The 144,179-nt window shown below is 35.0% G+C and overlaps 1 protein-coding gene across 1 annotated transcript; it reads right to left on the bottom strand.

The window, feature by feature from the left end:
- Nucleotides 1-30,850: 30,850 nt before the first annotated feature.
- On the bottom strand, nt 30,851-105,570 carry Si (sucrase-isomaltase). The gene is made up of 47 exons (XM_021158399.2): nt 105,453-105,570; nt 104,286-104,392; nt 99,722-99,839; nt 98,940-99,049; nt 96,830-96,981; nt 94,884-95,055; nt 92,044-92,143; nt 91,367-91,479; nt 90,611-90,736; nt 88,865-88,996; nt 88,658-88,777; nt 86,651-86,764; nt 85,774-85,858; nt 84,298-84,415; nt 82,515-82,686; nt 79,946-80,062; nt 77,805-77,959; nt 76,255-76,339; nt 74,896-74,952; nt 73,128-73,252; nt 71,105-71,193; nt 68,435-68,484; nt 67,604-67,774; nt 61,773-61,931; nt 59,073-59,279; nt 58,649-58,803; nt 56,647-56,815; nt 55,192-55,288; nt 54,975-55,087; nt 54,762-54,887; nt 53,293-53,421; nt 52,351-52,461; nt 50,993-51,055; nt 49,622-49,738; nt 48,277-48,364; nt 46,940-47,078; nt 45,460-45,593; nt 44,485-44,519; nt 44,284-44,400; nt 42,509-42,657; nt 39,964-40,048; nt 39,825-39,881; nt 39,167-39,291; nt 35,932-36,020; nt 33,627-33,676; nt 33,255-33,422; nt 30,851-30,919 (listed from the first exon to the last, which is right to left on the bottom strand). Exons 1-47 carry the CDS (start codon nt 105,568-105,570, stop codon nt 30,851-30,853), a joined length of 5,457 nt encoding a protein of 1,818 aa, XP_021014058.1.
- Nucleotides 105,571-144,179: the final 38,609 nt, after the last annotated feature.

Here is a 144,179-nt window from a genome sequence, read left to right as displayed (position 1 = left end):
CTGAACAACTCTCTACTCAATGATAACTTAGTTAGGAAGAAATGAAGAAAGATATAAAACACTTCTTAGAATTCAATGAAAGTGAAGGCAGAGCATATTTAAACTTATGGGACACAATGAAATCTGTGCTAAGAGGAAAACTCATAGATCTGAATGCCTCTAAAAATAAACTTGAGAGAGTATACACTAGCAGCTTGACAACACATCTGAAAGTTCTAGAATAAAGAGAAGCAAATACACCCAAGAAAAGTAGACAGGAGGAAATAATCAAACTCAGGGCTGAAATCAACCAAGTGGAAACAAAAAGAACTATAAAAAGAATCAACAAAACCAAGAGCTAGTTCTTTGAGAAAATCAACAAGATAGATAAACCCTTAGCCAGACTAACCAGAAGGCACAAAGACAGTTTCCAAATTAACAAACTCAGAAATGAAAAGGCAGCCATAACAACAGAACCTGAGGAAATCCAAAATATAATCTGATCCTACTACCAGAGCCTATTCTCAACAAAACTGCAAAATCTGGATGAAATGGACAATTTTCTAGACAGATACCAAATACCAGAGTTAAATCAGGATCAGATAAACCATGTAAAAATCCAATAACCCTTAAAGGAATAGAAGCAGTCATCAACAATCTCCTGACCAAAAAAATGACTAGGACCAGATGGGTTTAGTGCATAATTATATCAGACCTTGGAAGAAGACCTAATACCAATATTCTACAAACTATTCCACAAAATAAGAACGGAAGGGACACTACCCAATTTGTTCTATGAAGCCACAATTACCATTATACCAAAACATAGTACAGTAGAAAATCTCAGGAGTCTATTAGGGTGATCCTAGTGAGGAAATATGGAGACTAAACAGGCCATCTTCTATAACTAAGCAACATTCAATGGTGTTATTTGGATACCAAGCCAATCACAAAACCTTTGACCTAAAATATATCCTTCTTGGAAGATCAGCTGGATCAATATGGGAATGGCCAACCAATAACTGCTTTTTTGTTTGTTTGTTGTTTGTTTTTCACTGCATATTTTATTCCTTGCCCACACCCCCATCCACACTCCAACTGTTACATATCCCATACCTCCTCTCTACCCCTCTGTCTCCACATGGATGTTCCCACCCCTCAACCCTGACCTCTAAAGTACCAGGGGCTTCCAGGCTTTTGAGGGTTAGGTACATCATCTCTGAATGAACAGAGACCCGGAAATATCTACTGTAGGTAAGTTAGGGGACTCATATCAGCTGGTGTATGCTGTCTGTTTGGTGGTCCAGTGTTTGAGAAATGTCTGGGGTCCAGATTAGTTGAGACTGCTGATCATCCTACAGGATTGCCCTACTCCTCAGCTTCTATCAGCCTTCCCTAATTGAATAACAGGGTTCAGCTGCTTCTGTCCATTGATTGGGTACAAATATCTGTATCTGATTCTTTCAGCTACTTGTTGGGACTTTCGGAGGGCAGCCATGATAGGCCAATTTTTGTGAGCAATCCATAGCCTCAGTCATAGTGTCAGGCCTTGGGACCTGCCCTTGAGCTGGATCCCATTTTAGGCCTGTTGCTGGGCCTTCTTTTCCTCAAGCCCCTCTCCATTTCTATCTCTGTAATTCTTTCAGACAGGAGCAATTATGGGTCAGAGATGGGACTATGGGATGGCAACCCCAACCCTTCCTTGATGTACTGTCTTCCTGCTGAAGGTGGGTTGTATAAGATCCCTCTCCATACTGTCCAGCATTTCATCTAAGGTCCCTCCATTTGAGTCCTGAGAGTCTCTCACCTCCCAGGTCTCTGGTGCAGTCTGGAGGTTCCAGCCCAACCTCATATTTCCTGAGGTTGCTGGTTTCCATTGTTTTTGCTAGCCCTCAGTGCTTTAGTCTTTTTCCCTCACCAGATAAGGTTCCACACACACACACACACTACCCCCCCCACTCTGCCCTTCGTCTACTTTACCTCCTAGGTCCCTCTATCCCTCCCTACTTGTGATTGCTTTCTTCTCTCTCCCAAGTGGTACTGAAGCATCCTCACTTGGGCACTTCAGCTTGTTGACTTTTTTGAATTCGGTGGACTGTATCTTGGGTATTCTGTAATTTTATTGGGGGTGGGGCTAATATCCACTTATTGGTGTGTACATACCATGCACATCCATTTGGGTCTGAGTTACCTCACACAGCATGGTATTTTCTAATCCCATCCATTTGCTTGCAAAACTCAGAATGTCCTCGTTCTTAATAGCTGAGTAGTATTCCATTGTGTAAATGAACCACATTTTCTGTATTCATTCTTTTGTTGTGGGACATCTAGATTGTTTCCAGCTTCTGGTTATCACAAACAAGGCCACTATGAACATAGTGGAACAGCTGCCCCTGTGGCATGGTGAGGCATCTTTTGGGTATATTCTCAAGATTGGTATAGATGGGTCTTCAGGTAGATCTTGCTACGCACACTCCAGTGAAGTCTGCTTGGCAGACTGAAGGCCTAGAAGCACTCATGAGGCAGGGAGTTTCAAGGAAACTCAACCTCCTGGAACCACGAATTCTCATAACCCGTATACTCATACCCTATCCCCTTTTAGTATAATTTTATTATAAGTGCCTTTAGAGATTGAATTCTGACATAGGTAAGCCTCCACCAGTGTTCCAACATCCTAGAAAATGCTTGAAGCCAACTAGCTTGGAATTCAGTAGGAATTCAGTAAGAAGGTTATCTATTCAGAAACATTCAAATTTACTTCAAGTAGAGAAGGTGAAACTAATTAGGCATTACAAAGAACGAAGCCAGAATAGCTCAGGGCTGGTCTGCAGAGTGTTTACTTGGGACAATAGCCAGTCTTACCCAGAAAAGGGAATTCACAATGGCCTAGAAAATAGGTGGGTTTACCATGAAAGAGTTAGGGAATCCCCCTGAGACAGATTTCTTTACTAGGCCCAAAAAAACAGCATAAATCAGGCATTTACTAAGAACCCCTGGTGGTGGGCTTAACAATAGACTAGCATTACACATGGCTCCCTTCTTAGTGGTAAATAGCAGCAACCTGGTCCCCACATCTTTTGATGTATACATTCCTTTTGTATTGTGTCACTGTAACTCAGAGGATGTATCTCTCCTGGTTTCTTGTCACTCTTCTGTATAAAAAGTTTGATGCTTGACTTGAAAAAATTACATTGAGATCTTACACAATCTCTTGTGACACATCTGTTTGTCATTCATTTGGAAACTCCTTGTCACCCTGCAACTAGAGGCCCGTTCTATGCAGACAGGGACCAAAAAGGGTCTGTGGCAAGATCTATTTTCAATTATCGGAGGAACCTCCAGATTGATTTCCACCAGTTTGCAATCCGACCAGCAATGGAAGAGTGTTCCTCTTTCTCCAAATCCTTTCCACTATGTCTTGTCACCTGAGGTTTTGATCTTAGCCATTCTGATTGGTGTAAGGTGGAATCTCAGGGTTATTTTTTGATTTGTATTTCTCTAATTACTAAGGACTTTGAGCATTTCTTTAGGTGTTTCTCAGTCATTTGAGATTCCTCAGTTGTGAATTATTGCTTTAGTTCTATACCCCATTATTTGATTGGGTTGTTTGGTATTTTGTTGATTAATTTCCTGAGTTATTTGTATATTTTGGATATTAGCTCTCAATAGGATGTGGGTTTAGGGAAGATTATTTTCTAATCTGTAGAATGCCAATTTGTCTTATTGACTATGGCCTTTGCCTTTCAGAAACTTTCCAGTTTCATGAGGTTCCATTCATTAATTCTTGATCTTAGAGCATGAGCCATTGGAGTTCTGTTTAGGAAATCTCCCCCTGTGCTAATCAGTTCAAGGCTTTTTCCCACTTTCTCTTCTATTAGATTCAGTGTATCTGGCTTTATGTTGAGCTCTTTGATCAACTTGGACATGAGCTTTGTACAAGGTGACAATTATTGGTCTATTTTCATTCTTTTACATACAGACAGCCAGTTAGACCTGCACCATTCATTGAAGATGCTTTCTTTTTCCATTGCATATTTTTGGTGTCTTTTTCAAAGATCAACTGACCATAATTCTGAGGTTTCATTTCTCAGTCTTCAATTCTATGGCATTGATCAACATGTCTGAATCTGTAACAACGCCATGCAGCTTTAATCACTATTGCTCTGTTGTACAGCTTGAAGTCAGGGATGGTGATTCCCCAAGCTGTTCTTTTACTGCTAAGAATTGTTTCCCTTTTCATTTCTGACTTTATTAATTTGTATACTGCATCTTGGCCCTTTAGCTTGGTTGGCTGGGGGGTTATTTATCTTATTGATTCTCTCAAAGAAACAGCTTTTGGTTTTGCTGATTCTGTGTATTATTTTCTTTGTTTCTATTTGGTTGATTTAGGCCCTGAGTTTGACTATTTCCTTCCTTCTACACCTATTGGATATGTTTGGTTTTTTTTTTGTTGTTGTTCTAGAAGTCTCAGGTGTGGTGTTAAATTGTTGACGTATGATCTCTCCAGTTTCTTTACCAGGGCACTAAGTGCTATGGAATTTCCTCTTAACACTGTTTTCACTGTGTCTCGTTAGTTTGGGTATAATGTGTCAACATTTTCATCAAATTCCAGGAACTCTTTAATTTCTTTCTTTATTTCATACCTGACCAAGTTATCATTGAGTAAAATTGTTCAGTTTCCATGCATATGTGGGATTTCTGTAGATTTTGCTTTTATTGAAGATCAGCCTTAGGCGATTTTGATCTAATAGAATTCATGGTATTATTTAAATCTTCTTTTATCTGTTGAGGGTTGTTTTGTGACCAATTACATGGTTGATTTGGAGAAGGTACCATGAGGTGCTGAGAAGTAGGTGTCTTCTTTTTCTTTTAGGATGAAATGTTCTGTAGATATCTGTTAAATCCATTTGGTTCATAACCTCTCTTAGATTTACTGTGTCTCTGCTTAGTTTCTGCTTCAATGACCTGTCCATTGGTGAGAGTGAGGTGTTGAAATCTCCCACTATTGTGTGGGGTTCGATGTGAGGTTGGGCACATTTTCTTCTATGATTTTGTTGAAAACATTTTCAGGTCCTTTGAGCTGAGAATCTTCATTCTCCTCTATTCCAATTATCCTTAGATTTGGTCTTTTCATTGTGTCCTGAATTTCCTGGATGCTTCGTGTTGTAGTAATTGGATCCCCACGATCCAAGAGGAGATATTCAATTTGGGCTTGGTTCATCTACAGACAAGTAACAACAGACAAATTAAGAATATTGAGATTCAGAGAAGTGATAATAATCTTTCCCAGGAAGGAGCCACCTAAATGGATATATACTACTAAATGAACAAACTCAAAATCACACACACACACACACACACACACACACACACACACACACACATATATATTTGTCACAGAGGCTATCTCCTGTGTCTCTATATGAGCTGCACTTTTGGTAATCTAAATGTTGATTTGGCGAATAAAATGCATATATGAAAATTTGGTATTTGAATCCTAGGTATAGATCCTGAAGTTCATTACCTATTGAAGATAAAAGATAAACAGTATTAGAGATACTAACTCTCAGTAACTCACTTCTCTAATTCTGATCATATATCTGGTATTTAGATCATTGAAATATAAAATATTTTTCTATCTCTGTAGAAAGGGGAGAGAGAGAGAAAGAGAGAGAGAGATCAAAGAATTGAGTATTTACCTATAAATCGTTGCTGCCTTCTTTAAATGACATGATGCAGAACCTGCCCAAATTTTTCAGAATATTTTCTAGCAAGGGAGAAAGGGTATTTGTTTTCTTCAGAATTTGAAAAGACAGCATGATAGCCTTTAAATAATTCAGAGCAACTCCCTGAAATACAAACCAGAAGGGAAAATATAAATATCTAAAATGAAATGCCATAAAAGATTTCATCTGCATTCTTGGTTTAGATAATTCAATAATGACTAGCAGAGTCTCTGTCATGACAGTTTTCCATTTTGCCGTGGCATAAATCCCAATCCCACACATACTTGGATTTTTATAGGAATAAGAAGCACATTTATTCCAGAAGAGAGGCTAACTTGCTGTGTAGCCTTAACTTCAAGTCTTCTCCTGTGTCTCCATGTGAGCTGCTCTTTTAGTGAGCTCAGTGTGGGTTTGAAGAATATGTTTTTATTATAATTTGCATATATAAAATTTCAATCCTTGAAAAAGATTTCCTGAAGTTTATTCACTATTGAATGTAAAAGCTACATAAGTCCTTTTGAGCATAAACTGTGTACTGCAGGGCTGGAAAAATTAGTGTTTGTTTGTTTTTGTTTTTTTTTCCAAAGGAAGATTGAAAGTAGAGGGAAGGATCATGTTGTATTCTTACTGGGGAGGAATAAAAACAATAATGGCCTAATAATATTGTCTAACAGAGCCTAAAGAAATAAGCTAAATAAATTCTTTCAATGAGCATTTTAAATTAAACTGTAACACCTTGACTGTTACAATTACAAGACTGTACAGTTCCTTAAAAACCAGAAATAATGTATTTTGTATTATTTGTAACTATATGAAGGAACTGAACAGACTTAAATAAATGGTATAGATATTTTCTAATCTCACTCTAGGGCTGAAATTAAATAATATACAAATAACATTTTTATGTCCCCTGGATGTATGAATATTGAATTCTATATAATGGTGAACATTTGTGTGTATAGTGTTTTTTGCAGAGATCTTAAATTATTTTCTTATCACAATTTTCTTTCAGTGGCAATATATTGAATTTTTCTTAAGTAATAAACATTATATAATGGCAAATTCTGAATGAGGTTGTGCACTGTAGCACACATCTAGGATTCTAGCCCTTTTGTGAAACAGACAAGGAGTGCATCCACACTTAGAATCTATCCTTGCATATACAGTCTCAAGCCAGCCAGAGATCTATTAAGACCCTTTGTCACAAAAATAAATATACATTAAGTTAATAAAAATTTCTAATATGTTGACAATATTATATAAGATATTTTAAAGATTTCTTTAATGTGTTCTTAGGTCCTCAATGGAAGAGCTAGAGAAAGGACCCAAGGAGCTGAAGGGATTTACAACTCCATAGGAGGAACAACAATATGAACCAACCAGAGCTCCCACAGACTAAACCACCAACCAAAGAGTGTACATGGAGGGACCCATAGCTCCAGATGCATATGTAGCAGAGGATGGCCTTGTTGGACATCAGTCGGAGGAGATGCCCTTGGTCATGTGAAGGTTCAATGTCTCAGTATAGGGGAATGCCAGAACAGAGTGGGTGGATTGGTGAGCAGGAGGAAGTGGGATGGGATAGGGAATTTTTGGAGGGGAAACCAGGAAAGGTGATAACATTTGAAATGTAAATAAAGAAAATATCTAATAAAAATAATATTTTATATGCAGGAGTTCACCCTGATTTAAGGTGAATAGTGCATAATTTGCAACACTGTTCTTGGAATGAGAGTAGTGAGTGAATACTCACACACGTAGTTTATCACATGCTTATCATCTTATCTCTCTATAAAACTAGACATACAATGCTATCAAAGCTTTGGTTTCCTAGTCCACATTTTCTATTTCCATCTCATCTGCTGGCAAGGAAGAGAATAATAGAAGCTATTTTTTTAAAAACATAGATGACTATCTGTATTTTCTACTAAAGTAAAAGACATGGGACCAAGTAAGTAGACAAGTGCACAAAGACTGAAAACAGAGATAAGCCTGAATCTTACATTCATTATTAGCACTATACTTTAAAGGTTGGTTTTTGTTTGTTTATTTCTTTGTTTGTATTTAAAGTAGGACATCAGGTCTACATTAAGCTCACTGTACATGTCTACATTTTGGTGTTTGTTTTCATGGCAAATATCCAGTCAGCACCAAGTATATTTCCTCAGACTCTAGCTTTAGTACTTTCCAATCACTTTTAGTCCATGCAAATGTGGAAGTGGACTGGGTTATTACCCTTATATTGGAGCTAGTAAAATAACTAAATCATCAGAATTTGTAATGCCATTTCTCACTCACTAATGCTTGATAGTATCCTCTGTGTAATGAATACTTCAATGTTCTTATGAGGCAGACATCTATATGGAACTGCCATGTGTCTCATGATAAAGGACTCCTGATAGAGAACTTCTCTTTCAGTTAGAAAGTGAGACCATTTTTTAAATCCAAGGCAGTAACTTTGGACAAGTATCTGAATATCTTTATGTGACCTAACTCTTAGCCTACATCAATTAAGCATTGAAAGACCCACAACGTGAGGACTCCCCCACGTTCTGACTCAGGAGAGGCGACACCCCAAATCACACAAGAAACAGTCTTGCTGCAACTGCAAGAGGATTTTTATTCAAGAGCGCTCTCGGGCCCATGGTCGTACACCATGCAGGCGTAGAGGACCATGGCGCCCCGAGTAGCTGAGTAAGTGGGTATTTAAAGGAAGAAACCACAACTCAAAGAGGTGGGGAGGGCGTTGTTGGAAAATACCAAAAATACCAGTTAAGAGTCACAAGGAAGTATAAAGTCACCAATGTCACAAGGAATACCTGGTAATTGTGAGGGTTATTTCTCAAGACAGTTTCTAAGAGCCCCTAACAATCAAAGAGCCCCTAAAGATAGTACATTTGCATTGCAGGTTCCAGCAATGGTCAGGGTGGGTCAGGGTGACTTTCTTTGAATGAACACTCTTTGAACCCAGGAAGCAGGTGGGTGGAGAAAGGAATGTTGCTATCTGTTTTATGACCAGCACCTGGAGCACTAAGCCACAAAAGCCACACTCCCAAGCCTGGGCCCAAAAGCCTCAAATTTTGTTACTTCTTCAGCATCACCCTACTTAACTACTTAGATATGCATATGTTATCAAATTTTTCTCATGAAAAATAGTATGGCAGCCATTGGCATGTTGCTCATTCATAATGGATGACTGATCCCCTAAGCCTTTACATATGGGCAGTGGTGTCATTTAAGAAAAAGGCATTGCTCCATTCCAGTCCTCCTCAACCTCTGACTTTTACTACTTTCTGTCTCCTGCTCCACACTAGTCCTTGAACCTTGGCAACAGTGTGCAATACAGGCAATCTATTTGCAGCTGACTCCTCCACTGTCTTTTCTTCTTTGTGTTTTGAACAGATGTAAATTTATTTATTAACTTGTCTCTACTGCAGAATGAACTTCTCTGTTGAAGTCTAGGAACTACACTAACCAATAGAGATAGCGATTTAGAGGCAGTTTAATACTATGTCCACATAGAAGACTAATGGTAGGTTCCTTCTTAAGTCCTTTGAACTTCCCAACTATATGTTCTTATCCAGGCTTGAAATATAAGGCATCTGTTTTTCTCCTATAGAGTGAGCTTTAAATATAATAAAAAAGCAGATAATTTCCTCAATAACTTTCATGCTACTATTTTACCTATGAGCATATCATCCCATGATGGTCATTGTTACAGTTCATTATTGAGACTTGTGACAACATTGTGCATCCAGCAGCTTGCACAGCACGTTCCTGTACTATAAAAGCTAATCTGCAGACTACATTTCCTGTTCAATACCAACTTAATTTAACCATGACCTATGTTCATCATATGGAGTGTTTTAAGCAATTCTGTCTCATGATCAAGTTCTGCTGTGAAACTAAAAGCAATAAAAATAGTTTATATTATTTTGATGAATGGTGGTTCTATGGGATACATCTGACCAACAACCCAAGGGAAATTATACTATATCTAGAACTTGGCATTTTTATTTAGTAACCTATGGCATCCGAGGTAAGCATGATTCCCTGTGTTGACAGGTAAAACCTGTCTTCTGGACTTGACACTCATGAATTCAACAGAAGCTGGGGTAGCATACATGAATCATGTCTCCACATTCTAGCATTCAGTAGAAAGGGATTTACCAGACTACCCTTCACTAAGGACTTATGAACAGTGAATTTTCTTTGGGAGGAAGATCCCCTTTTTAAAACAGTGTGGTTCCTGATAGATAGACTGAAAAAGTATCTTTTATTAGCAAGATGTAATTGTCATCTTGGAGGTTCACCCTGTCTAATTTTTCTGAGCTATGACTAGCTAGTTCAATTCAGCTTTTCTGGCCCAAACATCTCTCCAAGCTGACTAACTCAATCTGTGTTGCAGTAAATCTCCAACCCAAATATGCCCCAGCAATGAAAATACTACTCAATTAATATGAATGCATGCTGTGCACCTAGATTGGGCAGATCTACCACTACACTACCATCTTCCACATCTATAAGACCCCTTAGAACTTGTGGTTTCTCCAGGCCTTGTGCTTCTGCTCTGCTTTTCTTCCTCCTCCTCCTCTGCATCCTCTCTCTCTCTCTCTCTCTCTCTCTCTCTCTCTCTCTCTCTCTCTCTCTCTCTCTCTCTCTCTCTCTCTCTCTCTCTCTCTCCCTCTCCCATTTTCTCCTTCTCTCTTCTGAAGGAAGTTCCACCTTCTGAAGAAGTTCCACCTTCCCTTTATCAGTTCTCCTTTATTTTACAAATTAAGGAAATCACCTGAGTGCTGACTCACTGATTGTTTGAAGCCTCTCACAGGATAATAGAATTAACATCAAATATAATTAGCCCCAGGGCTATCCACAACAAACCTGAATTCCCTCAACTTCTCACCTGATTTGCTCTGCTTGGTCTCAAACTAACTCTGGCAATTTGTTTTAATCTTCTGACTCCTTCTCATTCTCTGGCTCCTTCTGTCCTCATCTGTGTTTAGTTGGTTCTCTCTGCAGTCCATCTCTGTAAAACTGTCCCTGTAAATACTGCCTCAGAACTCCATGAACTGAACTGCCACAAACTCCATTCCATTGCAGTACCTCTCAACTCACCAACTCAATTGAATTGACTCAGAGATCTGCAGGCCTCTACTGATCAGATTAAAGGCATGTAGCACTATGCCTGAACCTAAACTTTACCTGAAACTTGCTTTATACAAGGTTGGCCTTGAACTCAGTGATCTCCTTGCCCCTGACTCCTGGTATTAAAGGTGTCTGTATTCTAGCCAGATGATACAGACCTAGAGGATCTTTGATTATGATCCTTTGCCCAAGCAGCCATATTTCTGGATTACAATTTGTCTAGAATGGACCAGACATTAGTAGATAGCCCCATACCCAAGAGTATACTGATAGCAAAAATTAGAATCATTGAGTAATTAAAAAAGAAAAAAGAAACCGGGTGTGATGGTGCACGCCTTTAATCCCAGCACTCCGGAGACAGAGGAAGGCAGATTTCTGAATTCGAGGCCAGCCTCCTCTACAAAGTGAGTTCCAGGACAGCCAGGGCTATACAGAGAAACCCTGTCTCAAAAAAACAAAAAGAAAAAAAAAAGAAAAAGAAAAGACAACATTAATTGATAGACGTCTTAAAAGATGGTACTTAGTCTAAAAAAGAGAGGGGCAGGAGTAGAGGGTAAATATAATTAATTATTAAAAATGAATTTAAATAAAAATTAAAAAGGACTTGAAGCTGAAAATTTGATATGTTAGAGGTATGAGAGAACAGAATACTTGGAGTGAGGAGTAAATATATTAATGTGCACTGGATGCATATGTACAAATTTCAAAGAATAAACTGAAACATATATTTGGCTATGACTGTAAACTGACATAGTCACTATAGAAATAAGTATCATTGTTTCTCCAAATTCTAAAATATAGAATCCCTATATAACCCAGCTATACCACTTCTAGGCAAATACCCCAAGGTGCTCTATATTCTATGACAGAGACACTGGCATATCCTTGCTTACTATTGCTTTATTTGACATTAGCAAAGGAATCAGCTTTGACATCTATAAAAAGATGAATGAATAATGAAAACAGGGTAATATAAATAATACAATTTCAATCAGCCATAAAGAAAAATGTAGAAATAGTATGTGAAAATAGTAGGAAAATATATATGGATCTGGAAAATATCATACTAGGTGAACTAAGCTAAGCTCAAAAGGAGCAATAGCATATGATGCTTCTCATATACAAGTCCTAGTTCCTTCCTCCTTTTTGTTCTTTCTTTTTTTTCTTTTATCTTTTTCTTTTTTCTTTCTTTTTCTTTCTTTTTTTTTTTTGTTTGTTTATTTGTTTTGGTTTTTTGAGACAGGGTTTCTCTGTGTAGCATTGGCTGTCCTGGAACTCACTCTGTAGTCCTTGCTGGCCTCAAACACAGAAATCCACCTGCCTCTGCCTCCTGAGTGCTGGGATTAAAGGCCTAAGCCACCATGCCCAGTGTCAAGCCCTAGTTCCTAATTACATATGCATGTTCACATAGAAGTGAGTGTGGATAGAGATGGAAGGGGATCATTATAGGAGGTAGGGCTTTTTGCAGGAATAGGAGATATAGTAGATGATGCAGACCAAGAATGTGGAAAGAGGAATAAATGAATAGGCAGGAAGGACAAAATGGTTCAAAGAGGGAGCACGGGGAATAAATATGAAGAAAAGCAGAAATGGGAAATATCACTCTAAATTATTTTCTGAAAATAGCACCAGAAAATCTCTGATTCTATGTGCTCATATACTATATGCAATTGCATGTTGAAATTATATAACATATATATGTAAAAGATGAATATAATATATCATCAAAAGTGAAGTAGCTGCCTTGTGTCACTTCATGTTAAATCTTTTCAGCACATAATTTGTTTTCAGTTGTTACTATCAGAGTATATAAAAATAAAGTAGCTTTTAAGTTAAGACAAAGAGGTTTGTTTTTTTAGAATGACAAGTACAAATGATAAATGCCAATATACATTCACGAGGAAAAATTCTCCTAGGATACTGCACAGTAGGGTGGTTCTGTAGAAAGCAACGGGCACAGTTATGTTTCCAAAATACTCAACTATTTCCACAACAAATATATTAGGATTTGTGTGTAGACATTCTGTGATGCAAACTTATCAAAATATGGTACTCCATTAGCATGTTTCATTTTGTATATTTGCAAGTTTTGAAAATAAAAATATCATGCACAAAACACTATGTATATATAATCAAACCAGTAATAGTATGCATAAACAGTACATGCTTTGACTTCAAGTGGCAGAATTCTGAAATGAGTGTGAACAGTAAAACTCAAAGTGTCAGAAGAACAGCATGCTTGAGTACTGCAGCAGAAAACTGATTTTTTGACCTTTCTGTTCCACAAAATGCTTACAGTGTGTATGAGTTCCTGTTTCTATGTGTGGTATGTGTTTTTGTACATATGTGCGTATGTGTGTTTATACATGTATACATTTATATGCAGGTATGTGTGTGTGTTGTTATACGTGTATATGCATGTGTGGGTTATTTACATATGTGTATATGTTAATGTATGTGTTTGTCTGTGTATAAGTGTTATGTGTTCCTTTTTCTGTGTGAGTGTGTGTGTAGGGAGGTGAGGCTCTTTTTGATCTCTAAAGAACTGTTTTTTCTTATTCTGCTTCTAAGTTCCTTAAAATCCCTCTGATTATCTTCAACAAGTTCTCTCATTTATTATCTCTCCATCTCAAGGTCTGTTTGGTAGAAACTCTCCTCAACTTTGATGATATTTTTAAACTTACATGCTCACAGATTGTAGGTTTTGACCATGTATAAGGGACATTTTCTGTTTATCACAATTAAGCATTATAATATAGAAAAGATTAAGGCTTTTTTTTTCTACACAAAAAGTATTACTAGTCTTTGATTGATGTGTCTTGAATTTGCCTAAATTTACAAAGCTGTATTTCAAAGCCAGGGGAAAGAAGTGGGAGTGGGTGGGTTGGGAAGCAGAGCAGGAGGAGGGTATAGGGAATTTTCGGGATAGCATTTGAAATGTAAATAAAGAAAATATCTAATAAAAAAGAAAGAAAAATTTATTAAATGGATAAGAATGATTTACTATAGAAAGAAAGAAAGAAAGAAAGAAAGAAAGAAAGAAAGAAAGAAAGAAAGAAAGAAAGAACAAAAGCCAAGACAAAACAAAACAAAATAACAAAAAACAACTCTACAGTGTTTGGATGTTTCAAGGTATTTCATTCTTAAATATAAATTAGACATGAAGCACTTCACATATTTTGTTCCTCCAGCTCTAGAAAATGTTAAACCCTGTTTTACCTTTAAAGACAACTTCACTAACATGAACATAACCACACAAATACATAAGGAAAAATTAGTTATTTTTTTGTAAAAAATTATTTGCAAATTTTAATTCAATACAATATATAGTACTTAGAATTTAAAATAAACCTTTTAAAAAAGAAAGTCGCATGCAGTATTTTTAAATTTAATCTGCATATCTCTAATCCTATTATGGCATGCCTATTTCAAAAATAAACTTACTTTCAAGATTTAGACATTATGTATATATAAATATCATATATTGACAATATGGTTCTAGTTTGAGTTAAATGATTTACACAAGATTTTAAGGTAAATATAAATTAACTGCTACTCATACATAAGTCTAATTTTTTTACAAATGGTTATCAGATATTGTGAATGTAATTTTCACTCATATGGTATAACACTCAGGTAGCTGAGCAGTGAGTTTCAACTAAGTGCAGTATTGTAATTCTCAAACTACTGATAAGCAAGATATCATTTGACGGACAAAGTCCACAGTGATAACAAATTGATAGAGCTATTTTACTAGTATCTTTTTTCAAAATAACATAATTGTGATTGCTAAATAGTTTTGAGGCTCATGCAAAAACCAGAAAAAAGCTGAGTAGGAGGGCGACCCCACAGGGAGACCAGTAGTCTCAACTAACCCAGACCCCTGTAATCTCTCAGACACTGAGGCACCAATCAGGTGGCATACACTAGCTGGTCCAAAGCCTCCAACACATATACAGCAGAAGACTGCCTGGTCTGGCCTCAGTGAGAGAAAAAGACTTGAGGTCCCATGGAGTGGGGAGACCTGGCTGGGTCTGGGGGTCGAGGGATGGGAACATTCTCTTGGAGTCAGGGGAGAAGAGGAACTGTGGGACTGTGGGCTGAGAGGGGAGTAATGGCTGGACAGTAAAACAAAAAAAAGTAAACAATTAATGTGTTTCAATGTTGTACAAAACATTTAAACAAAAAACGTTAATTTATATTACAGTGGCAGGAAAGATCATGAGGAACAAAGTTATCATCTTAACCAGGTTCATGACAGGATAAAATTATAAGAAATATAAAACAATATTCTGGTGACTGGGGGGAAATTATGTGACAGAAAAGCTGGTATTCTCAAATCCTAGTTGTTATGCTATATCTCAAGAAGATTTCGATAGTAATACCCAAATGTAATGCTTCAGATTAATTGTCAATTTGACAGGCTCTAGATGAATGCAGAAGACAGTCTTCTAGTTATGTGTATACAAGAAGTTTGCAAATTACACTAATTGAATTGTGAAGGCTAGACACTCCATGTCACTTTCTTGTACCCAGAAGATACTAGCTAGATGTGGCTGGAACCAGAAATGCTCCATATTATCTGCCTGTCACTTATGACTTATGATAATGCTTAAATTCATGACTCTCATTAGAGGATTAAGATCCTGTTGGAACATGTAGAGGAGAAAATTATAGGACTTTACTAATTAATCTTGGCCCACAAAATTATTGTTTTGAGTGATAAGTTCAATATTGTCGTTAGGCACCCTAAAAAGACAGATGCTTAGTTTAGACTTCATGCTTTGCTATTGTAAGCCAACATGATGTTGATAGTGGAAATACACAGTGTCAAACCCATTTGAATTCAATGACTGAAAGGGGGAAAGAAATAAATATTGACAGCATGCAATACCTCTGAGAGCAGTTTTGGGGAGTCTCTGAGAAGCTGGGTTGTGCTATGAAATTGGAGGTGGTTAAGGAATCAATGCAGACAAATCTTCATAATTCAGAATAATTCCATTATAGGTTTTTCTAACTAATATTTTTCAAGGAAAAAAAAAGAAAACTATATAATTGGACAAAAGGTCAGAGGTTTGCATCAGAAAGGGGAGCAGTTGATTGGTGTTAGTTTAGCTTATCTTCTGGCTGCACTCATGATTAAGTAGGCAACGGACAGATGAATCAGCAGTTAGTTCTTACTGCCTTTGCACAGGAACTAATGTAGATGGTATCTGCTCCCAATCAACTGCACTTCAGGATATCCAGTCTCCTCTTCTGGCCTTCACAACAGTTGGATACACATACCATAAATTTATATACACGTACATGAAAATAAAAAGCAATGTTGAAAAACCATGACTTAGTAGTCTTGTTTATTTCTTACTCAATTGTGGTTAAGAATGATCTTATCTGATAGTCCATTTCTTTTTCATCCTACATAACTAGTTGATACTTCAGGTATCTTTGGATGCCCATGTGGGAGCATCTCACATTTGGAACTCAGGATAAAGGGAATACAGGCATGTAGCGGCACTTACTGTAAGTGCTCATTCTACAAAAATAATGGTTTTGCAGCTCCACATGCAGTGTCTGTGAATTCTTTGCCCCGAGATTATGATTTACTATCTGTTAATTCCTCTTAATCAGAATAAAGTATTTTGAAAATGAACTGAACATTATTACATTTATTCCTATGTTCTTCTGTGGTACTTGTATTCTGAGTTACTGTAGTGAATATAATTTTAACTAATTAATTATAAGGAAAAAAAGAGAGATCAAGTCATTCAGAATTAGTTTTGCCTTGATCATAACAATCTCTGAGTAAGTGACATCATGAATGAATATGTATTTTGACACAAGCACAGACTATTTGCCTCTGACAGACTCCAGGAAAAATTAGCCAATGGAAAATTGGCATAGCTTAAGAGGGATGGCAAAGCTTTCTTCTAGAGTCAAAGTATGAGTATGTGTGGATAAATGATCATTGCTTGTAAAGACTAACACTAAGGCCTGCTGCTCCTGGATTTTTATACATAGAAACCGCTGTCCTACATAGACCTTGTTCCCCAATGAGTTAATTTACCCCTACCCTCTCAATGTTGTATCTACAAAACTACTGAGATGCCAGGTTGTAGTGTTTTAGGTTAAAGAAATATACCTGATAGCAGCTTCAATGAACAAAAACAAATGTTGATGCAAGTATGGTTGTTTTGTTAGTTTCTGGACTTGGGAAGAATGAAGGAAGGGAGGAAGGTAAAAACATAAGGGAACATGAGAAGAACGTATTTGATGTGATAGTTTTGAAGATAAAATGGAGACATGGAAGCATCACTAATTAAAAATTATACTCCTTAAGTATCAATCTTTATTCCTGTAGACAATTCTGCTCTGAGTCTTGCTCCAAGAAGCTGCTGTGTGCCATGGTTGATGCAGAAATTTAGAGCCGCCTAGTGTGCTGAGAACAGGAGATTATTAAATTCTCTGTCCTAAAAGAGACATCTATACCACTCCTCCAAGGTTCAGGGAACATAAAGAAAGAAAGACAGGTTGAAAAGAAGGTAAAAGATGGAGGATTGGAATGACATGACTGATACACTGCTAAACTCACAGAGACAGTGGCTACGTGCACCAAAACAACACATGACTGGAACCATCAACATCTATCATGGGTGGGAGAGGAGGTCATGAGGCCTAATTCCTCCTGAAGGAGTCATAGACACTAAAGGTTGTGGAGTTGGGGAGGGCACATTACTTGCTACTGATGTGCATGCAGATGACTCTCATTATATGCCAGAGAGAGAGAGAGAGAGAGAGAGAGAGAGAGAGAGAGAGAGAGAGAGAGAGAGAGAGAGAAAGGACAGGGAGAGGAAGGAAGGAAGGAAGGAAGGAAGGAAGGAAGGAAGGAAGGAAGGAAGGAAGGAAGGAAGGAAGGAAGGAAGAAAATAAGGAAGATAAAAGACCATGAGAATTAAGTCTTTGATGCGATAGTTTGGAAGATAAAAAGGAAAAATGGAAGGGACAGTAATTAGAAAATTACACACACATACACTCATACATACATACATACCTATGTATATACATATAAACATATGGAATTGTTTTTAAATGGGGACAAATGGGGTAGAAGGAAAGAGTAAAAGGAGAAACAACTGGAATTTGGGGAAATTGGGAGATGGTGTGGAAACCAGGTGCAGTGGAAAGTTCCTGGAATCTATGAAGGTGTGAACCTAATGAGGACTCCCAGTAATGGGAGATAAGGAGCCTCAACTGGTCATCTCTAGTAGCATGGTAGGCTTTCATTGGAGGAATTAGGGTATATTTAATTGAATGGTTGGTCAAAGAGGTCCTATGCAAATCTCCAAACAACCCAAGCTGTTGCTATAACAAACCAACATCAGGCCCCATTGCTGAGTACAATAATCACACAACTAATTGAACATGGAGATGATGATCTATGCAGAGATTTCACCTCTAAGTTCTACTCTCTTTAATACATAGAAGCACTCTGCAGGCTACTGACAGAGAAATATTGACATAAACTCAGTCACAAAACCTTTAACCTACAATCTATCCTGCCTGCAAGATGTGGTTAAGAGCTCACTCCTAGTCACTGCCCATTCTCAGGGTGTAATAGTGGTGTGATGGGCGAGCAATGAATCAAGAGCTGTCACGCCACATCAGGTGCTGAAACGTCATGGCTGAGTGCTATATAAGGGACTCCATTTTCTGGGGTCGGGATCTTCCTGAGAAGTAAGCAATAAAGCTCTGCCGCAGAAGATTCCGGTTGTCCTGAGTGTGTTCTTGCCAGCGGGGACAAAAGCTCGGGATACGTGGCACGGAAGACCCGGGGACTTTATACCATCACACCGGCGCAAGGAAGATCCCTCGTTTGCGGGGCGGAACCAGAACTGCTGGACATTACAGCTCTGCAAGGTAAGTATAGTCTTGAAATGTCTCCAGAGTTAGATGCCCTTTTGATTGTTTGCACAGCGATTGCACTTTCCCTTTCGGTTTAGTTTTGCTTCCATCGCTGGAACTGCTGACTGGTTCCCAGTCGCAGTCAGGCTCGGACAGCACCTGGACAGTGCCTGGACAGCGATTAGTTTCAGTCACAGTCAGGACTGGATAGAGGCAGTATGGGAATTTCTCACTCTGTAGTAGTAGCGTTAAGGTCGGTCCTGAAGCAGTGTGGCCTAAAAATCGCCACTAAGAGTATAGAGGCATTTGTCAGGGAGGTAGACCATGTGGCACCATGGTATGCTTGCTCAGGTTCGTTAACTGTCACTTCTTGGGACAAACTGAAAGGAGATCTAGTTAGGGAACAGCAGAACAGCAAACTTAAAGCAGGGATCATGCCGTTATGGAAATTGGTGAGATCATGCTTAACAGATGAGGATTGTCAGCAGATGGTAGAAGCAGGGCAGAAGATTTTGGATGAAATTCAAGACAGTCTATCAGAGGCAGAGTGGGGAGAGAGATTGAAAGTTGGGACGAAACAAGGTGCACCGAAGAATTTAGGCCTTTCCACGGGCCTTGAGCCCGAGGAAAAGAGATATAAAGGAAAGAATGCCTTGGGAGAGATTAGAAAAAGGGATGGAAAGGGTGAGAAGAAGGGAGAAAGAACTGGAGAGGCACATAAGGAAAGGAGCCTCTACCCGCCATTAGATGAGTTTAAGGCACTAGCTGTCAGTAGCTCAGAATTGGATAAGGAACTTAGCTCCTCTGAGGAGACAGACTTAGAGGAAGAAAGATACCAGCCAGATGAAAGACTAGCTAATCAGTCACAGAATAACATAAAGAAAGCAAAAGTAGCTAGAGACAAATGTCAAATCACTATGCGATCTTCAGATCCGCAACCTCTGGGTGCTAGTACACCTTCGCCCTATGTGCAGAGGTATCAATCAAACTCATTCATTTCAAAAGAGGAACAGAGAAAAGTGCAGCAAGCGTTCCCAGTCTTTGAAGGCACAGAGGGTGGACGCGTTCACGCCCCAGTGGAGTATATACAGATTAAAGAACTAGCAGAGTCAGTTCGTAACTATGGAGTCAATGCCAACTTTAATGTAGCCCAAGTCGAAAGGCTTGAGACTCTGGCAATGACCCCCGGTGATTGGATGACCATAGTAAAAGCCGCATCTCCTAACATGGGAATGTATTTAGAATGGAAAGCTTTGTGGCAAGACTCCTGCCAAGCACAGGCAAGGGCCAATGCCAATGTTGAACGGGACCAAGGAACATGGACTTTTGAGTTGCTTACAGGTCAGGGACAACACGCTAATAACCAGACAAATTACCATTGGGGAGCTTATGCTCAGATCTCAGCTGCTGCAGTGAAGGCATGGAAGGCACTCTCTAAGAAGGGAGAGGCAAGTGGGCATTTGACCAAGATCACCCAGGGTGCACAGGAGTCATTCTCAGATTTTGTGGCTAGAATGACAGAAGCGGCAGGGAGAATTTTTGGGGACCCAGAGACAGCTATGCCTTTAATTGAACAGTTGATCTATGAACAGGCTACCCAGGAATGCAGGGCGGCTATTACACCTAGAAAGAGCAAGGGACTGCAGGACTGGTTGAAGGTTTGCCGTGAGCTTGGAGGGTCACTCACTAATGCAGGTTTAGCAGCTGCCATTCTACAAGGGCAAAAACGCCCTGACATGGCTGAGTTCAAACTCTGCTATAATTGTGGCAAACCGGGACACTTAAAAAAGGACTGTAGAGCCCTTGTTAAAAGGAGAACACCAGGACTGTGTACTAAGTGTGGAAAAGGATATCATTGGGCTAGAGATTGTCGTTCAGTCAGGGACATTCGAGGCAGGCCCCTGCAGCCAGGATTCCCTCAAGCAGTAGATAATGAGACCATTCCAAAAAACCAGTACAGGGCCCTCAGGTCTCAGGGCCCGAAAACATATGGGACCTCGACAGGCAAAAGGTGGACCCCACAGTCCGCAGGGCAACAGAAGGATCAGCTGGGTTGGACCTCCGTACCACCACCCGATTCATGCTAATGCCCCAAATGGGGGTGCAGCCTATTCCTACTGACTATAAAGGACCTCTGCCATCCGGGAGTGTTGGCCTAATATTGGGCTGGGCCTCCCTTACCTTACAAGGTCTTATTGTTCACCCTGGAGTCGTAGATCAAGACTATGAAGGGGAACTTAAAGTTCTCTGTTCCTGTCCTCAGGGTGTCTTTTCTATTTCACAAGGGGATAGAATAGCTCAGTTAATAATTTTGCCAAGCCTACATGGCTGTTTTCCTTCCTCTGGTGTCCCTCGAGCTACCAGAGGGATTGGTTCTACTGGAAATGATTCTGCTTACTTAGTGATGCCTCTTGACTCCAAGCCATTCTTAGAATTAGTTATAGAAGGAAAACAATTTAAAGGGATTTTAGACACAGGAGCAGATAAAAGTATCCTTTCTTCACAATGGTGGCCAAAAACTTGGCCCGTTACTCAGTCATCACATTCTTTGCAAGGTTTAGGTTATCAGTCCTGTCCCACTATTAGTTCCCGTTCTTTGAGCTGGACAGCTCCTGAAGGTCAAACAGGACGATTCACTCCCTATGTTTTACCACTCCCAGTAAATCTCTGGGGGAGAGATATCTTACAGGCACTAAGACTGACTTTGACTAATGAATACTCGCCACAAGCTGTTCAAATAATGAAGAAAATGGGCTATAAAGAAGGAAGGGGATTAGGGAAAGGAGAGCAGGGTAAACTTGAACCTATCCCTCAAAAAGGTAATAATGGGAGACAAGGTTTGGGTTTTTTCTAGGGGCCGTTGAGGGCTCCATGCCCATACCATGGCTTACAGAGGAAGTTGTATGGGTTCCTCAATGGCCTCTCTCCTCTGAAAAGTTAGAAGCAGCTACAAAACTAATTTCTGAACAGCTACGCTTGGGTCATTTAGAGCCCTCTACCTCACCCTGGAATACACCTATCTTCGTAATTAAGAAAAAATCTGGCAAATGGCGCTTATTACATGATCTTAGAGCTATTAATGCACAAATGCGTCTATTTGGACCAGTTCAGTGAGGGCTACCATTGCTTTCTGCCTTACCCAAAAATTGGGAAATTATAATTATAGATATTAAAGATTGCTTTTTCTCTATACCTTTATGCCCTCAAGATAGGCAAAGATTTGCATTTACCATCCCAGCCATTAATCATTTAGAGCCGGAACAAAGATACCAATGGAAGGTCCTACCTCAGGGGATGGCGAATAGTCCCACCATGTGTCAACTGTATGTGCAATTGGCACTTAGGTCAGTTAGAGAGCATTTTCCATCATTACAGGTGATAATTTATATGGATGACATTTTGATTTGCCATAAAAATTCACAGTTATTGCAAGATGCATACCCTATATTAATAAAAACGTTAGGGCAATGGGGATTGCAGGTGGCCACTGAAAAGGTGCAAGTTGCTCAAATGGGAGCCTTCCTAGGGTCACTCATTTATCCTGACAAAATTGTTCCTCAAAAATTAGAGATTCGCAAAGATCAACTACATACCTTAAATGATTTCCAAAAATTGCTTGGAGATATTAATTGGCTAAGACCATTTTTGAAAATTCCATCAGCAGAATTAAAGCCCTTATTTGACATATTAGAGGGAGATACCCACATCTCCTCCCACAGAGCACTTACCCCAGCTGCATTCAAGCTTTACAAACGATAGAAAAGGCCTTACAAGATGCTCAATTACAACGCATTGAGGAGTCAAAGTCATTTGAATTGTGCATATTAAAAACTGCACAGTTACCAACAGCAGTCTTATGGCAAAATGGACCCTTATTGTGGGTCCATCCTAATGCTTCCCCTGCAAAAATCATTGAGTGGTATCCTAATGCAATTGCTCAACTTGCACTTAGGGGGATAAAAGCAGCTATTACTCATTTTGGGAAAGAACCTCATATGCTAATCGTACCTTATACTTCTGCTCAAGTTCAAACCCTGGCAGCAACAACTAATGATTGGGCAGTCTTGGTTGCCTCTTATTCAGGACAAATTGATAATCATTATCCAAAACATCCAATTTTACAATTTGCCTTAAGCCAAGCCATAGTGTTTCCAGTAATAACAGCCAAACACCCACTTCTGGATGGGGTAGTAGTGTATACAGATGGATCCACATCTGGCATAGGTGCATATGTAGTAAATGGCCAAGTAACATCTAAACAATATAATGAGACATCACCCCAGGTTGTAGAGTGTTTGGTAGTTCTAGAAGTCCTTGAAACTTTTCCGGGACCGCTCAATATTGTATCTGATTCCTCATATGTGGTCAATGCAGTTAATATGCTTGAAGTTGCTGGCTTAATTAGACCCTCTAGCAAGCTTACTCACATTTTTCAGCAAATTCAGTCAGCCTTGTTACATAGAAGACATCTTGTGTATATTACTCATGTTAGGGCTCATTCTGGCCTTCCTGGCCCCATGTCTCATGGAAATGACTTGGCAGACAAAGCTACTAGAATCGTGGCTGCTGCTTTGTCCTCACAGGCAGAGGCTGCAAGGGAGTTCCATAAATGCTTCCACGTGACGGCTGAAACATTATGCCGTTTCACTTTAACTAGGAAAGAAGCTCGTGACATTGTCACCCAATGTCAAAACTGTTGTCAATTTCTGCCTACTCCTTATGTAGTGGTAAACCCCCGAGGCATCAGACAATTACAGGTCTGGCAAATGGATGTCACTCATATTTCCTCCTTTGGAAGAAATCAATATTTACATGTTTCCATTGACACCTGCTCTGGTATTATGTTTGCTACACCTTTAACAGGTGAGAAAGCCTCTCATGTTATACAGCACTGTTTAGAAGCATGGAGTGCTTGGGGCAAGCCCACAATTCTTAAAACTGATAATGGGCCAGCATATACCTCTACTAAATTTCAGCAATTTTGTCATCAAATGGATGTCACTCACTTGACTGGCCTTCCTTATAATCCTCAAGGACAAGGCATTGTGGAACGTGCCCACCGTACACTTAAGTCTTATCTTATAAAACAAAAAGGGGGAGTTGATGAGACTCTGCCCTCAGTGCCAAGAGTAGCTGTATCTATGGCACTCTTTACACTTAATTTTTTGAATCTTGACAAGCAAGGTCGCTCTGCAGCTGATCGACATAGCTCAGACCCTGATAGACCAAAAGAAATGGTCAAATGGAAGGATGTCTTAACTGGTCTGTGGAAAGGCCCGGATCCTATTTTGATAAGATCCAGGGGAGCTGTTTGTGTTTTTCCACAGAGTGAAGACAACCCATTTTGGCTGCCGGAACGACTCACCCGCAAGATATTCATCAAGGATGGTGCAAAAGATGCAGACCTCCCGAGGACTGCTCCTGATCCTGACAATGCTGAACTTGTCTCAGGTTCCTAGTATGAGGGGCGAACAGAGATGGGCCATTCTCTCGACTTTCCCTAAACCAATGCCAGTTCGCCATAATGCAATAGTTTTTCCAAAATTCTTTACTACTAATAAAACATTAGATTTACCATATCTACCCTATGATCCCACCCGAGCACCATTAGGGGAAAATCGCTCTTTATTAGAACAGGGTTCTTTATGTTTTCAAATTAATGGACCAGGAAAATGTATCAACCTCACAGCCCGAGCTTTTGGGAAGTTTAATGAGCACCGAGGAGGTTGGGTAAGCACAACCCAAGATACTTCCAACGCAGATATAACCTTTACAAATCGGACCTTTTGGCAGGAGGCAATTTGGGTTAATGGTACATTTCTACCACCTAACTTTTCAGACAAAGAACGTCCCCACCAACCAAAAAAATAACCCCTCAATGTAGCTTGGAAGATGAAGGGCTGATACTGCCTTGGTCTGATTGTCAATCCTCCATCACTCATTGGGCAGATCAGAGTAAAACCTTTTCCTTTTCTCCCAACATGATAGATGATCCAGAGAAGGAATTTGTTATGAAAGAGGGACTTTTCATACAGGACTTTAGAATGCATCCCTTTCACAAGTGGGTGCTTTGTAGAGTCAATGGCAGTTGTACAGAACTCAATCCTTTTATCTTTATCCAGGGAGGAGCAGTTGGAAAGGCTTCTTTTACTGCCATCTCAAGATTTGCTCAGTATTGGGGAATACATGCTGCCTCCCAGGACTCTTATCGATATACTAATACCAGTGTAGAGATCACTGGGTTCAATAAAACTTTGGTAAACCAGATTAATTATCCATCTACCCCAGTCTGAGTTTACCCCCCTTTCTTGTTTATTCTTTCAAATGATTCATTTGAAGTCTGTTCCAATGATTCTTGTTGGATTTCTCAATGTTGGGATGTAACAAAGAACACCCGTGCCATGGTAACACGGATCCCACGTTGGATCCCTGTTCCGGTGGAAACACCCTCCACCTTATCCCTGTTTCGACAAAAGAGAGATTTTGGCATTACTGCTGCCGTGATCATAGCAATTTCAGCCAGTGCATCTGCTGCTACAGCTGCAGGGTATGCTATGGCTAGTACGGTTCAATCAGGCACAAAATTAAATCAGCTTTCAGCAGATCTGGCTGATGCCATCACTGTCCAAAATTCTGCTAGTACCAAGTTAAAGGGAGGGCTGATGATATTGAATCAGTGCCTTGACCTGGCGGAAGAACAGATAGGAGTTCTATACCAGATGGCCCAGTTGGGTTATGAAAGAAAACTGGAAGCCCTGTGTATTACCAGTGTCCAATATGAAAATTTTACTTATGCAGCTAATCTGTCTAGACAGCTTTCCTTATATCTTGCAGGAAATTGGTCTGAGGGATTTGATGAGACTCTTGAGGCCCTGAGGGTGGCAGTTTTAAAGATCAACTCAACGCGAGTGGACCTGTAATTGACAGAGGGCCTCTCCTCCTGGATTTCATCTGCATTTTCTTATTTTAAGGAATGGGTAGGGGTGGGTTTATTTGGTGTTGCCACCTGCTGTGGACTTGTGTTCATGCTCTGGTTGGTTTGCAAGCTCAGAACCCAACAAACACGTGACAAGGTTGTGATAGCTCAAGCACTTGCTGCCATTGAGCAAGGTGCCTCCCCCGAAATCTGGCTATCTATGCTCAAAAATTAGTTGACATTGGTGGCTGGCCTCTTTTGTAGAGTTCGCCATAGGTCATTTAGTAGTTACTGTCACATAGCACTGCGGTATCCAGGGACGGGCAACTTTCCTCATGCACAGATCATCCTAAGACACGGGGCCCAGTAGCGATAGGGTTACCCTATGACAGGAAAGGCTGTGACATTGGAGGAACGTCCTAAGACAGGAGCCACAGCAGATGGGCATAATTACACAGACCTAGTCCAGCCTCAATTTAATAAAATAAAAAGGGGGAGATGTGGAGAGCCGTGCAGCGAGCAATCGCTGTGGAGAGCCGTGCGCGTGCAGCGAGCAATCACCATTATAAGATGGTGCTGGCCTCCGCTGTGACTAACTAGTAAACAAGCCTTGTGCGCAAGTGCGAGAGTGAACTCACTCCTAGTCACTGCCCATTCTCAGGGTGTAATAGTGGTGTGAAGGGTGAGCAATGAATCAAGAGCTGTCACGCCACATCAGGTGCTGAAACGTCATGGCTGAGTGCTATATAAGGGACTCCATTTTCTGGGGTCGGGATCTTCCTGAGAAGTAAGCAATAAAGCTTTGCCACAGAAGATTCTGGTTGTCCTGAGTGTGTTCTTGCCAGCGGGGACAAAAGCTTGGGATAAGCACTAACTGCTCTTCCATAGTTTCTGAGTCCAATTCCCCACAACTACATGATGGCTCACAAACATCTATAATGGGATCTGATACCCTCTTCTGATGTGTCTCAAGACAACTACAATGTGCTCATATACATTACATAAATGCTTTCTAAGACTGAGCTTCCTGATATAAAAATAATATGCTAGGGCAATGGTGGCATAGAACTTGTGGGAATAACCAACCAGTGTCTGATTTGGCATATATCCATTCCATGAGATATGAATTCATACAAGGCACTGCTTAAGTAACCAAGAACCAGATACTAGATAACCTGGGATGAGGATAAAACCAACTAATCTTTTAAAAATTAATATAAGATGATTCTTAATGATATTCAGCTACACTCACAGATCAAAGTTTTATCCAATTATCATCAGAAAGGCTTCCTCTGGAGGGCATGAGAACAAATGCAGAGACCCCCAGCCAGACATTATGCAAGAGAAAGTCGAAATTACAGGTCTCTATCAAGTCCCTCCCTCAGGGAATCTGGCAGAAGAGGCAGAAAGTTTGTAAGAGCAAGAGGGTGTGAAGGTCACCATGAGAAGAAGTCCCTCTGAACAAACTAAGCAAGGCATTAATTGTTGGGAGCCAAAACTAAATTCTTTATAATAATCCATGTGAAAAAGATGACTACCAAGTCTTAAAACATAAAGTTGGACCTCCTCCCCAAGCTGACTAAGTCCAGACGAAGGTCACCAACAATTACCACAAGATGATCCAGACCTGACACAAACAGCAGATATCATAACCACAAGATGTACTTTTGGATATCATGCTTCCCCTTGGAAAATTACCACTGCTCCCCCATGCCCTTCTGCATAAGGGTTATTTCCCCTTTGTTCTTTTTGTATAAAAAGTGCAAGTTTTGCTGAATACAATGAGACGTTGACAATATCCAGATTGACTCCATGTCTTTCCTCTGCTTGGTTTCTGTTTCTCTCTCTCGCCTCCCCCCCTTGGTTTTCAGGAGCAGTCCCCTCGAGACCCACGAATAACTAGACCTGCTGGACGGGTCAATTCATGAACTTACAGAAATTGAAGCAACAAGCACAAGGCCTACATGGGTCTAGACCAGGTCCTCTGTGAATATATAATAGCTATTAGTTTAGTAATTCTATTTGAATTTTGACTTTGAGAATGAGTGAGTCTCTGATTTTGGGGACTGTTCCTGGGACTCTGTTCTTCCTGTTGGGTTGGAACTCTAGTAATGTAGCTTTGTTTCATATTATTATGTTTTATTTTGTCAGTAAATCAGTTTATATTATATAAGAAAAAAATCTATTTTAATTATTCTTAAATTAAAGTTTTAAAATATTTTCCTAATTCTGTTCCTAAGAAATAATGACTATTTAGGTAACATGTTAGGTAAAACAAGTCATAATTAAAGTTACAGGTTTGTTTTATAAACAACAGAAACTAAAAATATTATCCAACTTGCTTTTCTACTATTTTCAGATTTCTGTGATAATTTTGTATTCTGCTCCACTAACTTGTCTATCCTTTTAATTCCAGTCATGGTGCTGATTACTGTAGCTATCTTAAAATGTTTAAACTCAAAACAACATGAATGAGTGACTGGACAGGCAGGAATATCAATGGAATAGAATTGAGGACCCAGAAATGGACACACATACCCATGGTCACTTGATCTTTGAAAGAAGTGCTAAACCAAGACAACATTTTCAACAAATAGTGCTGGTTCAACTGACAGTCAGCAGATAGAGGAATGCAAATGAATCAATTCTTATCTGCTTGTACAAAGCTCAAGTCCTAGTGATCAAGAACCCCTACATAAAACATATATACACTGAAATGAAGAGAATTAAAGGGGGGAAGAGGCTCAAATACATGGGCTCAGGGGAAGAATTCCTGAAGAGAATGCCAATGACTTATGCTCTAAGATCTAGAATTGACATGTGGGGCCTCATAAAATTGCAAAGTTTCTATAAGGCAAAGAATACTGTCAATAGGACAAAATGGCAAACAACAGATAGATAAAGATCTTTTCCAATCTTTCATATGATAGAGGGCTAATATCCAGTATATATAAAGAACCCAAGAAATTAGACTTCAGATAATCAAATAACCACATTACAAATGGGGGTACAGAGCTAAACAAAGAATTCTCAACTGAGCAATATTGAGTGGTCGAAAGGCATTTAAAGAAATGTTCAACATCTTTAGTCATTAGGGAAATATAAATTAAAACAACCCTGAGATTCCATCTCACACTGGACAGAATGGCTAAGATCAGGTGACAGTAGATGCTGGTAAGGATGTGGAGAAAGAAGAACCTCCTCCAGTGTTGGTGGAATTGCAAGCTGGTACAACCACTCTGGAAATCTGTCTCAGAAAATTGGACATAGTATTACCTGAGAACCCAGCTATACCACTCCTGGGCATATACCCAAAACATGTTGCAACACATAACAAGGACACATGTTCCCCTATGTTCATAGCAGCCTTATTTATAATAGACAGAGCTGGAAAGAACCCGGATGTCCTACAACAGAGGAATGGATAAAGAAAATGTGGCACATTCACACAATCAAGTACTACTCAGCTATTAAAAACAATGAATTTATGAAATTCTTAGGCAAATGGATGGGGCTATAAAATATCATCCTGAGTGAGGTATCCAAATCACAAAAGAACATACATGGTATGCACTCACTGATAAGTGGATATTAGCCCAAAATCTCGGAATACCCAAGATATGATTCACAGACCACGTGAAGCTCAAGAAGAAGGGAGACCAAAGTGTGGTCACTTCTTAGAAGGGGTAACAAAATAAATTCAGAGCAAATTTGGAGACATAGTGTGGTGCAGAAACTGATGGAAAGGCCATCCAAAGACTGTCCCACCTGGGGATCCATCCCATATACAGTCACCAAATGCAGACACTATTGTGGATGCCAACAACTGCTTGCTGACAGGAGCCTGATATAGCTGTCTCCTGAGAGGCTCTGCCAAAAACTGACATATACAGTGCCAGATGCTTGCAGCCAGCTATTGAACTGATCACAGGGTCCTGAATAGAGTAGTTAGAGAAAGAAATGAAGGGGCTGAAGGGTTTGTAACCCCATAGGAAGAATAACAATATCAACCACCCAGAGCTCCCAGGGTCTAAACCACCAACCAAGCAGTACACATGGAGGGTCCCATGGCTGGAGCCATATATATATAACAGATGGCCTTGTAGGGTATCAATGTGAGAAGAGGCCCTTGGCCTCATGAAGGCTCGATGCCCCAGTGTAGGAGAATTCAAGGCCAGGGAGGTGAGAGTAGGTGGGTGTGTGGCGCTACACCCTCATAGAAGTAAGAGGAGAGGGGATGAGATAGGGGACTCCTAAAGGGGGATAACATTTGAAATGTAAATAAATTAAATATTAAAAAAAACCTTAAAAATGACTCTATGACTCTCTACATCTTGAATATTTAAGAATAGAGAACACTATTTTCTTCCCTTGTGAAGATGTGCAACCAAACAAAGAAAATGATTTTTATTAAACATTGGAGTTATGACAAGTGTAGCTCAAGCACCAATATAATGCCATTTGGAAATGGATCATTGGTAGTAATTAAGTCATGAGTGTAGAGTTCTTGTATGAGTATTAATACCTAGTAAAGTAAAAATATGAAGAAGATCATTCTGCTTTCTTCTTTGCCATCTGTCAATAAAAATGTATATTGTACACTGAAGGATCTGCAGGCACTTTGTTCTTAGAATGAAGTTCTGGGAGTTTTTGATGTTCTTGATTAAAACATCATGCTGTAACATCTCATTTTAGCTTCCCAACCTGAATGCATTAACTTCTTTGAAAAATAACGGAAAAAACCCACATACTAATGTATTTATACAACTTTTATTTTCTGTTTCGTAATGACGTATACATAGTACAAAATTATTAAATGTTGTGATTTGTTAAATAAGTTTAGTCTACACAATTGATTGTACTATTATGCATAATTTATACGTACAAAAATTGTGTTAATTTAACAATTACTCTCTTTGGTCTTATCCTTACATGCATACAAGTTTCCAGGTTTAGCTGTTGCTTGGAAAGTATTATAATTTATTCAAATCCTGTTAAGCCTGCTGAGCAGGTGACATCCAGGTTGCATTCATAGAACTAGCTAGCAGTTCTTTTGATGCATACAATGGAGAAATATTAGATAAGGAGTATGAAAATTCTGTTTTAAAGAAAATAGGTAGTCAGGAAAGTAGAACCATGGACCGGATATCAATTCCTCCTCAGGAATTCAAACTGATGGTGATCTTCATGACCAGCTGATTTGTATTGGTTCATCAAGAGTAACATTTACATTTTTCAGGTCAATTGTTAGTATCTAAAAACAGAAGTAAAGTTTAAATTAATCGCTTAAGTGTAACTATGTTTTTCTTGTCATTCTTTTTTAACAAACACTATTTTCATCTCAGTCTATCTCTACATAAGATGTAGCTTCTTCTAATTTTCATGTTGGTATTCATACGTGCTCTTTGTTTTATATGTGCTCAGGTAGGTTTGTTTTAGCCTACAATCCAGTTTATAGTTCAACATATCCAGGAATTCTGCATGGCTGGAACTTAAAGGCAGCTAGTAATACTCCCCTCATCATGTCACCATGTCATGTCACATCACAGATCACATCATATTGGATCATTTCACATTCACAGTAAATGGCATCAATCAAGGATATGTGTATTTTTTTTTCTACTGATAAACTCACATAGTCTTCATAAACTCTAGGACACAGACTCATGGAATGGAATGGTGCTGTCAACAGTGTACTGAGTCTCCCCATATCAGTAAACATAATCAAGATAAAGTCCCAGAGATATGCCCATATGTGTCAAGTTGATTATAAAATAGCATACACGTGTGTATATGTATACATTTTTTGGGATTACAGTTACCTATTTACTTAGTTTTTCCTTCTTCCTTCTTCCTAACTTATATACTCCTTTTGGCAATTTTTCAAATTCATGTCCTCTTTTCCCATTAGTTGTTTTTACTGACAAATATTATCTAAATACAGAAATCAAACCTTTTTATTCTGTATGCTATGATTCGTCTGTTTTCAGTGGTGACTGTTTAGTATTGGATATCAACACATGTGGCTTTGAAGTATGTATTTATGCATGAGATTTACAGACAGAGACTTATGTGGGATTGCCAATAGTTACTATTTTAAATGAAATACTTCACAAATCATTGAAGTAATTTCCTCAGCATTGCAAAGGTTTAGAATTAGTGAAACAAACTTCTTTTGAAAGACTATTTTTTAACATGATATAATTGTCCCAAATAAACTTGTTATAATACTTCGGAATACCTCCTTTGACCCTGACCAACTATCATTAGGCACTTCAATTTTTATACTGAAATCATGAGGCTTATTTACTAAATGTTAACTATATATTAAAGGATATAAATGCATGTCATCTCTTTTTCAATGTGACACAGAAAAGAGAAATATAATCCAATTTATTTTAAAGAGTGATTAATGGTGAATAAAACCTCCATCTTGGAAAACCAATTTGCCTTTTTAAAAAATTGGTTTTTCTTCTACCTCTGACAAAAATACTAAATCAGTATTATTTTTACTAAGAAATTTATAAGCCAGGACAATGTTTCCAAATAACATAGATTTGTAGGATTAAATAATTAACCCAAGGAAGGTCAATAAATATTCTAAACTACTTCCCTTACTCATTGCTGACATAATTAAAAAAATAAAGTAAAAAGAGTTTATCACTGAAAAAGTAGAAGACTATATTCTAAGTTGAAGAGTAAATCTGACAGCCAGATTAGAAATTGACAATACAGCTAGAGTTCAGACTCAAGTTAAAGAGACCATGGCCCTGGTGAAGTTGAAAACTAACAGCTTGGGGTCCATTAGAACCTCAACTTGGCCAAAGCAGTCTTTCTTTCAAACTAAAGATGGACAACCTGTAATTTTGTGAATTAAGTTCTTTAAACTGACTCTTTGATGACTAGCTCTGTCCAGACAAATTTAAATTTGAAAAGCATGTTTTTCTCATAGTTACAGACATGAACACATGGCCTTGCCTGGGGGAAACACAGGAAACAATTTCTTAAATACACATTTTTATTAAGCCCAACTTTATTGGTCATGAATTCACAGAACTTGGATGAAAAGAAACTTAGAAGTTGCATGTGTGTATATATTTACCAAATTTGGAGAAAGGCCCAAAATTATAGGAGAAAATACACAGCCATTGGGGTAGTGGTGCTGTTCTGACACAGAATTCTGATGCCTGGCTCAGAGTCCCTATTCTTTTTCCTGACAATATTCATTCTCCTAAATGAAGTTACATTAATTTCCAAACAATTTCAGGGAATTTTTATCTAAGGTATATGCAATGCTCAAATGTAAATCTTACAATTAAAAATAGTATTTGAGGAATTGTTCCAGGTGATAGCCATTTGGAATCTTGTGTAAGAGAAATTGTAAAATAGCTGCCACTAAATTATATGTATAAAAAGTTACTAAGGATATTAAAACATAAATAATAGGTAAGCATCATGAAATTAAATAACTGGCAAATAGCACAGCTTATTAGTAATTCTGTTTCTGTAGTCCTGGCAATGACCATGAGGAATCGTGTAGATATTTTCCAGAGGCATACGTAAGTAAGGCACATGTTTATGTCACCCACCTCCTTAGCTTCATCTTGAGTAAATGAAAGCTGCTGATTATTTCCACCGTAACTCAGATTAACCTCACTGATACGGGTTGTTCCTTTTCCCCATACAGAGATATTTCCAAGCTTCATCTCATTTTTGTTTCTATACCCATCTTTCAATACAGTACTTGTTAAAGTTTTCTATAAAGCCAAAGAAAAACAAATAAAGTCTCCATTGAATATTCAAGTAAATAGTCAGAAAATTCATAACTGTGATCTAACATGAATCTCATTGGATAGCAAATAAGTTATTCAAGTATATTATGGAATGTGCTTTATATAGTGAATCGGGAGTGAAACTCCACACATTATTTAGTAAAATTTAATATAGAAGATATTACACACCTGATTTAAATTGAATTCTATCAAGGTATACTGATTGTTTTCATATGTGTCTGGAGAGAGAAAAAATGTAAGTCATTTTCTTTTCAAAGAACAGTAATAAATTATAGCATACTTATTTTTCTTCTCAGGTAAAAATGATATTATATTCTATTGATGAATTTCAGAATAAAGTCAAACATACACATAAAACAAATTAAAAAGTTATATCCATGAATTTATCTAAAGACCATCTTGTCAAAATAATAATATAGCTAACACTTACTAATGATTTCTACTGTATTTAATTATAATAACAGAAATAATAAAGGAGAGGAGCATTGTCATTATTATAATAATCACTATTATTAAGGCTATTCTCATTATACAGTAAGGAAATTTGCCACTAGACAAAATATGAAGAAACTTAAAAACACATTATTTTTCTTGTACCCATACAATAACTGAGGATTTATAAGATGGTGAAAAAAGATACAGTCATATATATATGATAGATACATGGACTGCATAGCATAGAAAACCTGATGTTTTCCAATTCCTCATCTAGTCACACATGGAAAAATGAGCAAATTGTGGTCCAATTGTGTCATTACTTTTATGAAAATTAACTTGCGAAAAATTTTGCTGATTCCAAAACCGATATTATGCTATGAAATTTTTTCTATATATTCACATAGACATTTAGATTTTATTTATTTATGTATGCATGTATGGTTTCATATATGTATTTGTGTTTATGTATTTGTGAAAGGTGAGTTATTCCAAATGTTTTGTTTTAGAGACAGCTTCTCCCACCAGTCTAGAGCTTGTTACATAGACCACAGACTACATTGCTTACACCTCATATGGAAGATAAGTTTGTCTCTAATTCCTCAGTCTAGGATTACAAGGGCATACTACCATTATTTGAGAACAAAACAAAACAACACAAAAAACATAAAACAACAACAAAAAAGCCACCTAGGGTTCCAAATTCTTGCCACAGAAATCAGATTTTTCTGTTTTCAAAGCAAGCTCTTTACTAGTTGAGGTTTTCCCCAACTCTCAGAATATGTATTCTTTTTTGTTTGTTTGTTTGTTTTTTTTTTGTTTTTCGAGACAGGGTTTCTCTGTGTAGCCCTGGCTGTCCTGGAACTCACTTTGTAGACCAGGCTGGCCTCGAACTCAGAAATCCGCCTGCCTCTGCCTCCCGAGTGCTGGGATTAAAGGCGTGCGCCACCACGTCCGGCAGAATATGTACTCTTAATAAAATCTTTAGGTGTATCTGATGCCAATGGAGAGCACATCATATGTAGTGAGAGGCTTAGCTCTTTAGTCTAGGTATTTTTGCTGAGAAACCATCATGAATATCATAAAAATAAATTTAGCTGTAAGATAGGTTTTCAAGTTAAGGTAAAAATAAAACAAACAACAAAACATCGAATGTTAAAAGGATAAGCAAAATCAATAGCAACACAGTGAGGAGTCTGAACTAATTTCTGGCTTTAGAATATGTTTCTGCATTCATTATGACACATGGAATATAGCTTACATTGTTCATTGACCGATCAGGTCAATGCAAATGTCTCTGTGCTAGCTTCTTAGGTATCTCTTTACACTAAGAAAGAAAAATTAATTTTTAATTTTTAAACTTTTTATGTGTACTGTTTCCAGCAATTATTATACTCCTTGAACATTAAATTATATGTCTAGCCTTATGGTCAACTTTTAAAGTACAATAGCTGACACAGTGTAATTTAAGAATATATGCATACTGTCTATCTCTGGACTATCTCAACTTAACTTACCAGCTTCCCAATAATCACCCAGAGACTTACTATTATTTATTAAGCATAGGCCTTAAATGGCTATCTCTCAGCTAACTTGTATTTCTTAAATTAATCCAACTATTCTATTCCACATCCTGTCCTGTAGCCTGTTACCACTCTCTTATGGAATCAGTCCCAGCACTGGTACCTTTCACCTTCATTTCCAGCTGAAGAAAAAAAACACACACACAAACATCAACACCTGATTCTTTCCCAGAGGTCCTATCTGTGACAAAAAGTTTTGCCTTTTCTCTCATGTCATGTTACAGGCAGTCAGATCATTATTAAATAAATCAGAAGATTAAGGTGAAGAATATTTACAAAATACACAAGTGGATGATTATCCAAGGAAAAGAACAACACCAAGGCCTAGCCTGTATTCAACTCTCCTGAAGGTAAGAAATCAACATTTAAATAATACAAGAACAACCTTTACAAAGCACACAAGAAAAGATTATCTCAGCAGCTGTCATTTACATATATCTGAATGGAAGAATTACCTATCGACTCTCCATCATCCCAGAATAGAGTTCCTTTTGCTGTTTGGTTGTCATCAGCAGCTACGATGAGTTTCATGTAATTATTTCGACTACAAGAAAAAATATAATTCTATGTTTACAGAGGATATTTTATAATATGCAGTCATGTAAGAATATGAATTGTAATGGAAGTTAAGAAAACAAACATCTAAACAGAAAATGAAGAAGTTTACTTCTGTAAAATGAGAAAATGACATGCAGAAAAGAAATTCATCATAGTTAATGCAAAATATCTCAAAAGTCATTTAGCTTTAAGAGTTCAGCTACCACCATTAATCAGAAGTGAACTCATTCATAGTAATTGAAAACACTAGGTTTACAAATACACTTACTTTCATGCATCACTATTTTAATCAGTCTCTCCCTCCCATCCTCCAATGCTCCCTCTTCCTTCCATTCCTCTCTCATATACTAGGGTCAGACACATGTATGTCCAACATTCCACAACTGAGCTGTAGTCTCAGCCCGAGTAATACAATTTTTTTTAATACATTCAATGTTAAATTTCTTCACATTTCAATATATAAAATATTGAGTTATAATTGCATATGAATAATAATTAAAAGAATAACTAAATAGTTCTAAGTTCATCCTTTTTAACTGGTAATGTCTCTCAGCTCATGCCTACATAGGTCTATTTATAAATTAAACACAGATCACTATATAACAGTGTGTGATAAATAACTTGGTTTAACAGCATCAAATTGTTAGAAAAGGCATTTCTTTAACAAACTATTCTTTTCTGCTTTAATATAATCACAGATACTGAAATACATCCTATTCTTAAGTTTCCTAACATATCCAGAATGTTAGAGCTCAATTTTTTAGCAACTTCACATTCGAATTGTAGGTGAGTATGACAAAGCACAAATGTTTATATGCATATTAATATTTACTTAGACAAAAGGAACTATATCTTATAAATATAAAAATCTGGTTAAATTGCATGCATAGTGGCATATTACTTTAATCTCATATTCCCAGAACTTGAGATACTGAGACAGGAACATCACATTTCAATGTTCACTTCTACTACATAGCAAAAATTCTGTCTTGAAAAAATAAAGTCTGATTGAGCCCAAAATTTACAAATACATATGAAAAATTATGTTAAAGTGTCTTACAGCTTATACTCTTCTACTTTGTAAATGTTGGCAAAACTCCATATAACTTGAGACATTCAGAACAGAAACAGAAAAAATTTGTAGAAAAATAACCTCTCTCAGTGAAACTAAGAGTTTTTTAACACACACACACACACACACACACACACACACACACACACACACACACATATATATATATACATTTATATCTATCTTTCTATATATATATACATTTATATCTCTCTATATATACATATATATGTATATAAAATGTATATATATATACATATATATATGGAAAAATGTCTCAAGTAGTTAAGAACTCTTTGTTTATGGCCTCTGGGATGCTGTCCTGTAGCTTTCCAGGAATTAGCCACAGTTGAGAGTAAGAAGCGAAATTAGAGTCATTCTTACATAGACCATGTCACAGAATTTACTCATGATTCTTGGAGATTGAACATATCAGTAGGAGTCCTTAAAAATTATAAAAATAAATGGACCAGGCATTTTATTACGTGATAAATAACAACATGAAATTCAAAACACTTATATATCTACCAGTCCCCACTCACGGTAAGGCTAAAGGAGAATGGAATTGCAACTTTACCCATCAGGAACTATTATTAACTATATTGTTAATGGATATTAACCACAACCATTATTAATTGTTAATTGACTTTATTGTTAATGGATATCTTTATTTCCACAAAGTATCAGTCAGAAAATACAGCACAGAATGGAAATGAGGAGGTAGAGGCAACGAAACAAAATGGAAATCAAAGGGAAGTCATCAAATAATAGGGACTCTGTGAGCTTCATGAACTCAAATGTCATTCAGTGATAAATCAATAAGATAAAATGTTGGGAGATGGGAGGACTATGCGATGGAGTCTTAACCAAATGAAAGTACACTGAAAAGGCTCCTTGCCATGTCGTTCCAAAACCATGTCACCCTATGAGCAGCAAATGCTGAACGCTAAAGGCTGTGATTGCTATGGGTACCATGGAATTGGTCAGATAGAAAATAAAGACTGCTCGGAATAATGGGTCTCCTCTATGTGATATTATTCTTAAGACCACAGATCAAAAGAGAAAAGGCAGGAGCCCTGTTATAAACTACTGACAGTGGGTGAAAGTGGTATGTCCAGGCAGGTTCATCAAATATGTTAGAGCTGTTTGTGATACAGAGGCTGTGAAAATGGCAAAGACATTGAAACCTCTATACCTTCCTCTTGCTTTTCTACAATTCATATTTGTATTCTAGAGAGTCTTACAAAAATACTGTTTTCAGGTCTGGGAATGTATCTCAGTTAGACAGCTTACCCAGTATTCTCTTATGGCATGAGCTCTCGCCCTGCACATGCTAAGCAAGGTAGAAAACACCTGAAATCCCAGCAGCACCCAGAATGCAGAGATAGGAAGATCAGAATTCAAGGTCACCCTTTTTTGCTACATGAGAAGTTGAAAATCTGTTTATATTATTTAAGTCCCTGCCTCAAAAAAATCAGAAATGAATATTTTTATGAAGTGTCATTATTTCCATGTCAGTTAAAAATTAAAGCCTCATAAGACAAACTTTTCATTTGTGAATACTTATGCATATTAAGTACAGAAGTCAGGAAGTTTTAGTTTGCATTTCGTAGGGAAGCCTCACTTCTAAAGGGATGTATCACTGGAAGACAATTTTCCATGAGTCTTCAACATTTATTGCATGTGGAGTGATAACAGAAGCTTTTCATTTGAAGTTATATTTACGTTATAGTGAATGTTCCTCTTAAAGAAAAGAATGGACAGGATTATTTGCATCTCACAAAAAATATGCAATTCCCCAGATCAGCAGATACTCAACTGCCTCAGAGCTTTAAGGGTGCCATCTACCAGGATGGCTCTTCATCCCAGTTGGGTTAGGGAGCAGGGAAAACTAAAGTTCTTCAATAGCCTCATTTTCTGCCATGCCTTCTGTTTATAACTACACAGCCGTGTTACTACAGAAGTATTATGGAGGGAAAGCTCAGACATTTCTATCTACTGACTTTTACAGCCAGGTAGCTTATAAAGTGCAATTACAGTTCTAAAAATAATTTACTTACCTGTAATATGTGTTCTGTGCCGGTTCTTGACATGGGAGAATATAACCTCCCCGGACATGTAGATTTATTGTATCAAAAGGAGCTGAAAATGTTTGAAGTTTTCCTCTGACCTTTATGTCTTCCCCCTGGTAATGAGAAGAAAAGGGGGTAGTGATAAATGACATAATCAGTAATGTAAGATGTAAGAAAGCACACTTATGAAATCAAATGTCACAATTTTCTACTGAAAAAAAATGAAGAAAACACACATTTTAAAAATGTTCTGATTTAAAGTGTATCCTAAAGTCCTGGTTACACTTTCATTCTCAGATGTTATTTGGTTTCAGGTTTCCTAGACATAGAGGTCACAAAGAATGGAGAACTCCATGATTCTTAGTGATCATTTTTGTATAGCCAAAAAAGGCAACAAAACTTTGTCATATGGAACTCATTTCTGTGCTTATTTGCCAAAATAAATCAATTGCACCATGATATGTTAGTTTAATTCAAATATAATTAACTTCACATAAACAATTCAAAATTTTTAAAATGGAAAATACACAGATTTATAAATTTTATATATATATATATATATATATATATATGTGTGTGTGTGTGTGTGTGTGTGTGTGTGTGTGTGTGTGTTTAGTTAACTTCCCCAAATTCTACCAAAACTTACTGTATGGTAGTCAAACCATCGAGCCTTAGGAACATAGCCATTCACAGTTGTCTGGAACTGGAATTGGAAGATAAAGTCATTGAAATAATCTGAAATACAATTCTAGAATTTTGATAATACAACAAATGATCATACTTACAGGTCCAATGACAGGAGTCACCATAAAAGCTGGACCCCACAGGAACTGCTTGTATATTTCCCAGGTTTCCTTATCATCAAAGAACCTGGACAAAAGAATCACAAATAATTCAATTAAACCGAATGATGTAATTTCTTCTGAATAACAGAAAATGTTTATTGATATCCCAATTTGCTGTATGTTTTTTGTTTTTTGTTTTTTTTTTAATTTTTTATTTTTTAGATTTAATTGAAAACCACGCTCAAAAATATTTAAAACAAAAGGTCATTCATTACTTCGGACACAATGTTGAACAGTACAGACTTTTTGGGTAAAACTAAAATCCAGGACAGCTCCAGAGAAGCAGCCTCCAGATGCTACAATCTCCTGTCACAGACTCAGATGCTTCTACTGGACCTGTTCCTTCTGACTGCTCCTCAGATGGATCCACAGACCCTGGACAGCAGGAAACAGCCAACTCTCCTAAGACTGGACAAACATCCCCCATACCCGTTCTTCTGGGATCCCTAGAGACACATCGCACCCAAAGCCAACCAGATGTAGTCAGATATTACCACTACCCTATTCCTGCTTCACCATCACCTTTTTCTAATTTTCTTACTCTTCTCTTGCTTCGCTCTTGCTCTTGTTCTCCGCTTCCCATTCCCTTCCCAGCCCTCTCTCCACGTGTTCACGATCAGCCTTTATTTCCCTACTCTCTCTCTCTCTCTCTCTCTGCCTTTCTCTGCCTCTACTCCTCTCCTCATGCACTGAATAAACTTTATTCTATACTTAAAAGAAAAAAAAAGAACAAAAACAAACAAAAAACGAAAAAAGATTGTTAAAAAATATTTGTTCAATTTAACAACAAGGCACAATGGAGGAGCGTTTATAGAGGAAAGTTAATACAGGTACTCAAATATTAACTTTGTCTAGTAAATAACAAAATTGAAAGCAGCAATAAAAGACAACTTGCAAAAAGATTATAAAACTATCACGGCATGGATTTTTTTTTTAATTTAACAGAAGAATTTTTAAGACAAGATATGTAGGATTACACCTATAATCTGAGGCAAGAGGATTGCCAAGAGATAAAGAAAAATCACAGGGGATGTGAGAGAGGGCAGAGGGAGGGAAAGATTGCCTATCTTAAAGCTCTGCTTATTGACTGACACACCATTATGTCATCAAAGATTCTTGCATATGTAAGTTGATGTCTAATACTGAAAACAAATGACCATAGGAAAAAAAAGTTACATATTCAGAAATAGTCACCGGACAATGTTATGCTATTGAAATTAAACGTTAGATTTAGTTTTGCTTTTGTTTCATTAGCAAACATGCATAGTGGTAAACTGGCTGCTGGGGTTTAGCCCTCTCTGAACTCCCCGTGAAACAGGCTGAAGCACTCTCAGCAGGACAAAGAACTGTTCAGAATCCATAATCAAAGCTTCAAATGTTAACGAAGCAAACAGATTAGCCTGAAACATAAGAGGAGTGACAGTAGATGGTGAGGGGAACAGAGGGGCAGTGGCAGGCAGGTGAGCTAAGAACACAACCTCCGTGTTCCTCAAATGGAAGCGTCCTTTTTTTTTTTTTTTACTACCAACTTTATTCATTTTTTTCTAAATATACTTTCCTTGAGATTTTATTTTTTCTTTTGGTCATATTTGCTAATTGCTTCTAATTATCACATCCTTTAATTGTGCTCCCAAACCTTTCTCCACTTTTTTTTAATTATAAAATCCCATTGCGTTCAAATAGTGCTGCCTCTATACTGAGTCTATGACAACCCCCTGGGACATGTTCAACCCTCCAGGAGTTAGACACATAAAACTGACTCTCCATCTGCTAAGACTCATATATTACTAAGAGTTCATCAGCCAGGAGTAGGATTCCCTGTCTATTTTCCCATTCCGTGCTTGGATTTTGACTGGCTTGAGTTTGCAGAAACTTTGGAGAACACTGCCCAAGCACTGTGAGTTCATTTGTAAAACATCCCTGTTGTCTGTGGAAAACACTGTTTTCTTGTGGTCATTTGCAGTCTCTCTGGCTCTCATAGTCTTTCTCTCTATCACACAATGATTGCTGAGCCTTAAGAGGTAGAGGTATTCCATTTAGGGCTGGCCATACTGCTGTTTCTCATTTTGCTACATCTTTTAATCTTCAATCAAAAGTGAAGGCATACAATTGAAATTTATTATTTTAATAATTTTATTTTGAGTATTAGTTCTTAAGTTACAATAGACAGTTGTGACTTTTTATTAGTTTATCATTGGTGAAATTTGGAGGCCACCTTATCTAACTACTCAATTAATACAGGAGATTTGAGAAGCTATGTGCCTCGTGAATAAGTTAAAGAGGTTATTTTAAAGTATTACTTGTTTAATTATTAGGGGAATTTATATGCTAACTGAATACACAAGTGGGCTTATTAGAATTATTTATGTAAACCCTTTATTAGCTCAAAATATATAATAAAGCATCTATGAAATATTATACTATAGTAGATAATAGATTAAAGTAATCAAAAGCTACTCGTTGAAGAAAAAAATAAAACACTTACTCATGCATTAGGGGTCTGATGACAGTTCCACCATGAATATGGGCTTCATGCATCTGTGTGTAGAAATAGGGCAGCAACGTGTATCTGATTTCTAAAACTTTCTTTGACATTTGAGCAAAAGTTTCATTCCAGGAAACAGGATCTTGCCTCTGAAACAAAGCACAATGCAAAAAATATATTATTAGAGATTATTAAGTTATGTTCTATATACTATCCTTATAAAAATCTCCCATGCTGCCTTAATTCTATTTTATATGAATAATGAAAGTGGTAGAATATTAGTATTTTAATAAGATAATGAATATTAAATCCAAAGCTTTATTTGATGGAAGTAAATATATACAAAGTATAGTTCATATTTTAAAAGAAAATACATATATTGTCAGCTATGGTAATACTCAATCTTGGGCTGCAAAATTCAGAAAGAAAAGATATGGTTTGCTAGACAAATGTTGCCTGAAATATCAAGAGATAAGTGGATCTCATCATATTAACCTCACACACCACCATACAGTCTCATATGAAATGAACAAATTAATATACTAGTCACATCACAGGAGGAATGTGCACACTAATCTTGAATGAATTTCCGTCTCCTTTGGAATATGCACTTCAAGTTAAAGGAGTAATATTAATGGTGCAATACTACTTCATAAATATCCTCAACTGCATTCTCCATAACTCATACTTATTTGACTTTAACACATTTTTAATTATAAATGTGTCATAAATAAATCACATTATAATATAATGAAACATTAGAAGAAAGTCTACATATTTAAGCATATATATATATATATATATATATATATATATATATACACACACACACATTCTCCATAAATATTCCCTAAACCCTCCCTATCCAGACCTTTTAAAATAGCTGTCCTTTTTTTCCAGTGTGGTAATATCCTAAAAGAGTAACAAGTTTCTATTACAATGTTCATAGGTCTTCAAAATATTTCTCCATAGTTTGCTTGCCTTTAAAATTGCTTCAAAATGTAGTCCTAACTTGCTTTGTATCCTTGTAATTTGATTATTAAGAAAATAAATCCCCTCCCCCTAGTTCAAGTAAAATTTGAATAGTACAATCTTTTCTCAACACACTCTCTCCATCTGTTGATCCGTAAATGTGCTACTACTGTGTCTTTCTGACATTTTCTATTGGCAACCTTGGACTGACCTGCTTTTTGACCAGTTCTCCTTTTCTCTGCAATAGCACAAGCTAGTGCATAATAGTATATTGCTTCTAACTGTTCACAGTTTTCCATCTAATTAATCACTAACACTCAAAATTGCATACAAATAAGTTAATAACTCTCAGCGATTGCCACTGCCCAGAAATCTGCTCCTACGAGCCATGCTGTGTTTTCTTGTTTCTCAATTACTAAAGTTGCCTTTTCAGCATTTGCTTTTAGATCTTCCTATTTCCTTCATTATTGCAAATGCATCATACTTCAAATTAATTTAGTTTCAAGTTGAAATTTTTGTTGTAACGGTGTCCCAGTTTGAAATACGTTCTACCGTAGACCATTTTCCCCCTAACTCTTCCAAAATCATATCGATCAGCTGTAGTATGTGTGTTCTGTAAGCAAGCCATGTTTTCTTGGTACAATTCAGACCATACTTACTACTACTTCATTAATATTAAAAGATTTGAAGTATTCATTATGACATGGTCAAGTAAAATATAATTGAAGCGACAACAAACAACATAAGGCTGCATAGGGAAAAATAAGTAAAACAAAATTGATATAAATGTAGTAATTACATACTCTAGTAAATTGAATGTTGTGATTTCTTGAATATGGATAAAAGGCTCCAACTTGCATCCAACGAGCACAGAGGTGGTATTCTGAGTCGTTAAAGAAACCACAGATATCTGCTCCAACCTAAAAGATAGTTATATTTAATACATATCAAGTACTATTTATAAATAGGTAGACTGCAAATATAAACTGAACAGATCTACTTACATATGGTATCCCAAAAAGATTAAATTCCAGCATACCTAAAAATTAGAATAAAATTTTATATTGTTATTTTCATTTATTTTAGTATTTTACTTTTATCAGTGAAGATGTTCTCTTTGTATATTAGTTCTTAGTAATGAAATATTTTGGTATTAATAATAAGTTATTCTCTTATAAAACTTAAAATAATAGTTATTGTACTTATGAGTGTTAATGATATTCTTAAAAATAAGAGATCATATGTGTTAAGATAATAACACTATAACATAATTTAAGCACGAATAAGCTAGAAATGTAACATAGTGACGTAAGATTAAGTAGAAGTGCTTTGTTTTAATTTTATTTTTTAAAATAAATGTTTTTGCTGGTATTTAGTCATTTATAGTCATTTATTTTACCATATGGAATGAACATAATTACCTTTATTAAGTAATACAACAAATGAGAACTTCAATAAAATAAATGAATATAATTTCTCATCTCTTTGGTAAAGATATTCTAAGCATGGTTTGAATCTATCATTACTCAATTATGTTCAAGTCTAGAATCAAAAGAGTGGTTGGCTGTACATCCTTTGCCATGTGTTTACTGTTAGAAAATACTTTAGTTGGATGCTTTTTTCTTTACCATCTCTCAGTGATTTTTATTCTCTAGAAGATAATATATACTAATTTCTTTCTTTGCTTTAAAATACTGTCTCTTCAAACTCTTTCATTTTCAACCTGGAAACAAACCAAAAGGGATAAAGATATTTCTATCCTAATAAACTAGCTGCGTATCATCTGTCATTTACTTCTCTAAAATATCCTTGATTATATCTGCCTGACAAGTGACAATTCAGTGGTGTCCTGCTTCACACACAAAAAAGCTTACATTGTAAATCTTACAATTTAGCAATGATACTTACCTAGTACAAAACGAAGTAAATATTTTCTTGAAAAGTATAAAAAGTACTGATAGAAAATAAGAATCACATACCAATGAGTGATTTTTCCAAATTCTCCCAGTTTGCATAGTTGTCTCCCAACCAGTGTCCCCCCCATCGACCAGCTGTGGGATATGTGGACCGAGAAATGACTATCCCTCGAAGGCCAGTGGTGCTCCGTAATGCACTGTACAATGAAGACAGAAGTTCCATGTTTACATCATCCATTTTCCTTAAATATTTCTTTTTTTTTTTCTTTTTAAAAGAAAGAGTCTCTTTGTGTAGACCTCACTGCTCAGGAACTTGCTTTATATACCTCACTTCCCTCAAACTCAAATATCTGTTTTCCAGGTGCTAGAGTTAGAAGCTTGTGTCACAATGACTGTCTTAAATATTTCTACTGAGACAACCTTATAAAACATACTATCAACTTTATGGTACAGGTTTCCCGTCGCAGTTAACACTTCACTCACTATATACTAAAACTCTTCCAGGCATGACAGACATTTTTCTTCTCTTCTAACATTTACTAGAGTGACATGTACATTTAACATGAAAATTTTCTTTTTGAACTTTTATCGAATGTAAGTTAACTATAAATAACATTAACTAAGCTTATAATCCAATAGAGCATATAAGTCTAAATGTATAACTCCGTGAAGCTCATCTCCTCAGTTACATCTTATCCATATTATTTTACATATAACTCGGAAGAATACATTTGCTAAAGCACCCTTTGCATAAGAGCATAGGAAGAATGGGAAACTGTAAAGGATTACTTGTTTTTTGAAAAAGCAATCATTGTACTTTACTTCTGTAATTTATCGCTAGTCACATCGCATCAAGAAAATGTAGTCTACAAATGTGTTTATAATTACTCTTCTTTTGCTCTTCTACCCTTAGAGAGAATTGCTAATAACTTGGACTATTAAAATATATTTCAGTTTTAAACCTAATGCAAAGATACATTAATTTGTACAATCTGCATCTTTCTTCACCTTTCATTTTTCATCTTTCAACATGAAAGTACTTCCTTACCTATCTCTTTCTGATAAGCATATATATATATATATATATATATATATATATATATACACACATATATACTAGCATATATGTATATGTAGCATATACATATGTGGGATGCACATATATATGATATATGACATATATATGTATATATACATTTCAAGCTATATATATATATATATATATATATATATATATATATATACTTGCTCACACACACATATATGACACATACATGTGACATTAAAATGGCCTAAAATTCTTTGGACTTACATGAACAAATTAAAAAATAATAATATAATAATGATAAATACAATGGCCGATTGCTTACCTGATTGAGGGAAATGAAATTTTTTTCTAAAATTTATGAATGAAGTAATTGACCAAGAATAATTGACATGGAAAGAAATTCCTCAAGACTCTTGAAATCTTGAAGTTGAAGCTGATATCATCAATATGAATTGAACCAGTAAAGCAGAGGAGAAAATTACAAACATAACTTACTCCAGAGTGGGTTTAACTTGTGACCATCCATATAAATTGTGCACATCATAATGTAAAACTGATGATCCATCACTAAGGATATGTTCCGTTTCCATGCACATGGTTCGGAAATGTAACCCCTCATTTCTTTTTGTGAGTTCTGGGAAAATCAGGGAAAATATAGTAAAAATTTGAAGACCATGACTTGAAATATGTAGCTCATAACTACACATGCATTAATTTAAATCTTCAGATTTATCTTATTAGTGACATAAAAGATTCTCATGAAGTAGAAAATAATGTTTGAATTCATGAATAAACTGGATACTAATGAACTCGGGCCCAGTATCACAATGATCACTCAAAGCTTTCAACAATTTGTTATGGTGAATATGTGAAAAACCTGTTCTTACAAATATTCTGAAATACTATACACCTCAGTTAGCTATATTCACCTGATGTGCCATAGTAAATGCATATACTTTCTACGAAATGTTAAAATTCGATCCATTCATATATTCTTAGGGTAAACAAATTATGAGGTTTTAATTAATGATTTTAATAATTTGTACAGGTTGTGTATACTAATTTTAAAAATCTATAGTGACCCGTGGAATTGTACCTGAAACTTTATAAATATGTAAATTATGAGTACATTGTCAGCTTTAAGATTCATATTTATTTCTTATGTATGTGCACAAGCCCATGAGTATAATACTCTTGGAGGTCAGCAAGTAGTGTTGGCTCCTCTGGAGGTGGGGTTATATAGACAGTGTTTAGCTACTGTAGCAGAGGGCTAAGAACCAAACTTTGGTTCTCTAGAAGAGTAGTAGGTACCCTACCATTAACTCATCTCTCCATGGTTAAAATTTCTATCGCTTTTTATTCGTATAAATAACAAACATGGATTGAATACATTTTCATTAAAATAATCCACATATATCAGAACCAAAGTTGCCCTTGTCTTCATCAAATTTAGTGTTTGCTATCTCCTTTCAGACATTAGCCATCACCAGAAAATGATAACTTTCTTCCCATTTCTCCTTCCCAGGAAAAATTGCTAAGCAATTTTTAATGAATAAAGGAATTTAATAATTTAATTCAGAAAATTCTTATAAAACCATAACAAAAAGTTAAATTAAGTTAGAATTATGAGTACAGAAATAGAAAATTTACTCTTATCTTCAAAAGAGCGTTGAGCTGTTGGATATTGGACATGAGGTTGAACATATTGATCTGTGTGACTGACCATTGAAATTTTAGGATAAATTTATAATTACTATAACTTGAGGTCTGTGAAAACAATAAACAATACTAATGATACAATACTATAAAAAAACATAACCATCAAATTTTACCTGGAAAATAAGGTGGATAATTTAGTGTATCATTTCTGCATTTATTTGTAACGGTTCCATTTACAAAGCTGGAAGGCTCATTCATGTCCTTAAAGAGAAAACAACAAGTTGAATAAATAATTTGGTAGGACAAGCTTATAATTTCAGAACTCAGAAGACTGGGTTGCTACTGTCATTATTTTTAGGCAATGGGCGTTAACTGGGAAGTAGAGAGTACTATAGTAATTAATTTGGATTGCTTTTTGTTTCCTCTGTATTACAAAATTATAAAACATTCCATTAAAACACCCTAATTAGCCCAGAATATTCAAAGAGATTTTATAATTTATGCCTCATTAGAGAAACAGAAAATACTGTATTTTTCATGTAGATTTATACAAATAAGACTGAATTGAATATTATGCTCCCATAACACAATTTATGATCATATATGTCTTATTACCTCCACTCCCTCTAACCCTACTTCAAACTGACATCAGTTGTTTTATGTTTGAAAATACAAGGTGTAGTTTACAATGTAAACAACTTTAAGGGGCATCTTTGTACTTGATCTCAGCCACAGAGCCAATAAGCAACAAGTAGCACCTCTACTGAGCACATGGCTTATAGATAGTCTCTATAGCCAAGAAAATGGACAGATACTTTAACTCTCATGAAATGACTTACTCCACTTGAGAAAAAGTTATCTTTTCTGACCCATGTTTAATTGTCAAGGACATGTTTATGAAATACTTCTTATACTTCAAATGTTTGAATATCCAATAAATGATTTTGAATTATATATTATGTATCATGGAATTTTATATCCTATAGGTATGTTCATACATTAAATTTTCCTTTGTTAAAGACTAAGTAAATGCAAGTATCTATGCTCAAGGCATCACAAAAATCAATCCCAATCAAAAAAGCTGGACAAGAATTGTGATAATTCTCCTGGATTAAATAATTACCTATAAAAAAGAAGATTCTTTTTATTCTATCTCAAAACGATAGTGATAAAATTTGTAACAAGATTGTAAAGTTTCTTCTAAGATAAGGAAGGCATTTGAAAAACCTTACCTTTGTTAATATTTGAGCGTGACATTTTGTGAAAGGTAAAATAAAGTGAGTGGTTAATGTATTTTTCATAATTAAAAGTGGAGGCTACTTTCTTAAATTGAAAAACCCAGGAAGTAACAGTCATATATATATATATTGAAATTTTAAAGGTCTATTCTAGCAGACTTTTGTATAACAATGTTCAGCAACAAAAGAGTGAGCTAAACTACAAGTCTATATAGGCATTATAATATTTGCAAAACCACTACAGAATAAATATAAGAAAAAATCTTAAAAGCTCACGTACAATCCACAAGCCATCAAACTTCATTTTTTCATTGTAGAAATCATAAATTTCTCTTGTCCACCACTCTGATGTGGAATTCCTAAAGAAGTCTGGAAAGGCTACATGTGCTCTGGAAGCCTAAACAAAAGAGAATGGAGATGCATGCTCTTATTTGAAAAGGTCCTCAGAGAACGTGTATATGTCACCAGAACTTTGTTTTCTGATTCTCTAGTTACACATGAGTAATGATGAATGTAGTTTCTCTCCAACATCCAATGGCAATGCGGGTGGGGATGAAATTGCACAGAAGAAGAAAGTGTACCTCCCAATCTTAAGTAGGTGATGAGAGAACAGCTCCAGGATCTTGTGGAAAATAGGGTACATGATTCTATGAGTCTGAGGAGGCAGATGACTACAAGCATTTTTTTTGACAAAATTGAGTTGTTTCGTTTCACAAGGATTGTGCAAGCTCAAGCCAGATTAAATCCAAACACAGAAAAAGGAAGCGTGCACAAACCTCCAACCCACTAACTGGGGAGGTTTTCACCATGGATGTTTGCTGGGAGAAGGAGATCCAGGTAAAAACTCTGTCTTTGTGTTAGCTTGTGTCTTAAAACCTATTCTCTACAAGCTAAACGTGATAACACTTCCCTTTTATCACCACACAGTCTAGGAGTAGTGTGCTGCCTGCTATAGGGAAATCAAACTAAAAACAAGTAAAGTACCATCACAATGACAGCTCATGTTAAGTGAATGAAAAAAAAAAAAGAAATCAAAAGGAAAGGCCATGAATTGATCCTTGGTATAGTAGAGGGAGAAGTTTATTGTAAATAATGAGAGAGCAGAGCAGGGACATCCTGGAGAGTCTGGAGTGGACATGATCATGGGCTATGCGAGGAGAAGGGTGGGGGAAATAGGAGGCAAAGGAGATTCATGGAGCAGTTGCAGCAGATTACAGAAAGAAGGAAAGTTGGGGAAAATGCAGGCCAGCCCCTGGGCTGGAAAAATCCAGGGTAAATTGTGAGTTATGACAGCCACAGGGTCCTGTAACTACTGAGTGAGGGATTCCAGCTAGAGCCTGGCAAGCCAGAGTCACTATGATATGCTAAATAGTCGTCTTAACATTTTGACCTGAGTTTGAACTTAACATTAACACTTGTGATATGATAAAAATCCTAAATGCAATTTAAATCTTACAGTCCCTTCATTTAGTTAGTCATGAATCTTAAGTATACAGGAAAATTCAGGTAAAGACAATGAAAAACGGTCCAAAGGAAAATATTTTTTAAAAAGCTTTCTCCTTCTAAAGAGAAATCTTAAAATTCAAGTAAATGCTAATTTAATATTAAATTTCAAAATCTGAATTTTGGAATTTAGCAATATAAGACTTACGTTAACAGCTTCATCTTCTGTTATAGTCTCATCTATTGTAATATTAGGTAAATCTGGCCAAACCTGTAAAAAAGTAGTAATGGAATATTTCAAGATGAATAGGGTCCGATTGTTGAATAAATTGGGAATATATTATTAGAGGCAAAATCTAACATTTATATTTCTGTCCCTGTAATCCCTATACTTATAACTTATCCATTTTTTACAATATTTTTAAATCTAGAGAAAAAATGTCTGACATATGTATATTTTCTTCATTCACATTCCCTAAATTTTGGCATGTACTATAACCACCGTGAATGTGATAGAATCATTTAACTGGTGCTCAGACTATGCTTGAACTCAATGCTTTTGTCACAATTATCATAACTTGGATCCAACAACCTATAGGTAGAAATATAGGAAAAAATATAGGAAAAAATTAAACTTTAATAAATTATGTCATCAACATAGGAATTTGGAAATTTTATTTTATTTTAAATGTTATTATTAGATTTTTTTTCTTGAGTATTAAAGAAATAAAATCTTTCTAATCAAGGAACCCAAAACAGGCCCGAGGTTCTAGGACGCGTGCCTCTCACAGAAGTCAGAGAAAACAACTAACCTTGGTCCCTAAGCCCTAAAGCCCAGAAGTGACAAAAATGGGCAATTTGACTTATCACTCTTTCAACCGAGTTTGTACAGGAAACTAGTTTCTGTGTCTGGGAAACTCCCTCCTTCCTACTAGGCTACAGTCTCTGACACATTATCCTGCACCCTAAGGGTGTTCCTGCTGGTTCCTCCCATAGCAAGGAAGGTCTTATCTTGCTGTAGAGGTCAATCTCACGTTTTATTCTTTATTTCTGCCATTCTTTTTAATCCTTAAAAATACTACATGGAAATCAAATCTAGATATTTCCATAACTCTCTTGGATCTCAGTATCAATATAAGATTCAGAGTAACTTTCCTTATTCACTTTAGTCAGATAGGTTTAGTCCTCAAACAAAATAACAACAAAAACCTAAACCATTACTCTCTTTTTTAATCAATGAGATGCTTTTAGCAAAAGCAAGAAAACATAAGTATTTGTCACAGCATAACATCAGGAGCAGCTACTCCACTATGGGAAGCTTCATTATAAAACACAAAACAAATTTAAATACTTAATAAAACACAATTTAATCATAAAATATTTAGTTTTAGGATTTGTATGAGTTGCTTATTTGTGTCTAACACTTCAGCTTTAAATCAGACAGTGCATATAACATTTTAATTATTAAATATATATTTTTATCTCTCATTCTGAATGTTTTAAAGTATTTAAAGACATAAAATATCTAGCATTATCAAAATTATTCAACTTAGCAGTATTGAGTACCTTTGCCCAGCAAATGTCATTTGTGTTAGGCCATTTGACAAAAACATCTTTCTGAATTCCTCTTTCGAAGGCAGGATAAGGCTGGGTTTCATTTCCTGAAATTGCTGGATCCTAAGATTAAAAGAACACAAAATTAAAACAAATTAAATACATAGCCAATCTCCAATGTGTTGGGTGGGGTAACTTTCTACCTTTGCCTTTTTACAACCGTCTGCTCCCATTTGAAGAAATGGTCAAGCAACAATACCACAGCAATATTCTAAAAATTTCCCCAAACAGTGGGTTCAGAACTAAAGCAAGCTTATTGAATGCTTTTTGGTTTCATTTTTACCTGATGAATTTTTTCAGTTGTCTAGCTTGATCCAGAAAAATATATTGATAAACTTAACTTTCCACTGACCATTTTTATTCATCCCCGAGGAAAACAAATTTTAAATGAGAAAAACAGAAGAAGAAATTCAAAAGGACATCTAAAATTTATATGGGAACAAAAATAGCCTCATTTGTCTAAGTTGAAGCCATCTGACGAGAGCGGTGAGGAGACCACAGTTTGCTTCAATATCTGTCATGTGACTTTGCAATTACACACTGAACCTACTCTCAGGTAGCCGTAAATAGCCCAAGTAAATACAATAAAATATTAATAGGAAAAAATGTCAATAGATAGGTATTGAGTTTGGGAATTGTTTTCATTATTTAAATTTTGTATTTATGTGCGGTTTGTGCTTGTGTGTGTGTGTGTGTGACTGCCATGGGTGCTGAAGAGGCCAGAAGAGACCAAAACTGGGCTTTTCCTAAAAAGAGGAAGTTCTTTTAATTACTGAGTTATCACCAGGCTCCAAATTCAAAGGTGCCCTTCTTTTTCTTTTTAAAGTCTTTTATATCCTCATTTTTAAAAATAAATGTAAAAAATAATAGAATTCCCTTAAAATTGATACTGACCAGTATAACAATATATTTCATTCCCTCTTTTCTTATTTTTTCAACAAACTGAGGAAGAGTCTTGAATCGTTCACCAATTGTGAAGTCTAGTTGCCTTTCCATATAATTGATGTCTGTATACTGAACATCCTAAAATACAAAATATTAACAATTTGGAAGAGCAGTTTGGAGGTTGTGCCTTGTATAGCCTGTATAGTAATAGCTGTATTAAAGAAGTTAGAAAAGAAGGCAAAGAATGAAAAATAGACTAAGAACAATTTTACATGCATGATAGTTTGGTCAATGGTTAAACAATAATTCTATTTGAGAAGTAAACATTCTAAATAAAAAATACTTCAATGTTGGAAAACTGAGACAAAAGGAATTTAATGCTATGAAATTTGGTAAAATGACCACTTAAAACTGAAATTTCAATGCATATACAAAAAATGCTTTTGTAGTCTTGTCAACCATAAATCACATCAAGATAACTTACTTAATTCTAACAATAACAAAAGAAACAATGTATTTAAAATTTTATTATTATTAATGTTTTGATCTTACATAACTTAAATTGATTTTTGAAATAAGTTAAATGACTAATTGTTTACATTTTAATATTTGGAAATATTTTAAAGCACCAAATTTGAAATTTACCATCAGAAATTTCAAGTGACTCTTAAACAACTAATTTGACAATTATTTTCTGTCAATCTATACTTTCCTAAATTATTACAGTATAAGTAGACTTTTTAACTGTCATACTAGGATAATGCTAGAAAAGCTCATTTTCAAATACTTATTTCAGTGTGTGTAATTATTTTTCTGATAGTAATGCATTCAGCAATATTAGATTCTGATATACAGCCAATGTTTATATATATGTATGTTTATATATATGTATGTTTATATATATATATATATATATATATATATATATATATATACACATATGTTTTTAATGTAAAATGAGCTGTTACATTGATAGCCTTATATACTGGTGTGCTTATGTGTTACAAGAATTCTTTAATTTAGTTTAAATTGATTTCCTGATCATTGTGGAAACAACATATTCTGTAAAGTTTGCCATTCGGCCTTATCTATTCCAACTATATACCTTAGGCCTCCATTCACACAGCTCATGTTAAACTTCTTCAAACTTGTCACATTAAATGATTCTACAGATTACTCAAACATAGACAACACAGAACACATATGACTAAGCCATCCACAATGTATCCTATACAAAATGGTAGAGGCTTGTTTAGAACAGTTCAGGATCTTTAAAGTAGGAAAGTAAGCATAAGGGGAATAATATAGCACCATACTTCTGTATCTGACAAAAACATGCAAAAAGTCCTGCTTCCAGTTCCAAAGATGCTACTGAAATATGAGCATTACTTCCAAATGTTTAATATAATCCCAAAGAATATAGTGTTTAAATATTTCATTCTGTCATTACAAAATCCACATGTTATTGATATACATACATAGGGGATTTGAGCAGCCTTCATGTCATTGTACAGTTGCTCAATCTCTGAAGTATTTCTGTATCCATAACGACATAATTGGAATCCTAGAGCCCAGTAAGGTGGCATGACTGGAAAGCCAATTACCTTTGAAAATATTATAAGTTAGATAAAAGAAATATTTTACACTGTAAATAAACCTTTGTAATTTTTAAAATAAATATCCATTCATACTTCATGATATTGCTTTGTTGCACCTTCTGGGGTTGGTCCCAAAAACATGTAAAAATCCAAGATTCCACCAATTGTGCGGTAGGTTAGAGCAGGTGTTGGCTGGAATGTAACATCTGAAAATACAAAATAAGACCTAAGTTTTTATCTGCAAGAGATACTTGTTATTATATCACATTTATCTATTTTATATGTGAAATTCATCAAATGATAGCTTTACCCATTCCATTGCTGTTCTGTAACAGGACTCCATGAGCATTGCCCTCATCCTCCAAAGCCATGTAATATGGATGGAATCCATAGGAATTAAGTTTGTACTGAAATTTAAGAAACATAATGTGTATTTAGGAACAATACTGTATGAGCTAAATCAATATAGCTTAAATTCGTTAGCATAAAGCTTGGAAGCTAATGTTATTCCTGATTAGAAAATTCAACTATACTTGAATAAAATAAATGCACTTTATTTAAATATTTTTCTTTTATTTGAATTGATGTTTCTATAGAGTGTGCAATTAAATAAGAAAATATATAACATCCATAAACTATGTGACAGTAGCTGCCAAGCAACCCTGATATTAGAATAGTTGTTTCTTGCAGAAAGTTAGATATCTCACTTTATTTGTAATTTAACACTAATCGTAAAATAAAATGTCCTGGAAATAAACATAGTGATGTATGTGAAGGACAATAAGTTTATAAAAAATAGACTTCCATATTCAGAATGCAATTTCTATTTTCAAACTCAAAGTTTGGTAATATATTAGCATGTGAAATTAAGATCAAATTAATCAGATAATAGCTATATTAATTTTAAATAGTTCTTTTGAAATAATTTTGATATAACATTCTTTTGAATAGATGTTGATATATTTTCAGTATGGTAAAGATAGCATTGATTGTGTACCTTGTCACACAAATAAATGCAATATTACTTTATTGTTACTGAATATATCCTTCAAGTATCAACTACAAGTGAAACCAATGGTAAGCTAGTTTTTAAAACATCTTTATTCACGATATATTTGGAATGATGGCAATTAACATTATTTGTTTTTCAATATATTGGGTATTCAAGAAATGTGTTCTGATATCAAAACAGACCTCCAGGAAGTATCAGAACAATATAAATATCGTTAAGGATATGAGTAGTAGTTTGAACACATAATACATAATCTGTGGGATATAGAGGTATGGCATCAAATCACTAATAGTGAAATATATATACTACAAACAGTTATCTCCAGGAATACTGTAAGTGTTTTTGTTCTATGTGGCTTGAAAAGTTAAGAAACTAGTTAGGAATCAATTTTAAATCAAGATCAAGTTAATCAAACAATAGCTATATTAATAATGAAGATTCCTGTATACATAATTTTGTTACAATCTTCGAATGTATTCTCTTATCTAACACATAAGTGCTAAAGAGGTGTTTTGCAGATTGCGGGGGATAGAAAAGAAATCAATACAAAATTTATACTCTCTACTTCTTTCTATATTTTCTAATATTGTGTGCTTTTTTTTTCCTTCTTCTTCAGAAAATCACTCTTTCAGCATTGCAAGTCTCCCTCTTCATATTAAGTTTTTCAGATGAGTTATCAGCCTAAAAATAAGTGAACTAGATCTTCATCACTATCATAGCTGCCTCTTTTGGTAGCCAAAAATTGGTACCTACTCCAGGAGGTTGATCCCTTGTGAACATCCCCCAAGTATGCCAATCCAAATTTCGCTTGAATGCTGTGTGTTCCACTTCCCCAAAACCATATAAATATTGTGATGGCAGACGTGTAGATATCTGAATGAATTGATCATTGAAGGCAAATCCAGGTAGGCAAGAATCCCAGCTGAAAATAGAAAGAAACAAACCAGTCTATTTCTTTAAATATGTGTAAAATTAAAAAGAAATAACTATAATTACTTTATCTTCCAGAGAGCAAATAAATACATTTTATATGTGCCTGCACACAGTAAGTAACATTTCAAATAATGATTGTAATTCTTTCTTTGTGATCTGAGGAATTAACTTTTCTTAAGCTCCTAATTATAGGTAGGTATCAAATGAATATAGGTAATTATTGTTATTTTTTGGATTAATTTAATGACTTAAATATTAAAATATATTTTATGTACTATTTGAAGATGTAAGATGAGAATATCATTGTATTTTAGGCCAATATATAATAAAATATATTAATTTCTTGATTAATATCTTAAAAATAAATATGATCTATTTTATCCATCCTATAGATTAATCGTTATTTTATGTTTAATTCCTGTAACTTTAAAAATACATCTTATCAGGAGCTATAATCATAATGTGTATTTTTATGGTAAGTTCTTCCCAGTTAAAACATTCAGTTGTTTTCTTACTGTGTTTTGTATTTATAATAAACGGTACGTAGGAAAAATATATTTAAAGAGAATGGATGGTTACTATAACTAATTGTGAGAAAATACAAAAGAGCAGGAAAAGAAAGTGAGGCCAGCAATGAGAGATATTAATGTCATGAAAAATCTGAGATACACTCAAAGCTTCTGTGTAATTTTTTAAAAATATTACAAAACAAGAGTACTTGACTTGCCCCCAAGTGTTTATTTCACAAATTATTTCATTTGTTAATTTTTCAAACTCCAAAAACTTCTGTAATAAAATCTTATTAAACCAGGGTAGTCAGGTTTTTCTTTCTTTGCATCAAGATTGCCGATAACTGCCAGCATTCTGACATCATTTTAAAGGAGGAATGGTGAACTTAAATGAAAATGCATCTTAACTTTACATGAAGAGAATCATATTTTAATAAATTTATACCCTATAAAATTAATACAGATTTTTCTCAATTTCTTTTCATCGATAAGGATCAGGTTCCAGATTTCACAAACATCTCAACTGTTTTAATAACTCACTTACATAGTGCAGTCCTAATTGCTTATTGTACCATCATATAACATGTATTTTAAGATGAATCTGCTATTATTATTTGTATTATTATAATATTGAATCTAATATTTATTAACAAAAGCTGTTGTGTGTAGTTTAGCTCTACTTTCCTTTGCTCTGAGATGGAGGATGTGCTACCAGCCCTCGCCCAACTTCCCTTGAATTCACGGATAAAAGACACAGACACACAGTGGTTCTTTTTCAACTTGCCTTTGGATGTTATTGCTGGGCATTACTATCTCCTGCCTGGAAAAGTGGGCCCTTGATAATACTTTTATCTCCACCTCTCCCACATACCCTAAACTTCAGTTGCTAAACTCTCCTGACCACCCAAATGTGTGACAAATGTGTGGTCACTACATTTTGAGGTCACACATGGGTCTTAGTTCTTCTCTCCCCAAAGCATGGTGAACTCTGTTTTCCTTCCTTGCATCTTCCTACCTGCCTCCAGAGACCAATCTCATCTGTCTCTTTAGCCCAGCAATTAGCCCATTGATTTCTTTACTGACAGATCAAGAACAAATTGGGGAACATGACCTTAACATCAAAAACCTCCCCTACAAAAAGTAATAATATCTATGAAGTAAACTACATTTTTGGATTGGTCCTTTGTATGGCCCTATGAATATGTTGTTTAAAAGTGTTAAATATGGGAAAATATTTGAAACAACCAACTGTTAACATTTTGTTCTTTTAAACTAAAAATTTCCCTTTCATATCAAATTACTTAATCACTTACATAAGCTTTCCAGTGCTTCTCCTTCGAACCTGAATGCCAAAAGGATTTTCCTTGATTTCTACATCATAGAGTCTATTTTCATCAGAACTTGTAGGGGTGTCTGGAATATTTAGTGGTACAGGAACTTCATATCTCTTATGATGTGCATCGTAAATCTGTTTCAAAGAAACAGTGACAATACACAAATGTTTATACTCACTGTTAATAGAGCATGTTTTAAATAATATTTTCCAAAGAAGCACTTACAATTGTCCATTTCTGCATAGTTACTTTGTATCTAGCATTTGATTAAAAAAAAACACAAAAAACAAAAAACAAATAAAAATACAAACAAACAAACAAACAAACAAAAACCTCCAATGAAATCAAGTAAAATACTAAATTCTTTAATTCTTTCTCCTAAGAAAGTTTACATTTAACTTACCTTAAACTGTAGCATGTCATTTTTGTGATATTTTACTTCCACTCGGAGAGTGGAGATGGGATTAGATGGAAGCTTAATTCTAGCATTTGCAGGATTCAACTGAAGTTCTGCTGTTATGCCCGTTGCCAATTTTTGAGTTGAAGTTAACATATAGGGATTGTGGTTCGAAGGAAAGTAGCATGCAGGTACATTGGCGGTCGCGCTAACCTAAAAGCAATGCATGTTCAACACCAAAAAATGTAAGCATCACAATCACGAACTTAAATCAAACAAAAAGACCTTAACCAAGCTTAGTAACACCTTTTGTCGCACATAATAAAACAATCTATTATTCGTTCGAGATAAATTCTGAATTCATATCACATATTGACATACTGAATCTAATCTTAGAACAGTAGAGACAAAAGATCAAATATTGCTCATCAATGCAAAATAACATAAATTATTTTTGTTGTTTTGATAGAAAATTATATAAATGAATTTGCTGTGTTTTATTTTATGCTATAAAATGCTACTATTTCGTCTTTCTGAAAATAACTATAAAATACATAGTTGAAGTTTATTTTTCTCTATTTATAATGGTATTAAAATAGTTTATTTTTATGGCTTGTATTTAAAGCCGCTGATTCCATTTCTACAGGATTTTAAATAGGAAATCTTAACAAAAATATTTTTTCTCTGCTTTTTGACACAGTAGAAAATAGTACCTAAAGGTAAATTGAGTGTGAGATAGCTTACAACAGACTTTTCTATCAAATTTCCATAGTTATTAATTGATCATAGAATTTGAAGAGGCAATACAAATTTCAGTCTATTTTTTTAGATATTGCATAAGCCCTAAATCTACTGAAAAGAAGGAGATACAAACTAATTACAGCAAGATGATGTTTTTCTATCATCTCCCTTGTAATGGGTAGCTTGCAAATATAATGCTAATAATTTTGATGAATTGTGAAAACAAAACCTTATGGTAGAATGGAAGAATCAGAGACACTGTTGGCATTAAAATGCTGGAAATCAACCTCAAGTTTCTGGTTAAAAGAAAAAAAAAGATAAATCCTGTTTTCCTAAATCAACTCAGATTTTAGGTGCTGACAGTCTCAGTTTAAAGCAATCCATCTATGGTGTGAACACTGATTGTCATTCAAAATGCAGTTTATAAAATGGTCATCTTTAGGCACCTCTAATTTATGACTCGTTCAGAGATATTTTATATTTATGACTCTTTCAAAGATATTTTATTTTAATTTCACTACATCTCTTTTGTTAATAGTTACCATCAGAACTGTACTAGTAGTTTAGGCAGGCATGGAGCGCCTGCTAACCATTTAAGACTACCAACTTCTCTTCTGTTACACTTGGGTTTGATTTGTCACACCAACATAGCAGCTCACAACCTTTTCAAACTGCAGTTCCTTGGCAGCCAACACTCATTTTGGCCTTCACAAGCACTGCATGCATGTGGTTCTCAGATATATATACATACTTGCAAAATGCCCATTCATGTAAAATTTTAAAAAGTGAAAAAAAAATTCAGGAAAACAGCTTAAGAACTCATTAGGTCTTCAAGAGAAAAATAAGTAAGTTGTGTTTCCCAAGAAATTTCTAACGACATAAAGATAAAATATGCTATTGAAAAGGGTTGTTTGTAAACAAAGCTATCTATATCTCAATAAATCTGTATTTTTAGAAGTAAATAAGTTGCTGAAACTTTAAGAGTAGTAGTTGTGTGTATTTTACATAGGATGTTTTCAAATGACTTTAGATTGGTCAGGACATTTGGGAGTCAAGAAAATTGATGCCAGTGTAAGTACAAATATGAGCCTGCTAACTACCTGGAAGAATTAGAAAAATCACCAATGTATCTCCAGTTCTAGGAAAGATTTACATTTCCTGATATTATAAGTGATTTATTTCTCTATTGCCTCTTGAAGATATATTTTATGTTTGCTTTCTTATCAGAATCAACAATGTGATTTTTATTTAATGCTATCTTGTTACTTTCTTTTTGTCTTTGACTCCTTCCTTATCAAGCTTGCATCTTTCACCATCACTAAAGTTCCTTTTTCACTTGGCATTAATGCACGAACCCTTATTAGCATTATTGTTCTCAATGTATAACTCATAGTCCTGTTAAAAATAATTCGCATTCTGCCTCTGCAGTGCTAATGTACATGACTCCAGTAATAGAGCACCATGCGTTCCGCTCTTTCTTCCTAATTTCACAATTAACCCATGTTACAATCACTGTTCACCCTGTGACAAAATCTGCATTCTTCACTGCTGTCCAACATAACTAAAGCCTCCGTTAATTGCACATGTCCAACTTTTTATAGTTTGAAAATTTGTTTTGGAAATACTGGATATTACCGACATATGAATTGCCAATTTAGCCAGTCACCTATAATAATTGTAAAGTATGAGTAAAACAAAATGCTATTTATAAGGGAAAAAATTATCACCCATTAAGCCTGAAAAGTGACTTACCTGGTAACCTTGTCAGTCATCTGCTATACAATCTATTTAAAGAATTAATTCATTTAATAGATAATTGTCTATTAAATATGCAGGTTTCAAATAGGAAATGATCGCAAACGGATATAATTTCTATATTGTTGAACTTAAAATTTATGTGTTAATGTCTTACTTGGGGTGCTTATATGAAAATAACATATTTATTCACAAGAAACACTTCATTACCGGTTCCCATATGCAGCCTCTCTCTACGCAAGTTTCCACAGTAGCTGTGCCTACATCTGGGTAACAAGTGAATTTCTCATTGTCTGAGAGAGGTTGTGTCGTCCATCTAACTATAAAGGTTTTGCCGAGGTTGAAGGTGAGATCTGTAATTGAGAGAATCTGTAAAAAAAAAATAATAATAATGATTAATTGTTTAAATTGATGATGTTTTAAACTTGATTTCAAACAATGTCAAAATCTAGCAAACGGAATTTTTAGGAGTCTTAATTACTTCGATATATTTTTTGAAGAATAGAAAAGTAAAGAAAAACAGGTAGAAGTCCTTAAAGAAAAACAGGAAAACACATCCAAACAGATGATGGAAATGAACAAAACCATACTAGACCTAAAAAGGGAAGTAGACACAATAAAGAAAACCCAAAATGAGGCAACACTGGAGATAGAAACCCTAGGAAAGAAATCTGGAACATAGATGCGAGCATCAGAAACAGAATACAAGAGATGGAAGAGAGAATCTCAGGTGCAGAAGATTCCATAGAGAACATCTGCACAACAATCAAAGAAAATGGAAAATGCAAAAGGATCCTAACTCAAAACATCCAGGAAATCCAGGACACAATGAGAAGACCAAACCTACGGAAAATAGGAGTGGATGAGAATGAAGATTTTCAACTCAAAGGACCAGCAAACATCTTTAACAAAATTATAGAAGAAAACTTCCCAAATCTAAAGAAAGAGATGCCCATGAATATACAAGAAGCCTACAGAACTCCAAATAGACTGGACCAGAAAAGAAATACCTCCCGACACATAATAATCAGAACAACAAATGCTCTAAATAAAGATAGAATACTAAAAGCAGTAAGAGAAAAAGGCCAAGTAAGATATAAAGGCAAGCCTATCAGAATTACACCAGATTTTTCACCAGAGACTATGAAAGCCAGAAGATCCTGGACAGATGTTATACAGACACTAAAAGAACACAAATTCCAGCCCAGGCTACTATACCCAGCCAAACTCTCAATTAACATAGATGGAGAAACCAAAGTATTCCAGGACAAAACCAAATTCACACATTATCTCTCCACGAATCCAGCCCTTCAAAGGATAATAACAGAAAAAAACAAATACAAGGACAGGAGCCACGCCCTAGAAACAACAAGAAGGTAATCCCTCAACAAACCTAAAAGAAGACAGCCACAAGAACAGAATGCCAACTTTAACAACAAAAATAACAGAAAACAACAATTACTTTTCCTTAATATCTCTTAATATCAATGGACTCAACTCCCCGATAAAAAGACATAGACTAACAAACTGGCTACACAAACAAGACCCAACATTTTGCTGCTTACAGGAAACTCATCTCAGAGAAAAAGATAGACACTACCTCAGAATGAAAGGCTGGAAAACAATTTTCCAAGCAAATGGTAGGAAGAAACAAGCTGGAGTAGCCATTCTAATATCTGATAAGATTGACTTCCAACCCAAAGTCATTAAAAAAGACAGGGAGGGACACTTCAAACTCATAAAAGGTAAAATGTTCCAAGAGGAACTATCAATCCTGAATATCTATGCTCCAAATACAAAGGCAGCCACATTCATTAAAGAAACTTTAGTAAATCTCAAAGCACACATTGCACCTCATACAATAATAATGGGAGATTTCAACACACCACTTTCACCAATGGACAGATCATGGAAACAGAAACTAAACAGGGACACAGTGAAACTAACAGAAGTTATGAATCAAGTGGTTCTGGCAGATATCTACAGAACATTCTATCCTAAAACAAAAGGATATACCTTCTTCTCAGCATCTCATGGTACCTTCTCCAAAATTGACCACATAATTGGTCACAAAACAGACCTCAACAGATACAAAAATATTGAAATTGTTCCATGCATCCTATCAGATCACCATGGACTAAGGCTGATCTTCAATAACAAAATAAATAATAGAAAGCCAACATTCACGTGGAAACTGAACAACGCTCTTCTCAATGATACCTTGGTCAAGAAGGAATAAAGAAAGAAATTAAGGACTTTTTAGAGTTCAATGAAAATGAAGCCACAGCATACCCAAACATATGGGACGCAATGAAAGTATTTCTAAGAGGAAAACTCATAGCTCTGAGTGCCTCCAAAAGGAAACTAGAGCGAGCACACATTAGCAGCTTGACAACACACCTAAAAGCACTAGAACAAAAGGAAGCAAATTCACCCAAGAGGAGTAGACGGCAGGAAATTATCAAACTCAGGGGCGAAATCAACCAAGTGGAAACAAGAAGAACTATTCAAAGAATCAACCAATCAAGGAGCTGGTTCTTTGAGAAAATCAACAAGATAGATAAACCCTTAGCCAGACTCACTAGAGGGCACAGGGAAAGCATCCTAATTAACAAAATCAGAAATGAAAAAGGAGACATAACAACAGATCCTGAAGACATCCAAAACACCATCAGATCCTTCTACCAAAGGCTATACTCAACAAAACTGGAGAACCTGGATGAAATGGAGATGTTCCTAGACAGATACCAGGTACCAAAGGTGAATCAAGATCAGGTTAATGATCTAAACAGCCCTATATCCCCCAAAGAAATAGAAGCAGTCATTAATATTCTCCCAACTAAAAAAAGCCCAGGACCAGATGGGTTTAGTGCAGAGTTCTATCAGACCTTCAAAGAAGATCTAATCCCAGTTCTTCACAAACTATTCCACAAAATAGAAACAGAAGGTACTCTACCCAACTCATTCTATGAAGCCACAATTTCTCTGATACCTAAACCACAAAAAGACCCAACAAAGATAGAAAACTTCAGACCAATATCCCTTATGAATATTGATGCAAAAATCCTCAATAAAGTTCTTGCTAACCGAATCCAAGAACACATCAAAACAATCATCCATCCTGACCAAGTAGGTTTCATCCCAGGGATGCAGGGATGGTTCAATATACGGAAATCCATCAACGTAATCCAGTATATAAACAAACTCAAAGACAAAAACCACATGGTCATCTCGTTAGATGTGGAAAAAGCATTTGACAAGATCCAACACCCATTCATGATAAAAGTCTTGGAAAGATCAGGAAGTCAAGGCCCATACCTAAACATGATAAAAAGCAATCTACAGCAAACCAGTAGCCAACATCAAAGTAAATGGTGAGAAGCTTGAAGCAATCCCTCTAAAATCAGGGACTAGACAAGGCTGTCCACTTTCTCCATACCTATATAACATTGTACTTGAAGTCCTAGCCAGAGCAATTCGACAACAAAAGGAGATCAAAGGGATACAAATTGGAAAAGATGAAGTCAAAATATCACTTTTTGCAGATGATATGATAGTATATATAAGTGACCCTAAAAATTCCACCAGAGAACTCCTAATCCTGATAAACAGCTTCGGTGACGTAGCTGGATATAAAATTAACTCAAACAAATCAATGGCCTTTCTCTACACAAAGAATAAACAGGCTGAGAAAGAAATTAGAGAAACAACACCCTTCTCAATAGTCACAAATAATATAAAATATCTTGGCGTGACTCTAACTAAGGAAGTGAAAGATCTGTATAATAAAAACTTCAAGTCTCTGAAGAAAGAAATTATAGAAGATCTCAGAAGATGGAAAGATCTCCCATGCTCATGGATTGGCAGGATCAACATTGGAAAAATGGCTATCTTGCCAAAAGCAATCTACAGATTCAATGCAATCCCCATCAAAATTCCAATTCAATTCTTCAAAGAATTAGAAAGTGCAATCTGCAAATTCATCTGGAATAACAAAAAACCTAGGATAGCAAAAACTCTTCTCAAGGATAAAAGAACCTCTGGTGGAATCACCATGCAGGACCTAAAGCTTTACTACAGAGCAATTGTGATAAAAACTGCATGGTACTGGTATAGTGACAGACAAATAGACCAATGGAATAGAATTGAAGACCCAGAAATGAACCCACACATCTACGGTCACTTGATATTCGACAAGGGAGCTAAAAACATCCAGTGGAAGAAAGACAGCATTTTCAACAAATGGTGCTGGCACAACTGGTTGTTAACATGTAGAAGAATGTGAATTGATCCATTCCTATCTCCTTGTACTAAGGTCAAGTCTAAGTGGATCAAGGAACTTCACATAAAACCAGAGACACTGAAACTTATAGAGGAGAAAGTGGGGAAAAGCCTTGAAGATATGGGCACAGGGGAAAAATTCTTGAATAGAACAGCAATGGCTTGTGCTGTAAGATCGAGAATTGACAAGTGGATACTCATGAAACTGCAAAGCTTCTGCAAGGCAAAAGACACCATCAATAAGACAAAAAAACCACCAACAGATTGGGAAAGGATCTTCACCTATGCTAAATCAGATAAGGGACTAATATCCAATATATATAAAGAACTCAAGAAGGTGGACTCCAGAAAGTCAAATAACCCCATTAAAAAATGGGGCTCAGAACTGAACAAAGAAATCTCACCTGAGGAATACCGAATGGCAGAGAAGCACCTGAAAAAATGTTCAACATCCTTAATCATCAGGGAAATGAAAATCAAAACAACCCTGAGATTCCACCTCATACCAGTCAGAATGGCTAAGATCAAAAATTCAGGTGACAGCAGATGCTGGCGAGGATGTGGAGAAAGAGGAACACTCCTCCATTGTTGGTGGGATTGCAAGCTTGTACAACCACTCTGGAAATCAGTCTGGCGGTTCCTCAGAAAATTGGACATAGTACTACTGGAGGATCCAGCAATACCTCTCCTGGGCATATATCCAGAAGATATCCCAACCGGTAAAAAGGACACATGCTCCACTATGTTCATAGCAGCCCTATTTATAATAGCCAGAAGCTGGAAAGAACCCAGATGTCCCTCAACAGAGGAATGGATACAGAAATTATGGTACATTTACACAATGGAGTACTACTCAGCTATTCAAAAGAATGAATTTATGAAATTCCTAGCCAAATGGATGGACCTGGAGGGCATCATCTTGAGTGAGGTAACACAATCACAAAAGAACTCACACAATATGTATTCACTGATAAGTGGATATTAGCCCAAAACTTAGGATACCCAAGATATAAGATACAATTTGCTAAACGCATGAAACTCAAGAAGAATGAAGACCAAAGTGTGGACACTGTGCCCCTTCTTAGAATTGGGAACAAAACACCCAGGGAAGGAGTTACAGAGACAAAGTTCAGAGCTGTGATGAAAGAAAGGACCATTTAGAGACTGCTGTATCCAGGGATCCATCCCATAATCAGCTTCTAAAAGCTGACACCATTGCATACACTAGCAAGATTTTGCTGAAAGGACCCAAATATAGCTGTCTCTTGTGAGACGATGCCGGGGCCTAGCAAACACAGGAGTGGATGCTCACAGTCAGCTATTGGATATAGCACAGGGCTCCCAATGGTGAAGCTAGAGAAAGTACCCAAGGAGCTAAAGGGATCTGCAACCCTATTGTTGGAACAACATGATGTACTAACCAGTACCCCGGAGCTCTTGTCTCTAGCTGCATATGTATCGAAAGATGGCCTAGTCGGCCATCACTGGAAAGAGAGGCCCATTGGACTTGCAAACTTTATATGCCCCAATATAGGGGAGTTCCAGGGCCAAAAGAATGGGAATGGGTGGGTAGGGAAGTGTGGGGCGCTATGGGGGACTTTTGGGATAGCATTGGAAATGTAATTGAGGAAAATATGTAATAAAAATATTAAAAATTAAAAAAAAAGAAAAGTTAAGAAAAAATGTGTATTTAGAGCTCCAAAATGAGTGCTAGAGAACACAGAGGAAGCATATCAAACATTTTAAAGTGGTCCGTTTACCTTATTGAAAGCATCAAAAGTGAAAGCAAGATGAGGATTCATTTGCTGATCATTTTCACCCACTGTAACCGCTGTGACAGTGTCACTCAGCCCAAGGACTTTGATTGTTTTAAACATAAGGGTATTTCCCTCTGGATATGATGAATGTGTGCAGTTAACAACCAAGTTATTCTGAGAAGAATGAGAATACAATGTCAGATGTTAGGTCTTGGCAGTAACCAGATTGATGAGGTATAGGAAGAAGTCAATGAAGGAGCCATTCAGCTTCCCACCCCACTAGCTGTCCCAGTGCAAGTAACTCCCTTTGTTTGTACATAAGTCATAAAACTTTATTTTTAGAATAAATGCCAAAGTCACATATGAGGTCAGTCATATGTAATATCTCTTATTCCAGTCCTTATATTGTTCAGTGATAACTCAATATTGTTAAAAACAATAAAGAATTCTAACTTTTCTGAAAATTTCTTATTCAATATTTTAAATAATTCAAATATGTTGAATATATAGAAATTATTTTCCTAGGGAGGTTGTTAGAGTAGACTTTAAGACATAGAAAGACTACAATGCACAAGTTTCTTCATAAATTGAATATAATTCAGTCAATAAAATTTGTTTGCTCATAATGAAATAATTTAAATTTAGCAACTAATTCCACAAGTTATTCCTCTTAACTTTATAGAAAACAGGAGGGAAATTTAAGTACTTCTAAGAAGTTGCCTATTTCAAAAAATAATAACATGAGAAAAATGACAAAAAAATATACAAATAAAAATGTAGCCTATAATAAAGAATAAACTAGATACTTAAAAAACTTTTCCATTCAATGCTTACATTAGAAACTGAAAACTCATATAATATATATCTCTTCTTTTCTATGGTATCTGAAATTGAAAAATAAATAGTTATCAGATAAAAGTTAATTAACTTTTCTTATTTTATTCTTACATAATACTTAGTTCTTTTAAAACTATAATAATGAAGAGCTATGGACAATTTATATTTTTTATGTATCTAATAGGTAAAGGAAAAAAGAGAAGAAATTTTAGGTAGAAATTGCTAGGGGAGTAACAAGGGTATTTGAAGTGAGGCAGTGTGTGGAAGATGCTGTAGAGGAATTTTAATCCAGCAACATGGATGCTTTGGCAAGGGATCATATCCAATGACCTTATAGGTGTATGTGACCCAGTCAGAATGCAGACACTCCCTGGATTACAGTATGATTTGGCTGGAATATAGTCATGCAAATAGTACACACTTTAAACCCTATAAATGAGCATAAATCTATTTTATAGAAGGAAGTGTTTGCAAGTGATATCTAATTGAGGGGCAAACAAAATTAGGAATTAGAGGAATATTTGACAGAACAAGTGAGAAGTAGGATACACTCCACTCATAAGAACATCGCAGGCAACAGAGGCTACTTAAGAGTAGCATGTGATTTGTGTGCATGGCATTTTTGTTAGGACAGTTTTACAGAGACAGGATGCAGAGAGAACAAGTTAGATGCAGGTGACGACAGAAGGAGCCAGAAAAATGGGGAGCCTGAAGATGTGCATCAGTTAGCCTGGAAGATTAGGAGGTACAGAGCCTAGAAGTTTCCAGTCATGGACCTAGGGATAGTTAGTACAGAGAAAGAAATGCTTAGGCTGTGTGTTCGCTCAGCTTGGATACAACTTTCATCTCATCCCTTCTCAGAGGAAATAAAAACAACTATTACAAGATGCAATTAAATTATATTGTACACATATATGGGAAAGTGTCTCTGAAGCCTCAACCCTACACAAACAACTACAGTCAGTTAAGGAATGCTGAGAGTAGTTGAAAGCCTTCTTCAGTAATTGGTATTTTGTATGAATTGGTCAGTCCTGAAAACATATATGTACAAGTACGATTACACATCATGAGCAGAAGATATGCATACACACAAATATATGAACGTATGTATGTACTAAAAATCAGTGAAAAACAAGGTCATGAATTAGAAAGAGAACAAGAAGGAATACATGGGAGGAAGGCAAAAGAAGTGGTATAATTATAATTGCATATTATAATTATAGTTAAATTATAATAACAAAAATACAGCTATGTATTTTTCAAATAATAAGACAATATTTTTGATGTTGTATTTCCTTGTTAACAGAGATATTTGATATATTTTCTGGTTTAATTTTTCTATGAATAGAAAAGTAGTCTAGATATTCCAAAGGAAACATAACTTATTCTAGTCAGCTGTATTTTCCCAAGCATGTAATTCCAGTTTTGTAGAGGCAAAGACAGGAAAGTCAGAATTTCACCGAGTTTGAGATATTTAGGACCCTGTCTCCACTAATAAAGCATTCACAAATATCAATGTGTTGTTATAATTTACTATTGCATGCAATATTGATGCATAGGTTTTACCTATGAAATTATATATTTTTTCTATGAAGAAATGACACAGTAGAGTCTTATTTTATTTCTCTTATTCATCATTTTTTAAGCATTTTGGTAAAGGGAAGGAATATAGAGGTATTCTAAAATTCAATTTAGCCTGTAATGAATCTAATACTTAATGAAAGAAATATATCAAAAAATGATATCTGTATCACATGTTTACCAAAACATTCCTAAGCCATCTTTATAAGGAAACTGAAGATTAGGACCCAATTCTAAGAAAAATAAACATAATAAAATTTAAAGAAATTTGAAAACTAATGAATTCAAATGGAAACTGTATGATAACACTTATATGAAACTATTATTACCTAAGCATGTTATATTAAAATAAATGAATTAAACATGTTATGAAAAAAATTTAGATGATTGATTAAATCTAAAACCATAAAATTAATATGCATGATTCACATAGTATAATAAAAGGACTCATAACTATTTTATTAATTATTTCGTTTGTTTCTAGTTGTACTAAATTCTCAAAATATAAACTAAAGGACTCTGAATAACAGAGAAAAAATTTCTTTTCTTTTTTTAAATTCATTTATTCTTTATTCAGTGGTCTGCCTGAACATCAGAAGAGCGTGCCAAGTCTCATAATAGATGGTTATTAGTAACTATGTGGGTGCTGGGAATTGAACTCAGGACCTCTGGAAGAGTAGTCAGTGCTCTGAACCTCTGAGCCATCTCTACAGCCCAAAAAGGCTCAAATAATTTGATATGACATTAACTACAGCTAAGAACATTGATTTGTTTTTTACTTTCATTAATAAAATGTTATGTTTAAAGATTACAATTAATGGTTCAGAACATTTAAAACCATGACGTAATCACAACCCTTGAAAATTTGACAAATTATATCAAACTAAAATATTAATTTAACATAAGATCACATGCATTTGTCAGATATTTCACAACATACTATTCACAAAGTTGATATGTTAATCATATACAGAATTAAAATTTAATAAAGTACTATAAAAACCATTATGAATAGAACTTGTATAAATAAAGCTAAAATACTGTTATCATAATGGATAAGTAAGCATGCAATACATTAAAACTTGCCTTTAGATTCACCATCATCCCAGAAGAGTTCTCCTTTTGCTGCCTGGTTTTCATCTAATGCAACAATAAGGCCTAGAGGATTCTTTCGGCTACAAAGTAAAATGTGGTTTGTATACAACTAAAAGTTATTTTTAATCAATTTATAACATAATAAATACATTTCAATCTAAGTTTTTAGCTGCATATTATCATAATTTTTGTATTCGTAGTTTTCATGGAAATATATTTTAATAAGTAAAGACAAACTTTATACACTTTAAGACATATTGTAAATCTGTGGTATTATTTAGTCATTGAAGGATGTTCTATCTGCACAATTTAAATTATATAAGTCTTTTATAAGATATTTTCTTCATTTACATTTCAAATGCTTTCCCTTATACCCTCCCCCTGCCCTGATCCCCAAACCACCCACTCCCACTTCCTGGCCCTGGCATTCCCCTGTAATGGGGCATACGATCTTTTCAAGACCAAGGGTCTCTCTTCCCATTGATGGCCGACTAGGCCATCCTCTGCTACATATGCAACTAGAGATACACTTCTGGGGGGGTACTGTTTAGTTGATATTGTTGATCTTCCTATAGGGTTGCCGACCCCTATAGCTCCAGAAGATGTTCCCACTTGTAATAAGGACACATGCTCCACTATGTTCATAGCAGCCTTATTTATAATAGGTAGAAGCTGGAAAGAACTCAGATGTCCCTCAATAAAGGAATGGATACAGAAAATGTGGTACTACTCAGCTTTAAAAACAATGAATTTATGAAATTCTTATTAAAACCAAAGAGTTAAATGTGTCTTAAGAATGCCTGGCTTGAAGTGCTGTGTAGATTGATTAGTGTTAAAAAACACTCATGGTATTTGTGAGGATCCATATTTGGTTACCAGTACTGACATCTCATGAATCAAAACTGTCTGTAACTTCATCAGGAATATTACAACCTCTTCTGCTCTCTGTGGGCACTGCATATATGTTGAGCACATACAGACAAGCAAGCAGGCATGTATACATACACATAAGATATAAAACTAACTTACTTACTAAATAAGAATGTTCATTTCAACCACTATAACCTTAAACTGAAACATATTAGTCCTCCAACTGATATGATACTCCAGATGTGCTGGCTAAGTTTAGTCAACTCAGCAGAGGTCAGTGTCAAAAGAAAGGGACCCCTTTTGAGAAAGTGCCTCCATAAGACCTGATTGTAGGCAAGCCTGTAGAGCATTTTCTTAATTAATGATTGATGGGGATGGTCCTGCCTATTGTGCGTCTTGCCATAACTGGGCTGGTTTTATAAGAACCTGGGTTCTATAAGAAACTAGGATAAGGAAGCCATGAGGACCAAGCAAGTAAGCAACACCCCTCCATGGCCTCTTGCATCAGCTCCTCCTTCCAGATTCCAACTCTGCTTGTGTTACTGTTATGACTACATTCAGGGATGGGTTACCATGTGGAAATTCCTCTCCAACTTGCTTTTGTCATGGTGTTTCATTATAGACATAGGAACTATAACCAAGACAATGGTATTTTTAAATGTTAAGAGAAATGTAAAATAATTTTAAAAATTAAGTCAGAGTTGTCATGGAAATGATTCATAAGGTCAATTACACATTTTCATACTGCATCAACATAAGATAACACTTCTGATGGTGTAGGGTCCTGTCAACAATTCCACAGAAAATTTATTACTTGCAACACAATAATCAAAATTTGATTCTAATGTTCAAAGGGATCTGCATAATGAATAATTTTTAAGAACATATTTATGAAATGGTTTTACAAGTAATCAATTCTGAAAAATCCATCTATGAAACTGCTAACGCCAACTGATGTACTCACTAGTATTTCCTCAATAAACATTTTCAGAAAGTAGAGCCAGTCACTGTTATTCTTTGGATATAAATTTCTAAAACTGTAAGTCCCAACATACAACAAGATTTTATTCCAAGCAACAAGAATAACTCATAGAACACAAAGTATTACGAACATATGTGAATAGGCAATATCCCTTCATTTTACCTTGCTGTTGTTGTTACATTAGGTTGCTGGGTAGGGATGATATAACCTCCTCTAAGATGTAATCCTATTTTATCTTCTGGAAGGTACATGTTAACCCTTTGTTTTCTCCATGTTCTTTTTTCACCCTAATAGTTAAAGAATATATATTATTTTTATTGTTAATGAATATTTTAAATCAGCTTTATCATGATTCTGATTTATACATTTTATTTATTACTATTTATTAATTTATTTCTATGTGATGAATATAATTCATTGAGATTTTTATGCATAGGAAAGTAAGTTCATTTTCTTATAAAATATAATATAGGATATAGATAATTATTTTCTTACCCTATAATAATTACCAATTGTACATTTATTTTATACCATTTTTATTCATAATGCTATCTGCATTATGGAAAAATGTGTAGTATTCATCTTTAGCATGGCTCCTTATTCAACAGAATGCTCTCTACTCCTACCCACTGTACAGCAGATGACAGTATTTCACTATTTTAATATGCAAATCACATTTTCTATATACATTGTTCAAATGCTATATATTCATCTTGCTTTGATATATTCCTATAAGGATAGTACAGCTGTAAACATATGAGTATGTAATTTTGAAACATTCCCACCACTGTCACATGTACATGACAAAGTAACATAATTGAATCGTAAGGCAAGTCTATCAATAAATACTGGAGAAATTTCTGTCTCATTTTACAGAAATTAAAATAAAGAGTGGTTCTGTAGGAGATACCAAAACACAATTTAATGGAAGATGCGATAAATTGTATTATTTCTTTCTATACCAGAGAAGTATAACTATTGTTCAAAATGAAGGATCAGAATTATGATTTTTCCATTTTATAGAAAAAATGATTATTAATGAGGAAAGCTCATAGGAAATTAAAAAAATCAAGTGATGATAATGGAATGAAAATTGTAAATACATTCATTTGGCCAGCATGAAAACAGACACATGCAATGAAACATTACACTGAACTCATATATATGCACATTATTGATGTGTCAATCAAACCATCATATGAAATTCTTGAAATACAAGTATCAACTTACTTATTTAGTACATATCACATGCTTTCATAAAGCTACCATATTACTTCATAAATATACATAATTAAAATAATAAATAAGTAAATAACAGGAAAATGGTGCACATAAAATATATTTTGCTTGCCTTAAGAACTTTTTCTAAATATTCTTTCAAACAAAAGTCCCACACAACCAATCCCAATAAAAGTGAAATATAGTAAGTTTAAAAAAATGTAGCTACTTTATAGATATTCCGAATCTGAAGTGGTGTTACTAAAGTCAATTTCTAAATACATGCTGTCATGTTGGCTGTTCTAGTTGGCCATGAAAATCATTCAAAATGAATTTTTTATTTAAAAACATGTACACCTTTCTGACAAAAAGAGAAATGGAAATTATGAGCAAAGAATGAAATGTTTCCACTTCTTTCTAAAATACTCCATTAATTCCATTTAAATATAAAAATACATGTGGGTACTGATATATGACTTCATATTTAAAATCTGGTTCAAGTGTAATGAAGTCTAATTGTATACCAAATTTTAGAAAGCTTTCCAACTGTAATATCATCAGAAATTCCAAGAATATATATACTGTGTGTACAAGAACATATATATATATATGAATATGTATATATACACATACATACACATTACATACATATACATCTATATTATATAGAGAGAGATAGATGTAGATATAAACATTCATATATGTTACTTACTGTTTCATAATCATACCAGGTAGCATCAGGAATATATGCACTCACGTTTTTTGTTGCCTAAATAAAGAAAGCCAGTATAAATACACAAAATTAATATGATATTAAACATATTTATGAAATCCCAATTCTTATGAAAGTAGTTTATCAAGTATTGTTTTAGATTTTCCATTTCTTAGGAGAAAAAAAATGCTTCTTATTATTTTACACCAGTAAGTCTGAATTATAAACTTTACATTATAAGAAAAACTCCATATTTAAGTGGCAAAGGGACTACTTCTTAGTTGGCAATTATAATTAATATATACACTTTATTGCTATAAACCACTTGCTTATTGTGATCCAAAATGATCATTTCTACATAGATACATGGACACTGGAGTTTAGAAACAAGAGACACATACTTCATTTCTCTTGTTTGTTATATATATATATTTTCTTTTCTTTTACTGAATTTTTTTATTTACATTTTAAAGTTTATCCCCTTTTCAGGTTCCCCCACAGGAAAAACCCTATCCCATTCCCCATCTTCCTGCTTCTTTGAGGATGCTCCCCTAGTCACCTGCCCACACACTCCCTGCCTCCTCACCCTGGCATTTCCCTACACTGGAGCACAGAGCCTTCACAGGACCAAGGGTCTCTCATCCCATTGATACCCATCAAAACCATTCTCTGCTACATATGAGACTGGAGCCATGGGTCCCACCACGTGTATTCTTTGGTTGGTGGTTTAGTCCTGGGAGCTTTTGGAGGTCTGGTTGGTTGATATTGTTGTTCTTGCTATGGTTGCAAACCCCTTCAGCTCCTTCAGTCCTTTCTCTAACTCTTCCATTGGGGACCCTGTGCTCAGACCAATGGTTGGATGCTAGCATCCACCTCTGTATTTGTCAGGCACTGGCAAAACCTCTCAGGAGATAACTATATCAGGCTTCTGTCAGCAAGCACTTCTTGCTAAAATAGTGTCTGGGTTTGGTGACTGTATATGGGATCCCCAGGGATTGGCTATTTTAAATGCCTATTTTACTACCAACATAGCAAATTTGTAATGTTTGTGTCTTCCTAAATGTGAGCTATTAATAGTATTATAAGTTTTAATTGGATACAATAAAAATAAACATTTCAGTATAAAATTGATCATACACAATCTCCTTCCTATGTTCTTTCATATATTTAATAGTCTAGGTGTATGAAAGAACTTTATTAAATGTCAAATTTCTTTGGAATTTTAAATTTCATTGAGAGATTGTGAACTTGAAGCAGTTCCTTGAGCAATAAGAGTTACCAAAAAAAAAAAAGGTATTTATAGATTTGGCAACACAAAATTGTCTTTAGCAATAAATATAATACATAGGTAATGCCTACTGGTCTCAAAACAGGAGTGATAAGCAGTGCAGGGCCCCATAGGAACTGGGTGTCCTCGATCCAGCTGTTTGGGTCTTCATAAAACCTTTAAAACAATTAGAATATTTAATATATAATATTGCAAAACAATTGGAGGTAACTTGCTTACCTCACCAGTTCTTTCCTAAAATACTTATTTCAATTTTATTTTAAAATGTCATCCTGCAGCAATAGTTTTAATGTAGTTCATATGGCTTATATGAGGACAGACAGATAGGGGAAGGAACAGAAGAAAAGAGAGCAGAGAATGGCAGGCTTGAGTTATTTCCATTCTTACAAAAGTAATACCCAAAGTATACAATCAATATATATGTATAATAAGCAGCTTGTTGTTTATTATTTTCTTGTAAGGCAGGTTCATAAATTCCAAGAATTATTTCATTAACCACTTTCAAACTTTTTTCACTAAAAATCTAGTATGCATTTAAAAGAAACATTAGATCATTTCCTAAAAACTTCCTGTTAGTTCATAACAAAAATACAAGTACACAATGTATAATTTTATAAGTATGTCACACTATTGGCAGGTTGTAACAGTATGTAATTACTATATTCTCAATCTTTCTTACTAGTATAATCCCCCTAATATATTTTATCTGTACTTTCTGATAAGTTCTCTCACTCATGGCTTAATCTTTTCTACCAGAGGATTAATTTCATTTAGTACAACCAATATACATATCCTAAAACTTCATTCAACTAGAAAAATAATAATCTTAGATTCACTTTGGCTCTAGTGTCATTACTGTTAGTGTTTTATTACATGTCTGAATATACTTGTTATCACTATTTCTGTGTGAGTGTGGTATGATATCTATGTTTGTATACATATACATATACATATACATATACATATACATATACATATACATATACATATACATATACATATACATATACATATACATATACATATACATATACATATACATATACATATACATATACATATACATATATATGAGAGTGTAAATATATATGTGTGCATATATATGTGTGTGTATATATATATAAATCTTGTGGGGGGTGGATAATTGTGTATCTGATATTATATATGTATGTGATATGAATGTATGATATAATTTTGGATACTATTTGTATCGTGTGTGTGTGTGTGTGTGTGTGTGTGTGCATACATATGTGTATAATGTATTGGTGTTGTATCCACTGGACAAAAGTGAGCAAGTTGACATACCCATTATCACATGTTTTCCTCTGTTTTGTCTTTGCTTAATTGCTTTGATCAAGGTATCACACTGCACTAGTAGCTCATTAATTAGACTAAGCTAGATTGGCAGATCAAAGAGTACTTGGGACCCACCTCCCTCTGACTCCCTTAACACTGCAGTTAAATTCAAAAGTAGCTCTGTCCGTTTTTTGTTTTTGTTTTTTTTTTTGCATGGGTTCTTGATATTAGAACTCAAGTCCTGTTGTTTGCAGACAGAGATCCCTCTGAAATAGCTTTCCAATACCTTACATTATAACTCTTACTTGTAATTCTCAATACTCACTCATGAAGAAATGGCCTTGCAACTGTCTCACCAAATGAGTGGGCTCTATAGAACAGAGTATAGAGGAAGGGAAGTAAAGTGTAGCGGATGGTTAGGTAGTGCCTTGATGTGTTTGCCAAAAGAGAGTCTGCTCCCCAAAAGGCAGGATCTTGTTCCTATACCATAGCAAAAGAAATAAAAAGAAGAGAATATGTAAATGAACATTAAAATTAGACTATTCTAATCATTATTTAAAACAAGTTGTTTGAATTTGAACTCTTCTATGAAAATTTTTAAAATTGACCCAAATATAACCTCTTTATGCCTGAATGTTTTAGGCTTTGTATCTTAAGTTATATTTTAATTAATCTCTATGTTAAAGGATACGCTTTTCTACTTAAATATACGGTTTTAAAGAGGTGAAAAATAGCCCGATAAGCTTTCAAACTCTTAGTTTTCTTTAGACTGTCTCCAATTTTATTTTCTCAAAACATTTGCCAAATAATCCGAGGTCCTTTCCAGTTTACAGCAGCATGCCTGTACCTGAATTTGTGCTCAGCTACATGGCATAATGTGACCAATAACCTAGATGTCACCCATTCAAGCACAGGCCTTAGTGTGCTTAAGAATTCTTTCCTGTGCATAGTCATTGACCTCAGAAGAAACAGAAACAGTCTAAGGGTCCAGAAAACCAAAGAACAAAGTTTCCTGGAGAGTTAGCAGATTTCAGCTTTAAAGTTCAACACTCTTCCTGAGACCAGAAGATCTAACTAAGAGACAACTTCCTCCCAGTGCCAAGCTTGTTGACACAGTTTGCTAGAGGGTTATAGAATTTACTGAGCCTCCTTAAATTTACAGTGAAATCACGCTTTCTATTTACTAATCCCAGACACAGAATATACAGAGGGCTGCTATGGCTGAATGTTTTCTGGAGATTCAACGCTCTCCTAGTGATCCTGTACACTTCAACATCTTTCCTAATGACCTGTCAGAGCCTGTTGGAACCCAGCTGTGGGATGACTCTCCCTGCCAGGTCACCATCCTTCCATCAGCTTTCAGAGGCACAGACTTGAACAGTGGGTTGACAACAAGTCTCACTACTCTGTTGGCTTATAGCCATTCTGCTATCCGCCACACGCATTCTACTAACTAAGCTCAATACTCATCCTGGCATACCATTTACATTTTAGAAACTTCAAAATGAGTGCAGAATATTTGTATAAATCTCTTCTATGAAATTGGATTCCTCAGAATCTTCTTTGTGCCCCTTTTGGCTGTGTTCCCTGAAGTTCCTCACAATGGGAGCTCTGCAACTGACATGTCTCAATGAAACTGAGGTTTTGTGTGAGAGTAACTTATAAACACTGAAAACTGTCTTGATCATCATGTTCTTAATTGACTGGCAGGTTTAAAGGATATTACTATACTCTCTTAAAAATATATCTATGATAACTCACAGCACACAGATTTCAGATAAGAAGAGCTGTATTCCCCAGTACTGCTATTCCTACCGGTTCAGACTAGTGCTTTAAAAGTTTTGAGTTTACTGGCATGTTCATTGAACTCTTATTAATCATAATAAAATGTCTTTGGACTCAAATCATATTATCTTGAATCATTTTTTCTTTTATAAAAACAGCTAAGAATCTTACATAGAAACGAACCAGTATCCCCACAGAGCTTTTGTCTCTATTTTCATATGTAGCAGAGGATGGTCTAGTTGGCCATCAACTGGAAGAGAGCCCCTTGGTCTTGCGAAGATTATGTGCCCCAATACAGGGGAATGCCAGGGCCAGGAAGTGGGAGTGGGTGTGTTGTGGAACAGGGCAGGGGTGGTAGTATAGGGGACTTTCAGAGAGGAGATTTGGAAAGGGGATAGCATTTGAAATGTAAATGAAGAAAATATATAATAAAAAGTTATATTTTGTTATAAAGTAAACTGGAACACAGTAGTTAAAATCCAAGATAAAAATATGGATACATTTCGTTTTGTAATTTCCTCATGTGTCCATTTTATACATAAAATATATTTTCAAAATTTTATCTATGAAACATGTTATATACTTTAGATCTTACCTTATGTATACAGATGGAAGTACATTGCTTAAAAATACAGTTGTGTTGGTTTCAATACAAACTTGGAAGGAAAAAGTGTCACTTACCGCATAGCCTTCAGCATTGTGGTTTCTAGAAAATGGATAAAAGGCTCCCAGTTGCATCCATCTTGTGCAGAGTTCTTCTGTGGTGTCAGCCAAAAATCCACAGATGTCCGCCCCTACCTAAAGGACAGGGTTGTGCTTACTCAGTGTAGCCCTTCTAATTTACCTAGGACATCCCATTTTATACACCAGTTAATCAACATTGCTCATGGTCTACTTGCATTTTTGCCTTTATACACATCTCCTAAAATGATTTAATCTCCATATTTGCTCCTTCTTTGTATCTACCTACATTATTATTATTCTCTGCACTCGACTGCCATCCTTTTCTCACCCAGAATGTTCCTATTGCGAATTGCAGAATCCTTTTTGATGACCAGACATTTTTTTATCAGCGGTTTGCACGAAGCATTTCTCACCAATAGTTAGCTTTGATTTCTCTCTTTCTGTTTAGAAAAAAATCTTTTGAACTTTTTGAATATATGGGGTTTTCTCATTTACTATTTCTTATCAGACATATTCTATACAATATTTTATTCTTGTTTTCTATAGATTTACACTAGATTTTTTTAATTCAATATAAATGATTTAGGATGTATAAGCTGAAATTATCATTTCCCAGATGGTGACTGTTTTCTACTTTTAATCTTTAAGATAGCTTTCAATTGGCTAAATGATTAATTTCTTTTTAATCCAATTTACATATCATGTTCTATAAATTGTGTTCATTGTGTTTTGAGACATTATTTTTCTAACATGTCAGGAAATATCTTCTTACATTTTCTTCTAAAATAATTAAACTTTAATCACAAAATTTTTATCTACCTGGTACTTTGTTTTTTCCAGAATATGTGAGAAATAGCAGTGTGTTATATTGTTTTGTTAAATGTTTAATTAATCACCCATCTAAATATTTGATGTTTCCTTGGATATTTGCAAAGATGTAGATCACTTAGAAGGTATGTGTACATATGCATGTGTACATATACATGAGCCTGTGTCTCTTTTATAATAGTTATATATAAAAGTTGTGTGTGTGTGTGTGTGTGTAATTGAAAACTCACAGACAATATACAATGTGTTATTTCCCCTTTCTTTATGTGGTAGGGTGAAACCCTGAGCAGTGATATTGAATTTCAATTGCCAGTCTTAAAGGTAGAAAAGAAAGAGAACAAAGAATGTAGGTACTGGAAGATATCTGTCATGTTCAGATAAGAAAGGTAAGAAGCAAGGTTGACTTTAGGAACCAAAGTCCCAGCATAGTGAATGGTGAATGGCCAGTGAAGATCCACACCTAACTGTGATACTATTGATAGTAAATGCTCTAGAGGAAGAGCCAGTTTTCCTCTGGAATATTACCACTGAGAGGCTCTGTATACTTCTATAAATTGCCCTATACCAATGTACGTACTAGGTGCATAAGGGGACTCAGTATGTTTTAAAATTAGCACGTGATATTGGGATGGAAAAGTCGTGGGACATAGAGGAGGAAACAGATAAAGGAATGGAGAGATTTGACCAAAAGACATTATAGACAGACATAATGATTTCAAATAATAAAAGATTGAGGTCAAGAAAGATGAATGAGGGCAGGGGCAGAAAATTAAGAGGAAAATATAGTGACATATATTAAAAAGTTAAGTAAAATATTTCAAAAAGTTCTTGGGCAGGGGGAGTGTGTGGGGGCTTTGGGGATAGCATTTGAAATGTAAATGAAGAAAATATCTAATAAAAAATTCTTATATATTGATTATCAGTATTTATTTTTTAAAGAGTTTTTTAAATTCAAATCCTATGTTTGTGCATCTTTTCAAATAATCACTTCACATATTTGGTTATATTTCACTTTGTTTCATTGAAATAACTTATTATTATACATTTTAGATTAATTACTTTTCTTTGCCTATTTTTGGATTCACACCATTTGTGTCTTTGACTTTTCTTTTACTTTGCCTATATTTATTTACTTCATTTTATTTTATTTCATGTATTTTTACTTTTGAAAACGAAGGTCTTGCTGAGTAGTCCAGTTTGTTCTTATATGTAATACTCAGAAATTTAGTCTGATCTCATGACACATAACTTCTTTAATGCTGAGATTGAAGACATGCCCATCATGTGCATCTGGTTTTTTCTAATTTTTTATTTACCATTTATGACTACAACTTTTCCATATGGTTTAAACCATGCAAACTTTGATCAATAATTTTAAATTACTAGCCTTCAGTTGTAAATTGATTTTCCTTACCTTTCTGAAATTTAACTTTCTATTGGGTGAATTTATTTATATATATATATCATGCTGAAATATTTTTTTAACCGTCCAACTACTATATGTGCAAGTTATTCTGTTTCATTTGACTTTATATGCTAGAAAACGTAATAATTATTATAAATTCATTTCAAATATTTTGTGATGAGTTTCTATAATTTTGACTCTGTGTTTTATGCTATTTTTAAATTATTATCAGGCTTTTCATATTCCATATTTCAGATTTATTACATTTGCTCTACCTTAAGCGTTTGAAAAATTTCTCCACCCCTGCTCTTCACTAGTAGTAAACCATCTTACCAAAGGCATGCCAAACATGCCGAACTCCAGCATTCCAGTGATGGACCACTCCATCTGCTCCCAGGAGGCTGTGTTGTCTCCAAGCCAATGAGCAGCATGGTGTCCCGAACCAGCAAATGTTGACCGGGTAAGGATGAAGCTTCTCTTATTAGGAAAAACTTTCTCCACAGCTCTAAAAATATAACCAAGTAAAAAAAAATAACTACTACCGAAAAGTAAAATTGAACACATTAGTTAAAAAAAATGCTAGTTTCAAATGTGTGTTTGATCTTTTCAATGACACAAGGAAATACTTCAAAAATTTTGTGAAATTTTAACATCTATTTTGCATTTAGCTACCAATATATTCTGATCAAACATATAAAACAAATATCTTTGAAAAATATTAAAGTTTGAATAATTTCATGTATCAATTACTAAACTGAAAGTATAATATGTATACTGGCAATTAGCATAGCTGAGAAACATTTGAACATTTTCTAATAGTTTCTAATAGTCTACTACTTTTCTATCCTCTATCAGTGCCTGTTCATTAATGGTAATTTTCCATCAAAGGGAATTCATCAGAAAAATAAACAAACAAAAGCCCAGGTGTCCTTCAAAATATGAAGTCAATGAGGCTCTCTCTGTAAAAAATATGGGATTCTCACATGCCTTTTTCACAGCATAAGCTGTTTTATATTGAGCCAAGATAGTTCTGGATTTTAATCTGATAATTTACATAATTTAAAGTGTAATGGTCCACACTTCATTCATGCCTTATTTATTTATTTTTAGATATTATTAATTAGAATAGAATTACAATTATTTCCTTCCTCCCTTTCTCCCTCCAACCTGTATCAAGAGTACTCCCTCCAAACCATCCTTTGTCCTTCACTTTCAAGTTTACAGCCTATTTTTTCTATTATTGTTGTTATTACTATTATTACATAGGGTTTATATAATTAGAAGTAACAACTTTATAAAGACGATATCCTATAGTTTCAGTGCATTGTATGATTTAGCACCAGTAATTTATTAACACTTGAATATTCACTTAAAGAGAATGTTAAAAAATAGAAAAAAAAAGAAGAAACTTATATCAACAGAGATTTGTTTACCAGAAAAATATTTCTGAAATTATTATGTAATTAACTCCATATATATGATAAAATTATCATACATGGTTATTAGTGTTCCTTTAAACATAAAGAAAGCACATCAAAAGATTTTTAAAAACCAATAAATAAAGAAAATGATAAAAAAATACTTAGAAGGTCTGTGTGTTGTCAGTTGCTGCTCTCTAGAAACTTACAGAACACTAGCAAAAGAACTGAAACTCAATATGTGCTATATACCTGTTTCTGTTTTGTGCCATGTTCCTTATTCTATTGTGCTCTACTAATTAGAAACTAAATTTTAGTTGAAACACTTATTTTCAAAGGATAAAGAGCAGTTACTGCATCACCATTTTAAGCCAGTTGGGAATTTCATGATTGATAAAAACAACTATATTGTACTTTTCAATAGAAAACAGGAAAACAAAATTTCCAAAGAAAGTCCTCCATGGAATAAGCAAATCTTTGCTAAATACACCTGTCATATAATTCCTGGTAACTTATTAATATTGACAACATCAATATTAGTAAAAGAGAAAGATAATTTAATACCATAGGATTTTTAACTTGAAAATATTTTTCTTTCTAACACTTGCAACATTCTATCTAAATTTATAAACTTCCAGAAACACATGTGTAAACAAAACATAGTGAGTTATTGAGTTTCTGCATGAAATTTGACTTACTTCTCTGTGGCTATAGCCATGCTGTATCCATACAGGCTGTGTACATCATACTGTTTCCCCCAGTGCTGCACAGCATCCATGCAAAGCGTTTTGGCATACATGATTTTGTCAAGAATACCTTAGAGAAAATAATATCACAATATTTTTGTGAGATATTTTATCACAAGATTTGTTTCTGTTTTTATAGTGTGTTCTATATACATAATCAAAACAAAACAAAACAAAACTCACAAAAGACCACATTTAGTTAAACAATATTTGATAAGGTTCCTGCATTTCATTTCTGTTGAGACTGGACAAGAATTTTTAGCTACAATAAGTATAAACCCATTACACATTAATTGTATTACATGTAGTGTATTGTATTTAATTAAATGATACTTCATTTTTTTATAATACATAATTCTATGGGGAATAGTCATTAATAGGTACATTGCAATTTACACATTGATGCTGTGCAGCATTTGTCTAAATATTAATTTTCATCATTTCTAGCACACTAATTGATTTAAATGTGATAATGCTTAGGACCTGGTTAGATGTCTCAGTAAGGAAAGTTGAGGCACACAAGCATAAAGTCTTGAGTTCATATCTCCAGAACTCACATGAAAGCCACACATGGTAGTGACCACTTGTCATCCTAGCCCTGGGAGGTATAGACAGGTGGGTCCACAGAACTCTTTTGTCAGGTTGTCTGTCTATATCTCCCATACCCCTTCTCTCTCATTTAGTCAATCAACACACTCTAGGTTTAAAGAATAAGCCTTGTCTTTAAAAAATGAGTTTTGGGTAAGGTTGCTTACTCAATAATTAGAAAAAATTGTTGTGAAAACCCAAGCACTAGAATTTAGATCCCAGCACTCATATAACATGATGAATGTTCAGGGCAGTTTTATAATTCTGTGAATCAGAACAAGAGTCATTACATTATGCTAAGAAAATATGAGTGTCAATATCAGGAAGAAAACCTACTTTAGTGGAATAAATAGAGGGTGATTGAAAAAACAAAAGTTTTCTCCAGGGTTCTGTGAATTGGCACAATAAATATGTCCATGAACATAAGCATATACTGGTAGACATACATACAACATTAAGAAATAAAATTTACAAAATAGTATGAAGAGGAAAAATTAACATCTAGTTTTACATGAGGTCATGTAAAGTCATGCAATTATATGCATACACAAACAGCACACACAAAAAGGAAATAATAAAAGATATTGCATTAATTGATAGAGAATACCTTCAGCATCTCATGTATGAGCATGAAAAGATGCATGCATAGAACACAAACAAATATGTGGTATGTTAATGCAAAAATAGGGGTATTATATTTGCCAAAGAAGAAAGAAAAATCATTAAATTTAGGATTAAAAGGTATAGCAAAATTTGTGATTATACATATACCTTATAATTTATTAGTTAACAAATATTTTGGCTCAGCATTGGGTATTCAGGTAAGCAAATACAATTTACCGGGAGTAAAGGGAGGGTAATTCAGTAGATTGGGAGCACATCCTTTCTGAGAACCGTGAATAAAACTGGAAACTTCATTCATGTCCTACACAGAAAAGGAAACATTGCAAAGTTTTTAAATTGTGAATAACAGATTTCCAATTCTATTTAAAAATAAGTCATTATTGAAATTGTTTTAATCCTGGATGTGATCTATCTGATATATATATATATATATATCAGATTAAATATAATGCACACAGATATATGTGTCCGTTAACATAAGCATTTATTCATATAGAAATAAATAATACATAAAGAAATAAAATGTACAAAATAATATGAAGAGGAAAAAATTAACATCATGTATATATATGTACATACGTATGTATGTATAAACATATATATATACATATACACATACTAAGACAGGTACTTTAGACTTGAGTGAAAGATTGATGATTGTTAAGTGTGGCAAACACCTCTCATTTTACAGAATTGTAAACCTATGAAAACTACATCTTCACATTTAACCAACATTTTTCAGAGTTATGTCTGCCTTCTCACTGTAATTTACTTATACCCATTTTCAGTGTAGTCATTAATTATACATCTTTGATGGTGACAAGCAGTTTTCTAGTGTCTATCATGCTCTAGCCTATGGCTTGTAGCAATATTCACTTAATCTACATCACTGTTTGTTCCTGTCTTCCACATGTATGATGTTTACATGTGCTAGTAAGTGATAGAAAATATTTAAATTTCACTTAAAATATACTCTATAGTGTGTATGTGTGTGTGTGTGTGTGTGTGTGTGTGTGTATGAATGGGTGTGTGTTTATGAACATAACATTTTCTGTTCACCAAATAAAACCACTTGTTTATAAGAGTTACTTACAATCCAGAGTCCATCATATTCCACTTGCTGATGGAAAAGATTGCATTCATTTGCCCACCACTCCCAGGTTCTGGGATTAGTAAAATCTGGGTACACTGTTAACCCTGGCCATACCTAGATAAATAGATTATTCACATGTAAAAAAAGAATTATTTTTTAAATTCAGTAGTATCTCAAATGCATGCAGTTAATATTTCACATTATTAAATCTCTAATATTGTACTTCAGTAGATGTGAGACTCATGTGCATCTGAAGACAGTTAAAGTAAATATGAAGAAATATTGAGTATTTAGAAAAAAAGAAAAAGAGGGGAATAAAGTTGTCATATGAAGTAAAAGAAAATGTTTTTCTGAGTATCCTTGTAGATACTCAATTAATTATCCAAAGTAATATATCTCAGTCTCATTAATAAAGCAACTATTATTACATATACAAACACATCTACCTTCAAAACTTCAAGAAAGAAGTTTCATTATATTGGCAATACTTGCTAAATATTGTCTGATTGTTCTAAATATTTTTATAATGTCATATGATTTACTAGAACTTTGGGAGGCAAATATATTTGTTTTCATTTTGTAAATAAGGTAGACTATTTAAATCCATCCTACAAAGTGATACAAATGACACACAGAGAAAGTAAATGGGATCTTCAAGTTCATATTCCCAGCAGCTGGTCAGCAGGATTTGAACTCAAAGTAGCAGAGATCCGATCCTATTGTATCTCAGATGAGATATAGTATATTGCCTCTTTACTATGCATGCAATTTCAGACTATGATTTCTTTATGTATTCCTCAAATAACAGTATTCACAGGCAGGCAGAATTTATTTCTAGTTAATGATGACAAGTTTACATAGCTTTAAAACCAGATAAACACTATTTATTATTTTTTTGATCTGGCCAGGATAATAGTGACAAGTGTCCAAAAAGCATAGTCTGTGAAATGGCAGGGACTTTTGTGGGTCTGGTGTAGCTTATTATCACAGGAGAAAATGCTGTCTTGGAAAATTTAAGGTTGTAAGATACAGTAAGGATAGATACAATATTTATCATTGTTATAAATTATGGTTTAATAAATACATATTTACATTTTTATTTCCTCACAGTTTTATTTATGTTGTTTGTTTGTTTGTTTGTTTGTTTTTAAACACAGCAGTGAATTACCAATGCTATGTGTCTAGTAGATATTTGCTTTTGCCACAAGGTATGGCTATGCAACTAGTAACATTTCTTCTGTGCAAACATCAAGGGCTGGGAAGGTGCCTCCATCAGTGAAATATTTGCCACAAAAGATTTGCATTCAGATTCCCAGAACCGTAGCCACTCTGAAATCCCAGTACTCCTAAAGAAGGAATGGGAAGATACAGAAACAGCCTAGGATACTTCTGGAACAGCTTGCCTCACAAATGCACCAGGAAATATGGGACTGTGTGTAAACAAGGTAAAGGCAAGAACTGATATCCAAGTTATTCTCTGACCCGACATACATGCAATGGTGCACTTATGCCTGCACTCACTTGCATACACATATCGATTGACGTACAGACCGATGTAAATACGTTAAGTATGCAAAGACTTCTACTCATAATTAACTCTGTGATCTTTGAAATTTTAACCCAATTTTGGATATTTCAGTTTTCTTCCTTGCAACATTTTCAGTAACTTCACATTATTTTGAGTTTTAAATGTAAGCCATAAAACTAAGTGTGTAGTTTGTATTTACTTGATTTGCAAATATCTTATATTAATTTCTTAATGTAAACATTAAAGAATTTTCACAGGAATTTTAAAAAAGTGTATCAGATTTATTGGATTCCATTTTGATAATTGAGTTTAAATGATCTGTTACAGAGTGTTTCATCTTGCTAGTTTCCTTGCAAAATTAAAAATCATATCCAAAGAGAAAAGCCCATAAACACAAACACACACACGACATTTACACCAGCACTACTTGCAAAATAGAAAGTCAGAGCCCAATGAATTTAATGAATGTGAGAACTTACCTCTCCAACAAGTGATGTGGTTCCATCTGACTCTTTCACCCAAACATTTTGCTCATTCCCCCTCACATATGTTTGATATTCGGCACCATTTGCACGTTTTTGTACAGAGATTGCAGGGTCCTGATGAAGAAACAATATTCTGTAGGTAACATGTTAACATACAAATGCATAATAATAAAAATGTCTTATTACACAAATTATCTTTACCAGGATGATAATATATTTTTGTCCATGGTTATGTAAATCCTGAGCAAACTCAGGAAGTCCTTTAAATGCCACTTCATCATAAGTAAAGTCCTTTTTGTCTTCCATGTAGTCAATATCAGTGACTTGTGCATCCTGAAAAGCAGCACAGTTGGTTTCAGTGTGAGTAGAAAGAGTTTTCTGGTAACCTCAACATTTAAGCACAAGCATTTGTATTATGCAGAGAGTGATCAAGTTGACAGTAAATTCAAGCTACTCCTTGGAAAGCATGCTAATGTAATTTAATCTCACTATTTGGAGGGAAGTAGGAGAGTTTCAAAATGCAAATCAGCCTGATCTACAGAGACAGACATTGTTTCAAGAAAGAGCCATAAGTTAACTTGCAGTTTATGAAATGAAAAAGTAGAATTGCTTATCAAACTGTTTACTTTCATTCATTCGTATTGTTTGCTTAGTTTGTTTCATTTTTAAGTGCTTGTTATGAAAGCTAAAATCTAAGGAATGCTCTATTACAGAACTACTCCACTAGAACTAGACTATCCCATTTTTAAATATTAAATTCTTAATGGGTAATCCATTGATATGTCTTATTGGTAACGTGTATTCAAGTCGTGTGTGTGTGTGTTTGTGTGATATCTGTATTATTTAAAAAAACAATGCTATTCTGTTTACACACACATATTTGTTCCCTACTACTGATATTTTCCAAACATTTCTAATTTCCTATTGCATTCATTATACCCACAGATAAGTGCAGCTTTCACTCTGAATTAAAGAAACTTTTCTTATCCCAGGTTGATATACCTACAATGCTATCCCTACAGACTCAATGAAGTGTTACAGAAAAGTGGAAAGGAAGATTGTAAGAGCCAGAGGACCAGGAAATTTGCTGTGACATAGTGTCACTCTATGTGACAGGAAGTGGCAACATGAATTCTTAACAAGATGTTTGCCTAAATGTGAGCTGTCCAATGACAGTGCCAGTTGTTGGATCAGCATGGAGGAAGAAAATGCACAAGTCCCAATTCTAGAAGCACTTTCCTGGTAATGAATGGCTGTTACTAGAGGGAGATCGGTATACTCCAGGCTCATGTCCTGGAATACTTAATCCTACATGGTCAGCCCTAAACAGATACTGGCACCATCAAATGTGCTAGACAAGACGTGTGTGTGTGTGTGTGTGTGTGTGTGTGTGTGTGTTTGTGTGTGTGTGTACATGTGTATGTGTGTGTGTGTGTGTATTAATAGTAATTAAATAAGTGATTATGAATTTGAGAAGTTGTGGTATGAGGTACTACTGAAAGGAAGAGTGTAAATTATTAAATATAGCACTCATGTATGAATTTTCAAAATTTAAATGAAAATATAATAACAAAAGATTTTTACTAGTACACCCTCTGATAAGTTCTTCAAAAGAATATTTTGACCAATTAATAAAAAAGAAGTCATTAATTTTTTAAAAACAAGAAATTGGAGGGTCTGGAGGATGGAAAGGAAACTAAAAGTGATGTAATTATAGTCTCAAAAAAAAAAAAAAAAAGAAAGTACAAAAACTTAACCAACTTATAGACATCAAATATGGATACAAACTAAATTTACCATTAAATCAGTTTTATAAGTATAAATATTCTAAACTCTTGATCTAACATACTTTATGTATCCATGTGTCATGACACTTTGAGTCATTTCCTTGTATGTGACCATTTGCCCTACAATCCCCCAATCCCTAACACCCTCCACTCTTCTTACATATGGGATGCCAGCTTCCCGGTTTCTTCTTACTACTTCTTTCACTTTATCTAAAGACAGGTAATTCCAGCGACTCAGTTGAAAGCCAAGGTTCCAATATGCTGGCATTGCTGGTCGTCCAATGAGCTTGAGATGAATGGACAGTTAATTAGTTTCAACAAAGAGAAATGCCTTTAGAATCATTAATATTGATGAGCTTTTTATTCTACTACACCTTTAGCACTCATTTAACAAAATAATGTAAGATCAGAATCATATCTAAATTCAGTTTATATCTGCCAAATCTGCTACAATTTTCTTATAAATACTTATCAAAACACTAAGTTTATGTTCTATACTACATATTTGAGTGCTTTGTGATAAAGAAACATTTAGCAAAATAACAGTTTCAAAAATATACTTGTCTATCATAAAAAATTAAAGACAGGAATAGAAGCATAGTAAAGGAAATTATAACAGAAGAGGAACAATTTTTTTCATAGTGCATTTTGATTAAATTCATAGATGATCCACATTTTTATTAGCTATTTCTATTTTCCCAAAGTAGATACATACTTTTGCTTTATTCTATCTAAAACAATCATAACTAAAGGTTGAGTATGTAACAGCTCCAATGAGTGAATGCTGAGCTCAGTGATTTAGTCATAAAATTAATCTAAATAAAAATATACATTACATACATACAAGTCATTTTTTAATGATTTCTTAAAGTAAATTATTGTGGGAAATAATTTACAAATTCATCCTGAAACCAACCTCTTGGTATTGTTGAACAACTTGTTCTGGTGTGTCTCCAAGAAATATATAAAAGTCTAATACGCCACCAGTAACTCTGTAAGTAATTATTGGTGTTGGCTGGATGAAAACCTCTACAAAATAAAAATAGGAAAAAATATACATAATTTGTAAAATGTTTTCAATAACAAAACAATTGTGAAACATGTTTAAAGAACATCTTGTTAGCCATATCAGTGTATAATATTCAATTATTAAGGAGAAGTAAGATACTGACAGTAGGAATATCTTGGTAGAAATACAGAAGGCTGCCACTTGTAAGATATATGAAAGATTGTCAAGATGCCCTTTTCCAAAATTGGCATGACTTCTCTGAAAATCTTATAGCAAAGCACAAGTTTCGGACTCCTAATAGGAACAAATATTTTGCTAAAACCATATCTCAATTGTTTATTGCAGCTTAAGATTAATTATGCATCACTACACTATGTATACTTTCCCATATAAGAACACTCACAACTAAAATGAAATTTTAAAATCTTCTAATAATAATTTCACACTATGCCACTGTTTACAAAATAGAGTGGATTTTTTTTGTGGAGTCAAATATCTGTGACTGGAATAAGAAAAGTACTTATATTTCAGTTTTATACAATGTATATGGATAATAAGCATATTATCAAATAAATTGTACTTGCCCATTGCATTGCTGTTCATAAGGAAAACACCATAGGACTTGCCAGAGTTATCTTCAATGCCCATGAAGAATGTCTGATGCCCATAGAGATTATGATTATTCTGGAAGGTGAAGTTTTAAATTTTAAATATATAACTGGATACAAAGTAAAGATGTTTTAAACCAAAATGAAGATATTTGCTAAAACGGATTTTACAAACTCAACTGCTTTTGTAATTTACCCTTCTACAGCTCTACACTATTTCCCCTTATTGTATGTCACATAAAAGATACAAAAATAATATAATGTACTTTAGTTAATAACTTTATATTAGCAGAAGAGACATTGACATGTGTTAATATGTTGCTTGCTTCTCTTTGTTTTATTAGAATTAAATTTATCTGAATAAGCTGTGCTGATTTTCACACACACACACACACACACACACACACACACACACACACACACCCTTTTTTTCCCACAGGACCCTGAACAATGTCTATACTAGATCTGTTTTCAAAGAACAGATGAGAACATGACATAATCCAGCCAAATCCTAAACAACTAGGACAAATGGAAATGTAAGACTTTCTAATTGGTTTCAGACAGAAACATAAGAAGAGCCTGGATAAAAAGACAGAAGGAAGAAGCTTTCTGCCTGGTGTTTACTTCAGATGGCAAGGCTGTCAACACTGAAAACAAGAAGTGCTAGAATTTATCTGTCGTTCTGTACCAACTATCCACTTATTCATTTGGTGAAACAATAGTATTAGCATTGGTTTTCAAAAATAGTAGAGATAACTAAGTAATAAGTAAAAATAACTTTAGTGGTTTATCTTTTAATCTTATGAATTTCACATGAATACAAGAAACAAATCTACACAAAAGTAAAACAATGTGACTATGATCCTTCCATGAAATGTTGTAATATGTAACATGTACTTTTATATAACTTATTATGTAGAGATATAGTATTTACAAAAACAAAACAACAAACAAACAAAAACCCACCTCCCTTCAAGAACCAAATGTCTAAGGTGATTTTATACTGTGGATCATCCAAAACTGGGCAAAACTGCAAGTGACTGTGACTAAAAGAAGATAGATACCTCAGCCTATGAACAGATTGTGATTTGGAATTATTCCACCAAGCTTTAACCACAATACAAAAATAAAAAAGGAGCAGTCACTATCTTCAGATACATATTCAAGTATTGATAAAAGTCAGAGAAGTTAAGATTTTTCTATCAGGTGAATTCATTAAGGTGAATTAGATCCATGTATCTTTTCTGAATAAAATTCACATAAAATGAGTCAAACAGGTTGAAGGAATGCTAAAATTAGTAGAAAAAAATCAGAAAAAATATTTCAAGAGTTCGGCACAGAGAATACCATTCTGAACCAGTTCTTAAAGTGAGTTCTTAAAGTGAAATTAATATCTTCATTGCAAAAATAATTAAAACAACAAAGCAATAGTCTTAAGAACTGCAGAAAATACTTCCCAGCTATATTTCAGATAGGGTGGTTAATAACTAGGATAAATAAAGAATAAAAAGATAACCAGAGAATTAATCTGATAGTAACTGAGATAATGAATTAAATAGGTGGCTCTGGCAAGAGGAAACACAAAAAATTGGTAAATACCTTAAAATGTATTAAATATCCTTATTCACTTGGAAAATAAAAATTAAATTATATGTTAGATTCCATTTCTATTAAATAATATTGGTTACGTCTAGGAAAACAAATGTGAGCTGGAGTGTTGGCTCAGCGGTGAAAGCACTTGGGTCGCTGGCAGAGGACCTGAACTCTATCCCTCCCACATGAAAGCTCAGAAATATTAGTAGCTCAAGTTTTAGGAGGAACCATGAACTCTTCAGACCTCTGCAGCTGTCAGGCGTGCACATGGTACACATCAACAGGTGCATGCAAAAATATATACACATAAAAATAAAGTAAGTATTTAAAAAAGTTTTTTAAAAAATGGCTGAAACCTCAGATGAGGATGTGTAGATATAGGAACAGCAATCATTGATCTTGGCAGTGTAAACAGCCACCATGGAAGTTAGTATGGGACTTCCTCAAAAAAGATAAAAAATAAGTTAGCATATTTATGATATATACCACTTCTGGGCATATAACCAAAGGGCTCCGTATCCTACCAAAGAGATCTTCACATCCAGACTTACTGCTACTCTGCTCACAATAGCAAGGAAAAGGATCTGACTAGATGCCCAACAACTAAAGAATGAATGACAAAAATGTAATAAATATGCACAACACAGCTTATTCAGTTTTAAAGAAAAGTGATTTTTTTCAGGAATATAAGTGGGGCTGGAGAATACTGTAATAAGTTAGATCATCTAGACTCAGAAAGACAAATGGCACATGTCCTAATGTCCCCTCTCAGATCTGAGACCTGGCTTTAAACTTACACCCTCTCTCTTTGTGTTTTCCTTCACTCGTGTTACAGGTCGTGTAATCAGAAAAATGAACATGATGGGTAGAGGATTAATGTTGAAAAGGGAAAGCAGTAACAGAACACATAAAACAGAAAAAGTTGAGAAGTTATGGGGGGGGTGAGAAGGTACAAGTTGGGGTACAGGAAAATAAGAGGATTCTAGAAAGGTGTAGGAGGATCAACCGAAACAAATTATATTTGAAAATGCTATAATAAAGTTAAGACTTTTCTAGACAATTTTTATTTTTAAAAAACTAGAAACAATTCTAGGGTAGGTGTTTCTGTTGTATAAATAATTTAATCGACATTCTCACAAAAATAATAACCAAGTAAAATTGATTGTATCAACTTCTTCAGTGTGAACTTTTTCTCTATAAATAATTATAAAATAATATCGTACATCACCAGGAATCTCATCTCGAGTAAAGATTGGCCATGTTTTCCAGTATAAGTCATGACGAAATCTCTTATGAATATGTTCTCCAAAGCCATAAATATATTCACTTGGAAGTCTTGTCGAAATCTGCAAATATTGGTTTGAGTACACCAGAGGGCCAATACTGGTATCAAACCTGAGCAAAGGAAGAGAGAGAGAGAGAGAGAGAGAGAGAGAGAGAGAGAGAGAGAGGCATGTGTATAAATGTATAAACATAACATTCCCTTGTTTTAGTTTAATGTTGACATTATTCAGAATATTTGAGTTCTTAAGTGCTGCAGTCATCAATGGGAGAAGTACAAATTGTCACACAGACACAACTTGTTTATGGTTACAATAGATCTCTGTTTTCATCAATAAAGGTTTTCATAGGCGTCTTACTTACCCTCTAGTCCTTTTCAGGCTCAGAATATACCTACCAATATTGTTCATGTTACACAGGTGCAACATAATAAATAGATAAATAAAGTTGTGATTCAAAAATTAAAAATCATACTCTGCAGACTCAGGTTTAAACTACTCTCATTGTGCTGGGTACTATGTTTGTATAATACATCACTAAACTGGTTTCCATTCACTCTAAAATTAATTTAAAAATTCAGTGTTTCCCAAAACGATAAAAGTATCATGCAAAAGTCTTGAAAACAATATTTTCCCATGTGTAACACATTAGCAAAAGTGTCTTATCCTCCACTGCCCTGAGCCAAGATATACATCCTTTTTTACTAATTCTATGGTTAGACTCTTTGAGAGTTTTTTTATTAGATGCCTTCTTCATTTACATTTCAAATGCTATCCCCTTTCCTCTCCGAAAATCCTCTATACCCTCCATCCTCCCCCTGCTCCCCAACCCACCCACTCCCACTTCCTGGCCTGGCATTCCCTTAAACTGGGGCCTAGACCAAGGGCCTTTCCTCCCATTTTGGCCGACTAGGCCATCCTCTGCTACATATGCAGCTAGAGACTCAAGCTCTGGGCATACTGGTTAGTACATATTGTTGTTCCACCTATAGGGCTGCAGACTTGAGAGTTTTATGTAATGTAAGTCATTCAATGAAGAATTTCTTTCCTTGTGCTGGACTGTTCTGCTTAGAAGTAAGTACATTTTATGACATAGCACAAAGCAAATTAGAGAAATGTCCAAATATATTCAGTAAAAGTAAATTTATGAGATTTGATTTTCAACATTGTTTAATTAACGTTACCTGTTAACAAGCCTGTATCTTGACTTTTTCTTTTTAAAACATTATTTCTTTTATTTCTATAACGGTTTTATATATATAATATATCGCATAATTTCTTTCCTATTTCTCCCCCCAATTTTCCCATATATCCCCGCTCAGCCTTTTAAAATTCATAGCTTTATTATTTATTATTATATACATATGTATATATGTGCATATTTGTATAGTGCTACCTGTATGAATGCTGACTTTTATAGGAAATTACTAAATTTTATTAAAATCTTTGAGACAATTACTCCCTGCACCAGACAATACATTCTAAATGAAAATTTTAACTTGTATTTAAATTTTTATGTGTGAAAAAGAATGATTTTGACATTGTCATGGAAATTCATACTTAACTCAGCAGAAACCATCTACTTCTGAAAACTGTTTCAGAGAAGGTGCGATAATGAAGGGTACATACATAGCAACCATTTCCACTATGAGTGGATATTGGCAAGGCAAACATTTATCACTTGTTTCTACCAGGCATTTGGTTGACTGGTTGAACTGATGTTTTTAAATTTGTGTTTTAGATTCTTTCTTCTATGAGAAGCACAATAATTATTCTATCATAATATTCATAGATCTAGACTGTCACTCTTTTGGGAGAAATTTGTATATTCTTTATGAACTGGCTATCTATTTGGATTGATATGAGAGCAAGACCCAAGCATAACTTACAAGACTTTGTTGTTGCTTTTCCTGATAACTTTGATGCTGAATGGGTTTTCTGAGACCTGGACATCATACAGTGTGTCAGCTGCTGAGATTCCATTTTCATCTTTAACAAACTGATGTGGCACTTCATATCTCTTGTTATTTGGATCTGTGAGCTGCCCAGATTTTAACACAAACAGTAAGTGATTGTGATATACCCATCTCTGAATTACTGCACACAAGCTATGAAATTATCTATCTCTATAATGTTATATCATATTACATATGTAACATAGATATGTCATACAAAATATCAAGAAATAATTATATTTAATTGGTTGAGAGTTATGTTATTGAGTAAATATATTTATTGACAGAAGAGATAGGGTCACTAAATATCGTTGAAAACTAGGATTTTACATATAATTTTGTAAGGGCTTTAGTATCCACTTCTTGAATTGTTCCCAAGAAGAGAGTGATCATTTAATTTTAATTTTAAAAAATACTTTATTAAAAACTCACAGATGAAATAAATCAAACTGAAATTAACCAGACCCCAAATCTATATATCTCAATGAAACTCTAAACTATAAATACCACTATAAAGGAAGATGTAGAGCTTCACATTGGATTTTAAGCTTGCAGTATAGAATATTTTCTAAGTATACATCTTGACAGGAATATAACTACAAAAATAATTAGCTATATAACATTTTCATAACTCCTGTTTAATTCCTCTGTTCAGTCCTTCCTTAACCCATTATTCCTTTAAATTTTGTGATCTAAATAGCGAACTGTTATGTATAAATATGACATATATCATATGTATAATATCAATTTTTTGTATGTTTGTTTTTCGAGACAGGGTTTCTCTGTATAGCCCTGGCTGTCCTTGAACTCACTCTGTAGACTCAGGCTGGCCTCTGCCTCCCAAGTGCTGGGATTAAACGCGTGCGCCACCACCGCCCGGCTTATAATATTATCAATTATCCTGCTGTTTTGCAGTGGCTTTTACTCCAGTTTTTTGCAATATTGAAGATATTGGAAATGGATTTTTTAAATACACATTCTGGTAATACAGTACGTTTTCAGTATAGTCCTTCCGGTGGGTTCTATTCTTATCAATGGAAAACTCAATATATAAATAATTTAAGTCATTTAATATTTTGAATATGTTCTAAAAAATTGCAGAGTTATATTCTTCTCCAAATTATAGGTGTGTGTGTGTTCCCATACATGTATGTGACTAACGGCTTCAAGTAAACCAGTAATCTCTTGCTTTAGGCTGAAGTATGAAGTTTCGCACTGCATTTATACAGTACTATTAACTTATCTCAAAACAAATTTTAAAAAAGAAAGCATCCTGGAAAGATGTTTTCGTGGTTAGGAATAAACACTACCCTTTTAAAGAGAAGACTCAGGTTCAATTCCTAGTATGCACTAGGTGATTAACCAACATCTCTAACACCATTCCAAGGCTCTGATAACCTCATTTGGCTTCAGTGGTCAGCAGAAAATGTAACAACATTCACACTGGCAATAAATATATCCATATCCATAAATAAATAAATGTTAAAATATTTTAAATAATAATACATTGTAGTCTACAATTTAATACAAACACTTATTGAGCTACAATCCTTCTCAAGACAATAGCCTAAGTGTTTTAAATCAAACATGGGTTTTTTTTTTAATTCTTGAAAAATTTCTGGAGAAGAAATTATTGGTATTGTCTTCAAGGAGAGAAGGACACATAAGGAGGTAACTAGTGTTTTAGTTATCTTTTTGGAATAAACATTTCTGAGGATGGACAATATACCGGAAGGAGAAAGAATATTTTCTTCAACTACACTTAAGACAAAAGATTTCTTAGAAGTATCACAAGCTGGAAAGATGGTTTGTAATAAATTAATATCTCTTTCTGTTCTTGCCAAGGACCTGGGTTCAGTTCTCTGCATACTCGTGGTTCTTCAGAACCATCTATAATTTCAGTTCCTGGATATCTATCGCCCTCTGCTGGACTCTGCTACATGGCTTCTGTTCTCCTTCCTTCGCCCCTCCCCCAGACACACAGACAAAATTTACATTCATAAAATAAATACAAGTAAATTTTTAGAAATCATAAAAGTCAAACCTTGAACCGGAAACGATTACGGGTCTGACTCTGAGTCGTGAGGAGGACGCTTTTAATGTCTTCTCCAAATAGAGTGGGAGAAGGGATTCGGTTCAGTGTGGCTTTAAGTCCTTGGACAATGGAAAAGAAAAGCTCAGACACTTAAAATAGTTTGTATATTGACAATTGCTAATAATTTATTTCATATTAGTAATTTTATTATACTGCTACAAATGACTTTTTATTTTTATTTTACATGAGGCAACGCTGAAAAAAAAAATCCTCAATACATTGTTTAAAAGTTTCGTGTGCGGCTAGGCCAGTGCCTGGGAAACACAGAAGTGGATGTTCACAGTCAGCTATTGGATGGATCACAGGGCCCTCAATGGAGGAGCTAGAGAAAGAACCCAAGGAGATAAAGGGGTCTGCAACCCTATAGGTGGAACAACAATATAATCAGTAATCCTAGAGCTCTTGTCTCCAGCTGCAAATGTATCAGAAGATGGCCTAGTCGGCCATTATTGGGTAGAAAGGCCCCTTGGTATTGCAAACTTTATCTGCCACAGTACAGGGGAATGCCAGGGCCAAGAAGTGGGAGTGGATGGATAGGGGGTGGGGAGATTGTATAGGGAACTTTCAGGATAGCATTTGAAATGTAAATAAAGAAAATATCTAATTAAAAAATTTTTAAAAAAAGTTTTGATGTGTGTACTTATTGAAGATGTTCTTTTCAAAGAACATTTTAAAATAGACTCTTTCAACTTAGAACATATATTGGGCTATCATGGTGGGGGCACTCTTACCAGTGTTGTCATTCGTGAGTGACGCAGCAGTATAGCCATGGTTATCTGCAAAGAAGCACCAAGGAATAACAGTGTTGTTCCACGGACGCCAGCAACAGCCACGCTCTTCACATTTTGCCTGGAAAAATATTTTTAAGCAAACAAAAAAAAAACGTAATTGGCAATGCAATCAGATGTACTAGGTCTGTTTTCTTATCATTAATACTCTAAACACACACGTTTTAAGACCCTTTGCCCTCTGGATAATTACGTTTGTCTATTTTTTCCTTTTCGTCATGGTAACAAGAAGATTTTGAATAGTTATGCTATGCTAGCTATCAAATTCAGGTGAGGTTACATAACTCAAAATCTAGATTTAATTCAGTTACATATACCTTTTGTAGCAATGACTAGGGCTTATTAGAAATACGAGTGTCAACTCCAGATAACTGCTTGACCACTTAAGCACAGTCTCAGTCCAGAGTTTTATAACAGGTTTTCAAAAAAAAAATTATTAGCTGAACATTTTAGTAATTGAGTTATTTTAAGTAGTCACAACAAATTACCATACTTTAATAAATATTAGAAAATAAATATTGATTCCACAGGAATTTTACTAACTACATGAAAAAATTCACAAAAATTGGAAGTCATTAGTGCATACTTAACATGTTGCATAACATGGTGATCTGCCTTATTAACAGTGTAACTAAATATCTATATAATAAAAGTTTTAATTATGATACATACTTATTGGTACAAAGTTTTCATAACTATTTTTGTGAAAACAATTTTAAATTGTACATGTTACAATCAAATGTACACATTAAACTGTCTTCACATCCAGTAAAATATTTATTTACAGAAGCATACATATATATACATTGAAAACAACAGTGCTAAAGGATCAGTTAATATCTTTTATAGTATCAGGTATGGGAAGTCTTTATTTAGACAGTTTTATCCCTAGTTATGTAACCTACCAAAAGGTCCCCAACAACACAAAATCCTACTGTAAAATAATGAGCATTATTGGGTAGTCTTTCCATAATGTTTTGTTTTGACTTAGTTCAAACACAAAAGTAGAACCAGACATAGGTGTAGTCATCCAAACAGGTGTATGGGTTTCTATAAAAAAAACAATACTTTATAGGATTAGGCTAAAACTATTAGCTTTAAAGGTAACCAGAATTAATTTTGGTTTATCTTTTGGAATTTAATGTTTTTTGTTTGTTTAGCTGTTCCTCCTATTATTTACAATTTTAAGAGTTTGTCAATATTTTTATTCATTTCTCTGATTTCATATTTCTTTTTGATTTGCTTAAATGACAGAAAATTAAGGCACATTCAATCTATTAATGGACATAATTTCAGTAAAATCCCATAAATAAAATTGCAATAAAAACCCCCAATATTTATTTTATCATGTGGCATGAGTATATATGTATATTACAATTAGAATTCTAATGTATACTTATATATGTATTAGGTTGAATCAGTCGTGTAACATTTTCTTTTCAAGCTAAAACAATGAAGGAAGGCCTATTCTTCTCTCCCCATATTACTATATTTGATAATAGGAACCTTAAAGAAGAATAGGGGCTACAATAAAGTCATAGCATAGACCCTCATTTAACTCATTCAAGACTACCAATGTCATTACAAAACCAACTTCCTCCTTCTGATCTACATATTGAAGAAATTTTCTGTGAGAGTAGCAAGAAGAACCATCTACAACATCAGTAGAAAAATTCTCTCTAGATAAACCCATGGAGAGGCAGAACTCTCACTCCTGATCAAGTGTCTTTTTGCACCATACAAAAAAAAAAAAAAAAAAAGCTACAAAGTGTCAAAATAAAGAGAGCAAGTAACAATGTGGTGCCTAACTCCATTTGATATATCTACCAACCCTACACCTAGGGCTCATTATGAACAGGATCTCTCTACTATGGCACAGTGACTACTAAATATGACAGGGAAGACACACCCATGAAATCTAAACAATACAGTTGCCCACACAAAAGCTGAATAATAATGCCAGCATTGGATAGATCAGTGTGAATGGAGCAATCTCACATAATCCCACTCCTAGAGGAAGAGTTACAGGTAATCAATGACTTCTGAGAGATGGAAAAATGAATCTTCCTCAATGATAAGCCATCTAGATGGTTATCCAATACCAAGTGGGCAGCTCTGAAAAGGTACACAGGCAAGCAACAACAAATGGACTTAGAAAGCTGTATTTATTCATTTATATATGTGTATGTAACAATAATAATTAAAGAAAAAAAGAGGTCATGAATGTGATGGGTATAGGGGATAGAAGTTGCTGGTAAAAAAAAAAAAAAAAACAAATGGAGGAGTGGGAATGATTTAAATAAACATATATACTTAACAAATTCCAAGTCCTCACCAAAAATTGGTGAAAATGTCTGCTTTTGTCTCAGACAGCTAGACTTCAGAGCAATGGAAAATAAGTGCAGAAGTAGAAAATGTAAGGTATTTGCTATTGCAACCTATGCTAACTAAACCAGTTTCAGTAAGAATTTAGCTGTTTATTACATTATCATTTTGACTCTTCCATACTTTGTTATTACTGAACTTTTACATATGCATGTCTTCTGTATACAATATGTAGCATATTTCATATTTAAATATTTTATAAATCATGATGAATCTTTGAATATATAAAATGCAAGAGAACTTTTATAATTAATAAAAGTTTTGTAAATTAACTAAAAATAATAATTTTGATTAATTTAAATTAAATGCCTTGTTTGGGGACATAATATTTATTCAATAGATAATTTCATATTTACAGTTGCATATACACTGTTAATAAGTTATTCCTTTAGGTTATCACTGAAAATAATGGAAAGTAATGGTTTAAGTATCTTAAAGATTTGATAAGGTACTACTGAGAAAGTATTATGGAAAATACATATAAAAATCCATGAAGCATAATTTGAATAAATGTTCTCTTTAAAGTGTATATTTAGGCCATTTTCCTGATTTCTGGGACTTTTTAGTTTTCGTTCATTCAGCATTTATTTATCAATTTTCTGTAATAAAAATTATCTTTGAATATTATCTAATTAAAACCATTTTAAGACACTGATTAATGACTCAGACCTATTGAATTTTGGAACATGTGCTAAGATTGAACTTTGTTCCCACTTGCAGAAATCCTAATGACCTATTCATTTTACCATGATAAACTCTTTGAATTTCGAGTTAAGTCTAAAGTTCAATGAGTGAGAGTACATTTAATAACACAATCTCATTTAAATCATCTTGACTCATTTTTTTAATCTCAATATCAAGAAACTCCTTTTCAGTTCCTGCCGTCTTCCAATTTGACTATCTCTCCTATCCTTTGAATCAAATCCAGACTGTGAAATGCTAATGTATGCACTCTACCACAAAGATGCATTGCAGATATGTAGGAATACACTTGGATCATTTAACCAGGCTAGTCCTGGACTTCTCTAGTAGCAAGAATTACAGGCACACAGCATGATGTTGGGCTCACTGTGGCTTCTTGAATGTCAAATGTCTTTTTGAATGACAAATGTAAATATATTGACTGAATTAGAATTTGTTTACTTCATGAGTTTGGTTTATTACTGTTCTCATGAATATTGAAAAAGAAAATATTTTTCATCAACTTAATAGACAGAATTAACAATAAAGACCTAGGATGACAAAGTCAAGTCACTGCCTGTTTATATATCACTTTCCTAGAATAGTCATATTTTTTCTAAAAGGATTCAGTATTAATCTTCCATCATTTCTTGAAAATAACAATGATCAGATACCCACTTTTCTCAGTGTATAACAGTAAGCACTGATTTAAGTCGCTGCTTCATCAACTGATAAAAGAAGTCATTATTGTAAGTTTACTGATAAATACTTCATTGTTTTGTATAGTTACTGATAAATTAGAACACACTGTGCAACTTATGATGCATAAAATGACTGGCAAATCGTTCATTATGTCACGTGACAGCAAGGGTGGAATTGAGATTTAAACACAAACATTATAGAACTTGTCAAATATGAACATAAAACACATACACTCATTGACTTTTGTTTTCACAAAGTTTTATGAATTAAAAAGTCTGAGTCAACTTATGGTTACACGAATCCAACAAGTTTCTCCACTTATTTTCATATAATGAAATATGAATACATTTAGAAAGGTGAATCATATATACTTTTCTAGAAATTCTTCTGAAGACTCCCCACTACAAATAGTGTAATTTAAACCATGCGAGTGTTACATAAGGTCCTGAACATTAAGGAGGAGAGAAGGGAAATAACACTTTCAGGAAGGCATGGTAAGCTAGTTATATAGCTTGTTGCGTTTGGATGGAAAGTAATCTCTTAATTTGAAATAACCAAACAAATTGAAAGGGGGTTCATTAACATCAATTCTGTCACAAATTTATACAGAAGAGTAATGGGAGCATAAGTGAAGGTTATCTTCAAATCTTTAATAATATACAGTCATTCTATATTGAATAGATATCTTCATATAATGCTGTTTATATTTCTAAAATCATCCAGAGGATTTTTGGCAGACCTTTGTTGGATGTTGTTCTGGAATGCAGTTTATTCTCTCATTGAGAGGTTCACCTTGTTCAGGCGGACACTTTCCAGGACTAGGGGTTGAAGTTGGACTTTGTATTTCTGGAAGAAGAAAATATAGAAACCAATTTCATTAAGTAATGAATACTTTGTTTAACAAGTGGGTTCATTTCTTTCATAATTAAAGCAAAATCAATTTGTGATTCCAGAAGATCCCCCCAAAATTAAGCTTCAGTCAGTACAATAATAAGAATAAATATAATTTTAAAATAGTATTTATAATCTGACTTTTAGAAAAGGGGAATGCTGAATTTAGAGCTGTCAACAACAGAAAGAAAGTATAATAACACAGAGAGGATCTGTAACTGGTGTTTGACACAAGTGCAACAGTTACCATCATTTTCAGTCCTTATTTGGCAAAATAAAATGATAGAGAGACAGTTCAGAAGTCCATAATATGCAGAGACTCTGATAATAATAGAGAAAGATCACTAGGAGCCCGAAGCCTTCACTTTCATTCCTTGTAGTTTTTCATGTATTCTCTATCTCACTAGTTATAACAAGGATAAAAAGAATATTGATTACACCATTCATGGACTGTTCATATATTTGAAAACCAAACCAAAATCCTTGGTATCCTCAAGGGTGTCAGAGAGAGGGAGAGAGAGGGGGAGAGGGAGAGGGAATGGGAGAGGGAGAGAGGGAGAGCACACTGGCAATTCATTTAAGTTATTTTAACATTTCACCTTTTTTCCTCATATCCTTTATTTAATATAATGTATAGTGGGAAGTCCACCATTGTCAAAGTGCACAAAACCTTTAATGTAGTGACTTTTATTGAAAACATGAGACTTCCATGCACACAGAAAAGTTGTAATTTTGGAATTTACACCAAGTTCAAGTTCTTCACATTTCAAGTCATTTCGCAGACTTTATCTAACAAATATTTTAAATCTCATTTATTTATTCATTAGTCACTCTGGGGAAGGGTTTGCTTTGATGTTGTAGCATGGTTCAGGAAGTAAGAGAACACCTTACAACTTGTGGGAGTTAGTTCATTACTTCCCCCTAACAACACCAATAAAGTTTTAAACCCACAGCTACTGTGGAATGACGTTCCCATGACTTCACTCCACTGCTTAAAGCAGACAGTGTGACCTACCTTCCACAGCAGGCACCTTTGTAGCCAAAACCACAACAAGAGCGATAGCTATTATCGTTACTATGATGAAGAGGACAATCAGAGAGATTTCTAATCCACTGAATTTCTTCTTTGCCATCTGAGGGAAGAAAGGAAACTGTATTTAAACTGACATTTTTTTGTAACTAAGCCACAATAAATTATGAATCTCTATGCATTAATGCCTAAGATAACATAGCTGTGAGCATTTATACATGCAACAACAATTACAGATGAAGTCAAGGATTTCAGAGAAAACATGGAGAGAGTGTTAAAAAGAGGAAAGGGGGAAGCATGTAAGGTAATTATATTATAATCTCAAAAAATTTTAAAAAACTATATTTGCAAATCAATATAATGTAAAAAAAGACTTGAAAATGCATGCTATATGATATCAACCCTACTTTATGAAAGTAAGAATAAAAATTATGCATAAAACAAGGATAAAGGTTATATAAAAAAACAAATTTGCTAAGCATATTCACAATGAGAACTAATATTATCCATTTTGTGGCTAAAAATTACAGCAATTATTTTCAGATCATGCTAATTTTAAGCAAAGCTTCAGGAGAAATTTAAATTGATAAACAAATTTTGCATGAATAATATTTTATTAGATGATATTTTGATGTCATTTTAATGTTCTGCTAGTAACAATTAAATATTTAATAAATCTAGAATATCTTCCGCCTATATAAATATTCCTAAATAAACACTTTCACAATACCTAGAGTATCCCAGTATTTTTCAACAAAAGTTCAATTATATTCTCTGCTATTAAAAATATTTAAACCAAACCAAGATTAGACTTCTATTTGGACAAAAAAATGTTAGAGCATTCTGGAAAAAAAATCTGTGTCATAAAACTTGAACTTGTTTCTCTGCCATTAGAAGAAGAAGCATACTTAAAATGAGAATCTTACTATTTAACTATTTTTAAAATAAGCAGATATACCAAACATAATTAGCATAAAACATATTTTGTTTTAAAAACTGACCATAATTACATACTGGGACCTAAAGACTTACCTTAGCTCATAGCCTGTAGTATTTGCTGTGTTGTGCTGGAGTTGGGCGAGGCTGTTTAAGTAATGATCAGAGAAAATTGCTCAGGTATATATTGACTACTCATAAAGTTTTATTGCACTTTCACAAGCCTATCAATGTTTAATATTCTTCTGTTCAACATTCAATTGCTGAAGCCTTATCCCTGAAAACAGTTTATATAAATATACCTCTCTGACATGCCAAGTTAATTAATAACTGTGTTTTTTCTATAGTCTTTCACTTCTAGATGGCAGGAAATATTGAAACAACGTATAATCCACTTTGAAATTTGGGTTTCTTATTTGAAAAAATCTGTACATCCTTTAATAATTTTTAAAAATTATCTCATTTCATGAAATTTGAGTTTATTTGGGAAAGTAGGACTGTTTTAACAATGGAAATTTTTGAAATTTTGTAAAATATTTGAAAGAATAAATACTTAACTGGGAAAATTTTACAATTATAAACCAGAGTCTGGAGCATGTATCTTAAACCACAAGTGTTGAAATGGCCCAAGAGAATGCAAAGAATCACAGGATACATCACAAGAAGACTCTCAGATTCCTTCTAAGTTTCCTTCATTTTCTGCTATACAGGATATTGGAGCTGTTTCTTTCCTGACCTACTGAATGGAGAAATAATTAAAATCACACTCATCTAAATAAAAAATGAAAATAATAATTACATAAGAGTTAATCATGTAGAAAATTATCTCCAAGACTACAGAACTGAGAAAATTCATAGAAAAAATAAGTGTAGGGTCCAAATATCGTATATTTATTTTAATGTATCACACTAATTTACTTTACAAAACCAATGTAAATGTTTCTCAGTCCATACTGAAAAATTTAGAGAATTGATTATGCTGCTAGTTGAAGATATTATGAACATGGTTTTGTAGAGCAAAATGATGTACATTGCCTACAAAATTATGGGCAAAATTTATGGAAGAATATATATCTTTATCCCAAAATAGGCTAAATGAACTGCCTAATAGTATGCTCAGTGAGAGAATAAAATTTTCATGACCTCTTACTTCTGTTTCACCTTTACTGTCACAAGGAGACTCTATTTTGACTCTTACCTAGTACTTGGATTCTATACCCTGTCTCTTACTCTGTTTTCACCATAGTAATTCTAAAATAATGTGATCACAAAGGATAGAGCAACTCCCTTTCAAGGCAATCTGAGTACAAATGTGAACATAAACAATAAAAGGCCAGCATGACTGAATCATTATAAGACTCAGGGGAGAGATGAAAAACTTCTAGTTACAGGGAAATAGGATGAGAATTGCCCTAAACTGGCCTTCATGAGCAAAAAAGTAAGTTCAATGTAACAGAAAATCTGAGGCTAATACTTCTGACATATAGACTTTGTGAATTTATGCAGAAAATCCCATCAATTCTCCCCATGTGCTCTAGAAATGATGTGTGAATGTATGTAAGGTAAAAAAAAAAAAAAAAAAGGCTCTTGCATTAAGTTCCAAAGTAACAATGACCATTGGGAAGCTGGAACTAAAACAAATAAGAATATAACTAAAAAAGACATTCAATCACTTTATAACAAAAAATGACATATACATGGGTAGATATATTTTTAAACTATAAGAAGATAATGTATTCTGAAGACTTCAAACTATTGATGAAAGAAGAGCCAAATAAAGGAGTAGGTAGCATTCTCTTTTATTCTCAAGCTGTTGCTTCTATAACATAAGAAATTAAATTTAAAAACTAATAAAATAAACTTTCATTTCTACTATTTATCTTATAGATGTTGTATCATAGATGTACTAATTAGGACTGTGTACCCCATAGTCCCTTATTTTCTGTACTTTGACCAGTTGAGGGTCTCTGTAATTGTCTCCATCTGTTGTTGAAAGGAACATGTTTAAGAAGTGAAATCTTCACTAATCTGCTTGTAGAAATATATATTTTAGAATACATTTAGACGCTATTTTGCTTCAGAAAAGTGGAAGTAGTAGATTATCTTCTGGGCCTATGAGCTCTTCAGCCATGAGTAGTTGGCTGCATTTTTAGTGCAAGGGGAGGATTTCCTCCTATTGAATGGACCTCAAGACCAATTAGAAAGTTATTGACTACTCCTTACATAAAATGCCCACTATTTAACCATTGGGTATATACTGCTGGGACAGTCATTGTCATGATTCCTAGAATTTTCCACTATTTTTCTGAAAATTGGCAACTTGCACAGTACTTTTCAACAATATTACAGCTTGCACTCAGAGAGGATGCTAACAAGTCATCTCCACACGATTCCTTCAAATCCTGTTTACAAACTGTAGTGTTGCATTAATGGTGTCTGGAACTCAAATTCTGGGAGTCAACCAAAGATGACAGAAATACCCTCAATTATTTTGGAAGTGTCCAAAATATTCTAAGAATTTAAAAGTAAATTTTCATGACAGGCAAACACTAATAATTTGTTATTTGTGTATATATATATATATATATATATATTCATTCTATGGCTCTTGTGGTGAGATTTATTCCTCTAAATGTTTTAAGTTCACATAAATTATGTATAATCTATCTATCTTTCTATCTCTATCTATCTATCTCAGTATATTTCCTATTTCTACCCATATCCTTATAGATTTATTAATTTTAATTTTCTTTAGAGTTAAATAGACCTATTATAAATATAACTATGATTTCATTATCCATTCTTCAGTTAAAAGACAGTTGGATTATTTACATTTTATTACAAATAGTATATTAATGAACAATGTTGAGCAAGTATCTTCTTAGTAGATAGAATCCTTTAGTTATTCACTGTCAATAGCTAGGTCATATAGCAAAAAGTTTGGTGGAGTCAGATGAAGAATCTGACTGTGATATGCTGTCTCTTGTGTATAATAAGGGAGTTACATTCATGAATTCTCAATAATGTGGTTGCCAACAAGTTATTATGCAACAAGTTCTGCATAATAACAATTCCAGGTTATATGCCAACAATGTTGGGGAAATTTTCACAAAGTTTCACCCCTAGATGAAGATCTATAGGCAATCAATTGCTATTGAGAAACGGTACCTTTATCTTGGTACTTTTCTTAAGCTCCCTGATAGGTTATCCAACCCCACATGGCCACATAGCCAATCATAAACAGACATGTGCACAGTAGCAACTCTAAATAAACTATAGGACATGTATATGTAAATAATATATAATTAAAATTATATAATTATTCAATTATAATTAAAAAGAAATCATGAAGAGGAAAGGAAGTTTTGGGAAGCAGATGAGAAGATAGAAGAGGAAATGACAGAGTTGAAGTAAATACAGAATTCATCTATAAGTTAAGAAAAATCAATTAAAATTCTAGAGAATAGACATAGATGAGACATACATGAATTTTATATCATAGTTTTCATAATGACTTGATTCATATTTTACTTTACCTGAAGTAAATTAAGTAATCATTCCAACATATCCATAAACTGGAAAATTACTCATCAAAAAATTATAAAGCACTGATTTATGAAATTAAATAGATGGCTTTTAAGGTTCAGTTTAATCCATTAGCATCAGTTTTAATCCTCTGTGTACATCAAGGAAACCAGTTTATTTTCAGTCCATTGTTGCATTTCTTTTTATTCACCCTATATTAGGATCAGTACTTTTAAAGTCATTCAATACCTTTGGACAAAATGTGAATGTTTGTTCATTTTTCTTTTATGCCTTCTTTTGTGTATTTAATACATCTTAAGTAGTAGCTTTTATTTTTTTCCAATTTTATTGAGTTTATCCAGATTTACTAACATAAAAATCATATTTTCTCTGTCAAAGGTAGATCTTAATTTGATCTTTATGTGTATGTTTAAAGGCATACAAGACTGAGTATATACTCTGATACTAAATAAGATATGACTAAGTGGAATAGATAACAGATATTGAGGAAGAGGGAAGCCAAAAGGACACAAGTAAGGTATAGGAAACTATTAAGTGTAGGGTAATAGAAGATGGGGAGGTGGAGATGAAGAAAATCCATGGAAGATTTATTTAAGAAATATCAATAAGATATCTAATATTTACATACTAATAAAACTCTTTATAGAATGTACATGATTGCATTTTAATACACTCTTTTTCAATGCCAACTCTCTGGCATTATAAGGTGGCTTCAGCACATTTGACTTCATGTGTTTAGTTGAGAATTCTACCATACCTTCACAGAAGACCTAATACCAATACTCCTCAAATTATTCCACAAAATAGGAACAGACAGAACACTATGCAATTAATTCTATGAAATTTAGGTATAATCTACGCTTATACCTAAACGACACAGACAAAACAAAGAATAAAAACACTTCAGAACAATTTCCCTTATGAATACTGATGCAAAAATACTCAATAAAATTCTTGCCAACCAAATCCAAGAACATATCAAAACCATCATTGAACACAGTCAAGTAGGCTTCATCCCAGGGATGTAGGGATGTTTCAATATACAGAAATCCATTAATATAATCCACTACATAAACAAACTCAAAGATAAATAACATATGATCATTTCATTAGATGCTGAAAAAGTTTTTGACAAAATTCAACATCGCTTCATGTTAAAAGACTTGGAAAGGTCAGAAATTCAAGGCCCATAATTAAACATACTAAAAGCAATATGCAGTAAACCAGTATCCAACATCAAACTAAATGGAGCAAAACTTGAAGCAATCCCACTAAAATCAGCGACTAGACAAGGTTACCATTTTCTCTCTATCTATTCAATACAATACTTGAAGGTCTAGCTAGAGAAATTAGATGAAAAAGGAGGTCAAATGGATACAAATTGGAAAGGAAAAAATCAAAATATCACTATTTGCCGATGATGTGATCTTATATTTAAGTGATCCCAAAAATTCCACCAGAGAACTCCTAAACCTGAAAAACAACTTCAGCAAAGTGGCTGAATATAAAATTAACTCAAAGAAATCAGTAGCCTTCCTCTACTCCAGTGATAAACAAGCTAAAAAAAGAAATTAGGAAAACGACACCCTTCACATAGTCACAAACAATAAAAAAAAATACCTTGGTGTGACTCTAACCAAGCAAGTGAAAGATCTTGTATGACAAGAATTTCAAGTCTCTGAAGAAAGAAATTGAAGATCTCAGAGGATGGAAAGACCTCCCATGCTCATGGATTGGCAGGATTAATATAGTAAAAATGGCCATCTTGCTGAAAGCAATCTACAGATTCAATGCAATCCCCTTCAAAATTCCAAATCAATTCTTCCTAAAGTTAGAAAGAGCAATTTGTAAATTCATCTGGAATAACAAAAAACCCAGGAAAGCAAAAACTATTCACAACAATAAAAGAACTTATGGGGGAATCACCATCTGTGACCTCAAGCTGTACTACAGAGCAATTGCAATAAAAAAAAACAAAACAAACAAACAAAAAAAAACTGTATGGTATTTGTATAAAGATGGGCAGAAAGATCAATGGAATAGAATTGAAGACCCAGAAATGAACCCACGCACCTATGGTCACTTGATATTTGACAAAGGCGCTCAAACCATCCAGTGGAAAAAAGACATCATTATTAATAAATGGTGCTCCTTCAACTGGTGGTCAGCATGTAGAAAAATGCAAACAGACACATTCTTTTTTTAAATAAATTTATTTTTTACACTCCATATTTTATTCCCCCGTCCCTTCTGATCTACGCTCTGACTGTTCCACATCCCATTCCTCCTCCCATCCCCCCCTGTCTCCACATGGATGTCCTCACTCCTCACCCCACCTGACCACTCATTCTTATCTCCATGTACCAAGCTCAAGTCCAAGTAGATCAAGGACCTCCTCATAAAACCAGATACACTGAAACTTATACAGAAGAAAGTGGGGAAGTGTCTCAAACACATGTGCACAGGGGAAAATTTCCTGAACAGACCAACAATGGCTTAGGTTCTATGATCAAAAATTGACAAATGGGAACTCATAAAATTGCAAAGCTTCTGTAAGTCAAAGGTCACTGTCAATAGAAGAAAACAGCAACCAGCAGATTGGGAAAATATCCTTACCAATCCTACATCTGATAGAGGGCGAGTATCCAATATATACAAAGAACTCAAGAAGGTAGACTCCAGAGAATCAAATTAACCCTATTTGGGGTACAGGGGAATATCACATGCCCGAGAAACACCTAAAGAAATGTTGAACTTATGAAGTGTCTCTATGTATATTATGGGAATTTATTGTAATTATTTACAGCCTGTAGTCCAACTAACCCAACAATGGGCAGCTGTGAATGGCAAGTCTAAGAATTTAGTAGTTGCTCAGTCCCATGAGGCTAGTTTAAGATGGTCTTCTATAGAAGTAGATTTCAACAGATGTGCTGTCAAAGAATCCAGCAGGTGTGGCTCATATACAGAGACACTCCATAATTATATGACTCTAAAGAACCCTGAGTAATATACCACTATACCCCAATTATCAAATGATTTTTAACACAGTAAGAGGAAACAAAACAACGCCACATCTACAAAATATTTTCACAGCAATACTTAGATTGATGCTCCCTTTAAAAAACAAAACAAAACAAAACAAAACAAAACAAAACACAAAAAACCTATGCATTGTAACCAAGCCATGATGACAAATGAAATCATCAATATATCTTTGCTAAATATAGCATAATAAAACTGAATGTGTGATATGAAGAAATGATGAAATAGTCACTTCTTTAGGAAAGGTCAGGCACCTTGTTAGTTTTCCCCACTGCGATGAAACACTTGAATTCAGCAGCTTTGAGCAGGGAGGTTCATTTTGATCAATTTTCCCAGATGCTTCAGTCCACAGTCCTTAGTCTCTTGTCACTGGGTCTGTGGAAGGTAGAACCACAGGATGAGGAGAGTGTGGTGCAGCCAAGTGTCTCTAGTGGGAATCAGAGAGAAAAACAAAGGAGCCAGGACACCAACATCCATTAGGAGGACAAACTGCAGAGACCTAAATTCCTATTAGTCCCTACTCACCCATTAAAAGTTCCACAGCTTCCTAAAAGAACTCCTCTTAAGACACCAAGCCTGAACACGCAGGGTTTTAGGGAGGAAAAAAGTTCAACATCCTTAGTCATTAGGGAACTGCAAATCAAATCAACCCTGAGATTCTACCTCACACCAGTCAGAATGACTAAAGTCAAAAACTCAGGTGACAGCAGATGCTGGAGATGTTGTGGAGAAAGAGGAACACCTTCCATTGTTGGTGGGATTATAAGTTGGTACAACCATTTTGGAAATCAGTCTACAGTTTCTCAGGAAATTGGACACAGTACTACCTGAAGACCCAGCTATACCACTCCTGGGCATATACCCAAAAGATTCTCCAACACATAACAAGGACACATGCACCACTATGTTCATGGCATACTTATTTATAATAGCCAGAAGCTAGAAAGAACCCAAATGTCCTTCAACAGAGGAATGGCTACAGAAATGTGATACATTAACATAATGGAGTACTACTCAGCTATTAAAAATGATGAAATCATGAATTCTTAGGCAAATGGATGTAACTAGAAAATATCCTGAGTGAGGTAATCCTATCACAAAAGAACACACATGTTATGCACTCACTGATAAGTGGATATTAATCCAAAAGTTCGGAATACCCAAGTTACAATTCACAGATCACATGAAGCTCAAGAAGAAGGAAGACCGAAGTGTGGGTCCTTCTGTCCTTAAAATGGGTAACAAAATACTCAGGGGAGCAAATATGAAGACAAAGTGTAGAGCAGAGCCTGGAGGAAAGGCCATCAGGAGATTGTCCCAGCTGGGGATTCATCCCATATACAGTCACCAAAACCTGACATTATTGTGAATACCAAGAAATGCTTGCTGAAAGGTGCTTGATATAGCTGCCTCCTAAGAGGCCCTGCCAGAGGCTTACATATACAGAGGTGGATGCTTGCAGCAAACAATTGAACTGAGCATGGGGTCCCCAAAGGAGGAGTTAGAAAAGGACTGAAGTAGCTGAAGGGGTTTGCAACTCCACAGAAAGGAAAACAGTATCAACAAACCAGACCCCACCACCCCCTAGCTCCCAGGGACTAAGCAACCAACCAGCTACGTATGAAGCAGAGGATGGCCTTGTTAGGCATCAATGGGAGAAAATGGTCCTATGAAGGTTTGATAGATGCTCCAGTGTAGGGGGATTGAGAACGAAGAGGCAGGAGTGGATGGGTGGGTGGATAAACACCCTCCTAGAAGTAGGGGGAAGAGGAATGGGATAGGAAGTCTCTAATAGGGAGGGAACCAGGAAAGGGGATAACATTTGAAATATAAATAAAGAAAATATCCAATAAAAAATGTATCTTTAAAAAAATACATTGAGCTTTCACAATTAACCTAAAACAGAGAAATAGGCTTGGGACAAATTTGTGATCAAGGAAAAACATTCAGTTTGTGTTGGTTCTGATGATGAAGCCACAGGTGTGCACTATGATAAAATGCGACCATGTGAAACTGTTGCTTTGAATTTATAATGAGCTTAAAGGAAGAAACACTTCTTTGAATTCACTGCATCCTATGAGATCCTTCTGCATCTCTCCTTTTGGGTAACATTTAATTTATGGGATAATTTTTCAAAGAAGTTTTGCCTAAGAAGGTATAAGAAGGCCAGAGAGAAGGAATAATGTGTGGCATTTGTGTCTCAGCCCATCTACCACATATATATTTTTTCTATACATACATGTGTAGGTATATGTGAATGTATGTAAGTATGCATGAACATTTGAAAAGTTGATGAAACAGGCTGTCAGTCCTGACCAGATTTTGTGTGTGTATGCATGTATGTGTGTTTGATCATTGTGTATGTAAATGTTTTTTCTTTTCCTTTTTTTTTTCTCTCTGATTCACAAAGGGTTAACTAGTTCTAAGCATCTTGCCTGGCCAGTGAGAGGTCCTTGAACTGGAAAGAAAAGAAACTAGCATTAGCATCCGGAAGTAATCCACTTTTAGCCCACAGAACTGTAAGAGAGATTTACAAGGCCATAGATCATCAGTCTTTGGCCTTCCTCCAATGCTGTGCCCCACCTCCTACAGTTCATTCTAAAAACTGGGCAAGGCCTCTGGCATCTTCTCACTGAGGAAGTATTACCTCTGGGCAGGTAGTCCTGAGGTTCTGGGTTGTATAATAAATCAGTTTAGCAAGTCTTTGGGAACAATTTGGTAAGAAGCATCCTTCCCATGTTCTGCACTTCTGTTCCTGCTACAAGGTTCATTCCTTTGTGAGTTCCCGCCTTGATTTCCCTTCAAGAAGAACTATATGTGGCAAAATAAAATATATACTGTTCCCTTCTATAAGTTACTTTTGGTCGTGTTTTATTCCAGCAATAGGAAAGATTGAACTTAACTTATAAAACGTTTATGTATTATCTCTCAATGGCCAGAAAGATTTTTCCAACGATTGTCAAAGTAAAATATTAACAGTCATATAAAAACCTGTTAAAATGACCACGTCTATAGGATATTTCTAATGTTACATAAACTAAGATAGGATTTTGTATATGCAAATAATCAATAGTTTCAAGAATAAGATTCCAGAAAGAAAAGTCTGGCATAAAGGATCATTTAGTCTGTAGACTTTATAAACCAATGAACAGCTACTGGACCAAGAAACCTGCCCAAATCAAATATTAATAAGTGCTACATTTTGAGATTTTTGTGACCATGATTACATGTTAATGTACTAGGAAAAGTCAGTTCTGTGTGAGAGTGGAAGGAGGAGAGTAATACTCTCATCACCGATTTGTTAACTAGGGAGGAGTTTGCATTTGGAACAAAAATCTCAAGTTACAGATTTCTTTTTAGGAAAAAAAAAAGAAAACTGCTACTATAAATGAAAACAAACACTGTAGAAGACATTTTGTGATGCCAGTCTTTTCCTAGAGTTTTCATCGGGAATATACAAAGTATACCTTCTAATATCAACTTTGTAATTATTCTTCACAGAATATTTGAGAGACTGTAGCTATAACACAAAGTCAAAATGATATTTGAGAGTGAATTTAGGTTGAAACTATATTGTGTGTAATGAACATGTATTACAAATATTCAAATACATACTTTTGGTGAGTAAACTTTAATATGATTTCCCAAATAGATCATTTAATCTAAGATTTTAAAATCTAGCTTCTGTTAAAATACAGAAAATGGGAAAAATCAAAAAGTTAACATTTTTTTTAATTACTGATTGCTTTCTTCTCCCTTCCAAGTGGGACTGAGGTATCCTCACTTGGACACTTCAGCTTTTTAAGCTTTTTGAGTTCTGTGGACTGTATCTTTTGTATTCTGTACTTTTTTTTCCTTTGGCTAATATCCACTTATTAGTGCATGTCCTTTTGGGTCTGAGTTACCTCACTCAGGATGATATTTTCTAGTTCCACCCATTTGCTTGCAAAACTCAGGATGTCCTTGTTCTTAAAAGCTGAGAAGTATTCTATTGTATGAATGAACCACATTGTCTGTATCCAGTCTTCATCATTGAAAATAGACAATTCTCTCATTCAATACATTCTAACCATATTCCACTCCCTCCACTCCTCCTAGATACACCCTACATGCAATTTTCCCATGTCCACTCCCTTCAGTTCCTCTTCAGAAAATAACACATGTACAAAAGAAGACTGCCAAACAAGACAAAACAAGATGCAATAAAGCAAGCCAAAGGCCCCTCATATCAAGGCTGGACAAGGCAACCCAATAGAAGGAAAAAAGTTGAAACAGCAGGCACAAGAGTGATACACTTACTCTCACTATAAGCTATTCCACAAAACCTCCAAGGTGATAGCCAAAACATATGCAGAGAACCTGGCCCATGCAAACTCCTTAATTGCTGCTTCAGTTTCTGTGAGCCCATTTGTGCCCTGCTGAGTTGAACAGTGGTCCATGTTTTCCTTTTGTCCTCCATCTTCTCTTAATCCTATAATCATTTCTTTCCATCTCCCACAGCATTTCCTAATATCCAAGAAGTAGGACCTGATAGACACCACCAATATAGGCTTTCTCTCTGCATAATGTCTGCCTGTGGGTCTCTGTACCTCCCCAGCTCTGTTGCCAGAGGAAACCTCTCTGATGAGGACTGGACAAGGCACTGATCTATGATTATAACATGATGTCATATGCATAATTTCATTGATATATTTTTCCACCTGTGTTTTGTTCTACCCTAGGTCTCTGAGCTATCCAGTCTCCATTTCCTGAACATCCAGGAAGTGTAGGTCATAGGCTCCCTCTCTTGGTGTGGGATTTAAGGTAAATCATACATTGGTTTCTACCAAAACTTTTCTACACCACCTTTGCCCCAGCACATCTTTTAAGTAGGTCTAACAAATTGTAGGTTTAAGGTTTTATGGCTTTAGCCTTAGAGTACCTTCTTCCATGCAGAAAAGAATATAACACAGGGATGGAGGTTCTATGCAGGCTCCATCTTGACCTCTCAACATTCAATGAGATATGTAGAAGTTGTCCATGGCAATGTCCTTTTTGAAGAGTAGCCCTCTGTCCTACCATCAGTCTGGGTTGTTTGAGGATCTCCATGGGACCCCCACATACAATAACTCAACAGAATGCAACCTAGTCTTACCATTTGAAGCGTTGCCTGGCTATAAAATATTGCCAGTTCAGACTGCATATGCTCCATTAACAGGAGACCTCACTAAGGATACCCTAAAATGTTCCAAGAAGTGCCTACTCTACTAGGTTTCCACACTACTACTAAATACCCCTCAATTACAGCTATCTCTTTTTTCACTCTATCCTGAATCCCTCCCTGACCTGATCCCTCTCACTGTCCCACCTGCCCCAGTCTATCTTCAAAAATCTATTCAATTTCTTTTTTCCAGGGAGATCCAGATAGCCTACCTAGAACCCTCATATTTACATAACCTTTGAGGACTGTGGATTGTTACTTGATTATCACTTACTCAACAGCTAATATCTACTTAAAACTGAATGCACACCATATTGTCTTTCTGAGTCTCCATTTCCTCACTCAGTGTGTTTTATTTCATTTTCTTTTTTTTTTTTTTTACTTTTTTACTTTTTTTTCCATTTTTTATTAGGTATTTAGCTCATTTATATTTCCAATGCTATACCAAAAGTCCCCCATAAACCCCCACTCCCCTACCTACCTACTCCCCCTTTTTGGCCCTGGCGTTCCCCTGTACTGGGGCATATAAAGTTTGCAAGTCCAATGGGCCTCTCTTTGCAGTGATGGCCAACTAGGCCATCTTTTGATACATATGCAGCTAGAAAAAAGAGCTCCGGGGTACTGGTTAGTTCATATTGTTGTTCCACCTAGAGGGTTGCAGTTCCCTTTAGCTCCTTGGGTGCTTTCTCTAGCTCCTCCATTGGGGGCCCTGTGATCCACTCAATAGCTGACTGTGAGCATCCACTTCTGTGTTTGCTAGGCCCTGGCATAGTCTCACAAGAGACAGCTATATCTGGGTCCTTTCAGCAAAATCTTGCTAGTGTATGCAATGGTGTCAGCGTTTGGAAGCTGATCATGGGATGGATCTCTGGATATGGCAATCACTAGATGGTCCAACCTTTCGTCACACTTCCAAATTTTGTCTCTGTAACTCCTTCCATGGGTGTTTTGTTCCCAATTCTAAGAAGGGGCAAAGTGTCCACACATTGGTCTTCGTTCTCTTGAGTTTAATGTGTTTATCAAATTGTATCTTATATCTTGGGTATCCTAAGTTTCTGGGCTAATATTCACTTATCAGTGAGTACATATTGTGAGAGTTCCTTTGTGATTGTGTTACCTCACTCAGGATGATGCCCTCCAGGTCCATCCATTTGCCTAGGAATTTCATAAATTCATTCTTTTTAATAGCGGAGTAGTACTCCATTGTGTAAATGTACCACATTTTCTGTATCCATTCCTCTGTTGAGGGGCATCTGGGTTCTTTCCAGCTTCTGGCTATTATAAATAAGGCTGCTATGAACATAGTGGAGCATGTGTCCTACTTACCAGTTGGGACATCTTCTGGATATATGCCCAGGAGAGGTATTGCAGGATCCTCTGGTAGTACTTTGTCCAATTTTCTGAGGAACCACCAGAATGATTTCCAGAGTGGTTGTACAAGCTTGCAATCCCACCAACAATGGAGGAGTGTTCCTCTTTCTCCACATCCTCGCCAGCATCTGCTGTCACCTGAATTTTTGATCTTAACCATTCTGACTGGTGTGAGGTGGAATCTCAGGGTTGTTTTGATTTGCATTTCCCTGATGATTAAGGGTGTTGAACATTTTTTCAGGTGCTTCTCTGCCGTTCAGTATTCCTCGGGTGAGAATTCTTTGTTCAGTTCTGAGCCCCATTTTTAATGGGGTTATTTGACTTTCTGGAGTCCACCTTCTTGAGTTCTTTATATATATTGGCTATTAGTCCCCTATCTGATTTGGGATAGGTAAAGATCCTTTCCCAATCTGTTGGTGGTCTTTTTGTCTTATTGACAGTGTCTTTTGCCTTGCAGAAGCTTTGCAATTTTATGAGGTCCCATTTATCGATTCTCGATCTTACAGCACAAGCCATTGCTGTTCTATTCAGGAATTTTCCCCCTGTACCCATATCTTCGAGGCTTTTCCCTACTTTCTCCTCTATAAGTTTCAGTGTCTCTGGTTTTATGTGGAGTTCCTTAATCCACTTAGATTTGACCTTAGTACAAGGAGATAGAAATGGATCAATTCGCATTTTTCTACATGATAACCGCCAGTTGTGCCAGCACCATTTGTTGAAAATGCTATCTTTTTTCCACTGGATGGTTTTAGCTCCCTTGTCAAAGATCAAGCGACCATAGGTGTGTGGGTTCATAGGTGTCTGGGTCTTCAATTCTGTTCCACTGGTCTACTTGTCTGTCACTATACCAGTACCATGCAGTTTTTATCACAATTGCTCTGTAGTACAAGTCAATGGCCTTACTCTACACACAGGACAAACAGGCTGAGAAAGAAATTAGGGAAACAACACCCTTCTCAATAGCCACAAATAATATAAAATAGCTAGGCGTGACTCTAACTAAGGAAGTGAAAGATCTCTATGACAAGAACTTCATGTCTCTGAAGAAAGAAATTAAAGAAGGTCTCAGAAGATGGAAAGATCTCCCATGCTCATGGATTGGCAGGATCAATAAAGTAAAAATGGCTATCTTGCCAAAAGCAATCTACAGATTCAATGCAATCCCCATCAAAATTCCAAATCAATTCTTCAACGAATTAGAAAGGGCAATCGGCAGATTCATCTGGAATAACAAAAAACCTAGGATAGCAAAAACTCTTCTCAAGGATAAAAGAACCTCTGGTGGAATCACCATGCCCGACCTAAAGCTGTAATACAGAGCAATTGTTATTTCATTTTCTTGATGCATTCATTTGCCTGAAAATTTCAAGCCATTGTTTTAACAGTTGAAAAGCACTCTGTGTAAATGTATCACATTTTGTTTATCTTCATGGATATGTTTCTGGATACTATGAATAAAGTTCCTGCAATGAACATAGTTGAACAAGTGCTACCTCTTAAAAAGACAATTTGGGAGTTCCCTGATTTCTTTTTGTTGTTGTTGTTGTCGTCGTTGTTTTGTTTTGTTTTGTTTCTTCAAGACAGGGTTTCTCTGTAGTCCTGGCTGTCCTGGAACTCACTCTGTAGACCCGACTGGCCTCGAACACAGAAATCCTCCTGCCTCTGCCTCTGCCTCTCAAATGCTGGGATTAAAGGCATGGGCCATCACTGTCCAGCTCCCTGGTTTCTTTCTCATCATGTTTAGCATTTGTATAAAGGAAAACTACTAAACCACTCCCTTCAAACTAGCCACAAATAATATAAAACACCTTGGGGTAACTCTAACCAAACAAGTGAAAGACCTGTATGACAATAAGTTCAACTCTCTCAAAAAAGAAATCAAAGAAGATCTCAGAAAATGGAGAGATCTTCTATGCTCATGGATTGGCATAATTAACATAGTAAAAATGGCCATCCTACCAAAGGTAATTTATAGATTCAACACAACCCCCATCAAATCCCAACACAATTCTTCAAGGACATGGAAAGAACAATTCTCAAATTCATCTGGAAAGGCAAAAACCCAGAATAGTAAAAACAATTTTTAACAATGAACAGCTGGAGGAAGCACCATCCCTGACCTCAAGCTTTGCTACAGAGCAATAATGATAAAAAAAAAACTGCATGGTATTGGTACAGAGACAGTCACATTGATCAATGGAATAGAATTGAAGACCTAGAATTAAGACCACACACTTACCTTGATCTTGACAAGGAAGCCAAAAATATACACTGGAACAAAAACAAAAACAAAAACAAACAAAAAAAAATAAACAAAAAAACCCAAACAAACTAAAAACAAACAAACAAAAAAACATTTTCAATAAATCATACTCTTCTAACTGGCTGTCTGTAGAAGTATGAAAACAGACCCATATTTGTCACCTTGTTCAAAGCTCAAGTCAAAGTGGATCAAGGACCTTGACTTAAAACCAAATACACTGAATCTAATAGAAGAGAAAATGGGAAAGAGCCTTGAACTCATTGGCACAGAGGGTGGGAGGTGATTTCCTAAACAGAACTCCAATGGCTTAAGCTCTAAGTTCAAGAATTGATAAATGGGACCTCATGAAACTAGAAAGATTCTGTAAGGTAAAGGACATAGTCAATAAGAAAAAATGACAACCTACAGATTGAGAAAAAAATCTTCAATAACTCTACATCTAATTGAAGTCTAATATCCAAAACATATAAAGAACTCAAGAAGCTATACCTCAAAAAATGAGGTATAGAGCTAAACCAAGAATTTACAACTGAGGAATATCAAATGGCTGAGAGACACCTAAAGAAATATTCAAAGCCCTTAGTGATCAGAGAAATGCAAATCAAAATGACTCTGAGATTCCACCTTCCACCAATTAGAATGGCTAAGATTAAAACCTCAGGTGACAACACATGTTGGAGAGGATGTGAAGAAAGAGGACCACTCCTCCATTGCTGGTGGAATTGCAAACTGGTGCAACCACTCTGGAAATCAATCTGGAGGTTCCTCAGAAAACTGGAAATACATCTGTCTGAAGATCTTGCAATTACACCCTTGGGAATATACCCAAAAGATGCTCCCACCATCCCACGGGGACACATGTTTCATTATGTTCATAGTGGCCTTGTTTGTGATAGCCAGAAGCTGGAAACAACCTCGTTGTCCCATAGCAGAAGAATGGATACAGAAAATGTGGGTCATTTACACAATGGAGTACTACTCAGCTATTAAGAATGAGGATATCCTGAGTTTTGCAGGTAAATGGATGGAACTAGAAAATATCATCCTGAGTAAGGTAACTCAGATCCAAAAAGACATGCATAGTATGTACTCACTAATAAGTGGATATTAGAAAACAAAACAAAACAAAACAAAAAACAAACAAACAAAAAACAAAATAAAACAAAACAAAAAAAAACCATATAGAAAACCCACGATGCAGTTCACAGAACTCAAAAAGGTCAACAAGCTGAAGGGCCCAAGTAAGGATGCCTCAGTCCTACCTGGGAGAGAGAAGAAAGCAATCACAAGTGGGAAGGAAGGGAGGGACTTAGGAGGGAACATGAGAAAGTGGAAGAAAGGGGAAGAGGGGAACCTGATCTGGTATAGGGTGAGGGAAAATGAATGAAGCTCTGAGGGCTAGCAGAAAGAATGAAAATAGGCAATCTCAGAAGGGGGGAGGCTGTGGAGACCCTCCAGAGTGCACCAGAAACCTGGAACTTGAGAGACTCTCAGGACTCAAAGGGAGGGACTTAGATGAAATGCCCAACAGTAGGGAGAGGGAACTTATAGAACCCACCTCCAGCAGGAAGATAGGGCATCAAATGAGGGAGAGGGGGGCCATCACACAGTCACAACTCTGACCCATAATTGTTCCTGTCTGAAAGAATTACAGGGATGTAAGTGTAGAGGAGCCTGAGGAAAAGAAGATCTAGCAACAGGCCCAAAGTGGAATCCAGCACAAGGGAGGCCCCAGGTCCTGACACTATGACTGAGGCTATGGTGAGCTCACAAAAATGGACCTAGAATGACAGCACTGTGGAAGACCCAACAAGCAGCTGAAAGAGTCATATACAGATATTTGTACCCAACCAATGGACAGAAACTGCTGGCCCCTGTTCTTGAATTAGGGAAAGGCTGAAAGAAGCTAAGGAGAAGGGTGATCTCATAGGAGGACCAGCAGTCTCAATTAAACTGGAGCCCCAAGATCTCTCAAACACTGGACCACCAAACAGGCATCATACAACAGCTGATATGATGCCCCCCAAAAAAATACAGTAGAGGACTTCCTGGCCTGTGTTCATTCAGAGATGATTTACCTAACCTTCAGGAGATTGTAGGCCCCAGGGAGTTTACAGGTCAGGTAGGGTAGGGGGTTAGTTCTTCCTGGCATTCATCTGTATTCTATGTATCTGAACTCTGATCTTCATGCTTGTACATGCTTTACCCGTTGAGCTGTTTCACTAGCCATATCCACTAATTATTTAGTTCTAAGAAAAAAAATGAAAATGATAATTATGGAATTATCTAACATTTCTTTTTACTCTTTATGATACAAAAGTCAGAAGACTAAATGGAGTCTAAAAGTCTTAAAAATAACCACAAACAGCATTTTAGTATTATACCTATCTTCATGCACAACTTATCATGAAGCTCAGAAATGGATAATAAATCGGATTCTCCCTTACAATAAGAGAATGAAGATTAAGGACCTAGAAAAAATATGGGCCTGAGAGATTGCTTAGTTATTAAGAATGCACACTGTGCTGGAAAATGTACTGAACTTGATTTAAAGGAGCCTTTCCTTGTGACTCACCACTGGCCATAACTCCATCTGCAGGAGATACACCAATTTTTGTGGGAACCTCTACTGATTTGCACATCCCTGCACATATGTATATATGCTTATGTATATATGCTTAATATCATATGTATATATGCTATGTATATATGCTATGTATATATGATATGTATATATGCTTAATATCATAAAACAAATGAAAATCATTTTAAAAGAATCTATGAGAAGACTGAATTACTTGAAAATATACCTTCTATCAAGAATTAGTAATGAAAAATAAGAGATTCATGTTCACATCCAATCTTGATCTTGAATAAAAATGTTCTCTGTATGAAGTTTACCTAACCACTTCTGAAAAAATTAAATAAATATTTGTTTCGTTTTTCTATGAAAAAGAAATAAAGCATTTGGACGAAATAAGTTCTTCCATAGAAGAAGATGTGGCTTTTTATATAGAGATGTGGCTTTTGCTATATATATATAGGTGACTTACTGCTTTGTTAAAAGTAGTTGGTTTAAATGGAATTTGATATAAGCCTTTGTTTTTGAGAGAGGTGTTTGAGGAAGCAGCTTTTGCTTTCTGAACATAGACTCTTCATATTTTTCATGATTGTCAAGAGAGTATTGAGCTAGATATCAAAAGATAGATCAACAAAATTTTTATTGGCTTTTAAAATTACTTTAGTCCCATGTTTTTGTTTTTTTTTAACAGTCCTGTTCCCCAGAGAGAGGGATTCTTCAGTTGTCATCTCTGTTGAAAACAACTAAACGTTTTTTATACTTTTCCCTCTCACCTAAACTACAGTATGCTGAACTTTCTCCTCTATTTTATTTTTATTTTCATCTTCTCACCATAATCACAAATATATAACATTCCACTGTAAATTTTCTCTTGAATATGTTTCCATCCCCCAAGTTCAGTAGTTCTGGAATCAAATTCTCGGTCTTTCCCTTGGCTTTCTCCTAAAACATTACAAGAACATTTTGTGCTCCAGTTTTAGAGAAAGCAGTAATGATTTACCCCTTTCAAGTTTTCATTATTTCATTAAGATTTAATCATCCAGGCTAGGAGGATGAAAGGATTTCTGTTGCCAAGTCTACATTTGGTCCTTGAAGACAAGTATCAGAAAGAAGGAAAAAAAACTCCCATATGCAAGTTTGTCTCTGACTGCCACATTTACTTTACAACACAGGTAGACAATCCTATCACGTAAATACACATACAAACTCCAACTTACAAGGAATTTTTCTTCTCAGAAATTTCACCGTATCACTGTGTGCAGGTGTGTGCATGTGTGTGTGTGTGTGTGTGTGTGTGTGTGTGTATGTGTGTGTACACATGTGTGTGTGTGTTCATATCAAATCCTCAGTAGAAATTGTAATTTCTGCTATACATATAGTTAAATGGTGTATAAGGATATTAATATATCTGTCTCAAAATCACAGGATGAAAGGTTAGTTTAATACTACTGTGATTTACATAATGTGTTTTTAAAAAGTCTGGAAAACACATTATTAAACTGCACCTCTGAAAATAATACATATATTAAATAAATGGCTATTGTTAATTATTGATGGATGTGAGGCTTGGAAAATGGAAATGATTCTACTGGACAATGAAGGAGATACCAGCCTGCATGGATAATAATCATTGTGCATTCATGAGTATACTCTGGGCTATTTCCAATCACAATTAAGAATTGTTGAATCATAAATAGTATGCAGAATGTAATAAAATATGAAATCACGAGATAGGTTGCCAAATGTCAACCTGTTAAAAGTCTATAAAACATGATATTGGAGAGGATGGTAAAGGACAACACCAATCAACTTTAAGTGTATACAATATTTGATGTAAGATATCAGTTAAATTCTCCATTTTAGTAAAGCGTGCAACATAACAGTTTTTACCTCAAACAGAGACATCCAGAGGAGAAAGCATTGTTTCTAGTATCTTAAAGTCCTTTCTGTTCAAGACCTTAGAGATAAGCACCATTTCAGAGAAGTCTCCTTTGAACTCAACAGCAACATTAACTGTAATGGATAGAGTAGCAGAGCTGTGAGGCAAGCAGAATGGGCAGAATTCTCAGTAAGTCCTTCCTGGACCTTTAGCATGGTTGGGGCAAGCAGAATGGGCAGCATTCTCAGTAAGTCCTTCCTGGACCTTTAGCATGGTTGGGGCAGGCAGAATGGGCAGCATTCTCAGTAAGTCCTTCCTGGACCTTTAGCATGGTTGGGGCAAGCAGAATGGGCAGCATTCTCAGTAAGTCCTTCCTGGACCTTTAGCATGGTTGGGGCAAGCAGAATGGGCAGAATTCTCACTAAGTCCTTCCTGGACCTGTAGCATGGTTGGGGCAAGCAGAATGGTCAGCATTCTCAGTAAGTCCTTCCTGGACCTTTAGCATGGTTGTATCAAACACTAATCAAGCTACTCTGGAACCAACTATTGCCCCAATTTTCCATTCATAAAAACAACTGAACTAGTGCCTGTTAAAGACTCCATGTAAAAGCTGTCTTTGAGATCTAAGTACGTGTGCATAATACCAATGTTAAAGCAATATGGAAAATTTTGCATAACAGAAAGACATTCATCCCATATGATGTGTCAAGTTCTCAATGTGACTTCAGAGTTAATACTAAAATTTTACAGGGCGTTCAATCTATCAAAAAATATATTTATATTTAAATGTATTAAATTATACTGAAAATTAGTCTTTTATCTAATATTTCATTGAACGTGACATTCTTTTTGTAATCCACATCACTGTCTAGTTTAGTTACTTCAGCAATCATAGTTTCAAAGATTCCTTAAAATAGCCACAAATGAGATATGAAGCTCCATGGTTACTGGAATCACATAATGTAATTCCCAGTGAGGAGAGTTATAGAACATAACACACATTGGACTTCAATGTCGATGTTTTAGTAAATCAGGGAAGTTAGAAGTCCATATTAGACATATAAAAGTTAGAAAAAAACAGCTCACTTAATAATAGTTACCAAGTGCCTTCTGGTTTATGATTCAGACTCCAAGTGGTACCAGATGTGTATGGTGGACAGGGTGGCAGATAAATAGACAAGCAAGTGAATAGGGAGGGTACTGACTTTGGGTGTCTGTAATTAGAGGTCTAAATCAGGGTCCATATGATACTACAGCCTAGTTGTGCTGGAAGTAGCTAATGTAGGGGAGGTAAACTGGCCCTGGGAACTCCAAATTCTTGTTAAAATTCCTAATCAGACTCCATGAAGTCTCAGATCAGTACATTTTAAAAAGAATGAATGAATAAATAAGTAAATAAAAATACCTGTTAGGGTAAATATAAACAACTTACCTGTTATTTGTACCAGATGGGAGAGGGAAAATCAATTTTTTTCCAACAGAATGACATTGAGTATTTCAACCACTTCAGGAGTAGTTGTTCAAAATATAATAGACTGCACAGTTATTTGTGTGTGCTTTTATTTGGTTACAGTTTGGTGGGTTATTTGTTTCTTTGTTTCATCTGTTTGTGGGTTTGTTTGGGTTTTTTTTTGTTTGTTTTTTTGTCACAGTAAAATTTTTTCTTTTGTATGCAACTTTTTAATAATTTTCAACATAAGCCAAGTGTGGGCACAAGCTTGTTGGTCCAGGTCTTAAGAGGTCGATGAAAAGTCAAGAAATTAAAATCTTCCTTGTGCTACCCAAGCCACAACTGACTTAACAAATAATGCCCATGCCAAGCAGAAACAAGACAGTATTAGAATATACTTCCTCTCTTTTATTACCTGGCTTTTCAAGAAGTTATTTAATGAAAGTATGCGCATTTAGCACTGCTAGGGTGATAGCATAAGGAATGTCCTATGTTTGGTAATACAAGGTAGCAAAGGCACATTAGTGTTAGAGAATTATAGCAGATGAAGCTATAACATGGACAATGGAAAAACACAAGAATTGGCTTAATGGTTAATGCAATAAAATTTTTAAATAAATTATGATCATATTTTAATCTTCAGAAGCTATAAAACAGAGATTTATATGAAATAATGATTATTTAAGATAGAAAACTTTATATGCCCCAGTACAGGGGAATGCCAGGGCCAAAAAGTGGGAATGGGTGGGTAGGGGAGTCGGGGGGAGGGTATGGGGGACTTTTGGGATAGCACTGGAAATGTAATTGAGGAAAATATGTAATAAAAAATATTTTAAAAAGATAGAAAACTATTATTGACTTCTAGAATCCACATATTCACACATGGGCAAAAATGTCTGCATTCATGTTCATAGACACACATAGAGCTGACACATAGAGGAATACTTCCACATTGTTGGTGGGAGTGCAAGCTGGTAAAACCACTTTGGAAATCTCTCCGCTGGTTCCTCAAAATATTGGAAATAGTTCTACCAGAAGACCCAGGTACCACTACTGGGCATATACCCAAAAGATGCTCCAACATATAACAAGAATACATATTCCACTATGTTTATAGCAGCCTTATTTATAATAGCCAGAAGCTGAAAAGAACTCAGATATCTCTCAACAGAGGAATGGATACAGGAAATTTGGTACATTTACACAATTTACTACTCAGCTATTAAAAACAATGAATTCGTGAAATTTGCAGGCAAATAGGTGTAACTGAAAGATACCATTCTGAATGAGATAACCCAGTCACAAAGAACATACATGGTATGTACTCACTGATAAGTAGATATTAGCCCAAAAGCTAAGAATACCCACTATACCATCCACAAATCATATAGAGATTAAGAAGAAGGAAGACCAAAGTGTGGATACTTCAATCCTACAAAATAATGACAGGAGGTAGAGGAAGGGAGGGATCTGGGAGGTAGAGAGGATGCAGAGGGGAAAAAAGGTGCAGGATCAGATATTGGAAGGGACAGGAGAGAAATACAGAAAATCAGAAAATCTAATTATCAGTGTGGGATGAGGAACTGGGGGTAGCCACTAGAAAGTCCCATGCCAGTGGAGCAAGAGGCTCCCAGAACTCAACTGGGATGACTTTTGCCCAAACACCCAAAAAAGTGTAGATAGAAGCTGTAGAAACCATGTCCAGTAATGAGGCATCATCTCCATTTGAGGGCCACACACCTATCTCAGAAAACTTAACCCAGAAATGTTTCTGTCCAAAGGAAAGACATGGACAAAAAATGGAACAGAGACTGAAGGCAAGGCCATCCATAGACTGCCCCACCTAGGCTATCATTTACATTTCAAATGATATTCCCCCTTATGGTTTCCAATCCAAAAATCCTCCATCCCACCCCTTCTCCTCTTTGCCTCTATGAGAGTATTTACTTACTGATGGTATTTATTCCTCCACCCACTCATCTACTCCTGCTTCACTGCTCTAGCATCCCTCTATGCTACAGCATCAAGTCTCCATAGGACCAAGGACCCTTCTCTCATTGATGCCAGATAAGCCCATCCTCTTCTACATATGTAGCTGGAGCCATGGATCGCTCCATGTATACTCCTTGGTTGGTAGTTTAGTCCCTGGAATCTCTGGGTGGGCAGGTTAGTTGATACTTTTCTTCCTATGAGGTTGCAATCCCCTTCAGCTCCTAAAGGACTAACATCCTTCTCCTAGCTCTTCCATTGGGGTGCTCGGGCTCAGTCTGATGGTTATCTGTGAGTATCTACATCTGTATTAGTCAGGTGCTAGTAGAACCTCTAAGAAGACAGCCATACCATACTCCTGTTAGCAAGTTCTTCTTGGCATTAGCAATAGTGTCAGGGTTTGATGTATATATTTCTAAAGCCAGAGCAAATTTGGGATAGTTTTAAGTCTATGGGAATTGGTTATTCTAGTCAGTTAACTGACCTGGAGATAGGTGATGTTGTTCTGCAACTGAGTCCTTACATTTGAGACTGAGCAACTCATTTCAGAAAAAAAATCTCTGTTTTTGAGTTGATATGCTAAGTTCTAGTTTTAATGAAGGTCTGTCAGCTTAATGCATGCAAAAGAAACAAAAACAAAACTACTATATTCTTCTCACTTTTTACTCTATACCCAAGGACAGGGGTAGACAGAGATATAGGATGTGAAAAGTAGAGAAAGAAAAGAATTCTGTAACTAAAAATTTGTATTAATTTAGCACGTGTTCAGCACCTCTATAGTTCAATGTCCATAGTCAACAGAAATGTTATAAACATATCTCCAAAGGCAATGTTCTTTACTTCAATTATGAGCAACATTGGAATTTAACCTGTCATATATTTCCAATAATAATTGTAGATTCATGTACTCTATCAATATTAGAAAGCTCCTTGGCTCTATTTGAATAACCTGGGTAAAGTTCCAAAGTTCCCTAAGTCACATTTACGTAGAAGAAGCCTTTATCTTGATGAGATAACTCACATGCAGGAAGCACGTGCTATGATGGACTAGTTTCCAACCAAGCTATCTTCCAAGACAACTAAGTTTCATTTCCCCTTTCTCATAGTGCTTGAACTACTGAAAAGGGTGATAGTTTAGACTTAAGCAAAGATGACTGAAACAGCATTTAAATCACAGGTGTGTTGGGCCAGTGATCTGTTTTAGTTGGTAGAGTACCTAGCTCTCATGCATGATGCCCTGGTTTAATACCTAGCACCATTAAAAACAAGGCATGACAGCAGGAATAGAAGAACCACGAGGTCTTCATCAGCTTCTTAGCTAATCGGTGATCAGCCTGGGAAATAAAGAAACTGCCTAACACAAAACTAAAATTAAATAATATAACTTACTATATACTCAGGAGTGTCATATACCCTAAGTTCATGAAATACTACCAGCAGATATTTGTTATACTAGAGAAGCCTAGAAAGTTTATATTTGTTCATGTTATTTTATTTGAGGTTATGAAATTGTGGCCCAGCTTTGTTGTTGTTTTGATTTTGTTTTTGGTTTTATGGTAGCCTGCCACTTTCTGTATATTCCAGGCTGGCTTCACAGTCAAAAATACCTTTTCTCTTAGCTCCCCATGGTATGGAAAACGGTCATACACCACCACATTGCCTAATTTAAAAGTTAGTGTTTTATGAAGTTTAAATTTCAATGAACCTTATCTAGCAAAATAAATGTAATGAGTTCAATCCATGAATTGCTTACAAAAATAATTTCTAAGGAATAATGAAATGATTCAGTAGGTAAAGGTGCTTATTACCAAGTCAGAAGACCTGAGTTCAATTCACAGAACACAAAAGGCAAGAGAAAAGAATTGACTTCTGGAGTTTGTCCTCTGACTTCCTTGAATGTACAGTGGCATTTATGCCCCCACCAACAAAAATTAAAAATAATAAATTTAATATATCCTTAAAATTTTCCCAGGTTGAAAAGGCATCAAGATTATTAAACTATAAATGCATAGAAAACTATCGAAACACAATCTTTCTTACATTTTACTTTATTAAAGCAAACACTTGATCAGGAATGTATCTAAATGTGCCTCAGAACTAAGGTCCTATAAAGAAAAACATTGATAAATAGATTAAAAACAGATCTTCATTATTCAAAATACTGCAAGTCAATAGACAATTAACTGAAAAGCTGAAAAAATTCTCGTATCACAATTCTCCCATGAATTTTCCTGGTTTAGTTACTTAAGCTGTGCCTCCTTAGGTTTTCAAATCTCTTATAACATTAAGATACAATAGTATCTATTTGAAAGCATTTCTAAGAAAAAACACAAAGACTCAGAAGGTCTAAATACATTTTCCTAAAGGAGATTGTTACAAGCGTATCTCTAACATCATAGAATATGCATTCAAACACAGTATACATTCTGGTATTAGAAAGAGATTATGTGCATACATACAATTAGTTATGTTGCTTTTGACATGATACTTATAGCTAGTATGTAATTTAAAATGCTTTTAAGGACTGTAATATTATCAGTATATTGACTTTAGAGTTTCTTATTAACTATTGATTGTGATAAACAGGGTAGGCTAAAACATCTTGTCCTTGTTTTTATTACACATTTTTCCTTAAGGTAATGAGTAAAATTTGGTTTTGTCTTATGTTTTGGATTGTGGAAGGGATAGAATTTGAAGCTAAGTTATAGGACAATAGCACAAAATCATGAGTTTAAAATTAAGAGCTTGAAGATTTGTATTAATATTGACTGAATTTATGCTCCTCCTATGTCTTATTTAGTTCTATCCTGGATGTATATAGTTTGGAATACTTTCATGATAATTCCCTTTAAGTTAATCTGAAATAAACTACTGAGATCATTCAAGCAAGACTAATTAAATCTATGTGATAGACTAATAAATATAATCTTTCAGAGGAACCCTCTCTGGACATCATGAGCAATTATTTACTTGACTAAAAATCTATGCATTAAACACAGTCATAGTTTCCTAATGAATTTGTATCTGTTACTGTACAATATTATTGATGTGCTGTCCAAACTTTAGTCCACCAAATAAATGTATCTTTAAATTTTCCTCTTTAAACTGGCTAACGTTTTACCAATTTTGTAGATTTTTTTTCTCAAAAAAATCAACTATAATTTCATTGATTCTTTGTAAAAATTTTGTTTCTATTTTATTGATTTCTACCCAAAAATTGATCTTTTGTTCCTATCAACCCATTTTGAGTATAATCTCAAATGAGTTTTTCTAGAACTTTCAACTGTTCCATAAAGCTATTTACATGATATTTGTGTAGTGATTTTTGGTAAGCACTTAATGTGATAAACTTGTCTCAAGAACATCTTCATTGTGTCCCAAAGGACTGATGATTTCATTTCGGCTTAAGTATAACAAGGTCTTTATTCATTTTTTATTACTTTTATTTTTTACAGTCCAGCATTTACCCCATCCTGGTCTGCCCTCCCACAGTTCAACATCCCATTCCTCTTCCCCCAGTCTTTAAGAGAATGGCCTATATCCACACCATGCCTGCTTCTCACTGGGGCCTCACTTCTCTCATGAGTTAGGCACATCTATCTTCTCTCACTGAGGCTAGATCAGGCAGTCTTCTGTTGTACATGTGTCAGGGGTCCTCGGACCAGATCATGTATGCTGCCTGGTTGATAGCTCAGTGTCTGAGAGACCATGGGTGTCAGGGTTAGTTGAGATTGCTGGTCTTCCTATGGGGTCACACTCCTCCTCAGCTTCTTCCAGCCTTCTCAGAATTCAACCACAGGGTTCCCCAACTTCAGTCCATTGGTTGGATGTAAGTATCTGCTCTGCATCTTTCTCAGTCAGCTTATTGTTGAACCTCTCAGAGGACAGTCATACTAGGCTCCTGTCTGTAAGCACACCATAGCTTCAGTAATAGTGTCAGCCTTGGAGCCTCCCCTTGAGATGGATCACAGGTTGGACCAGTCACTGGTCCTCCTTTCACTCATTTCTTCTGTTTTTGTCCTTGCAGTTCTTTTAGACGGGAACAATTCTGGTCAGTGTTTTTGACTGTGGAATGGCAACCTCATCTCTTCACCTGATATCCTGTCTTTCCACCAGAGGTGGAAAGTTTCCTCTCCGCACTGTAGGGCATTTCATCTAAGGTTCCTCCCTTTGACAGTTGCTCACCTCCCAGGTTTCTGGTACATTCTAAAGGGACTCCCCACCTTTAAACCTCCCCCCATTAGGTAGCGAAATTCCACTGTTTCTGCTGACCCTCAGGGCTCCTCTTCTGTTCTGCCCCAATACCTGATCATGTTCCCCTTTCTTCTCCCCATTACCCTCCTCCCTCCCACCCAGGTCACTCCCTCCTGCTGTCTCATGTAATTGCTTTCTTCTCCCTCCCAAGTGGGACTGAAGAATCCTCACTTGGGAGCTTCTGCTTGTTAACCTTCCTGAGTTCTGTGTATTCTTGGTATTCTGTACTTTTTTTGGATAATAACCACTTATTAGTGAATACATATCATCAATATCTGTTTAGATCTGTTACCCCACTCAGAATATTTTTTCTAGTTCCATCCATTTGGAAAACTCATGATGACCTTGTTCTTAATAGGTGAATAGTATTCCACTGTGTAAATGAACCACAGCCATACCAGTTTATATCCTGTTTACACTACTTGGGATAATTTTTTTCCATTTTTTTACCTTACGATGATATTTGTCTTTGATAGTAAGGTAATGTTTCTTGGAACCCAAAAGAAGATGGATTCTGTTTCCTAACTCAGTCTGATATTATCTGTTTTTATTTGAGAATTGAGACCACTAATATTGAGTTATTGATGAGTGGTTTTCATTAGTTCCTATTGTTTTGTTGTGGTTGTGTGGGTTTTTTCTTCTCTTCTGGTTGTCTGTTCTTTGACTATTTGTTCTTTCTGTTCTCTAGTAGTGTTATAAAAAGTGCACTTCTCATTGTCAGTATATCTTTCAGTCAGAGTCACCTTATGCCTAACTCTTTATATTTTGAAAAGATTATCTACATTTCTGTGTATGTAAATGTTAATCAAACATCAGATTTAGGTCATAAAATGTTATCCAATTAGAAATGAGTAAAGGGAATGTATATCAATATCTGAAGCATATTTAAAAAAAATACGGCCGGGCGTTGGTGGCTCACACCTTTAATCCCAGCACTCAGGAGGCAGAGGCAGGCGGATTTCTGAGTTCGAGGTCTACAGAGTGAGTTCCAGGATAGCCAGGGCTACACAGAGAAACCCTGTCTCGAAAAACAAAAAAAAAAAAAAAAAAAATACTTCCCAGCTTCTCTGATAATCAATTAAGTGCAGCTTATTAATAATAGAGTTACTCAAGATTAGGATGGAGTTAGTAAAAAGTCTTCAAAAGAACATGAAATAAAGTAAAAATTGTATTCTTTCCATTCCTATAAAAGTTGAGGCGGCTGGTAATGGTGGCTTACACCACTAAGTAATCTGAAGGCAGAGGCAAATATATTTTGTTAGTGCAAAGAAAAAGTCAACTTTATAAACATAGTGAGCTCAAATCTAGCCAGGACTATTTAGAGAAGATCAGCCTGGCCCCAGAAGAAAACCTACCACTATTATTCTCTTAAAGGAACAAGGCAATACAATGACTTCCAGTGACATTTCTATACCCATATATTGAAAGCTCTTCATCAGAAAACCATCTGCTTGCAGTGGAAATTAAAACAGTGACTCACAACTAGACAATATCACATGAGTAAGGGAGTTTGGAGTACTTAGCCCTAAACAGGGTGTTTTTATTAAATCCCTCCCTTCAGATCTCTGAGATTTAGGTAGAAGATGAGGCAAAAAATTTGTAAGATGAAGAGGTGATGGCTGACTCTATAGAAAGTGTCTTTCAGGAACTTGTTAAACAAATATTCACCTAAGACTAATTCAGTCCATGTCTGTCAACAATATCAACTGATTCCTAGATTAAGTTTATTTACAAAACTATTTTCTTTTAGTCACTCCCTCTTAAACATCAATTATTAAGCACCGGTTTTGAAATAAAATCATCTTGCTCCAGTTTCTATTACCTTTCAAATTAACCATCATTACCTGGACCTGTTTTCTGAATTTCACATAAAGCCTTATACATAGATCCATTGTAATCAGAAATTCAAGAAATAAATAAATAAAAGGAGAGAATAAATATGAGGAAAGACTAAAGATCTCCTTTTTTGGTTCATTACATCAGGTAATGGAGTGAAAGAAGAGAAAAATGTGACACCGGCACTTCCAATGTCACCTTCCTAAGCTTAACAGAGCAGTAATAGTGGCCTTCCTACCTCTCAACTTATAATATAGTTTGCCAGAAAAAGTTAAGAACAGACGTAAAACACCTTGAAGGTGAATTACTATCTGTACAGGAAATTGAGGATAATAAGCACAGTGCGATGATGTTTTAGTATTGCACTGGTCATTAGGAAATGAATATTTTGCAGGGATGAGAATTTGTCTCAGTAGTAGCATGTACAAGGCACTGTGCTGGATCATAAAGAGTGAATATTTATAAATTCAAAATTGTAATCTAATGATGCCAGACTGTTTACTTGTGTCTCAATTTAAGGTGACTTACTGTGGTTATAAACAATTATTACAGTTATATATGCAAGAATATGACTATCATAATAATGATAGTAGCCATTAAATTTTTGTCAATATTTATCATTTTGACAGATTCCAAATAGTTTGGGAAATTTAATTGCAGTTAAGAAAATATCTAGTCTGATTACAAAGGGTAAGAAATACCTGAAGTTTTGGGTTCCTGAATCATTAATTGACAAGCAACCTCCATGTTTATAGGCAGCAAGTCGTTAAGATTTGCTTAAAATAGACCAAATATACTATGTCAGAACTGTCTATGATTTCATCAAAACCAGCCTTCCAGGCACCAACCATAATGTTTCAAAACCATGAAGCCAGCACATCCCAGATCTGCATCTTCGTCAGATTCCTAGGCAAGTTTTGTTGCAAAACCCCAGGAGACTCTCTCTACTTAGAAAATTCCGGTGCTTGTCCAGTTAAGAGTCTGTTAAGGCCACTTAGCTCTCAGTGACAATGCCAGTGACTGTCATCTACAAAGAAAACTGTGTGACAAAGTAATGCACACTGTCTTCAAAGATATCTCTCTCTTTCATAACTAAATTATGAAAACTTACCTGGGAATCATTTAACATTGATTTTTTAAAAATTTAATTGTATTTTTTGCTATGACTTCGAAGGACTTACTGAAAAAACTGAGAGAAGAAACAATTCCTTCTTGAAACCTCACAGTAATATATGTTTCCTATTCGACACCTTTCAAAGTCCTCTTTCCCCATAACTTTCTGACTCTGTTTTACTGTATGCTGTACGAGTTTCTCATTTTTTTGTATTTCCTACATTGTTGCAAAATGATCAATCCAATTTCACGTGATAACCTTATCAAACTTTATGACATAACTTTCATTCCTGTTTTGTAGAAAAGGATTGGAGCTAAGTCTGTCTTCTTTTTATAACAATCCACACTGTAACATTTTCCTGGGCTGGTTTTAAATTGATCTTTGACCAGCTGGCAAATTGTATGATAATTGCTATCATAAAACTCTCTAGATAGCACAGACAACTGTGGGGCAGCCTTTCTCCACGTGAGGCAAAACGTGCTTTCAGGTAACATAAGTGCTAATTCAAACAAAAGTATCAGAACAAAATACAAAATCACATGACAAGTATGGTATCTACTCACCAGGTCTACTAAGCGAAAATCAATTTAGTTCCTTATTCTATCCTTTCTTTCTTTCTTTAATAGCAAAGAAAAGCACTAAACACTGGTATGCACAGTAAAATTGATACCACAAGATGATACCATTTACTGAAAAGCACATTAATGACCCAAGACAGCTAGTGTATTTCAGATGGAGAGTGTTCCAGGAAGTAGCAAAGGGTCACCAGGATATTTATGTGGTGCTATTTTAAAATGGACTAAATTATTGATATGACCTAATTTCTTTCAAAATATTTTAGAAACAAAATGCTTTCAAAACTGTAGAATTGTTGCAGTAAGCTAAATTCTTTAATGATAATGGAAATAATTAAACACCTATAATTAAAATATGACAAAGCTACTAACTAAAACTAGCATATATAATTGAGTATAATTTCAAAAATAAAAACATTATTTATACAGAATCATTACTAAATCAGATAGGCTTACTATTTTATTTTTACTTGTAGATAATGAGTTTACAGTTATGCTATTTGTATTATAAAAGTACTTTCCAATCCCAAAAGGGTTTTTTTTTTATCTTTGAGATTTTTATGTAATTACTTTATTTCCCACTTCTATTTCCTTCTTTTAATCCCTCCCTCACACATACCTCTCCTTAATCTTTTTTATAGTCATGTTCTCTTTTTCCTTAATTTTTGTTACATACATATGCATGTTTATCTATTTTGAAAGTATATATGTATATTCCCAAATGAATAAATACACCTTGCTAGGTCTGTATGTTACTTAAATGTATATGTTCTCAGGTTGGATAAATAGGCATTATGTAACCAAATGGTGTATTCTTCCTTCAGGAAAACTATTACTCTTCCTTCCGCATTCCATATTTGTCCTGTCTGTAGTTCTTTGTGGAGGGATGATACATCCTGGGTCTTTACCCTTCCACTTTAGCACATCTATTGTTACTGTTTTTGTACAGTTCATGTTTGGTCAGTTGTGTTGATGAGGCTTCATGAGTGTGTATTCTGATATTACTAGGTGACACAGTCTCCCAATCCTCTGATTTTTAGAATCTTTCTGCTCCATGTTCCATAATGAACCCTGAGCTTTACATGTAGAAGTTAAGAGTAGATGGGCTGAACTCTACAACTTTCTGTTTTGGTTGGTTGTCCTTTTCTTTAATGGTGTCTGTTGTAAAGAGAAAGCTTCATGATTAAGAGTGAGGACTACATTTATCTGTGTGTACAAGAAGAAATATTTAGTTAGGGATTATGTCCTTAGTAAAGAGGCAGATGCTTTTGTTTGTTCAGCGTAGTTAATTTTGTTTTGAGGCATTATCTCACACAGCTCAATATGACTTCCAATTCACTCTGTAGATAAGACGAGTTCTGCTCTCCAATCCTCCAATAAAGTGCTTGGAATTGAGGATGTCCCCAACACACCTGGCTTCAAAGCACAAAGACATGTTTCCCATGTTTATTCATTATGATTTTGTTCCTTTTAAATAACCTGCAATACATATGTGTAAATAACTGCATATGTAACTGGGGTGTAGCTGATATAGTTACAGTCTCCTTTAGAAAAACTTACTTGGTCAGATCAGGCAAAGGCAGGCACAGGTATATGTTTTATTCAAATTTAGGACTCAGTTTTCCCTTCTTCAGCATTCATTTCCTGGTGTAAAAGTTCTAATGGAATGTGAATAATCACATGTCCTCCCTTCTAGACCATATCTTTTAATTCACCAGTGAACCAGTTCTTTAGTCATACCTTCCTGCAGTCAAATTTAGTTTCCTCTGCTTCTGCTGTAACACCCAAAGGTACCTGAGAAAGATATAGTCACTCTTCAGGCTTAAAGAGAATAAAATATCTTCACTTTCTATGGTTTTAAAATGTACAACAGCAAGAATTCTCTGTCATAGTTTAAAGTCATCAGAAGGCCAGGAGACCTAAATGGTGGCAGGTAAATCATAACAGGATCTGGATAGCTCCATTTAGGGGCTTATTCCTTTTGTATTGATGTGTCATTGGCTACGGTGGTATGAGTACAGAAAGAAAATGCATAGTTGAAATCAGCTTTTAATTAATTAGTGGTTATCATTGATTTTTAACACTGGTTTATATTGAAGAATTGTGTCATAATAATTGTAATCAAAACCAATTTAGGGTATTGCCATTGCCCTGAGTTTCCTCCAACTATTTGAAAGCTAATTTTATTTGCTGACAACACCATAAACTTCATATTCTTCAGACACAGGCTTTGGAAGAATTAAACTGGATCAGTTATGGAAGCCTCCACCCAAAGAGGTGACTCTAACAGAATTTGAAGATGTTATGCAAGATGAAGGAGAAGAAAATCAATCAATATATCTTGTACAGATATAAGATTCCAAAACCACAAAGCTGACCATTAGTGCAAGGTATCCTAAAAGATGGAGAGGAATCACTTACTAGCATTGGAATAACCAATAGACATGTATTTAGACTTACAGTCTGGTCTGCTAAACAGAATGGAATTCTTGCTTAGTACCTAACCACCTCCCTATGGTCAGTGAACTCACTCTTCCATCCTTTATAAACCATTATCATTCCTAACTGAATTCTAAATTTAAACATAAATATCTTTTTACAAATGTAGCTCTCACCCTTATTAAAAGCACTTTAATTGCAGCATGCAAACTGTTCAAAATGCAGTGAATTTTTAGATGTCAAGCCCCAAATAATACATCTAAATACAATCTTTACAACTATGGCTCAAGGAATATCCTAGAATAGGATGCCGAAAGATTGTAAGAGCCAGAGGAACAGGAAGTTTGCTGAAAGATTGTGTGTTCTAGAAATGACAGGGAAGCTGCACCCATGATTGCCACTATATGCTTGCCTAAATCAGAACTAGACAAACATCACTCAATAAGCCAACATAAAATGTGAAGATCTCACGAGGAACCATTACTAGATTAAGAACTTCAGGGATTCATGGGTTATGAGAAACAGAGAAATAGTCTTTTCGAAGGAAGAGCCCTTAATTGATCATCATACCACCAAACACCAAGAAATCATCCTTATAAACATACATGTATAATGCAAAATGGACTCAGCAGCAGCTAGTATTTAGCACGTGTGTGTGTGTGTGTGTACAAGTAAAGAAGAGGTCATCAACTGGAGAAGGAATTGGGTAGAACACGGATGAAGTTCAGAAGGGAAAAATGATATAAATTCAGTATTTATTTAATTAAAAATAATATATAACATTTTTAAAAAATAAATACAGAAATACTGGTCTTATACATGCTACTATAACTGCTTTTATTTCATGTGTTACTTCTCTGTTCTATTTTTTTTCTTGAGATTAAATCTTCACTACTGTTCATATTTGAAATTTTATTTTTAGTCCAATTTCCACTTTTATATCTTCAATCTCTGATCCTCTAGTCACTGAAACTTTCATTTTTTTTCTCCTTATATTAAACATTTTCCATTTTCTGGTTTTGTTTTATGGGTAGAATTTTCAATGTGTTGGTAAAGAGGAGTTTTCATGTCTTTTTTTTATCTTTCAAGGTTTATGAGTGCCTCTGTGAGCATTATTTTTCATGCCAACTTTGTCATAAAATTAAACCATTCCATTTCTCTTGCTTGAATGCTGACCACCATTTATAACATTCTTACATTCAGTCTCAAAATTTTTCTCGTCTTTTGATGTTGAATGGTTTACATTTGTCACCTAAACATTTTATATCATATCACATCTCAAATAATATCAACGTATCACTATGTTAGAAGGGAGTATTTCATTAAAATTGTCTTTTCCTGATACTGTTGATTTCTTGGAGAAGAATGGAAACTATTCTCCCTCCAACAGGGTAGAGGTAGGGGTTCAACTTATCCATAGGTTCTCCATTGTAGCCTAGATTGAACATAAATTCATGGTCATGTTCTCAACTTCCTATGCTACAACAGACACATAACAATGTAATTCTCCAATTTGTTTTTGTGATTCTATAGAGAAGATCAAATTGAAATAATATCCCAAGGAATTAATGAAGCTAATTCAACAAATATCAGTAAAATTTACCAAGAATTCAATGTTAACTAAAGAAAAATTTGGGATATATTTTTCTCCTTGTACATTGTCATTAAAATATCAATTCAAAATAGTGATACAATATTTTGAACCACTCAAAAATATATAATACATATCACTGTATTTTTTTCTGCTGGAATTTTTGTTATCAAAAAGTAAACCATTACCAATACATTGAGTACTGGAGAACAAAGGATTAAAAAGACTCATCTCAGTTGAAAGGACAAAGCCCAAAGATAACTTTCACATGTCAGAAAGTACCCCTTAAATGTCAGTAAGATACGATGTTTGAATCATTTGAAGCCAAATACCAAATTACTTTTGTAAATTTGGCTTTGTTACTCATATACAATTTGACCTTAGATAACCTAAATTTCTCTACTTCCTGAGTTGTAACATAATGTACTATTAACAACTCTATCTCAACTATCAAGTTCGCTTTAAAAACTTTATGATTTTATGATCCAGGTCTACTTATTATAACTTACCTCTTTGTGTTAAATTCCAAGGGTCAAACATCTACCACTCATAGAACATGTTAGACTGCCATATCGCAATCATATGTAGTTCTATTTACCACGCTGCTACTTCACCTTAATGCTACTTCCAGCACCTTTGCTTTACAGCTCTAGCAGCACCAAACACTCACAATTCACATGCACAGTTGTCTCTTTGACCTGACTCCAAACTACCTTACTCATAGTGAAGTAAACTCATAGTTCTTTTCCCCACTTTCATCTTCCCAGCATTCTTTGGCCCACAACTACAGACTATGTAATTTCTTTTTATGTTACTTTACCTATTAGCACACTAAAGGTCCAAATCAACAATTCCTGAACGGCAGTGGTGTGTGTGTGTGTGTGTGTGTGTTTCCCGTACCACTAAATTTGTTGAGAATACAAGAATGTCAATCAATCACTCAACCTGTCACATTTTTATGAATTTCTCTTAAGTAATTATGTTTGATTTCTCCTGCTATCCTTACCCTAAGACAAAATTTCAAAGGTCAGAAACTCAATGTTTAATAAATTAGTGAAATAAACTAGTTTAATAAACTAGTCAGGCAAAGACCAGTAAGTTTTTTCAAAAATTTAATACTGTTGGAAAAGGATTAGGATACATGGTTATTCTCTGCAAATTATAACTAAAAAAACAGTTCATATAATTTGAGCCTATCAAAGAATATTTATTACACAAATGTTTTCTCTTGGACTTCTTTTCTTCTGTTTGACTCTTCTAACTTCGAAGTGTTGGGTTTTATTTTTTCTTGTTTTGCTATGTTTGGTTTACTCTTAGAATCTTAGAAATCTGGTTTGTTTGTTTGTTTGTTTGTTTTTTGGTTTTTTTATTGTTTTGTTCTGTTTTGTTTTATGAGAGACAGAAAGAGAGTCAACCCAAATGGAAGCGGTTGGTGGTGGGGAGGAACTGGGAAGCATAGATGAAGGGCAAAATGAAATCAGGATATATTATATGAGAAAGGAATTTCTTTTCAATAAAATTTTAAAAAATATATGCCAAATGGAAATTGCATTATATCTGTCTTTAAAGTCACTGCCAATCACCAAGTTCTTCTAGGCATAAAATTTCCACTGAGTCACATAAATGTAGGTCCTCAGAGTTCTGGTTCATCGACTTTTTATTGGTTTGAATCTTTTAGAGATTTCTAATTTAAAATGAGCCGTTAAAAATGCTCCTTCTTCTTTACTGTGAAAGTCTTGGACGATATTCCCCTAACTATATACTGTTTACTTACTTCCCATCCAAATTTACTACTGACCCTTGAAATATAATATTCCCAAATTTAATTTCTTTTCTTAAGTTAGCTCATTCTCCCATAAGCCCTTGTTACTATAATTCTCGTGAAAGTAATAATTCATTCCTTTCCTGTTATTTAACACAAAATATTTCCTCCAATAGTCCAATATAATATCTTCCTGTATTTCTACTGCTATTCAACACCGATCAAAACATTCATAAAAGAAAAGCAAACATCAATCAAAAACTCAAGAGGAAGTGGATTTGAAATAAGGTCATAAGGAACTGGTATTAGAGAAGCTTGCCCAGAGAATTAAGATGGAAGGAACTAAACTAAATATATTTTACATTTATTTTAAGATAAAGAATTTGGGGAATACAGTGACAGTTTCAGAAGTAAAGATCATCGCTATTGACTTATTCTGCTTGGGGCATATGTCTCATGTTGACAGAACTGAGCAAAAACAAACAAACAAACAAACAAACAAACAGAAAAACATGGAACTTCAGAGACACCATCTATCTAAATTTCTGAAGCTCCTAGTTGATGTGAAACTTGTTTGGACCTCATTTTCATAAAGCTAGATTAGATAGATAGATAGATAGATAGATAGATAGATAGATAGATAGATAGATAGATAGATAGATAGATGATAGAGGCATATTCTTTACTCTCTATATATGTATGAATATACATATAATCAGTATATAAGTACATGCCACATGCTTTAGGTGCCAGCAGAGGTCAAAGAATGATATTTTATCAACTGGAGCTGGAGTTCTAGATATTGGTCATCCAACTGTCTTAGGTGCTGGTAATGTCATTTGTGTCCTCTGGAAAAGAAGAGGATACTCTTATCTACTAAAACA

Source organism: Mus caroli, unplaced genomic scaffold (genome assembly GCF_978045245.1).
Source record: "Mus caroli unplaced genomic scaffold, Mus_caroli_1 scaffold_3, whole genome shotgun sequence".
NCBI classification, from domain to species: domain Eukaryota; kingdom Metazoa; phylum Chordata; class Mammalia; order Rodentia; family Muridae; genus Mus; species Mus caroli.
This window is presented reverse-complemented; position numbering and strand designations above follow the sequence as displayed.

Coding starts and splice junctions, on each gene's coding strand:
- Si (XM_021158399.2), bottom strand. CDS start 105,570: ATGGCAAAGAAGAAATTCAGTGGATTAGAAATCTCTCTGATTGTCCTC. Junction 56,816..58,648: donor AGAAGCACTGGAAAGCTTAT/GTAAGTGATTAA, acceptor TTCTATTTTCAG/CTGGGATTCTTGCCTACCTG. Junction 39,882..39,963: donor TGACTCCTGTCATTGGACCT/GTAAGTATGATC, acceptor TTCCAATTCCAG/TTCCAGACAACTGTGAATGG.